General features: G+C 42.2%; 4 protein-coding genes and 1 non-coding gene across 8 annotated transcripts; 3 read left to right on the top strand and 2 right to left on the bottom strand.

Annotated features, from left to right (window-relative positions):
- The first annotated feature begins 54,253 nt into the window (after positions 1 to 54,253).
- On the top strand, positions 54,254 to 94,704 carry LOC139413822 (cytosolic 10-formyltetrahydrofolate dehydrogenase-like). 4 transcript variants are annotated; one of them, XM_071161608.1, is made up of 23 exons: positions 54,254 to 54,416; positions 55,791 to 55,936; positions 58,298 to 58,532; positions 58,700 to 58,865; positions 59,069 to 59,170; positions 59,483 to 59,572; positions 60,622 to 60,759; positions 79,927 to 80,052; positions 80,224 to 80,315; positions 83,250 to 83,397; positions 83,668 to 83,787; positions 83,975 to 84,102; positions 84,497 to 84,647; positions 85,792 to 85,862; positions 85,959 to 86,064; positions 86,872 to 86,959; positions 87,206 to 87,299; positions 88,960 to 89,059; positions 89,195 to 89,293; positions 90,975 to 91,140; positions 91,379 to 91,484; positions 91,634 to 91,833; positions 93,721 to 94,704. In XM_071161608.1, exons 2-23 carry the CDS (start codon positions 55,807 to 55,809, stop codon positions 93,774 to 93,776), a joined length of 2,712 nt encoding a protein of 903 aa, XP_071017709.1. In that variant the 5' UTR covers positions 54,254 to 54,416; positions 55,791 to 55,806; the 3' UTR covers positions 93,777 to 94,704. The 4 variants fall into 4 exon arrangements, with proteins under 4 accessions (XP_071017709.1, XP_071017708.1, XP_071017712.1 ...); XM_071161607.1 differs by having other exon boundaries at positions 54,262 to 54,416; positions 55,794 to 55,936; XM_071161611.1 differs by having other exon boundaries at positions 54,276 to 54,422; positions 55,794 to 55,936.
- On the bottom strand, positions 71,463 to 79,011 carry LOC139413824 (zinc finger protein 251-like). Its single transcript, XM_071161614.1, has 2 exons — positions 78,694 to 79,011; positions 71,463 to 72,548 (listed from the first exon to the last, which is right to left on the bottom strand). The coding sequence occupies exons 1-2, from the start codon at positions 78,884 to 78,886 to the stop codon at positions 71,689 to 71,691; spliced, it is 1,053 nt and encodes a 350-aa protein (XP_071017715.1). The 5' UTR covers positions 78,887 to 79,011; the 3' UTR covers positions 71,463 to 71,688.
- Positions 92,191 to 92,245, top strand: LOC139414514 (U7 small nuclear RNA). The gene has a single exon (XR_011634891.1). It is a non-coding gene; the product is annotated as a U7 small nuclear RNA (small nuclear RNA).
- Positions 94,705 to 99,928: 5,224 nt separating the features above from the next.
- On the top strand, positions 99,929 to 110,916 carry LOC139413823 (solute carrier family 41 member 3-like). Its single transcript, XM_071161613.1, has 10 exons — positions 99,929 to 101,050; positions 102,601 to 102,708; positions 102,907 to 102,978; positions 103,609 to 103,753; positions 104,049 to 104,195; positions 105,104 to 105,248; positions 105,586 to 105,665; positions 107,459 to 107,593; positions 108,149 to 108,297; positions 109,723 to 110,916. The coding sequence occupies exons 1-10, from the start codon at positions 100,856 to 100,858 to the stop codon at positions 109,894 to 109,896; spliced, it is 1,350 nt and encodes a 449-aa protein (XP_071017714.1). The 5' UTR covers positions 99,929 to 100,855; the 3' UTR covers positions 109,897 to 110,916.
- Positions 110,917 to 111,728: 812 nt separating this feature from the next.
- On the bottom strand, positions 111,729 to 142,330 carry LOC139413825 (carbohydrate sulfotransferase 11-like). Its single transcript, XM_071161615.1, has 3 exons — positions 141,864 to 142,330; positions 122,394 to 122,476; positions 111,729 to 113,408 (listed from the first exon to the last, which is right to left on the bottom strand). The coding sequence occupies exons 1-3, from the start codon at positions 141,955 to 141,957 to the stop codon at positions 112,563 to 112,565; spliced, it is 1,023 nt and encodes a 340-aa protein (XP_071017716.1). The 5' UTR covers positions 141,958 to 142,330; the 3' UTR covers positions 111,729 to 112,562.
- Positions 142,331 to 144,179: the final 1,849 nt, after the last annotated feature.

Raw genomic sequence — 144,179 nt, 5'->3', positions numbered from 1 at the left:
TCAGGTGATTGTGGAGGACAGGTCATCTGATGCAGCACTCCATCACTCTCCTTCTTGGTCAAATAGCCCTTACACAGCCTGGAGGTGTGTTGGATTCATTGTCCTGTTGAAAAACAAATCAAATCAAATCAAATCAAATCAAATTTTATTTGTCACATACACATGGTTAGCAGATGTTAGTGCGAGTGTAGCGAAATGCTTGTGCTTCTAGTTCCGACAATGCAGTAATAACAAGTAATCTAACTAACAATTCCAAAACTACTGTCTTGTACACAGTGTAAGGGGATAAAGAATATGTACATAAGGATATATGAATGAGTGATGGTACAGAGCAGCATAGGCAAGATACAGTAGATGGTATCGAGTACAGTATGTACAAATGAGATGAGTATGTAAACAAAGTGGCATAGTATAAAGTGGCTAGTGATACATGTATTACATAAGGATACCGTCGATGATATAGAGTACAGTATATACGTATGCATATGAGATGAATAATGTAGGGTAAGTAACATTTATATAAGGTAGCATTGTTTAAAGTGGCTAGTGATATATTTACATCATTTCCCATCAATCATCAAATAATAGTCCCACTAAGAGCAAACCAGATGGGATGGCGTATTGCTGCAGAATGCTGTGGTAGCCATGCTGGTTAAGTGTGCCTTGAATTCTAAATAAATCACCAACAGTGTCACCAGCTAAGCATCCCCACACCATCACATCTCCGCCTCCATGCTTCAAGGTGGGAACTACACATTCAGAGATCATTGTTCACTTGCTCTGCATCTCACAAAGACACAGAGGTTGGAACCAAAAATCAGACCAAAGGACATATTTCCACTGGTCTAATGTCCATTGCTTGTGTTTCTTGGCCCAGACAAGTCTCTTCTTCTTATTGATGTCCTTTAGTAGTGGTTTCTTTGCAACAATTTGACCATGAAGGCCTGATTCACGCAGTCTCCTCTGAACAGTTGATGTTGAGATGTGTCTGTTACTTGAACTCTGTGAAGCTGGGCTGCAATTTCTGAGCCCGGTAACTCTTATGAACTTATCCTCTGCAGCAGAGGTAACTCTGGGTCTTCCTCTCCTGTGGCAGTCCTCATGAGAGGCAGTTTCATCATTGCGCTTCATGGCTTTTTCAACCGCACTTGAAGAAACTTTCAAAGTTCTTGAAATGTTCCGTATTGACTGACCATGTCTAAAAAGTAATGATGTATTGTCGTTTCTCTTTGCTTATTTGAGCTGTTCTTGCGATAATGTGAACTTGGTCTTTTACCAAATCGTGCTATCTTCTTTATACCACCCCTAACTTGACACTTTGAAGAATCTCAAATATAAAATACATTTTGATTTGTTTAACACTTTTCTTGGTTACTACATGATTCCATATATGTTATTTCATAGTTTTGATGTCTTCACTATTATTCTACAATGTAGAAAATAGTACAAACAAAGAAAAACCCTTGAATGAGTTTTGACTGGTACTGTGTTTTTCGGAGGGCTTGGGTTAAAAGCGGAAGCCAAATTTAAGTTGGACCTTGTGTGTGATTGATCAATACAGTGATCTTAATCTTTACGTGGTGTATACAATACCAAAAATGAAATGTGTTTGTGCCCACATGCAGATGCATGTCTGTTTGAAGTTATGTATTGTGTACACATACGATAACGTACACGTAACACGTGTGTGCACACACAGATGCACGTGTGTTTGCATTAGTGTATTGTGTACACACAAGTGTTATTTGATGAAGATTTGTACACACACACACACACGCACACACACACGCACACACACACACACATACACACACACGCATACACACACACAAACACACACACACACACACACACACACACACACACACACACACACACACACACACACACACACACACACACAGGAGTTCATAGTGGTGACAGATCTAATGGTGATAGACCTAATGGTGACAAACATAATGGTGTCAGATGATGATGACAGATCTAATGGTGACAGTCCTAATGGTGACAGATGATGGTGACAGATGTAATAGTGACAGACCTAATGGTGGAAGATCTAATGGTGACAGACATAACGGTGACAGACAATGGTGACAGATTTAATGGTGACAGACCTAATGGTGGAAGATCTAATGGTGACAGACATAACGGTGACAGACAATGATGACATATTTAATGGTGATAGACATAATGGTGACAGACATAATGGTGTCAAACAATGGTTACGGATCTAATGGTGACGGATATAATGGTGACAGACTTAATGGTGACAGACCTAAATGTGACAGATATAATGGTGACAGACATAATGGTGACAGACACCACCGTTCAAAAGTTTGGGGTCACTTAGCAATTTCATTGTTTTTGAAAGAAAAGCTATTTTTTTGTCCATCACATTGATTAAAAAAATACAGTGTAGACATTGTAGCTGGAAACGGCAGATTTTTTATGGAATCTCTACATAGCTGTACAGAGGCCCATTATCAGTAACCCCTGTGTTCCAATGGCATGTTTTAATTTTACCTATGCAGGTCAGTTAAGAACAAATTCTTATTTTCAATGACAGCTAAGGAACAGTGTGTTCAGGTGCAGAACGACAGAGTTGTACCTTGTCAGCTCTGGGATTTGAACTTGCAACCTTTCGATTACTAGTCCATCACTCTAACCACTAGGCTACCCTGCCACCCTGCTGTGTTAGCTAATCCAAGTTTATCATTTTAAAAGGCTCATTAGATCATAAGAAAACCTTTTTGCAATTAGGTTAGCCCAGCTGAAAACTGTTGTTCTGATTAAAGAAGCAACAAAACTGGCCTTCTTTAGACTAGTTGAGTATCTGGAGCATCAGCATTTTTGGGTTTGATTACATGCTCAAAATGGCCAGAAACAATTAACTTTCTTCTGTAACTCATCAGTCTATTTTTGTTCTGAGAAATGAAGACTATTCCATGCGAGAAATTGCAGATGAAACTGAAGATCTTATACAACGCTGTGTACTACTCCCTTCACAGAATGGCGCAAACTGGCTCTAACCAGAATAGAAAGACGAGTGGGAGGCCCCGGTATACAACTGAGCAAGAGCACAAGTACATTAGAGTGTCTAGTTTGAGAAACAGATGCCTCAGAAGTCAACTCAACTCGCAGCTTCATTAAATAGTACCCGCAAAACACCAGTCTCAACATCAACAGTGAAGAGTCGACTCGGGGATGCTGGCCTTCTAGGTAGAGTTCCTCTGTCCAGTGTCTGTGTTCTTTTGCCCATCTTAATCTTTAATTTGTATTGGCCAGTCTGAGATATGGCTTTTTCTTTGCAACTCTGACTAACAATCAGAAACTCTGACAATAGTCATTTATAACATTAACAATGTCTACACTGTATTTCTGATCAATTTGATGTTATTTTAATGGACAAAAAATTAGCTTTTCTTTCAAAACCAAGGACATTTCTAAGTGACCCCAAACTTTGGAACGGTGGTGTATGTAAAGTACGAAGTATTTTGTCTGTAATGTATTTTTCGTTATGTGTCGGATCCCAGTAAGACTAGCTGTCACCATTGGCGTTGACTAATGGGGGTCCTAATAAATCTAACATTTATAAATACAAATTCTTGTTAAGATGAAGCAACACCAATTTTGTCCTGCCATCCAAGTAATATTCAAAACATTGTTTGTTGAATGAAAGAAAGTTTAAATGATAAATGGATGTGTTTTCTCGTGGGAAGAATATCATTCTGGAAACTCCTGGGCCCTATTCATGAAGCGCCTCAGAAAATGACTGCTGATCTAGGATCAGTTTAGCCTTTTAGATCATAAAGTACAAGATTATACAGACAAGGGGGACCTGATCCTAGATCAGCACTTAATACTACGAGGAGCGTTATGGAGGTGGGTCCTGATTACTGCTTTGGTTCAATGATACATTTCTTTGATTCACCTAAAATAAATCACAAAACTAAACTGTGAGTGATATCTGCAGCTCCATTCCTTCTTGCCCTACCTCTCCTCTGAATTAGACTTGAATGAGAGAGAATGGCTTACGCTATACAATGCCTTATAGTGAAGACCAGGGGTTGAAGTTACACCTGCCAGTATGGCTCTCAGTTGTATTATTGTCTCATTTAGTTCCATGATCTCGCCACAGGGAAAACGTGTTTGAGTCAACATGCAGGTTGCCATACACAAGGTCGTTGGTTTGAATCTCTGCGGGTTGTTTGTTTTCTAACCTTACCCTTTAAACTAAACTTCATGAAAAATAGAAGTTGATTCAGCTCAAAGGACCAAAAATAGAAGGGCAATATGTACCAGATAAATCAAATCACAACTTATTTAAAGTGCATTTGACCAGGTCTCTCAACACACATTGCAGAAAAAAATATACAAATTATAATAATTCATAAATAAAAACACAACAAAGAAATCAAGAACAGAGAAACAGAGAAGCAGATGGACGGACGGACGGATGGACAATACATTCACAAAAATAAAACATGAATCAAACATAAGGAGAGGGCGATGGGGCGTGTGGGCCAGAGTAAGACAGAGTACATGGACAATACATGGGGTTGCGACACATTAGACTGTAACACACTAGGGAGTTCAATAGGGAGTGACAGTCCAATGACGGTGGAGGGATCGCAGGGTGGTGCAACACGGGGCTGGCCTTTTTTACACTTAACCAATCACATTTCTTGCCTAAACTACTATACTTAACTAATCTAGCCTTGAGGCAGAGCTTCCCTCAGAACACTACTGAATATAGCAAACTCTAATAATACAACAGTATACAACAGGTAGACCGAATACAACAGGTAGACCTTACAGTGAAATGCTTACTTGCTACAAGCCCTTAACCAATAATGCAGTTAAGAAAATCCCCCAAAGAGTAAGAGATAAGAATAACAAATAATTAAAGCGCAGCAGTAAATAACAATAGCGGGGCTTTATACAGGGGATACCGGTACAGAGTCAATGTGTCAATGTGCAGGAGGCACCGGTGTCAAGGTAGTTGAGGTAATTATGTACATGTAGGTAAAGTTATTAAAGTGGCTGTGCATAGACAATAACAGAGAGTGTGTGTCTGCTGCTAAAACACACTGAAACATGGAGTAACACTGTGTGTGTCATACCCTTCACTAACAATGGGGGTTTCAGCTTTGATTGTTATTGGGAAATGTTGCTCAGGCGCTTTATGGCTGTTTGTTAGAGTCCGACACGGTCCAGTTCATCAACGGTCTCTGTGTTTGCAGTCATGGTCAATTTCCAACAGGGAATGAATGACCGCAAGTGTCCCAACAGGGGGCCTGGGGGGAAATAGTAGAGTACCTGAAAAACTGGGATGTTATGAAACATTGGTGTTGTGTATTTGTTTTATGAATTTCAGTTTGGAAATCCAGCAAACATTTCAATATCTTGTTAGATCTTGATTTAAAGCAGGACTCAAGTGAGTCTGAGAAAGAAAAACAGGACATTTCATACAACTTCCTATAACTTCCCTTCAGTGAATAAATTACGTTTTCCGCCAAAGGAGAACAGGGGTGAGTTTCCCAGAGCCTTAAGCTCTATTCAATCAGCATCACTGAAGCATTGCAGATTTTGCAATAGAAATGTAAAGGTAACATCCAATTAAGCCGACATACTCAGCGTTTACCATGAATGCAGTCTTCCATAACGCAGGAACACTGCCTTTAAATTTCAATCACGCTGTAAAGCTGAACTTCCGTAATACGGATTGAATAGAGCCTTTCATTTGGCACAGTGTGGTATTTATCTCCACAACACAGGTGCACAGATGGGAGAGAGTCACAATAATAAAATAGTTGTTTGACGTCAATCTTCTGTGTGTGAACAAACAAAATGTGTCTAATGAATTACTTTGCTGATCTACAAGTGGCGTGAGTTTGGGTTGTCGAGAGAAATAAATAAATATGTTCGCTACATGTTGAACTAATATAGTTACAAACTGTATAAGAAATATGTCACCACGCATGACATACTGTAGAACTAATACAGTATGTCTACATAAGTGACATATTGTTCAATGTCACTAGTTTAATCCAATGAGACCATGTTGAGCTTCAAGGTCAAATCAAATCAAAGTTTATTTGTCACGTGCTCCGAAGCGCCGAATTCAACAGGTACCTTACAGTGAAATGCTTACTTACAGGCTCCAACCAATAGTGCAAAAAAGGTATTAGGTGAACAATAAGTAAGTAGAGAAATAAAAACAACAGTAAAAAGACAGAGCGATGCTATAGAAGTAGCGAGGCTACATACAGACACCGGTTAGTCAGGCTGGTTGAGGTTGTATGTACATGTAGATATGGTTAAAGTGACTATGCATATACTGTATGATGAACAGAGAGTAGCAATAGCATAAAAGAGGGGTTGGTGGGTGGTGGGTGGGACACAATGCAGATAGATAGCCCGGTTTGCCAATGTGCGGGAGCACTGGTTGGTCGGGCCAATTGAGGTAGTATGTACATGAATGTATAGTTAAAGTGACTACGCATATATGATAAACAGAGAGCAGCAGCGTAAAAAAGAGGGGTTGGGGTCATTGGGAAACACAGCTCAAGACCCAAAGCTAAAGATGGTGAAAGCACTTCTAAAACAATGAGCCTTAGCATCAGAGAGCCATTATGGGAGCCTCACTGTCACCCGTTGTGTCATGTTCAATCAAATCAAATGCTTATTTGTCACATGCTTCATAAAAGAACAGGTGTAGACTAACAGTAAAATGTTTACTTACAGGCTCTTCCCAAAAATACAGACAGAAACATTACAAAATTCTAGAAACAAATAAATAGAAAGATAGAAAAAATGAAGAAATAATAGAAAGATAAGATCCATCTGTGTTGGAACTGAGGGTGACAGCTTGTTTACGGCTCAACACAGATGCCCCTGTAGGAGGGAGATAGAGGGCATAGGAGTATATGTGTGTGTGTGTGTGTGTGTGTGTGTGTGTGTGTGTGTGTGTGTGTGTGTGTGTGTGTGTGTGTGTGTGTGTGTGTGTGTGTGTGTGTGCGTTCATGCGTGTGTGTGTGTGTGTGTGTGTGTGCGGGCGGGCACGTGTGTGTTTGTTCCACCTCAAAGGCACCGTGCCCGACTGGCAAGTGTGACAGAGAGAGGTGTGTGTGAGTGTGAGGGGGGTGGGAGGGAGGGAGAGAGGTGACCGTATACGGCCAAGGTGAGATTCCTCTCTTGGTGGCGTGATGGCTAGCAGGCAGCAGATGGTCCACTGGTTTACTCAACAGGATGGCTTCTCTTCTGCCACTCACTCTCACACAACAAAAAGACAAGTATAGTAGAGTAGAATTAGTGGTATGAGTATTGATATGACCACTAACCTTCGTCATATTACTATATACTGTATATACACTGAGTATACCAAACATTAGGAACACCCCTTTCACCCGCCCCCTTTTGCCCTCAAAACAGCCTCAATTCGTCAGGGCATGGACTCTACAAGGTGTCGAAAGTGTTCCATAGGGATGCTGGCCCATGTTGACTCCAATACTTCCCACGGTTGTGTCAAGTTAGCTGATGTCCTTTGGGTGGTGGAGCATTCTTGATACACACAGGAAACTGTTGAGCGTGGAAAAACCCAGCAGCGTTGCAGTTCTTTACATTGTTCTTGGATTGTGTATGTGTGCCTGGCACCGGCTACCATACCCCGTTAAAAGGCATTTAAATATTTTGTCCTGATCACTGTTACATATCAGTATGGAACTATACAAGGTTGAAATGAGTATTCCCGGGGCCAAAGGTGGCCCGTGGAAGTGCTAATTTGGTAAGTTAGTACAATCTCGACTTTCAATTAAGTCACTCAATCAAAAAGTATCTTACTAAGTTCAATTAAACGCACTTAAATTGATGCAAATTCATTCTAATTGAATAAAATGTGGCTTTCTCACCCTCATACTGAAGGTCCCTGGTTACCCCATAGCAGTACCACACTCAGGGGAAAGAATGCTTTGAAGTTGTGTCCAGGGAGGTCTGCTGCTCTTTACCTCCTGCTCAAAATAGCTCCATGCTTTTCTGTCTGGTGAAGCAGCGTCACAAAGACGTGCATTTTCATCTAAAATAGTGACCTAGTCTGTTAAAATGCAGTAGCCACATAGGGCTCACATGGTCAACAGTATTGCATTACAGGACTAGGTTGTCATCATTTCTTGTCATCCTGTCATTCCAACCGTGTCCCCGTAGGGTAGGGGTGGCCAACTCCAGTCCTCGGGGAACTGATTGGTGTCACACTTTTTCTCCATCCCTAGAAAACACAGCTGATTAATCACATTGTATTCTAAACTGAAGATCATGATTAGGTGACTATTGGAGGCAGGTGTGTTCACTGGGGATGGGGCAAAACGGTGACACCAATCATGCCCCCGAGGACTGGAATTGCCCACCCCTGCCCTAGGGTATGTTGATGAGCAACACTAAAGGGACAGTTCACGTCAAAATCTATAGCCAATCATTTTCACTGGCTTCCACGTGGGATAGTTATAATCATTTGTTATAATATAGTAATTTGGCCATTATAACCAAATGACATAAACAATTATACCACGTTTCCAAAATGTCAATTTGAAAAATATATCGCATGCTAGCGATGCTAGTACTGTAAATTGTCTTACTCTGAACAATTTGTGCTTCTGAAGACAGATGGAAAGGGTCTACTCACAGCCAATCAGATAGCAGCCGCTAGCAATCAGTGCTCCACTCATACCCACTGTTCCAATATGAGGTTCCCCAAGCTTTTGACAACCACGTGAGCGAAGCCTGGGATTCACATTCAACAATCTGCAGACACTCTTTGAGGTTTTGGTTTTAACTGACAAACAGGACAAACAGTTTTTTCCATTCTGTAAATAACAAGTACAATCTTCGCACTGGCGCACCAACTCAATAAATCTGGCCTTAGGAAATCTGAACCTGGAAGAAAGTAAGCAGACTATAGGAATGTCATGAATCCATCATGTGAACTGTATGTGTCTATGTAGTTCTACATTTCACTGAGTACAGAAATGTCATGGTAAGCCATGAAATGTACACATTTCAAGTAACCCCATCAAGATAGACAGCTGATGAGCACACAATTGACCATCCATCTCAATGATAATGTAATGCATATAGTTCATGGCACCAGCAGGCTATCGTATTGTTATTCCAGTACTGTCTGGGATATTTCACTCTCCCTGTAGGGAGAATTCTGACATCTCCAGAGTTCCATTGTTCCATACCTGTCTCTCATGGCCAAGTTCTGTAATGTAAAGATAACCCTGTTCCCAACCTGAGGGCCTAGTTCTGTAATGTAAGGATAACCTCTGTCCCCTACCTGAGGAAACATACCCAGGCCTGTGAGATTCCCCCTGCCACAGGGAAATGTAGCTTCCCCTTCACACACATACACTAGGGTGACTTTGGGCAGGAGCACAGGCCATCAATGGTGCTGTTGTTGGCATTCCACAAGGCATTGACCCAACTAGCTTCTGTACATATGTCATGTGCTGCCTTACGTGTTCTCTTTTAGATTGGGTCCTTTCAAGTTCTTGGAGTTGGAATGTGTTTGCACCCTGTAAAAAAACCTGAAATGTCGCAAGGCAATTTGAAACTTGGAAGAATGTTGGTCACTGTCTGCCATGGCCAAAGTGTGTCTGTGTGTCACGTTCTGACCTTTATTTCCTTTGTTTTGTCTTTATCTAGTATGGTCAGGGTGTGAGTTGGGGTGGGCAGTCTATGTTTGTTTTTTTATGTTTGGTTTCTGTTTCGGCCTAGTATGGTTCTCAATCAGAGGCAGGTGTCGTTAGTTGTCTCTGATTGAGAATCATACTTAGATAGCCTGGGTTTCACTATTGTTTTGTGGGTGTTTGTTTCCTTGTCTGTGTTTGTCGCCACACGGTACTGTTTCAGTTTAGTTTCTTCACGTTTCTTTTGTTATTTTTGAATTCAGTGTTCTGAGCTTTCTTTGATTAAAGTTATGGACACTTACCCCGCTGCATCTTGGTCTGACCCTTCCTCCTCTTCTGACGAAGAGGAGATCTGCCGTTACACTGTGTGAGTGTGTGTATGTGTGAGAAAAAGCGTGTTGTTGTTGTTGTCACTTTCCTCCATCTCTCTCTCCATCTCCCTAAAACTCTCTCTCTCTTTCCTCTCTCTCTCTCACTCTCTCCTTTCTTTCCTGTTCCCTTCCCCCTCAACTCTAAGCCCCCCCCCCCCTCCCTCCCCCCTCCCTCCCCCCTCCCTCCCTCCCCCCTCCCTCCTCCTCCTCCATGGCGGTGACAAATAGCGGGTGGTGGCGGCAACGTCTGTGCTGCTGGGAAAGCTTCAAAGCCGCTGTGATAATGGGCTACGGTGTTATGTAACAGAGCAGCAGGGGGCTCTGGGGAACTGAAGGGAACAGGCGGAGGCTTCTTCTCCAAACCGCGTGAAGGAATGCCTGTAAATCCATACATTAGCTAAGTGCCTCCATAACCCGCCCTATTAAAACTCTGTAAATTGCTGCCATACATGGAACCACTGTTATTATCATTTTTATGATTTTTTTTACACGACAGATTTAATTCATCAAGGATTTTTTATGATTAATCTCCGGACAGGTTTATTTGATTTTTATTTGGTGGAATGAAAACGAGCATGTGCCGGGGCGGTACATAGAACCGTGCTGTACTTGTGTGTGGTACTTTTAATTGCATGGCGCGTTATATAATTATGTAGCATAGTGAATGGGTAGAGAGTCATTATCGGCGGACGCAACTAAAGTTATGCATACCATTACCATTTCGGTAATCTCGTCCACCAGCCGGCTCGTCCACGAGCTTACCATGGTAACACTGTATTTGAACTGTACGTCATAACGGCTTCAATTGGAGTTAGTGTATGATTAGGAGTTAGGGTATGATTAGGAGTTAGGGTATGATTAGGTGTTAGGGTATGATTAGGAGTTAGTGTATGATTAGGAGTTAGTGTATGATTAGGAGTTAGGGTATGATTAGGAGTTAGTGTATGATTAGGAGTTAGTGTATGATTAGGAGTTAGGGTATGATGTATTCTGGGCCTATGTTTATGTGGTCTGACGATATCCAATGACTTCAAATGTGTGTTTACCTTTGCGCTGCCAAAGGAGCAGTTGTGGTTAAAATCAAGAACACATGATCTGCATTGGGCAGCTGTCATTGGAATACAGTACTTTCATTTGATCAGTTGGATTTTCTCAGACAGCTAGAGAAAGCAAGGGGGAAAGAGAGGGGTAGAAAGGGGTAGAAAGCGAGAGAGAGATATTAGGGGTAGAAAGAGAGAGAGCGAGCGAGAGAGAGAGAGGAGTGTGTGTGTGTGTATATGTACAGTACGTGTAAGTGCATGCGTGTGTGTGTGTATGTGTGTGTGCGTGCATGTGTGTGTGTGTGTGTGTGTGTGTGTGTGTGCGTGCATGTGTGTGTGTGTGTGTGTGTGTGTGTGTGTGTGTGTGTGTGTGTGTGTGTGTGTGTGTGTGTAAGGGAGAAGACTTGGGATGTTTACCAAATGGCTACCAGCTGGACACACACATCCCCACACACAAACACACAGATACACACACACACAGAGAGAAAGAGATAGATATCTCAACAACCACTCCCTCAATGTGAGCAAGACAAAGGAGCTGATCGTGGACTATAGGAAAAGGAGGGCCGAACAGGTCCCCATTAATATCGACGGGGCTGAAGTGGAGCAGGTTGAGAGTTTCAAGATCCTTGGTGTCCACATCACCAACAAACTATCATGGTCAAAACACACCAAGACAGTTGTGAAGAGGGCACAACAACACCTTTTCCCCCTCAGGAGACTGAAAAGATTTGGCGTGGATCCCCAGATCCTCAAAAAGATCTACAGCTGCACCATCGAGAGCATCACCGCCTGGTATGGCAAATGCTCAGCATCTGACCCTAAGGCACTACAGAGGGTAGTGCGTCCGGCCCAGTATATCACTGGGGCCAAGCTTCCTGACATCCAGGACCTATACGCTAGGCAGTGTCAGAGCAAGGCCCAAAAAATTGTCAAAGACTCCAGTCCCCCAAGTCATAGACTGTTCTCTTTGTTACCGCAGGGCGAGCGGTACCAGAGTGCCAAGTCTAGGACCAAAGGGCTCCTTAACAGCTTATACCCTTAAGTCATAAGACTGCTGAATAATTAATCAGATGACCCCTCCCCGTATTTTACACTGCTGCTACTCGCTGTTTATTATCTATTCATAGTCACTTTACAAATTACCTCAACTAACCTGTACCCCCGCACATTGACTTGGTACCGTTATCCCTTGTTATTGTTATGTCATATTTTTTTTACTTTCGTTTATTTAGTAAATATTTTCTTAACTCTATTTCTTGAACTGAATTGTTGGTTAAGGGCTTGTAAGTAAGCATTTCACGGTAAGGTCTACACCTGCTGTATTCCGCGCATGTGACAAATAAAATTTGATTTGGATTTGATATCAACACTCACTGCCTGTTAAAGTAGTGTGTGTACTAGCCCTCACTGTCTATCTAGGACATCACCTGAGCAGTGTAGAGCCCAGTCCAGAAACAACCCCTGGCCTCTATAGATCTCAAAGGATTGGATAAACAATATGGTTGTGCTGAAGCTCCATGTTGCCCTCTGACCTCTGACTGGCTAGATGGAATGTTGCTTACAATGCCTGTCAAATCCTCTCAGATGATGCTATAGCGGTTTTTCTGGATGGACCATAAAGTAACAGTGCTGTCCTGTGGTGTGTACTGGGGGGTGTGCTAGTTTACAATGACATCCCCAGCTGTACTGTGAGCTTCCACCACCTCTACTATCTTATCCCCATTCCTTTCTCCCACCCGCATCACTTCCTTTTGTTTAGTCGAATCAAATCAAATGTTATTGGTTACATACACGTGCTCAGCAGATGTTATTGCGGGTGTAGCGAAAAGCTTGCGCATTTAGCTCCGACAGTGCAGTAATATCTAACAAGTAATATCTAACAAATTACACAACATATACCCAATACACACAAATCTAAGTAAGAATGAATTAAGACTATATACATATGGACCAGCGATGTCAGAGTGGAATGGACTAAGAATAGTATTCTGTAGTATAGAATACAGTATATACATATGAGATGAGTAATGCAAGATATGTAAACATTATTAAGTGAATGAGATACTGTAGAATAGTACAGAAAACAGTATATACACATGAGATGAGTAATGCCAGACAGTGTCACCAAACATGGTCCCCTCCCCAGCCTGTCCTTTTCCAGGGATGCCAGGGGAGTTTCTGAATCCCTAGTCGGTGCTGCTTTAGAAATATGATACCTCTTCCCAAAATGAGCTAGGCATGTGGTCATATAATCATCATAATATTACGTAATATTACAATGTTGTTCATATGGAAGTGGATTTGGCCACCCATTCTCATGACTTTTTGTCATGACTTGTACAGTATATAGGATAAGATTTCCAACTTGATAATCTAAAGAATATGCAAAATAGGCAAGTACTGTGAAATTGTCTGTCCAAAATGTGTATCTTTTCGCAAATGAAAATGGACAAGGATTTGGCGTTGCTGTGTTGCACCAATCACGTACAATACTTGCTTATTACAAATGTTATTACAATGTTATGTTATGGTACTTGTGTAAGGCTGGTATTTTCAAGTCAAGAGTCATATCACACAACTGGCAAGAACTGCAATGCTGTGACATGGAATCAATAAAGCAATCAAGAAAATCACTGTTTCTCATTTCATTTCTGTAGGAATGATAATATTTCAGCAGTCTTCTATGACATCCACTCTCATTCAAGTTTGCCCTATGAGACTTATATAATTGAGAGGCTTGGGTCTTAGCCAGTTAGGTGAGGGAAGAGATCCCATTGAGAAACTAAGTAGAACAATGCAAACCAGGATTGTGTTATACCTGGAAAAGTGACCTCTATTCTCTTTAGACACACACCCAAGATAGATTTTCCAGTTGAGAAGAGTGAGGGTATTTGCTGTCATTGGCAAACACGATTAGTCTTTCTCCTCATTCCTCCGATAAAACACCAGATGGAGTTTCAATATAAAAGGCAGAAATTGATGCGAGCACAGAGTATTATAGCAGGAGTTTATGGTGTAGGTCTAGTAAATATAAGGAAAGAAACAATAATTCCTGCATTGTAATAGATACATTGACCTGATCTTTTGTGTTTTTATTAAAAGACTCTGTTATTTCTCCAAATTAATAGAGAATTAATAGAGTAACTTCATGCATAATGTATTTTACCTTTAACACCATTTTTTTTTACCGAATGACTTCAATGGAAGAACTGGGACATTTTCAACTTCCAGGAATTATGTACAGATCCTTGCGACATGGGGCCCTGCGTTATGATGCTGAAACATGAGGTGATAGCAGTGGATGAATGACACGACAATGGGCCTCAGGATCTCTTATGCCTGCCCATACCATAACCACACCACCACCATGGGGCACTCCGTTCACAACGTTGACATCAGCAAACCGGTCGCCCACACAACGCTATACACGTGGTCTGCGGTTGATAGGCCGGTTGGACTGCCAAATTCTCGAAAACAATGTTGGAAGCGGCTTATGGTAGATAAATTAACATAAAATTATCTGGCAACAGCTCTGGTGGACATTCCTGTAGTCAGCATGCCAATTGCACCCTCCCTCAAAACTTGAAACATAGCATTGTGTTGTGTGACAAAACTGCACATTTTAGAGTGGCCTTTTATTGCCCCAGCACAAGGTGCACCTGTGTAAGGATCATGCTGTTTAATTAGCTTCTTGATATGCCACACAGGTGGATGGATTATCTTGGCAAAGGAGGAATACTCACCAACAGGGATGTAAACAAGTTTGTTCACAGAATTTGAGAGAAATAAGCTTTTTGTGCATATGGAACATTTCTGAGATCTTTTATTTCAGCTCATGAAACATGTGAAACACTTTACATGGTCAAAAAAGGCACTCTGCATTTTCCCTGGCTATTGGCCAAGTGGGATGCGACTGTCCCGCCTATCCCAGAGAGGTTTTAAGGGCTTGTAAGTAAGCATTTCACGGTAATGTCTACACTTGTTGTATTCGGCGCATGTGACAAATAAAGTTTGATTTGATTTGTCTGATTAATTCATTTTACTAGTTCTTCAAAGTAGATAAGACATACTTTCACAATTTGTCTCTGTCCCTCTCGTTGTTGTGTTGTATACTACAGGAGGCTGATGGCAGCTTAATTGTGAAGGACGGACTTGTGGTAATGGCTGGAGCGGAATGGGTGGAATGGTGTGTTTTTTATGCCATTCCATTTGCTCCGTTCCAGACATTATTATGGGTCATCCTAACCTCAGCAGCCTCCACTGTTGTATACATTCCTCTCACATGCGGTCTGTGTGTATTTAACCTAACGTAGCAGGTGTATCTGTTCAGAGATCTGTATATAAAGACGCGATGCTCATGTCTCCACCCTAACGGTGGGAGTTGTTTTCCCAAATGCGGGAACGCTTTGGCCTTATTTTGGAAAAGTTAAACTTTTCGCTTCGCCTTTTCCTCTCTGATCCATCTCAGCCCGAGCCGGAAGAAAATTGTGCAATGGATTATGGGATTTTAGTTAATTACCATGTTTCTGAGCTGAACTAGGTTGAATTGCTTAACAACAACCTTCAGCTCAGCGTCCCACATAGTTCATGACTTGATTTCAGTTGTCAATTATTTAATTTCTCTGTAGAGAAATGGTCCATTGGGCTCACACAAAAAAATAAAAAATTAAATGAAATTCAAGTAATTGAACCAACGTCAGTCAATTAGTTGTTTAATAATAAATCAAATAAGGAATTGCTGGTTAATCGCTCAGGACTATGAATTTAGTACTTTGTTTGATTCATTTTTTGAAAAAGTATGTATTTTTTTATTTCATGATATTTACTGACCTGTTTTGAGATAGTAATAACATGGACCATCTAGCTCTTTGTTTTTCTATTTTAGGACCGCTGTAGGTGTCCGAAACAAATTATGTAAAAAAAATATTGATGAAACATTGAATTGGCCTTACTGTTATTAGCCCATAGAAATGCAATAACACAGAAATACAATACGAGATAAATCAGAAGGAAAACATCAGGGATGAAAATAAAAAAAATTTAGTTGGGACGTGGGCGTCCTTTGGTCCTGAGAGGATTGTGAGCGTCGTAAAGTGAAACAGACAACACGTGCATGTTCCTGAGAGTCTTTTCAGAATGGGGTCAAACCTCGGAAGATCCTCCCTAGTCACACAATTACCGCTTTTGGCTCTGCCCCCGTCCACCTCACAAGCTAATGGCCGACATTGGAGGAATCAGGGGTTTGAGACAAATCCAATGCAAGACCCCGGAAGTCGTTATCTCAAACACACATTTTTTAACTATTTAACTATGGAATTTGATGAAAAAGTCTGTCTATTTTGAAGCTTGTGTTGTTCTCATTGTTTACACCACAAGGGGTGTGTGTGTTGTTTGTGTGTGTTTGCCTGCCTATCTCTGTGTGGTGTGACATGAGGGCGTCAACAAGCCCCTGTCCCGCTTCACAGCTCCCTTATCAGCTGACATGGGATGCCTTCTCACGAGAGTCTCACATGCTGGCACACTCTCTCATGTTTCCATGATGCCAATCTGTCTGGGGGATTACTGTAGGATGGGCACAGACGAGAAAGGTTTATGGCATCAAAGTGTGCAAAGACTTTGAAAAGTATCTGTAAGTAATTCTCCCTTGTGTTGTCATGAGAAAGTTACAATTGTAGAGAACTTACAGAGACAATAGCAGTAATGTCCCTGAAAAGATCAACACTGAAAAGGTGTTGACCCTGATCATTTCAGAACGTCACTTCTTAGAAGATCTTCAAAGATCTGTGATCAGATTTATTACTGAACTGCAACACATCAAGACTTGTCTTTTTGAGACACAAAATCCTGACAAATAGTCATAACAGAATGAGACAAAGGCAATGTCACCAAAGCCCCATACACTACCCACCACTGCGACCTGTACGCTCTCGTTGGTTGGCCCTCGCTTCATACTCGTCGCCAAACCCACTGGCTCCAGGTTATCTACAGGTCTCTGCTAGGTAAAGCCCTGCCTTATATCTCAGCTCACTGGTCACCATAGCAGCACCCACTCGTAGCACACGCTCCAGCAGGTATATCTCACTGGTCACCCCCAAAGCCAATTCCTCCTTTGGTCGCCTTTCCTTCCAGTTCTCTGCTGCCAATGACTGGAACGAACTGCAAAAATCACTGAAGCTGGAGACTCATATCTCCCTCACTAGCTTTAACACCAGCTGTCAGAGCAGCTCACAGATCACTGCACCTGTACATAGCCCATCTGTAAACAGCCCATCTATCTACCTCATCCCCATACTGTATTTATTTATTGCTCCTTTGCACCCCAGTATCTCTACTTGCACATTCATCTTCTGCACATCTACCATTCCAGTGTTTAATTGCTATATTGTAATTACTTCGCCACCATGGCCTATTTACTGCCTTAACTCCCTTTATCTTACCTCATTTGCACTCACTGTATATAGATTTTTTGTTTAATTTTTTTCTACTGTATTATTGACTGTATGTTTTGTTCATTCCATGTGTAACTCTGTGTTGTTGTATGTGTCAAATTGCTATGCTTTATCTTGGCCAGGTCGCAGTTGCAAATGAGAACTTGTTCTCAACTAGCCTACCTGGTTAAATTAAGGTTAAATAAATAAATAATATTTGTGGAGATCGTTGTGGTGGCTCTAGTGTAAATGACCTGTAAAAGTCAAGTTCAGGGCGACGTCTCCACAGTGTATTTTGTTTGAATCACGGTTCTATTCATATCCGAATCGGACCAAGGTCGGGATTCAATCCGAAGCACATTGTAAAGTGCTTGACCTAATTTATGTCAATGTGATTTCTGCGAATGGCAGAAGCATTGGCTTTAATAGGCGATCTACAAAATGCTTAGGATTTTGAATCCCAATCCCTAACGTCTGCAGAGCTTCAGGAAACTAGCTCTGGTTCCTCAGCTGTTTCCCTTAGAGGAGAACAATACACAGAGGCCTCTTGTATCAGCGTCCTGAGTAGTCCCATAATGTCCCATAAATCTCTCTTCTCTAAACACATTGGGTCCATACTTGCGAACATTTAAAAAAGTTTAAGTTTAAACTTATTCTCTCTCTCAAAACACACATCAGCCAATTAAAATCGTGGACACAGTTGCACGTGATAAAACGTTTCCATGACATGACCTGGCATGAAGTATCCTTGACAAGGCTACTAACGTTACACAAAATTCAAAAGGCATGTTTTCACATGTATGACAGAATTGCATGTTTTTGCTTTTCCATTTCACACACATCCATGTGCTTTTACAGGAAAAAGATAAAGGAGGTCCATACAACAGAAGTTTATTGTACATGTAAAAAGTCGAAGAGCCTTATGGTCTTGTCAAATAGCTGTCATGAAGCTCCATTACAATTGCAGTCAGGTGGCATAGGACTACAGTAGCAGTGAGTTTGAGGCCCCCTCGCGTCAAGCTTTTTTGCTAAGGAAAAAAATGGTTCACTGCTGGTCCTCGATGCTCGATTCAAATAATAATGTGATGAAGTGGTTGATTCTAATAATGCATATGAAATGGTGTATATTTAAGTGTAGGTCGACACATCAATATAATATATTTAGGCCTAATAAACTTGATTATTGGCAGTGTGCTTGTCTTCAAGGCTGAAGAAAGATGCAGCCCATTAAATATATTCTTAATCTTCATTTCAATGTGTTGGCTGCACTTTCCCTTGCAAAACACTTACACAATATATCAACATTTCTGTTCAGTCAATTCAGTGACTGAATAACCCTATTCCACTATTACACCAACTTGTATTAAACAGAAGGCGGTGGCTCCTGATCCGTGACCGGATGTTTTATTTCTGAGGCTCTGTATCAGTGAGTTTGCAAAGTTTTTCACTTGTACAATGATCATTTCTGATGTCTATGCTAGCAGAGGCAAATGTCCCTGGTTGCCCTCAAGTCATTGTTTAACCTTTCTAGCGCAGGCGTTCCAATAGCGGAACCCCTCGACAACATTCTGCTGAAAAGGCAGCAAGCAAAATTAAAAAATATTTTTTTGAAATATGTAACTTTCACAAGTCCAATACAGCAACTGAAAGATAAACATTTTGTTAATCTACCCATCGTGTCCGATTTCAAAAATGCTTTACAGCGAAAGCACAACATTTTAGGTCATAGCCAAGTCGAAAAAAAAACAGCCATTTTTCCGGCCAAAGATATTAGTCACAAAAAGCAGAAATATAGATCAAATTAATCTTCATCAGATGACACTCATAGGACATCATGTTACACAATACATGTATGTTTTGTTCGATCATGTGCATATTTATATCCAAAAATCTCTGTTTACATTGACGCCTTACGTGCAGTAATGTTTTGATTCCAAAACATCCAGTGATTTTGCAGAAATACTCATAATAAACATTGATAAAAGATACAAGTGTTATTCACAGAATTAAAGATAGACTTCTCCTTAATGCAACCGCTGTATCAGATTATTATTATTTTTTTTACAGAAAAAGCATAATCTGAGAACAGCGCTCAGAACCCAAAACACCAAGAATCTCAAATGTAAAAAATTGCTTAACACTTTTTTGGTTACTACATGATTCCATATGTGTTATTTCATAGTTTTTATGTCTTCACTACAATATAGAAAATAGTCAAAATAAAGAAAAACCCTGGAATGAGTAGGTGTGTCCAAACTTTTGACTGGTACTGTATATTTCAACTGAAATTTTTAATTCAAATTCACATTTTTTTATTTGAATATACAATAGTCCACTTCCTCTAGCGTCAGGGTTGGCTTATAGTACCAATAGTTATATCACAAAATATATCACAATATAGGCCATACAAGAACTGTATCAGAATATCGGCCATACTCTATAGATTCTATAGTATATTTTTGTATTGCCATGCATACATGGTTATATTTAAGGTTTTATTCATTTTTATTTCATTTCTACTGGGACTGCAGCGCATAACACACATGCATCTCAGCCTGAAGCAATAACCCCTCAAAGTTCTCTCTACATGTCTTAACTCTGTCATAACATATTTTAGCACTGCTGCCATGTGAGGTGGAACGCCGCTGGCTGCTGAGCCAGTTTCCCCTTTAGGTCTTTAGGGCTTCCTGGTAGGTTAATCAATCACCAGTTAGAATGAGCCTTTTTTTTCTCCTAGTTCAATGATGTTGGTGTTTCCCAGGAAGGCCCACAGACCCAGGGGCGTAACAGAATGTGATACAAAACGAGACAACAGTGTGCTTAAGGACAATGCGGACACCTCTGAGCGGTTGGGTAGGCTGCTTGGAGTGTTTATCCCCGCCCCCCAAAAAGTTATGTCCCCCCACTTCTAAAACCAAAGTTGCGCCCCTGCCCAGACCTACTCCCCAGAGCCCAACCATGAGTCAATGAGAGAGTGAAAGCCAGTTAGCCTGGCTAACACTTCTGAGTCACAACAAGTGTTGTCTATTGCTAACACGTACAGTTAATGAGAAGAAAATCGTGCGGACGGGCTAAGGGGAGGGGGAGCCTTATTTTTATTAAAGGGCCTTGTTAGTGGTGTTAGGGTTAAATGTAATCCATGTTTGTTCCTCTTTTATTAGAGGAACATACTACAGTTAGTACCTGGAAATAATCTCAATTAGGCCATTCATGTCACAAGTGGATTGGTTGTCTTAGTTTTTTTTCACTGTAGGACTCCAGCTGGACTTCATGTAGACACATGTGGTGGTTTCAGTAGCAAAAAAAAAGAAACCAAAAAGAAAACTATTCCTGGTGCTTTGTGCAACATTCACTCTATCATGGTTATGATGACCAGTTGTGTTCCTTTCCTGGAAAGGAAAGCCTTTTAATGGAATGGTATTTCTAGAATACCGAGTACTGAAAAGGACTGCATGTCTGTTTCCAGGGTCTAAATACAGTATGACACATAAACACACACACATGCTTCCAAGGGCACATGGGTGGAGAAAAAGAGGCCCTCGAGGTGTAAGTAAATGGCATAGCTACAGTAAATGAACAACTCTCAGCCTATAAGGTGTTATTTGTGTGTGGTTTGGTTTTAGTATCCATGTGGGTACTGAAAGTCCTCACAAGAATAGTAAAACAAGGACAATTCGGACAAGTGTGTGTTAAGCTCATGTAGGGTTGGCTGGGCAGTATACCGTATTTTACAATATACCAGCATTGATGCACGGACCGGTTTGGGTTTTTACATTACCTTCTCTAACGGTATTTGTATGTTTGTTTTGTTAAATGTGATATGCTGTGTGTAACGTCCATTTGTATAGTTTACTCCACTACTTGAGTCATCCCTCTCTGCTCTCGCTCCATCCCGCTTTCCACAGACCCAGTCCCACCCCGTCACTCAAGGAGCGCATATTGTTGTTGATTGACCACGAGACACTTTTGTTCAGTCTGCAAAGTAGAACCAAGCTTACATAACTTTGAGAAATTAAATGAGTCAACAAACCAATATTACAGAGACTGTCTGAATTGGAAGATCTCAAAAAGGCTTTGTTATTACACTGTACTGAGCTAAAGTTGCTGGGATGTTGGATTGAAGTTGACTTTCAGTTAGTTCGCTTTGCTATATTCCTTTGTGGATAGTTTCAGCATATGGCTACTAGAAAGGACATTAATGAAATAAGGGTAAGGAAGATGGGTAGGATGTAGAGGGGGGTTTGGTTAAAATAGACATAACCCAACAAACACAATGTTTCCTCAACGTTCCCTCAACATTTTATTTTAGTTATCAGAAAAATTACTTTCGCACAGCGTTCTGGGAACCACAATGACTGTTCTTGGGCCTGGCCACTGTAGTGAAGTTTGGTGGCGAGGAAAAGGAGAGGTTGGCGGAATGAGTCAGAGCCAAAAGACTTGGAAAACCTTGATTGTTACAGTACTACGGGTCAACCTGACCTCCAGGAATCATCTAGGAATGAAACCCATGAGCTTTAGAGTACAGTGGGTCAACCTCACCTCCAGGAATCATCTCGGAATGAAACCCATGAGCTTTAGAGTACAGTGGGTAAACCTCACCTCCAGGAATAATCTAGGAATGAAACCCATGAGCTTTAGAGTACAGTTGGTCAACCTCACCTCCAGGAATCATCTAGGAATGTGCTGTAATCATTAACACCAAGCGGAAACCTTGGAGGAGAGGCGCCAATTTCATGAATGAATGTATGGATTTGTACACAGGCTCACACACACACACCTACACCTCCACATGTGGCAAATACCTTGGAACACCAGAATTGCACAGATGCCTTTTCATGTAATTGACTGAGGTTTGTTATGTAATTCCACAATCTGCCCAGATGTTTGTTTGTGTTGGAGTGGTCACCTCATCGTAGCGCCACTGATAGCGAAGCTCTGGGGGCTCTCTCTCTCCCAGACAGTTCTCTCTGTCCTGCAGAGAAGCACTTTCCTGTTCACTCTTATCCGCAACCTGAACTGGAAGCCAGCTACTCTGCTCTGCTCTGACTATGAATTTGCGCTTTAAAAACTACAACTAAATTAAGGAGAGGGATGGAAACAGAGTACACACTGTACACCGTGTGTAGGGGTTACTGTCGCCGTGGATGTGCCTTGTCATGGAAACACAGGTATGAGGTCATGTCTTCTTGTCACTGCATGAGCAGTGAGGGACAGGACTGAGATGAGTGTATACTGTATTTGTAGAGGGTAAACAAAGACACAGTCTTATACTCACATATGTCATTCCAGAAGTAAATGAGCCTTGGATCACCAATTCAGAGTAAAGAAATACCACATGACACAAGACTTATAACAAGCATGCCTCTATCCATTTTCAACGATAGCCTACATTCCAACTAAACAAAATGTATCCTCTGACTCATAACAGGAGTTGGTTATCACCAGGGAGAGTCCTTAATTTGAACTTCATAGATCTGTCATGTTGGTCATTGAGCATGATGGTTATAACTACATTACCAATGACTGGCCCCTGCAGTTAGGTGCTGTCATAGCACCACTGTTTGTACATGAAAAACGACAGTGCTTGATGAGACTGAGAGAAGTACTGTACAGTACTGTATAGGTCTGAAACTGGAGCAGAGAAGATAGACTGGAATGACTGGTACAGGAGGAGCAAGGACAGCACCGGAGCTTTAAACACAAACACATGTGGAACAGCGCAGGTTGATATGCCCCAGACGTGTGTGTGCGCGAGGGATTAAAACATATCAAGTTATAGCTTTACAGTACAGTAACCATGGTGAAAAACACATAATCAAGTTATGCAATATGTTGCAACCTCCAAAATTATAGGTACAAATCAAACCATTGTGGATTGTTGTAACTGCTCCACAATTTAGTCAAAGGGGTCTCCTTGGAATGTTCACAAAAAAAACAGCCAGCTTTCCCCAATAATGATATACAGTACATGGGATTTTATGGGCTCTATTTTCGGCTGGCGTTAAGGCGGCGCTAGTGTCAAACGCACGTTACTTGCAATTTTATCATGCGCACTAGCATTTTCCAGCTCTAATGACAGGTTCGACAATTTACCTGTCTAACATCAGCACGCTTGCGCTCAGATGGGAGAGGTGGATATATTTGAGGCGTGTCCTTTAAAAACTTGATCCAAAGTGTTAATTTCAGACAGCGCTGCTAGGGATATTTTAACTGTACGGTTATGGAGTTGGTTATGGCATGACTTTTGACAGCGGAAACGCAGCCTGTCCAGCAGTCACGCACTGTGCCCATATGCGCATGGAAAGAAATGTTATTTTGGTGCCTGTATACTTTGTATATAGAAACATAAAACACTAATGTTTTTTCCCCAATTTCATTTTACATGATTAAAAACCAAGCCCCTATATCAGTGCGAATGCTATGTATATATTCCCACATTGAAGACCTACAATGACTTACAACAATGTGGACTGCAAACAGGTTCAAGTTAACGTACTGTATTTAGCAAAGATAGGATAGGTCTACATTTAGTTATTTAGTTACTGTAAGCTATTTAACAAACTATAAGACTAACGTTGGAATGGATTCAAGGCAATACATAAAATACCGTAAATAACCAAGCAACCATATATTTTCATCAATGGAATGAGTTCTGATTGGCCAGTTGTTGTTTTTTCATCAAAACACAGCCCTTTCGCACCACCGCCAACACTGGGACAATAATATTTGGTTGTAAAAATAGCTAGGTTAGTTAGGTTAGTTCACATAGAGTCCTAAGTGTTTGGCTTCAATGTGGAAATATATACATAGCATTCACACTGATATAGAGGCCTACTGTAAATTGCATTAAAGCTGAGCATGCCAAACTTTGTCAATAAGCAAGATTAAATTCATTATTGAGGGTGGAACTTTACTTTGCCATTATAGCATAGGCTATGTCTCATAATGCTCAGACATGTTTTTCTCAGAAACTGCACACTTTGTGCTATAACTTTGATTGCTGTCTGAGATCTCAAAACAAATCAGTCAACTCCTGTTGGTCTGAGGGAAAATAAACAGCCATTTCTGTCAATCTCTTAAATACTGTTTGTTTTTTTCCTCATACTCATGCACACTTGACCTAGCAGCACAAGCAATGAGGATTTGCCCTTGGGAATGAAAATTACTCATGGTTTGGCCACCATATGTGCCTTTTTTGTATTCCGGCATCCAACTTTCAGTGCTGGGTTAGAAACAAAATATGTACCGACTGAAGCAGTTTGAGTTAGACAGGATTGAGTTAGCCAGATTTAAGATTCTGGAAATATTTTCACAGGTGGAACTGCTGTGTAATGCAACTAAAATAGTGGTTAATGTCAAATCCAATCTCAAACATGTACCCAATTGAGATACCAATCATTCTCTAACGGTTATCTCCTTCTTATAAGAAAACAGTCCCTTTCCATAGCTTTTAAGACATATAAAATATGGCCCAATTCCTAATGTAGTTTCCCCTAACGCCACTAAATAATTGACTGCCGACCAGAAAAATGATACTTTCAAAACACATCTGGCCAGATACGGTAAAGTTGCTTTGAATAGAGCAAAAATAAATCCCTATCATAGAATAAAAGGTAAGAGGAGGCTTGTGAATGGCTGTGGGCTTCCAGAAGAGGAGGATTGTGAATGGCTGTGGGCTTCTTGAGGAGGCTTATGAATGGTTGTGGGCTTCTTGAGGAGGCTTATGAATGGTTGTGGGCTTCTTGAGGAGGCTTGTGAATGGCTGTGGGCTTCTTGAGGAGGCTTATGAATGGTTGTGGGCTTCTTGAGGAGGCTTATGAATGGTTGTGGGCTTCTTGAGGAGGCTTATGAATGGTTGTGGGCTTCTTGAGGAGGCTTGTGAATGGCTGTGGGCTTCTTGAGGAGGCTTATGAATGGTTGTGGGCTTCTTGAGGAAGCTTATGAATGGTTGTGGGCTTCTTGAGGAGGCTTGTGAATGGCTGTGGGCTTCTTGAGGAGGCTTATGAATGGTTGTGGGCTTCTTGAGGAGGCTTGTGAATGGCTGTGGACGTCCAGAAGAGGAGGCTTGTGAATGGCTGTGGGCTTCTTGAGGAGGCTTATGAATGGTTGTGGGCTTCTTGAGGAGGCTTGTGAATGGCTGATGACGTCCAGAAGAGGTTTGTGAATGGCTGTGGGCTTCCAGAGGAGGAGGCTTGGTAATGGCTGTGGGCTTCCAGAGGAGGAGGGTTGTGATTGACTGTGGGCTTCCAGAGGAGGCTTGTGAATGGCTGTGGACATCCAAAAGAGGAGGCTTGTGAATTGTTCATTAAAATCAATTAACTTGAAATGGTGTAGTTCATGACTTTTTAGATAGTAAACACGATAAGGTTGAGTATAGATGAGTTAAAAGGTGAAGTACCGGTATCCGATAAGAGTGAGTAGAGTGTGTGCGTGTGGGTGTGTGTTCAGGGATGTTACTGGAACTTAACTCAAAGTCTATATACTCTGTGAGTACCTCTGTGGTATGTATGTATTGTAAGTATGTATGTATGTATGTGTAACAGTATAACTTTAGACCGTCCCCTCGCCCATACCCGGGCGCGAACCAGGGACCCTCTGCACACATCAACAACAGTCACCCACGAAGCATCGTTACCCATCGCTCCACAAAAGCCACGGCCCTTGCAGAGCAAGGGGAACTACTACTTCAAGGTCTCAGAGCAAGTGATGTCACCGATTGAAACGCTATTTAGCGCGCACCACTAACCAAGCTAGCCGTTTCACATCTGTTACATATGTATGTATGTATGTATGTTAATGTGTATGTGTGTGTGTGTGTGTGTGTGCAGGGGGACGTTACTGGAACTAAACTCAAAGTCTATATACTCTAGTTCCAGTAACAACACCTGCACACACACACAAATACTCAGTCAGTCACTCACTCACTCACTCACAATTTTCCACCAAAACATGATGTTCTTCCCACCGCCTGCCAACCAATATGAAGAGTAAGTGAATAAAAACTATTCGAAACAAATGCAAAAACTTTGTAAATTAATGAGTTCCAGTATGCTATTATTAGAAAAAAAGTTGTGCCAGCTATAAGCAGAGAAATGAAGAACACTGTGGTGCTTGAACCTCCACAATGAAACAGAGGTGTGGATTAGATAATCTGCTGGACCTTCAGCTCCTCTCCACATAGTTGCAAGGCAAGGGTTGAAAAGGAAATGAAAGAGGAGGCTCGCTAGGCGTATGGCTCTGTGTTGGTATCCAATGTGTCCATGTATGGCTTTCCCACTTTCCTAAAGTTGGAAGCACAGAATCATCTAGAATGTCATTGCATGCTGTAGCATTAAAATTTGGAACTACGCATTGGGGCAGGTAGTGTTCTCCTGGCATCCGCCAAACCTGCTGTGTCTGCAGACATAGCCCCAAACAAACAAAAACCGACTCTCTGAGAAATAGTGCACAACTGGTAAATAGTCACTTACAGATTATGTCAATCAGTCAGGTGGCTAGCTGCTGGCAGAGACTTCTATTGAAGTAACATTGAAGGGCTCTGGCTAGTATTACTTAGGCAACTAGAAGAATGAAGTAAGAAGCTAATATTAAATGGAGCCTACCTCAGAAGGAGCAAAATATACGCTACTAAGTTCCATAATAACGTTGCTTTACAGAGAGTAGGCTACTGAGACAGACAAAGTGTTGGCGCTTAGTAGTGAAGCTGGGGCAGGCTGCAATGCATGCAGGGGAAGCAGAAGAGACAGAAAGAGAGGCTAGTAAAGTGGTTCCCAAACTTGAGGTCGGGGTCCAATGTTGGGTCCCCTGATTAAATCTGTACTAATCTTATCCAACAAGTTAGGGGGGGGGGGGGAAGAGATATGTTTCAAATTGAACATCTCCACATGGCCTATCTTTTCTATAGGCCTACATAAAAATGCAATCAAAACGCAAACAATACAGTAAAAAAAAAAGTCATACATATTAGTTTCGCCACTGATGCTACATGTCAGTGTGAATCATTTATCATATTTCCCCCTTTCAGCAATATAACATTACAGGTGTATAGCTAGTAGGCAGCCAAAGTGATAACGGTTGGGATAATTTTTGCTTGTTTTGGCTGGTTAACATTTAAAAGTGTTTTTATTGTATAGAAATGCAATAAATGAGGTTCAACCCCCACCCACTGGGCTCAAATACATGTGTTCAAATAGTCAGCCCAAAACAAGTACTTTATAGATATAAAATCCCATGTTTAGGGGGTCTGCATGGTTCCGGTACCGGTTCCGACCGTCATTCTTCAAGCTGGGATGTCCATCCTACAATTTCATTCCGACTGTCTATCAACTGCTGGGTGAACCGTACATCTCAGCCACCGACAAAGCACATGCCTGCAACCCTTACATGGTAGTGCAGCAGGAGAGAGTGTTTTCGTCGTAGCACATTCAGAGATTTGTTTATAGCCATTCATCTAAAATAATTCATAGATTTTAAACTTAGATTAGTATGAGACGAGTTCCTAACGAGTTCAGGAAGCCAAGCTAAAGCTCTGTGTGACATTCACAGCAGTGGGGGAAGACGTTTTGATCGAGAGACCTTTAGAAAAGATGCACATTTTCTCTAACACTAAATATACAAATATGTATTTTACAGTTATATGGAAGGTGAAATAGTATAATTAGTCATTTATAAATTGATTATACTATATTTAGAAAAGCATATAACTCATTTCAAGCCTTATTCATTCAGATTTGTTGAATAGGAAATATATTTCCTATTTTTATCATATTTTTACAGTGCACTTGAGCTTGTGTCCTGTGACTATATCTCAGCAATGTATAACTATTTTTACCAGAAAGGTGAGATTTCAGCCTTTCTTGGAGTATACAGCATTACTAGTTATTGTTTATGGTCCTCTCGTGATAAATAATAACTTTTGGGGATTACGTAGATTACATTTTAGATTACATGTAGTTAGATTTAAGAGGTTTTAAGTATTTGAATCGTTATTTGTAAAAACAAAAGTCTACCAGTATTTGAGACTATTTTCAAATACTTATTTTAAATACTATTTTCAAATACCTGGGTTAAATGCATGGTAGTGTATTTGAGTCAGTACAAAACTCCTCCCACCCAAACCACAGCTTGTTCTCCCCACTTCCATCTCTCAGACACAGACAGTATATGAGTATCATGGCAAGAACTGTCCGACTAGCTTCTACCCACAGACCATCAGAATGCTGTTGAGCCACTAGACAGCTACCTGCTCCCCCTGTCCCCCTCCTGCATCTCGAACATCCTACTCCCACCCTTACCTTGCCCCCAACCCCAATGGACATTTTTCATTGCTACAGTTGTGAATGTGTATATGTTATTATTATTATTAGAATTTGTATTATTATCTCATTCACTTCTCTTTTTTTGACCTGCACTGTTGGAGCTCGGAGCAAGGACATCTTCGACCCTGTGCATATGACTAATGAACTCATCTAATATAATCTACCCACCTCTTGGTGGCCACACACCTCCTTCAATGTAATTAACCAGATCACATCCACCTGAAAGAGGCAGGGCTATTCCTTTAAATTCCCCCACCTTCAATCCTTAGCCTCTTTTGAACCAAACCAACATGGAACCCTAGAGATGTGTTATTGACTGTGATTGTGTAGTATGAATGTGGTGTGTGTTGGCCAAGGCTATGGCTGTGTTTACACAGGCAGCCAAATTATTATATTTTTTTCACTCATTTGTCTTTTCACCAATAAGATTATCTCTGAAAAGATCTGCGATTGGTCAAAAGAACAAGTAGTGGAAAAAATATCAGAAATGGGTTTGCCTTGCTTGGCTGCCTGTGTAAATGCAGCCAATGCAATCCCTTTGTATTGTAAATGTAGCCTGGACTGTTTGATTTAAAGAGTACTTATTTAACCTATTGATGTTTGATAGATTGTTGTGCATACTATTGCAATTGTTTGCTACAGTAATAATAAAAAAATAGCATCTAAACATTTTATTCAAGTGTTTTCATTAATGCCCATATGTGCTTTATTTGAACATCCTCTTTCGGTGTGATCCTAGTGAACAGTTACTTGAACCATCAATGACGCAATAAAGACCAAAGAATAACAGGATTTTAATGAAATGGTCGAAGGCTACCCTCTCTCCTTCTTGCAGAGATACCCATTGATTTACCTCCCAGACTTTAAGCTATTGTTCACTTCCCAAGTGTGTTTCCAAATACAGCAAAATAGTCACCTTTTATTTTCACATAACATATCTGAATGTAATTGAGGTTTTAAACAGTATTTGAACCCAGGTCTGGTGTAAACCTCAAATTCAGTTTATTGGCTCCTATACCCAATTCACTAACAGGCCAATGCTCAAATGATTTTACACTATGTGGACATGAGTGGAGGTGTATTTCTATGGCATTCCCCTTGGGTCATAATTGACCAGCAACCTTAAATCCATAGCCTGCCTAAATTGGTAAATAGACCAATAAGAAAGGGTTCCAAACATTCTGCCAATAAGAGCAAGTTTTACGCTCCCCACTCAGACCACTCCCAGCTAAATTCTTGCTTGAGAACTTGCTCTTTGCTAAGGTTCCATTTCTGTTTGTTTAAAATTAAAATTGTAAAATAAAATCACAGTAAGGTACTTAATTGTTAAATAGAAATGATTTGATAATGAAAAACAGCTGCATTGTACCTTAAACACCCACAAAGCCAGAGGCGCTCCGAATGACCCTAATGTTTACTGGGTAGCATATTAGAATTTAAAATCGTCATTGCCTAGTCATATTGATGCAACCTCAGTGTCATATCAACTCTTAGACTTTTACTATGCTTAAAGCTCTATATTACTATGCTAGAGCTCCCGGGTGGCACAGCAGTCTAAGGCACTGCATCTCAGTGTTAGAGGCATCACTACAGGCCCTGGTTTGATCCTGGGCAGTATCACAACCGCCTGTGATCCAGACTCCCATAAGGCGGTGCACAATTGGCCCAGTGTTGTCCGTGTTAGGGGAGGGTTTGGATGGGGTAGGCCATCATTGTAAAATGACCGCCTACCCCAGAAACGCTGTATGAAAGTCCTGTAAGAGTCAGACTTTTGGAGACAATAACGACCCCCAGAGGTTATTACTGCAAGATACCGTATAATGTTGAATGGGAGAAACTCCACAAATACAGGTGTCCAAACATGTAGCTTCATACCCAAGAAGACTAGGCTGTAATCGCTGCCAAAGGTCCATCAACAAAGTTCTGAGTAAAGGGTCTGAACACTTATGTAAATGTAATATTTCAGGTTTTTATTTTTACTAAATTCAACATTTCTAATAAACTGTGTTTGATTTGTCATTATGGGGTGTTGTGTGTAGATTGATGGGGAAAAAACAATTTAATGAATATTAGAATAAGTCTGTAATGTAACAAAAAGTGTTCCAGTGGTGACCCGTCATGCCTGTTAAGGGGCTCTTTCCAAGTTTAAAATGATGCTCATATGCCCCCTTTATTTATCCTACAGTTCTGACTTGGTGTACAGGGAGAACACTTGAACAGCCCATGTTCTGAATTCTGTCATTTTACATTTCAAAAGTGCTAAACAAATAGTTATATTGACTACGTCCATCCTAGCTCGCTCATTAACATCTTAATCGAAATTACGGATGGCCTCTTATCTACTTGTCGTCCCCTTATGCCATAGTTTGTAATTGTCATTAAAAATACATTTGTCAGCTATATCAGCTATGTTTTCTTAAAAGGCAGTAAATGAGGCTGAATGAATTGTTTTTCTGCCAGACAAGGCTCCGCTGATAGCCACGTGTAGCAGTGGTAAGATGTTGGGACTGCTGTTGGGACAGCTTTATGTAGGCCCTAACAATTTGTTGTCACCGTTTGTCACCGTTATAGTGCAATTAATGTATTGCTTAGTGTTGTGTTGTAGCTTTGCTGGCATACATCCCACTTTTTTTCCCCCCACCAAGATTTACATGCTAAAATCACCACTGAAGTGTTCAAATACTCATACTACCTCGCTCTTTACAGTAACCCGATGAGTTTGCTGTAACCCCTCACTCTTTACTGTAACCCCGAAGAGTTGAATGTGCACACACACACACACACACATGCGTTAAGGTACTGATTTACTGGGGATATAAACAGAGCAGATCTGTGGACACTCTTCAATGCCTGGGTTTTGATGTCAGCGATTCCTCTATAACCCCAAACAAAACAATCCATAACCACAACCCATCTATAACCCTAACCCAAACAATCCACATTGGATTTAAACGAGAGATTTGAGGTTCAACTCCTGGGGCTACTTCACTCTACTGTTGAGTATTTAAACATGCTTACGGTATTAATGCCCTGTTATTTGAGATTATAACATAAACTAAATTGGAAGCAGACATTGGCTTTCTTTTCTGATACAGTGTTGCCCCTCTGTGGCTGAAATAGATATAACCTAATGGTCCAAAACTAAACCACACAAATAACAATACTGGACACTATGGAACGCAAAGCTTTTATCATCTCATCCTGGAATATACAAGGTCTAAGGTCATCTGCCGTTGACCTAAAGAGCAGGAACCCAGACTTCACCAAATAAACATGGTATACATTGTTGCCCTCTAGGTTACAGTGAGCTGGTAGTCAAATCCACCAAACTACCAGGAGTGCTAACTTGGTATAGATCAGACATAACCCACTGTTCAATTAATAAAAACAGGAGTATTTTACATCTGTGTGCTATCTATATCCCCCCAATGGAATCCCCATACTTTAACGATGACAGCTTCTCCATCCTAGAGGGGAGTTCAACCACTTCCAGGCCCAGGGACATGTACTAGTCTGTGGTGACCTAAATGCCAGAACTGGACAAGAACCTGACACTCTCAGCACACAGGGGGACTAATACCAACCTGGAGGTGACAGTATTCCCTCACCAATATGCCCCCCGAGCAGGGTTGGGTAAGTTACTTTCTAAATGTAATCAGTTACAGTTACTAGTTGCTTGTTCAAAATTGTAATCAGTAGCGTAACTTTTGTATTACCCAAACTCAGTAACGTCCAATCTGATTACATTCAGTTACTTTTAGATTACTTTCCACTTAAGTGGCATTAGAAGAAGAAAAACAATGTATGTTAGCAATTGTAATGACATCTATTGCAGGATAAAACAATATGATTAAAGTATATCTTTATATTTAAAAACCAAAGTCGATCAGAATTCCAGTCATTCCAATAAATGTTATACACCTTGATCTTCAAGAATAGGATTTGAAAATATGGAAGTATAGATTAGCCAAATTGTTTTACCTGAGCATAACCCCAAAACTAAGGACATTAACCAGCTCTACTCTGATGTTTATGATTTTGTGGTCATGGAGGACTGATTAGGCTCATTGATTCCAGTTGAAAAATAAATGCTACACTCATGGAATGGCATGCTTTGAGCACTTCTGAAAAGCGCTGTTTACATGTGAAAAATGAATGCCATATGCTGCATTTGCCATAGACCTATTGTTTACCTTTTTGTTGGTGACACTTTGATATCTTGATAATATGCAGCTGTTTAAAGGGCAAATCCACAGATGAAACAATAACAAAACAGATGCCCCGCCTCTGTTTTGGTAAAAAGCTGAGGGATGGGCCTGAAGAAATGTAACTACTCTCAGATTTATATATTTATATCCATGTTATTGTTAAAACCATGTTATGAGGCTTTACATTGGTTGTTTACAAGCTTATATTTTGGGTTCTCATGGAGTGTGACAGTTGAACTAAGCTCATAAGGCATTTACAAGTTATAATCAGGGGATATACAGTACCATTCAAAAGTTTGGACACACCAACTCATTCCAGTGTTTTCTTTATTTTTAAAATGTTCTATATTGTAGAATAATAGTGAACATATCAAAACTATTAAATAACACATATGGAATCATGTAATAATCAAAACAGTGTTAAACAAATCAAAATATATTTTATATTTGAGATTCTTCAAAGTAGCCACCCTTTGCCTTGATGACAGCTTTGCACACTCTTGGCATTCTCTCAACCAGCTTCATGAGGAATGCATTTCCAACATTCTAGAAGGAGTTCCCACATATGCTGAGCACTGTTTGGCTGCTTTTCCTTCAATCTGCGGTTCAAGTCATCCCAAACCATCTCAATTGGGTTGACGTCGGGTGATTGTGAAGGCCAGGTCATCTGATGCAGCACTCCATCACTCTCTGTCTTGGTCAAATAGCCCTTACACTGTCTGGAGGTGTGTTTTGGGTCATTGTCCTGTTGGGGAAAAAATTTGAGTCCCACTAAACGCAAACCAGATGGGATGGCGTATCGCTGCAGAATGTTGTGGTATTGTTATGGGATTTTTATGAATAATGACTAAATGATGTATACATTTAACTTAGAACTATCATAATACTGAATATAATGTGTGTAGTTTTAGTCAAGAATTAGAACAAGGACTTTCTGTTCCAAATGGAAACAAATGGAGCTATCATCAGACCGGCTGGAATACTGTGTTTCTTACAGGACATTCTGTCCCTACCCAGGGAGGGGAGAGACCTTGGGCTTGTAGTAGATTGTTTAACAGGTGGCAGACAATGTGGGAAGGCTTGTGAACTATATTGCCATTGTATCTGAGAGGGACATTTAAAACGCTATGACGTCATTTGTGATATATAAACTGATGTACATGGTATTTTAAGCAGCGCTCTCGAGAATAAATGCTATTGGCTAATTTTGGTAGACTGGTCTCTGTCTATTTTATGCAAATAAGGAACTTACAAATTCTTAGAAACAGACAGAGTGATTTAAATTGAATTGGTTAATAAACACATATAGGAATTGTTAAATTCCTTTAACAGGTATCCATGCTGGTTAAGTGTGCCTTGAATTCTAAATGAATCACTGACAGTGTCACCAGCAAAGCACCACACACCATCACACCTCCAATGCTTCCCACAGTATCAAGACCATTCTTGATACAAACCGGTGTGCCTGTGTAACAGTACTCTGCTTGCGTCATGGAGATTTATTCTGATAGGAACAGCACAAAATTGCACGTCATGCAATGCATGGCTCACCATCCAACTCTGCACTCACGCACTGTACAAAATATATGAACCCCCCCACCAGGCATAGTAAGTTGCTAGCTAGTACTGTCGGGAATTCTTTACAACAAAATGCACAACAAATATTCTCCAAAAACGCTGCATCTTATGTATGATGTTCGAATAACATTTACAAACAAATTGATATAAATTGTACATTTAAATCATCACTTGGGAGTATAAAAATCACTTTTGACGTACAGTGCTTTGACACCAACAACTTACCGCTGGTTTGGTGCTTGTTCACTGGGACGATTCTAACTGAAACATCCCCCCCTCGTAAGCAAGCTACGCAAACCAGCCAATAAGATGCCACGTTGAGTAGGTGAAGGCAAGACAAAACTAAAACCAAAAACCCATTGGCTTAACAACAAAGTGGCAAGGGGAATCACCAATATAACCCTGTTACACCTGGCACCTACCACCATACCCTGTTCATATCCACTTAAATATTTTGTCTTTCCCATTCACCCTCTGAATGACACACATACACAGTCCATGTCTCATGTCATCTTAATGTTTTGTGCATTTGGAAAGTATTCAGACCCCATGACTTTTTCCACATTTTGTTACGTTACAGCCATGTTCTGAAATTGATTAAATATTGACAAAGCCAAAAGGCAGCAATTACAGCCTTTAGTCATCTTGGGTATGACGCTACAAGCTTGGTACACCTATATTTGGTAAGTTTTTCCATTCTTCTCTGCAGATCCTCTCAAGCTTTGTCAGGTTGGATGGGAAGTGTCGCTGCACAGCTATTGTCAGGTCTCTCCAGAGATGTTCAGGCTCTGGTTGGGCCACTCAAGGAGATTCAGAGACTTGTCCCGAAGCCACTCCTGCGTTGTCTTGGCTGTGTGCTTAGGGTCGTTGTCCTGTTGGAAGGTGAACCTTCACTCCAGTCTGAGGTCCTGAGGGCTCTGGATCAGGTTTTCATCAAGGATCTCTCTGTACTTTGCTTCGTTCATCTTTCCCTTGATCCTGACTAGTCTCCCAGTCCCTGTCCCTGAAAAACATCCCCACAGCATGATGCTGTCACCACCACGTTTCACCGTAGGGATGGTGCCAGGTTTCCTCCAGACGTGACACTTGGCATTCTGCCCAAAATTTTTAATCTTGGTTTCATCAGACCAGAGAATCTTGTTTCTCATGGTCTGCGAGTCTTTAGGTGCCTTTTGACAAATTCCAAGCGGGCTGTCATCTGCCTTTAACTGAAGAGTGGCTTTCGTCTGGCCACTCTACCATAAAGGCCGGATTGGTGGAGTGCTGCAGAGCTGGTTGACTTTCTGGATGGTTCTCTCATCTCCACAGATAATCTCTGGAGCTCTGTCAGAGTGACCATCGGGTTCTTGGTCACCTCCCTGACTAAGGCCCTTCTCCCCTGATTGCTCAGTTTGGCCAGGCGGCCAGCTCTAATAAGAGTCTTGGTGGTTCCAAACTTCTTCCATTTCAGAATGATGGAGGCCACTGGCAAACATTTTTTGGTATCCTTCCCCAGATCTGTGCCTCAACACAATCCTGTCTCGGAGCTCTACAGGCAATTCCTTCAACCTCATGGCTTGGTTTTTGCTATGACATGCACTGTCAGTTGTGGGACCTTATATAGACAGGTGTGTGCCATTCCAAATCATGTCCAATCAATTGAATTTACCACGGGTGGACTCCAATCAAGTCGTAGAAACATCTCAAGGATGACCAATGGAAACAGGATGCACCAGACCTCAATTTCATGTCTCATAGCTAACAGCCTGAATACTTATGTAAAAAAGTTATTTCTGATTTTTATTTTTAATACATTTGCTAAAAATTCAAAAACAAATGTTTTTGCTTTGTCATTATGAGGTATTGTGTTTAGATTGCTGAGGATTTAAAAAAATATATAATCCATTTTAGAATAAGGCTGTAACGTAACAAAATGTGGAAAAAGTAATTGGGTCTGAATACTGTACTTTCCAAAGGCACTGTAACTAAGGCTGGGAATGTCAATACAATCAAACTAGCAAGGGCAATGATCACAAGTCAGTCATAACGTGGTTAATAGGCTAGCATATCTATTTATATAGCAAGCTTAAAACACTGAGCTGAACAGCTAGCGGCTAGGAGGATGTCATGCCATTGGAGGAGTGGGTGAGTGACTGGCTTTTTCCCCTCATATCGTTTTTCGATGGCTATGCACAGCTGTCATTTGGTTAGCTAGAAAAAACTTGAGTGACTGTTATCCAGTTAGCATATCTCTTGTGTTCGCAAACTCACTCTGGCTATCCACTCCGATTTCAGAGCACTCTCGTCTGAGTATGCCAGAGCACAGCACAACTGATGAATTTCTGAATGTGCATTACTAACTGAATATGACCGGTGTCAGTGAACGTAGGCATAAAAAGTCCTAGTTAGTCCAGAACGCTCTAGATAACATGTTAACAGCCTAACCAGCTCTGCTGCTGCGAGTAAAGTGGTCAGAGTGAGGTGTTCTCTCATTTGTGTCTGGAAGTAGCTTTAACTATTTAGCTTGGGTGTTTGGTTGGGACAAGCATGCATTGGCAGGCAATTGATTGGCTATAGAGCACTGCACTGGTCTGTGTATACTCCGGTCCTGTACAAGACAGATGTTTTTATTAGGTTTTATTTGCTGCAGTGTCTATTAATTGTCCAAACGCACTGCTGCTTTCCCACTCTATACTACTATAGAATTTTCACAAATGCATTGGTATACGTAATTCCCAAACATTCTAAGAATTTATGAAAACGTGAAAAATGACCATATCTAAGTGGTCACATGTAAGTTTTTTTTATTTAAGTATCATATTCTTCCTGGGGGTGAATATGACCAGATTTTAATAAGATTTTGTTTTGCTAAAATGCTTTCAGTTCCACTTTAAATGAAAGAACGTTTCACACACACACACAAGTTATTATCAGAGATGGCTAACAGCAGCAAGCGCAATGCAATAAAAAACACTGTTCCACTCACCAGATGGTGATCATTTGAAACTTAACTTCTTGTTGAAAGTTATTCTTGAAAAGAGCTAATCTAAAAAATGTAAACTAGCCGACAACAAAAGCTAGCTAGCTAGACCATGGGAAAACTACTGCTCGCTATTGCGCAGTGACATGTTGTCCTTCAAGAAGGCAGAAGTTTTCATACGTTTTTGGAAAAACGGTCGCCCATTAAGTCAAAATATGATTGATTGATTCCACTGTCACTCCAGAATGTTGCCCTAATACAGTTGAATGGCATATGCCTTTATCTAGCTTTCGATGGAATAGCCAATTAATGATTTAGCTAGCTAGATTTATCCCCCCAGAGTCCAGCAAAGAAAAATTGATAGTTTTTCTCTTCATCATTAACCCTTTCCTTTCCAACAAAAACTGAAGTGATGAGGGCCTCCCGAGTGGCGCAGTGGTCTAAGGCACTGCATCGCAGTGCTTGAGGCATCACTACAGACCTAGGTTATTTCCCAGGATGTGTCACAACCGGCCATGACGTGGAGTCCCATTGGGAGGCGCACAATTGTCCCAGTGTGGTCCAGGTTAGGGGAGTGTTTTGCCTGAGGGGCTTTACTTGGCTCATCGCACTCTAGCGCCTCCTTGTGGCAGGCCGGGCGCCTGCAGACTGACTTTGTTGTCAGTTGGACAGTTTTCATTTGAAACATTGGTGCGGCTGGCTTCCGGGTAAAGTGGGCGGGTGTTAAGAAGCGCGGTTTGGCAGGTCATGTTTTGGAGGATGCATGACTTGACCTTCGCCTCTCCCTAGCCTGTTGGGGAGCTGCAGCAATGAGACAAGATCGTAATTAGATTGCAATTGGATATCACGAAATTGTGGAGAAAAAGGTGGTGTAAAAAATAATAATAATAATACAAACTGAAGAGATTAAATCAGAACATAATTGAAAATAATAATATAATTATCATAATTATAATCATTATTTTATAAATCCTTAGCCCTTCTCTGAAGGTGTAGAAGGCCCATTGTTCCCCACTGTGTTTGGGTTAGTAATAATTTGTAGAGTGGCTCTATTTTCCCTCAGTATGTATTTGTTCACTATTCTGAATGTCTAAAGAATCCACATGTTGTTCTGAAATATGAACACAGAAATACTGGACATTTTGAACTCTTACTACGGTGGTGATTGGACACAATTACAATCATGGTCTTGAATTGGACTCACATTTTTCTGGTCTTGGTCATGACCCTGACTCTATTTGCTCTGGTCTTGGTCTTCAATCGGTCTCGCTTTATGTGGTCTCGAACACAACACTGCTATGTACAGACTCAGTAAGCATAGCATTGCTATTAAAATAAGTTTTCTCAAGAGAAGACAGGATGTGCGCCCACTGTCCACAAAATGAGGTGGAAACTGAGTGGCACCACCTATCCTTCTACCAAATGTATGACCACATTAGAGATGTATATTTCCCACAGATCACACAGACCCACAATGAATTTGAAAACAAATCAAACGTTGATAACCTCCCATATCAGTTAGGCAAAATATCGTACTGTGCAATCACAGCAGCAAGATTTGTGGCCCATTGCCATGAGAAAAGAGCAACCGGTGAAGCACAAAACATTGTAAATACAACCAATATTTGTCTGTATATTTATCTTCCCCCACTATTTGTACAACATCTATTTGCACATCGCTAAAATACATAGCTGATAATATAAAACTGGACATGTATTTATTTAATTGGAATTATTTTTGAGTGCAATGTTTACTGTTAACCTATAATAATATTTTGGTTGATGTTGTAAAATTAGTTTCTAATCACTTTTGTTTGTTTATTTCACTTGCTTTGGCAATGTAAACATATGTTTCCCATGTCAAAAAAGCCCCTTTGAATTGATATACAGTCCCTTCGGAAAGTATTCATACTCGTGGACTTATTCTACATTTTGTTGTGTTACAGCCTGAATTCTAAATGGATTAGATTTATTTTCTCACCCATCTCAAATCAAATGTTATTGTTCGCATACACATATTTAGCAGATGTTATTGTGGCAGTAGCGAAATGCTTGTGTTCCTAGCTCCAACAGCGCAGTAGTATCTAACAATACACACAAATCTAAAAGTAAAAGAATGGAATTAAGAAATATTGTGATATTAGGACAAGCAGTATCGAAGTGTGGAGTATACTTATGTACAGTTGAAGTCGGAAGTTTACATTCACTTAGGTTGGAGTCATTAAAACTTGTTTATCAACCACTCCACAAATGTCTTGTTAACAAACCTATAGTTTTGGCAATTCGGTTAGGACATCTACTTTGTGCATGACAGAAGTAATTTTTCCAACAATTGTTTACAGACAGATTATTTCAGTTATAATTCACTGTATCACAATTCCAGTGGGTCAGAAATGTACATACACTAAGTTGACTGTCCCTTTAAACAGCTTGGAAATTCCAGAAAATTATGTCATGGCTTTAGAAGCTTCTGAAAGGCTAATTGACATCATTTGAGTCAATTGGAGGTGTACCTGTGGATGTATTTCAAGGACTACCTTCAAACTCAGTGCCTCTTTGCTTGACATCATGGAAAAATATAAATAAATCAGCCAAGACCTCAGAAAGAAAATTGTAGACCTCCACAAGTCTGGTTCATCATTGGCAGCAATTTCCAAATGCCTGAAGGTACCACGTTCAGCTGTACAAACAATAGTACGCAAGCATAAACACCATGGGACCACGCAGCGTTTCATACCGCTCAGGAAGGAGACATGTTCTTTCTCCTAGAGATGAACGTACGTTGGTGCATATCAATGCCAGAACAACAGCAAAGGACCTTCTGAAAACGCTGGAGGAAACCCGGTACTATCTACAGTAAAACGAGTCCTATATCGACATAATCTGAAAGGCAGCTCAGCAAGGAAGAAGCCACTGCTCCAAAACTGCTATAAAAAAAGCCAAACTACGGTTTGCAACTGCACATGGGGACAAAGATCGTACTTTTTGGAGAACTGTCCTCTGGTCTGATGAAACAAAAATAGAACTGTTTGGCCATAATGACCATTGTTATGTTTGGAGGAAAAAGGGTGAGGCTTGCAAGTCGAAGAACACCATCCCAACCATGAAGCACAGGGGTGGCAGCATCATGTTGTGGGGGTGCTTTGCTGCAGGAGGGACTGGTGCACTTCACAAAATAGATGGCATCATGAGGTAGGAAAATTATGTGGATATTTTGAAGCAACATCTCAAGACATCAGTCAGAAAGTTAAAGCTTGGTCGCAAATGGGTCTTCCAAATGGACAATGACCCCAAGCATACTTCCAAGGTTGTGGCAAAATGGCTTAAGGACAACAAAGTCAAGGTTTTGGAGCGGTCATCACAAAGCCCTGACCTCAATTCTACAGAAAATTTGTGGGCACACCTGAAAAAGTGTGTGCGAGCAAGGAGGCCTACAAACCTGACTCAGTTACACCAGCTCTGTCAGGAGGAATGGGCCAAAATTCACCCAACTTATTGTGGGAAGCTTGTGGAAGGCTACCCGAAACATTTGACCCAAGTTAAACAATGTAAATGCAATGCTACCAAATACTAATTGAGTGTATGTAAACTTCTGACCCACTGGAAATGTGATGAAAGAAATAAAAGTTGAAATAAATCAATCATTCTCTCTACTATTATTCTGACATTTCACATTCTTAAAATAAAGTGGTGATCCTAACTGACCTAAGGCAGGGAATTTGTACTAGGATTAAATGTCAGGAATTGTACAAAACTGAGTTTAACTGTATTTGGCTAAGGTGTATGTAAACTTCTGACTTCAACTGTGGATATTCCATAAGTAAAATCAGCCATTTCCAGCTACAGTAGTAAATGACAACATTAACGATGTCTACCCTGTATCTTTGATCAATTTGATGCTATTTTAATGGACAAAAAAAAAAATCTTAAAAAAAAAGGAAATTTCTAAGTCAAAACTGTAACTCTGCCACTAAGGAACATTCAATGTCTTATCCTGAAAAACTCCCCAGTTCTTAACTATTACAAACTATTACAAACATACCTACGATAGAGAGTTGTACTCAGTATGTGTTGTGTTGGATTTGCCACCAACATAACACTTTGTTTTCAGAACAAAAAGTGAATTGCTTCGCCAAATTTATTGCAGTATTACTTTAGTACCTTGTTGCAAACAGGATGCATGTTTTTGAATATTTGTATTCTTGACAGGCTTATTTATTTTTACTCTGTCAATTAGGTTAGTCTGTAACTGTTTTAATGTCACCATTGGCCTCGTGGTGAAATCCCTGAGTGGTTTTCTTCCTCTCCGGTAACTGAGTTAGGAAGGACACCTCCATCTTTGTAGTGACTGTGTGTATTGATACACCATCCAAAGCGCAATTAATAACTTCACCATGCTCAAACAGATATTCAATGTCTGCTTTTTTAAATTGTTCACCCATCCACCAATAGGTGCCCTTCTTTGTGAGGCATTGGAAAACCTACCTTGTCTTTGTGGTTGAATCTGTGCTTGAAATTCACTGCTCGACTGAGGGACCTTACAGATAATTGTATGTGTGAGGTACAGAGATGAGGTTGTTATTCAAAAATCATGTTACACACTATTATCCATGCAACTTATGTGATTTATTAAGCACATTTTGCTCCTGAATTTATTTAGGCTTCCCATAACAAAGGGGTTGAACACTTATTGACTCAAGACATTTCATCTTTCCATTTTTTATTAATTTGTAAAAAATAATAATAATAATGTTTTAAAAATAATTCCACTTTGACATTCAAATCAAATCACATCTGTCAATGCAAATAGTCTGGGTAGCCATTTGAATAGCTGTTCAGGAGTCTTAGGGCTCGGGGGTAGAAGCTGTTAAGAAGCCTTTTGGACCTAGACTTGGCGCTCCGGTACCACTTGCAGTGCGGTAGCAGAGAGAACAGTCTATGACTAGGGTGGCTTCTTAACAGCTTCTAACCCAAGCCATAAGACTCCTGAATAGCTAATCAAAGGGATACCCAGACCCCTCTTTTACGCTGCTGCTACTCTCTGTTTATTATCTATGCATTGTCACTTTAACTCTACCTACATGTACGTATTACCTCAATTACCTCGACTAACCAGTGCCCCCAGCGCATTGACTCTGTACCGGTACACCTGTATATAGCCTCGCTATTGATATTTTACTGCTGCTCTTTAATTATTTGCTGCTTTTATTTTTTATTAACACTTATTTTTCTTAACTGCATTGTTTGTTAAGGGCTTGTAAGTAAGCATTTCACTGTAAGGTGTTGTATTCGGTGAATGTGACAAATAAAATTTGACTTGACTTGAAAATTAGATTTGATTTGGCTGGAGTCTTTGGCAAATTTTAGGGCCTTACTCTGACACCGCCTGATATAGAGGTCCTGGACAGCAGGAAGCTTGACCACAGTGATGTACTGGGCCATACGCGCTACCCTCTGTAGTGCCTTGCGGTCGGAGGCCGAGCAGTTGCCATACCAGGCAGTGATGCAACCAATCAGGATGCTCTCGATGGTGCAGCTGTATGACTTTTTGAGGATCTGAGGACCCATGCCAAATATGTTCAGTCTCCTGAGGGGGTGTATTGTGTGTAGGCTAGTGACAACAACAACAAAACATGCAATTTAATACATTTAAATTCAGGCTGTAACACAACAAAATGTGGAAAAAGTCAAGGGGTGTGAATAGCTTCTGAAGTCCCTTTAACATCCAACTTGTCAGACCAGTGTTGCCCCTCTGTAGCTGAAATAGATGTAACATCCAGGTTCTCAGATCAGAGTTGCCCCTCTGTGGCTGAAATCGATATAACATCCAGGTTTTCAGACCAGTGTTGTCCCTCTGTGGCTGAAATATATGTAACAAAAACCTGTCAGACCAGTGTTGCCCCTCTGAAATAGATATAACATCCAGCCTGTGAGACCAGTGATTCCCCTCTGTGGCTGAAATATATGTAACATCCAGGTTGTCAGACCAGTGTTGCCCCTCTGTGGCGGAGATCTTTGTGGGCTATACTCGGCCTTGTCTCAGGATGGTAAGTTGGTGGTTGAAGATATCCCTCTAGTAGTGTGGGGGCTGTGCTTTGGCAAAGTGGGTGGGGTTACAGTGCCTTGCGAAAGTATTCGGCCCCCTTGAACTTTGCGACCTTTTGCCACATTTCAGGCTTCAAACATAAAGATATAAAACTATATTTTTTTGTGAAGAATCAACAACAAGTGGGACACAATCATGAAGTGGAACGACATTTATTGGATATTTCAAACTTTTTTAACAAATCAAAAACTGAAAAATTGGGCGTGCAAAATTATTCAGCCCCCTTAAGTTAATACTTTGTAGCGCCACCTTTTGCTGTGATTACAGCTGTAAGTCGCTTGGGGTATGTCTCTATCAGTTTTGCACATCGAGAGACTGAAATTTTTTCCCATTCCTCCTTGCAAAACAGCTCGAGCTCAGTGAGGTTGGATGGAGAGCATTTGTGAACAGCAGTTTTCAGTTCTTTCCACAGATTCTCGATTGGATTCAGGTCTGGACTTTGACTTGGCCATTCTAACACCTGGATATGTTTATTTTTGAACCATTCCATTGTAGATTTTGCTTTATGTTTTGGATCATTGTCTTGTTGGAAGACAAATCTCCGTCCCAGTCTCAGCTGTAGATCTCTGCAGTTCATCCAGAGTGATCATGGGCCTCTTGGCTGCATCTCTGATCAGTCTTCTCCTTGTATGAGCTGAAAGTTTAGAGGGACGGCCAGGTCTTGGTAGATTTGCAGTGGTCTGATACTCCTTCCATTTCAATATTATCGCTTGCACAGTGCTCCTTGGGATGTTTAAAGCTTGGGAAATCTTTTTGTATCCAAATCCGGCTTTAAACTTCTTCACAACAGTATCTCGGACCTGCCTGGTGTGTTCCTTGTTCTTCATGATGCTCTCTGCGCTTTTAACGGACCTCTGAGACTATCACAGTGCAGGTGCATTTATACGGAGACTTGATTACACACAGGTGGATTGTATTTATCATCATTAGTCATTTAGGTCAACATTGGATCATTCAGAGATCCTCACTGAACTTCTGGAGAGAGTTTGCTGCACTGAAAGTAAAGGGGCTGAATAATTTTGCACGCCCAATTTTTCAGTTTTTGATTTGTTAAAAAAGTTTGAAATATCCAATAAATGTCGTTCCACTTCATGATTGTGTCCCACTTGTTGTTGATTCTTCACAAAAAATACAGTTTTATATCTTTGTGTTTGAAGCCTGAAATGTGGCAAAAGGTCGCAAAGTTCAAGGGGGCCGAATACTTTTGCAAGGCACTGTATATCCTGCCTGTTTGGCCCTGTCCAGGGGTATCATTGGATGGGACCTCAGTGTCTCCTGACCCCTCCTGTCTCAGCCTCCAGTATTTATGATGCAGTAGTTTATGTGGCGGGGGGCTAGGGTCAGTCTGTTATATCTGGAGTACTTCTCCTGTCTTATCCGGTGTCATGTGGGAATTTAAGTATGCTCTCTCTAATTCTCTCTTTCTTTCTTTCTTTCTTTCTCTCTCTCTGAGGACCTGAGCACTAGGACCATGCCTCAGGACTACCTGGCATGATGACTCCTTGCTGTCTCCAGTCCACCTGGCCATGCTACTGCTCCAGTTTCAACTGTTCTGCCTGCGGCTATGGAACCCTGACCTGTTCACCGGACGTGCTACCTGTCCCAGACCTGCTGTTTTCAATTCTCTAGAGACACCAGGAGTGGTAGAGATACTCTCAATGATCGGCTATGAAAAGCCAATTGACATTTACTCCTGAGGTACTTGTTGCACCCTCGACAACTACTGTGATTATTATTATTTGACCATGCTGATCATTTATGAACATTTGAACATCTTGGCCATGTTCTGTTATAATTTTTCCCTAGCCACTGTGCTTCTACACCTGCATTTCTTTCTGTTTGGGGTTTTAGGCCGGGTCTCTGTACAGCACTTTGAGATATCAGCTGATGTAAGAAGGGCTATATAAATCCATTTGATTTGATTTTGTTTTCCCTTTCCTTTGTGTCTGAAATAGATGTAACATCCAGGTTGTCAGACCGGTGTTGTCCCTTTGTGGCTGAAATAGATGTAACATCCAGGTTGTCAGACCAGTGTTGTCCCTCTGTGGCTGAAATAGATGTAACATCCAGGTTGTCAGACCAGTGTTGCCTCTCTGTGGCTGAAATAGATTTAACAAAAACCTGTCAGACCAGTGTTGTCCCTCTGTGGCTGAAATCCAATTGTTGCCAATTCAAGTGTATGGTGAAACACAAATATATATTTAAGGTCCCACAGTTGACAGTGCATGTCAGAGCAGAAACTTTACCATGAAGTCCAAGGAACTGTCCGAAGTTCTCCAAGATATAATTTGATGAGGCATATAGCCAAGTAATCCAAGATGGTGTAGCAGTTGGACGTGTGTTTGCCTTGTCCCGTGTAAATATTTGGATTCTTCTTTTTTCGTATATATTTTAATCTCACTTTCCATCTATGAACTGAATACAGTTTCCTGCAACCCGCCTCACCCAATGTGGTACGGGTCTGCTATTTTTATACTTTCTCACTGGAACCCACATCAGCAGCTAGCCAGCTAACTAGCTACTAGCTAGTAGTCAGTTAGCTATAGCTAGTGGTCTTCACCGTTATCTCGGACACCAGCCAGCTTTAGCTCGGTCAATACCTGCCAGTCTGCACAGTGCGAAATCAACCCAGAGCATAACGAACTGCTTTTCACCGGATTCCTGCCGCAAGCTCTGGACCATTACAACGGATAATCTCAGCTAGCTAGCTGCAACCGAGTGGCTATTGCTGGCTAACGCCTCTGTCCCAAAGCAAGCTCCAGTTAGCCTTGAGCTAGCCTCGAACTAGGCCCATCACCCGTCTAGCCGAAGAGGTATACCAGCTAATTATTGGGCTACCTTTATTGCCGACACGGAGCCTCGACCGATTCATCATGACTGGTCTGCCATCGTAATCGTCCGATGTGGTTTCAACAGGCTTTTCCGTTGCGATGTCGCCAAAGACCCATCAGCTAGCCCAGGCCCGCTAGCATTCTGAACGCCATGTCTCCCGCTAGCCTAGCGTAGAAGCGACTACCAAACGGTTCCCTGACTCCCCTATTGCTGCTCATTGGACCCTATGATCACTCGGCTACACATGCCTCTCCCTAATGTCAATATGCCTTGTTTACTGCTGTTTCAGTTAGTTATTATTGTTTTATTTCACTGTAGAGCCCCCAGTCCCGCTCAACATGCCTTAGATAGCTCTTTTGTCCAACCCCCCACACAACCCCCCACCTCACCTGGCTTAACTGGTACCTCCAGAGACACAACCTCTCTCATCGTCACTCAATGCCTAGGTTTACCTCCACTGTACTCACATCCTACCATACCCTTGTATGCCCTGAATCTATTCTACCACGCCCAGAAGTCTGCTCCTTCTATTCTCTGTTTCCAATGCATTAGACGAACAGTTCTTATAGCCTTTAACCTTACCCTTATCCTACTCTTCCCAGAATGCATTGAGGACTTTGCAATGTTATTGATTGTTGGTGATGTAGAGGTTAACCCAGGCCCTGTAGCCACCAGCAACACACCTATTCCCCAGGCACTCTCATTTGTTGACTTCTGTAACTTGAAAAGCCTTGGTTTCATGCATGTTAATCTTAGAGCTAGGGTCTATTTTCCTGAATTTCCACCTGCCCAAAGTAAACGGCATGTTACTCAGGCCCAGAAGCCAGGAAATATTATAGTTTATTTCTTAAGGATGCCTATCCCTAAGAAGCTTTTAACATCAGAAGCCTCCTCCCTAAGTTTGTTTTATTCACTGCTTTAGCACACTCTGCCAATCCTGATGTCCTAGCCATGTCTGAATACTGGTTTAGGAAGGCCACCAAAAATTCTGACATTTCCATCCCCAACTACAACATTTTCTGACAAGGTAGAACTGCCGAAGGGAACGGAGATGCAATCTACTGCAGAGATAGCCTGCAGAGTTCTGTCACACTATCCAGATTTGTGCATCTATCTTCAGAGTTCGTACTGTTAGGTGACCTAAACTAGGATATGCTTAACACCCCGGCTGTCTTACAATCTAAGCTAGATGCCCTCAATCTCACACAAATTATCAAGGAACCTACCAGGTACAACCCTAAATCTGTAAACATGGGCACCCTCATAGATATCATCCTGACCAACTTGCCCTCTAAATACAACTCTGCTGTCTTCAACTAGGATCTCAGCGATCACTGCCTCATTGCCTGCATCCGTAATGGATCCGTGGTCAAACTACCAGCCCTCATCCACTGTCAAACACTCCCTAAAACACTTCAGCGAGCAAGCCTTTTTAGATCGACCTGGCCCGGGTATCCTGGAAGGTTATTGACCTCATCCCATCAGTAGAGGATGCCTGGTTGTTCTTTAAAAGTGCTTTCCTCACCATCTTAAATAAGCATCCCACATTCAAAAAATGTAGAACTAAGAACAGATATAGCCCTTGGTTCACTTCAGACTTGACTGACTTTAACCAGCACAAAAACATCCTGTGGCGTACTGCATTAGCATCGAACAGCCCCCGAGATATGTAACTTTTCAGGGAAGTCAGGAACCAATATACACAGTCAGTTAAGAAAGCTAAGGCTAGCTTTTTCAAACATAAATGTGCATCCTGTAGCACTGTAAAGTCCATGGAGAATAAGAGCACCTCCTCCCAGCTTCCCACTGCACTGAGGCTAGGAAACACTGTCACCACCGGTAAATCTACGATAATCGAGAATTTCAATAAGCATTCCCCAACCATGGCCAACATCCCCGCACCCCCCACAGCTACTTGCCCAAGCCTCCCCCAGCTTCTCCTTTACCCAAATCCAGATAGCAGATGTTCTGAAAGAGCTGCAAAACCTGGACCTGTAGAAATCAGCTGGGCTAGACAATCTGGACCCTCTCTTTCTAAAATTATCTGCTGAAATCGCAACCCCTATTACTAGCCTGTTCAACGTATCTTTTGTATCGTCTGGATCCCCAAAGATTGGAAAGCTGCCACGGTCATCCCCCTCTTCAAAGGGGGAGACACTCTAGACCCAAACTGTTATAGACCTATATCCATCCTGCCCTGCCTTTCCAAAGTCTTCGAAAGCCAAGTTAACAAAACAGATCACCGGTCATTTCGAATCCCACCATACCTTCTCCACTATGCAATCTGGTTTCCGAGCAGGTCATGGGTGCAACTCAGCCGCATTCAAGGTCCTAAACGATATCATAAGCGCCATCGATAAAAGACAGTACTGTGCAGCCATCTTCATCGACCTGGCCAAGGCTTTCGACTCTGTCAATCACTGCATTCTTATTGGCAGACTCCACAGCCTTGGTTTCTCAAATGACTGCCTCGCCTGGTTCACCAACTACTTCTCAGATAGAGTTCAGTGTGTCAAAGTGTCCAATCGGAGGGCCTGTTGTCCGGACCTCTGGCAGTCTCTATGGTGGTGCCACATGGTTCAATTCTTGGGCTGAATCTTTTCTCTGTATATATCAATGATGTTGCTCTTACTGCTGTTGATTCTCTGATCCACCTCTACGCAGACGACACCATTCTGTATACATCTGGCCCTTCTTTGGACACTGTGTTAACAAACCTCCAAACAAGCTTCAATGCCATACAACACTCCTTCTGTGGCCTCCAACTGCTATTAAATGCTAGTAAAACTAAATGCATGCTCTTCAACCGATTGCTGCCCACACCAGCCCATCCAAATAGCATCACTACTCTGGACGGTTCTGACATAGGTATTTGTAGTTGTCCACATATTCTAGGTGTCTGGTTAGACTGTAAACTCTCCTTCCAGACTCACAAAGCCCCATATACTACCCACCACTGCGACCTGTATGCTCCCGTTGGCTGGCGCACGCTACATATTCATTGCCAAACCCACTGGCTCCAGGTCATCTATAAGTCTATGCTAGGTAAAGCTCCACCTTATCTCAGCTCACTGGTCACCATAGCAACACCCACCCATAGCACGCGCTCCAGCAGGTATATTTCACTGGTCATCCCCAAATCCAACACCTCCTTTGGCCGCCTTTCCTTCCAGTTCTCTGCTGCCAATGATTGGAACGAAATGCAAAAATCACTGAAGCTGGAGACTTATTTCTCCCTCTCTAATGTTAAGCATCACCTGTCATAGCAGCTTACTGATCACTGTACCTGTACACAGCCCATCTATAAATAAAATAAATAAATATAAATGTAAATAAATATAAATAGCACACCCATCTACCTCATCCCCATATTGTTATTTACTTCTTTTTTTTGCTCTTTTGCACCCCAGTACCTCTACTTGCACATCATCATCTGCACATCTATCAATCCAGTGTTAATGCTAAATTGTAATCATTTCGCCACTATGGCCTATTTATTGCCTTGCCTCCCTAATCTTACTACATTTGCACACACTGTACATAGATTTTTCAATTGTGTTATTGACTATACATTTGTTTATTGCATGTGTAACTCTGTGTTGTTGTTTTTGTCGCACTGCTTTGCTTTATCTTGGCCAGGTTGCAGTTGTAAATGAGAACTTGTTCTCAACTAGCCTACCTGGTTAATTAAATAAACGTGAAATAAATAAATAAATAAAATATCTGGGGAAAGCATAAAACAATTTCTAGAGTGTTGAACATTTCCAAGAACCCAGTGGTCTCCTTCATTAGGAAATTGAAAAAAATATGTAACTACCCAGACTCTGCCTACAGCTGGTCATCTGACCAAACGGGTAAGTGGTACCTTGGTCAGGGAGCTGACCAAGAACCTAATAACCACTCTGTTTCTTGGCTAAGATGGAAGAACTTGCCAGAAGGACACCAGTCTCTACAGCACTTCACCAATCTGGGCTTTATGTGAGAGTGGCCAGACAGAAGCCAATCCTGAGAAGAAGGCACATGACAGCACACTTGGTATTTGCAAAAAGGCACATGAAAGACTCTGAAAGCATAAGAAAAATGATTCTCTGGTCTGATGAGACAAAAAATGTTACTCTTTGGCCTGAATGCAAAGCGCTATGTCTGGAGAAAACCAGGCACAGCTCATCACCCATCTAAAACCATCCCTACCATGAAGTATGATGTTTGCAGCATCATGCTATGGGGATGCTTTTCAGAGGCAGGGACTGGGAGAGTGATAAGGATAGAGGGAACAATGAATGAAGTCAAATGCAGGTAAATCCTTGATTAGAACCTGCTTCAGAGTGCAAACGACCTTAGACTGGGGCAAAGATTTACATTCCAACAGGACAATGACCCCAAGCATGCATCCAAAGCAAAGCTGGAATGGCTTCAGATCAAGAATGTGAAAGACCTTGAGTGGCCCAGTCAAAGGCTAGACTTAAATGTCATTGATAATCTGTGAAAAGACTTGAAGATTGCTGTTACCACCACTCCCCATCTAATTTAACAGAGCTTGAGAAAATTTGCGAGGAAGAATGGTAGAAAATCCCCAAATCCAGATGTACAAAGCTGATAGACACACCCAAGACGACTCAAGTCTGTAACTTCTGCCAAAGGTGCTTCAACAAAGTATTGTCTCAGGGGTGTGACTTATTTAAATTACATATTTCTGTATTTCATTTTCAATACATTTGCAAAATTTTCTAGGAACATATTTTTACCTATTTTCTAAAAAAAATGTATTTCATCCATTTTGAATTTAGGCTGTAACACAACAAAATGTGGAATAAGTCGAAGGGTATGAATACTTTCTGAAGGCACAGTACAGTGGCAAGGAAAAGTATGTGAACCCTTTGGAAATACCTGGATTTCTGCATAATTGGTCATAAAATTTGATCTGATCTTCATCTAGGTCACAACAGTAGACAAACACAGTCTGCTTAAACTAATAACACAAACAATTATACCTTCTCATGTCTTTTTTGAACACACAGTGTAAACATTCACAGTGCAGGGTGGAAAAAGTATGTGAACCCTTGGATTTAATAACTGGTTGACCCTCCATTAACAGCAATAACCTCAACCAAATGTTTCTGTAGTTGTGGATCAGACCTGCACAACGGTCAGGAGGAATTCTGGACCATTCCTCTTCACAAAACTGTTTCAGTTCAGCAATATTCTTGCGATGTCTGGTGTGAACTGCTCTCTTGAGGTCATGCCACAGCATCTCAATCGGATTAGGTCAGGACTGGGCCACTAAAGAAGGTATATTTTCTTCTGTTGTTGATTTACTTCTATGTTTTGGGTCGGTGTCCTGTTGCATCACCCAACTTCTGATGAGCTTCAAATGGGGGACAGATAGCCTAATATTCTCCTGCAAAATGTCTTGATAAACTTGGGAATTAATTTTTCTGCCGATGATAGCAAGCTGTCCAGGCCCTGGGGCAGCAAAGCAGCCCCAAACCATGATGCTCCCTCCACCATACTTTACAGTTGGGAAGAGGTTTTGATGTTGGTGTGCTGTGCCTTTTTTTCTCCACACAAAGTGTTGGGTGTTCCTTCCAAACAACTCAAATGTAGTTTAATCTGTTCAGAGAATATTTTGCCAGTGGAACATCCAGGTGCACTTTTGCAAACTTCAGACCTGCAGCAATATTTTGTTTGGACAGCAGTGGCTTCTTCCGTGGTGTCCTCCCATGAACACCATTCTTGTTTACATATCTTAGACTCGTCAACAGAGATGTTAGCATATTCCAGAGATTTCTGTAAGTCTTTAGCTGACTCTAGGATTCTTCTTAACCTCATTGTGCATTCTGCGCTGTGCTCTTACAATCATCTTTGCAGGACGGTACTCCTAGGGAGAGTAGCAACAGTGCTGAACTTTCTCCATTTATAGACAATTTGTCTTACCGTGGACTGATGAACATCAAGGCTTTTAGAGATACTTTTGTAACCCTTTCCAGCTTTATGCAAGTCAACAATTCTTAGGTCTTCTGAGATCTCTTTTGCTTGAGGCATGGTTCACATCAGGCAATGCTTCTTATGAATAGCAAACTCAAATTTTGTGAGTGTTTTTTATAGGGCAAGGCAGCACTAACCAACATCTCCAATCTCGTCTCATTGATTTGACTCCAGGTTAGCTGACTCCTGACTCCAATTAGCTTTTGGAAAAGTCATTAGCCTAGGGGTTCCCATACTTTTCCCAACCTACACTGTGAATGTTTAAATTATGTATTCAATATAGACAAGAAAAACACAATAATTTGTGTGTTATTAGATTAAGAACACTATGTTTGTCTATTGTTGTGACTTCAGATCAGATCAAATTTGATGACCAAGTTATGCAGAAATCCAGGTAATTCCAAAGGATTCACATACTTTTCCCACTGTATATCACCACCACTGTGTGCGGTGCTGGCCTTATGCAGTCAGGTGACTCCATTCCTATCACTCATTAACCCTAATGATAACGGGTTACTAGTGTAAACTGGCTCTAACTAAACTGGGTTACATTCAGACACTGTGTGTGACGCAAGCACTATGACCTGAGGTTTTCAACATTTGCGAGAAAAAGGATACAGTTGAGTCACAGTGACTGTCCCTTGTATTTTAGTGACCCTGCTCTGATGGCTAGCACACAACAAACTGTGTGAAATGCCAATACTATTAGTAGAGTATAATGTCCTAACTTAACCTGTGTGGTTGCTACAATACTAACATTGGTACAACTATGCCCCAATCACCTGAGCTATTATCATAATTTGTCATTAATTAATGGCGGTAGCACAAACCTGCAATTTGTGTGCACCTTGAATAACTTTTCTGCAAAGGTCAATACAGTTCATTGACCAATATGATGACAATTATTAAAGATACACTATGCAAAAATCACTCCACTATTTCCTGGTTGCAAAAATTCTAATAGTTTGCCTAATTTCAGTTTGTTATAAAAAAAAACAAGCAGTCATTGTGGAGGGAATCATTGTACCATCTAAACTACTTTGAAATATATTTTCTATACCCAAAAACATTGTATGTTTTGTGGTCCAAGGAGCACAGGACGTGACTCCATCAGAGCAGGCTGTACCATAATCCTGCACCGATATGAATGTATCTGTATGCTCGTGCAAACGAGACATTCATATCGGTGCAGGATTATGGTACAGCCTGCTCTGACGGAGTCACGTCCTGTGCTCCTTGGACCAAGTCATTTAGTGTTGAGCTGTTTGAATCTGGTGTACAAAACTAAAAGTAAAAGACACAAAAACTTAAGAACGGAAGCATATTGTAGAAATAGAATAGATCTACCCTGTATTAGACTTGCTTTCAATGATAATGAAATATCTATAACTCACATTTCTATGTGAATTTGGTTGGGGTGCCCAAAAAGTTACATGTTGTAGCTTTACTTTTATGGACATTTGCTGGAGTTTATGGTAAATGGGAGTGGTAAACTAAGCTATAACCTACTGACCATTGCTGTCCTATCTTTCTGTCTCTATAACAACCTGTTTTATGGTATAGATATGAACCAATGAGGAAATTATCACATTTTAGAGACTGTCATAAACTTCTGTCATAAACTATACCACACACACTTCTCAACTGGTCTGGGAAAAGTATGATTCCATATAAAGTTATACTGAAAAAATATACCATACACTGATTAAGTTCACGACCTCCCCTTGCGGCTAGACCGCCCTATCATATCACACGATTTCAACTGTTGTGTAATTCCTAATGGCTGTTACGGTCGCTCACATGCAGCAACCAGCCTTCTGACATTCTCGGCCCGAAATAAAGAGCAACGGTGTCCACACGATCCCTCTCTGCACGCCAGTAGGGGAGACTTTGGCCAACATTAAAGTAAGGGTAATGATCATTTTTAATATTCAACTGCATATTTATATGTGTTGAGATTTGCTATCTCGAGATTGCACAGTGCACAATGTTCTACAATTTGACGTTTTTTTCTGGGTCGCGCGCCTAGCTTTACGTACGTGACATCGTTGTGTTTATACATTACTTTATAAAGGTTTGCAACGTTGCCAACCTGCAAGGTAGCTTGCTTACACTGTAATAAACTCATATGACGCTGTCAGAAAAGTTATCACTTTGTGGTGTAGCAACTTTCATTTGTTTTCTATCGGAGAGTTTATTGCAAAAGTGAAACTTCACTGTGCATTATTAAAAATGGATTAAAATATTTGTTTCTGCACACTTTTCATTGTAGGGAAGATATATTTAGGCTTTTTGCACGTAGAAGTCTAGTGTACTGTAGAGCTACGTCGATTATATTGGTCAATCGTCCATAGGCAGGGATCTGCTCTGCAACGTGATTGGTTGAAATAAGTGCGACCCAAGGTATAAAATATGGAGAAAAAATACACCTTTTGAGTGAAAGTCATTGAGCGTGTTCCAGTGGATCACTTTTGCCCAGCCGGTGACCATCGTTGGAAAAGTGTGTTGCATTATTGGGAATAAAAAAATAATCTGATTTGCATCTACATGTCGACTGTATGAACTTTACAAAAACCCTGTGTTCACAGGTCATGAAGTTTTGATTGCAGTCGACTGCAAGTTTCTGCAGTTGCTATTCACCAACTTCATCCTGCAACCATGGCCTGCATTGTGGGAGGCTCTAATAATTAGGCTGTTTTGTTTGACCCATGCAAACGTGATAAAAGACATGACTGAAACAAGAACCAACTGTCACAATTTGTCTATACAGATGCAGTAGATATACATATAAATGAATGTGATATGAGTCTTTCTCTCATTAACTGATTGTACAATGTACACATATATATGTTCAGTTTGTGAGTGTGATATGGGGGTTGGAGAACAGCTTGTATAACTAATGGCAACACTGACGTATTGATCTGAGCCTTGCTGTTGGAAAACCACATCAGTGTCTGACCTTCGGCTGTCGCAGTTGAACCTCTAACGAATTTAATCCTCGACACTCGTATACAGTCGGTTGCTTGAGCCTTACCATTCAAACGTGCCCACTGTCAACCACTTTTCATGACCTTACTAACAAATGGATCTGATATTTGCTGATCTTTTTGCCTGATTTTACACAAATGACAATGGAAAACTTCTGGATAACATAAATATCATTAGGTTATTTTGAAATGGATCATATTCAAATGCTTCTGTTATAAATCTCGAGAAGTGCTTGAAGAAAGTAAAATGCTCTTTTGCTGTTTTTTCTGTGGTGTTGCCTTTTTGTGCCAGTAGTTTGTGATCGCTCATGATGAGGATAGCTGTGATTGGTCAGAGTGTTTTTGGCCTGGAGGTGTACAAGGAGTTGAGGAAGGAGGGCCACACCATCGTTGGAGTGTTCACTATACCTGACAAGGATGGCAAAGCCGACCCTCTAGGTGAGCAGGCATGACAGCACCTTTTTTCCTCAGCAATAACAAGACCCTCTGTCTCTACACTGCTATAATGCAAAATGTATTTGCATATGAAACACAAAAGAGATATTCTCATAGTGGTGGGAGTCTTACTTTTTGCCGAAGGACATTTTACTTGGATATCAAGAACCCGCTCAAAGCCTTTGGATAAACAGTATGCATATTGAATTTTCTACCCTTTTCTATCAGGTTTTGTCCTCACACCAGAGTACATAAAGTAAACCAAAGACTACACTGAGAACACATATTGTGAAGGCAAACATAATATAATATTTTTAATGTCAAGGGAAGTTTGAACTCGCACATTATCAGTCAAAGAACAGTCCTGTCCCAAAATATAAGAGAAAATCAATGGATTCTTCTTAAAATGTTGAAAGGAAACAGGGGCCTTGATCATGTCAACTGAACACTGATAAAAGTTGTGCCTGTTGTTCACCCCAGACCAAAGTAGACATTAGATACATTCCACTAGGCGCACACTGGTTGAATCAACGTTGTTTCCACGTAATTTTAATGAAATTACATTGAACCAACGTGGAAGAGACGTTGTGCCCAGTGGGATCACATCAATCCTTTCCCCCATGTCCTCTGTCCTCAATGCATTTTCATAATCAACATAAACAAGTATAAACATACAGCCCATGGTAATTACCATTTACATTTGGCTCTATTGAAAATGTTGATGCCTACAGCCAACCTGTGAAATTCCCCCTACCTAAAAGGAGCCCAGGGCCCAGTTTGAATACATTAAATATGTGTCCCTTGATGTAGCCTGATCTGACATGACTGACTTTGTGAACTCTATTCAGTGGCACACTTACTTTTACCTAACCAACCTGAACCAGAACCTGGGCTTGAGGAGATGATGAATATGACGGGATCTCCTCTGACACCTAGGATCCATCAATTCAAAGTCCTATTAAGCAGCTCTGCAAACGTTATAATGTCAAAATATGGAGTTTCGCAGAGCAACTATAGTCATTACTGCCATTACTCATGGTATGTACTTCCAAAGAAAAGTCTAAATAAAATAAATGATATTTCGGGATACTGTAATGCTGCTGGATAAGCCGACCTGTGCATGGCAGTAATGAGTGATTTTATTGGAGGTGCGCATGCACACTTGGTTAAAAATAATAGATCATTGTTATTTAGATCTTTTTTGGAAGTACACACTGTGTGTAACGGCAGTAAGGATGACAGTTGCTTACAAAGAACTTACAAAGGGCCAAGGACAAAGGGTAATTCCATGGTAACGGAATTACGCTGCGACTCTGATTTTTCACTTTAAACAAAAAAAACAACATTGATTTCAAAGTTTAACAAACCATACAACTCTATGCAAAATGACTACTTTGAACAATTTGCACAGTAAAAAAAAGATAATTAATGTTACCAAACTTTTTATCTGCACAGTTCTTCCTGTAAATGTGTTTTTGTCAAATGTTCTGTGGAAATTGTTAAAACTAGTACTTGTGCATAGAGTTGTATTGTTTGGTAAATGTTGGAATCAATGTTTTTTTGTTTGTTTGGTATACATTTTAAAGTGAAAAATATATGTCTTGGCGTAATTCCGTTTCCATGAAATTGCCACAAACAGCCCAGTACATCACTGGAGGTACATCACTGGGGCTGAGCTCCCTGCCATCCATGACCTCTATATCAGGCGGTGTGAAATCAATAAAGACCCCCACCACCCAAGCCAAGGAGTGTTATCTCTGCTTCCGCACGGCAAGTGGTACCGGTGCATCAAGTCTGACACCAACAGGCTCCTGAACAGCTTCTATCCCCAAGCCATAAATAGCTAACAAAATGGCTACACAGACTTTCTGAGTTGGCCCTTGTATTTATATTCTCTATCCACACTCACAGGACTACACACTCACGCACACTGACACTTCAACACACACATAACATGTACACACATTTATACTGACTCTATACACAACTCACATACAATCTTCATTTACACTGCTACTACTCTGTTTATCACACATCCAGATGCCTAGTCACCTTACCCATATACATATCACTCCAGTATCCCTGCACATTGTAAATATGGTACTGGAACTGATCCTGTATATAGCTTCTTACTTTCCTGTGAATTTTTGTTCTACTTTGTTATTGTTTTGTACTACATTGACATTGATCACTGCACTGTTGGTTTTAGAGCTTGCAAGAAAGGCATTTCACATTTGATATTAACTTGAAATCATAGAATTACTATAATGGTTGGGCAAGCCCCTTAGACCATGGCAATTTGACTTGAATTACATACGGTATGGGAGAAACATCCCTCCTGTCTTCTCCCCTCTACACCTACAGGCGCGGAGGCTGAGAAGGATGGTGTGAACGTCTTCAAGTTCCCACGCTGGCGCCTGAAGGGGAAAGGCATCCCGGAGGTGGTGCAGGTCTACAAGGCCACGGGGGCCGAGCTCAACGTCATGCCCTTCTGCTCCCAATTCATCCCCATGGAGGTCATCGACCACCCGGCCCACGGTTCCATCATCTACCACCCCTCCCTGCTGCCCCGACACAGGGGGGCCTCCGCCATCAACTGGTGAGTCGAGTCGGTGGCTGCTTGGACAAACGGATGGATGTTGGTTGGGTGGATGGACAAACGGTTGATTGGTTGGTTGATGAGAGGCTTGCATGGGTAAACTAAAAAACGTCAAGTAGCTTGAGTGTGTTAGGCTTACTTTACCCTCTCCATGGGTTTGACAACAGGACCTTGATCCACGGGGACAAGAAAGGTGGGTTCACAGTGTTCTGGGCGGATGATGGACTCGACACTGGACCAATCCTGCTGCAGAGGGAGTGTGATGTGGAGCCTGATGACACTGTCAACACCATCTACAAGAGGTTCCTCTTCCCTGAGGGAGTGAAAGGCACAGTAAGTCAAAGAGATACAACGAGGCCACACTTCAGTACTCTGAGGAATGCAGAGTTTTCTCTGTTTGTCACATAGGGCCAGCCAAATCAACAAATATTGTTTGAAAAAGAAGTGCAGCATAGTACAACAACACATGGAGGGTGAGACCATTCCGTACTGTTGGGAATCTTTGAGCATGTTTGTCAAGTTTACCTGATTCACAGGTGGATGCAGTGAGGCTGATCGCAGCAGGGAATGCCCCAAAGATCGTCCAGCCAGAGGAGGGAGCCACCTATGAGGGGATTCAGAAGAAAGACAATGCCAAGGTAGGCCAAGACCCTAACTAAATTCTCTACACACACTGCTCCTGCCATCTTGCTTCTAACCACAAGATCAGTGGACCGCTCAAGCACTCCTGTAACACTATGTTTGAGATTACATATTACATAGGACCACATATTACATACTGAGATTACAAATTACATAGGACCACATATTACATACTGAGATTACAAATTACATAGGACCACATATTACATATTACATAGGACTACATATTTCCTATATATATTCCTATAGATATGCATGTCTATGTTGATTTCAGGTAATTAGTTATTATGTTTTGTGTTTTTCTGTAGATTGACTGGAACCAGTCTGCACAGGTCCTACACAACTGGATCAGAGGAAATGACAAAGTGCCTGGAGCCTGGGCAGAGGTTGATGGACAGGTAAGAATATAGCTGTTTACTGAGCGTATTGTTTGTTGGTTCAGTAATGCCACTGTCAGCCAGCCAAAAGAACATGCTGAGAAGGATTATCACCACAGCAAGCAAGGTACTTGAAGTCAAACTGACAGGCTTGATGAGATCTTCAAGGTCATGGCCCTCAGCAAGGCTCACAAAATAATTTTAGAGCCAAGCTTCCCCCTGTACCTGGACTTTGAACTATTCCCCTCTGGGTGCAGGTATAGGGCACCCCCTGCAATAAAAACAGCACTAAACAATAATTTTGACCAAATGTGATATCCCTTTGGGGGCGGCAGGTAGCCTGGCGGGTAGGAGCTTTGGGCAAGTAACCGAAAAGTTGCGTGATCAAATCTCCGAGCTGATATGGTAAAAATCTGTCGTTCTGCCCCTGAGCAAGGCAGTTACCCCACAGTTCCTTGGGCGCCGATGATGTGGATGTCGATTAAGGCAGCCCCCCGCACCTCTCTGATTCAAAGGGGTTGGGTTAAATGCGGTAGACACATTTCAGTGGAATGCATTCAGTTGTACAACTGACTAGGTATCCCCCTTTCCTTTCCTAAATAGCTCAAGCTAATGTCCCTATCCATTCACCGAGACCACTATCCATTCACTGAGACCACTATCCATTCACTGAGACCAGCAGGCTGGGCTTCTTACTGTATCTACTGTGTGTACATGTCATGAATGTGTATTGTCCTTTTCTTAAACAGAATTTTGAAACAAGTACGTGATACGGCAACACATTTCCCCCAAGGGTACAATAAAGACAGTAAAGTACATGCAGACCCTGTGGTCTAACTGTAATGCTCCTATCCCCCCCCCCCCCCCCCGGAGACCGGTGTTCAAATCCCTGTGTCCACCCTTCCTGTTTCTAACTGTCTAATAAAATGTGAATCATATAGCCGTGTTCTCACCTGTTCAGTCACATCAGTGCAGATGAGGTATAGGAGAAAAGGAAAGGAGGCCAGTCTAGACTATTGAGCTCCTCCCAAAGGCTGATTCCACTGCGGTCTCTCCTGTCTCTCCTCTAGAAGGTGACGTTCTACGGTTCCTCTCTGCTAGACAGTGGTGCCACTGCTATTGGTCAGCCCCTGGAGATCCCTGGTGCCAGTCAACCCGGTCTGGTCTCTAAGGCGGGCCTGATGCTGTTTGGCAACGACGGCAAAGCGGTAGGTCGTTTAATGTTACACAAACATAATTTAAAGATTATAATTATATTACTACCACTACCAGGGATTCTTGATTGTTTTTAAAGCCTAATGTCATATTATCACAATTTCATAGGACCACAGCTTTTCCTTTGGTTGTAAGCTTTGGAAGACGAAACATTTGTTTCTAACTTTTGAGCTATATGTATGTAGCATCCCTGCATGCAGACATGCTATACTACCTGGCCTTCAGGTCAAGGCTTTTAAAGCACAGTTTGTAGTATTTGTATGTGTATTTATTATGGATCCCCATTAGCTGCTGCTTTTCCTGGGGTCCAGCAAAATTATGTCAGTTTATACAATTTTAAAACATTACAATACATTCACAGATTTCACAACACACTGTGTGCTCTCAGGCCCCTACTCCTCCACTACCACATATCTACAGTACTAAATCCACGTGTATGTATAGTGCATATGTTATCGTGTGTCTGTGTATGCATGTGTCTGTGCCAATGTTTGTGTTGCTTCACAGTCACCACTGTTCCATAAGGTGTTTTTTTTATCTGTTTTTGAAATCTAATTTTACTGCTTGCTTCAGTTACTTGATGTGGAATAGAGAGCCATGTAGTCATGGCTCTATGTAGTACTGTTTCCCTCCCATAGTCTGTTCTGGACTTGGGAACTGTGAAGAGACCTCTTGTGTCATGTCTTGTGAGGTATGCATGGGTTTCTAAGCTTTGCACCAGTAGTTCAAACAGACAGCTCAGTGCATTCAACATGTCAATATCTCTCATAAATAAAAGTAGTGATGAAGTCAATCTCTCCTCTACTTTCAGCCAGGAGAGATTGACATGCATATGATTCATTTTAGCTCTCTGTATGCATCCAAGGGCCAGCCGTGGTGCCCTGTTCTGAGCCAATTGCAATTTTCCAAAGTCCTTTTTTGTGGCACCTGACCACACAACTGAACAGTAGTCAAGGTGTGACAAAACTAGGGCCTGTAGGACCTGCCTTGTTGATAGTGTTGTTAAGGCAGAGCATCGCTTTACTATAAACAGACTTCTCCCCATCTTAGCCACTACTGCATCAATATGTTTTGACCATGACAGTTTACAATCTAGTGTTACTCCAAGCAGTTTAGTCATCTCAACTTGCTCGATTTACATATTATTTATTACAAGATGTAGTTGAGGTTTAGGGTAAAGTGAGTGTTATTTTCCAAATACAATGCTTTTAGTTTGAGAAATATTTCGGGCTAACTTATTCCTTGCCACCCACTCTGAAACTAACTGCAGCCCTTTGTTATGTGTTGCAGTCATTTCAGTTATCATTGTAGTAGCTGACGTGTATATTGTTGAGTCATCCGCATACATAGAAACTCTGGCTTTACTCAAAGTCAGTGGCATGTCGTTAGTAAAATTTTTAAAAAGCAAGGTGCCTAAACAGCTACCCTGGGGAATTCCTGATTCCAACTGGATTATATTTGATGGGCTTCCATTAAAGAACACCTTCTGTGTTCTGTTAGACAAGTAACTCTTTATCCACATTATAGCAGGGGGTGTGAAGCCATAACACATACATTTAACCTGATCCAGGTTGCTGGCACTGGTTACAGTTTGATGTTTTTTTCCTGAGTGGGCAGCTTGATGATTGCCAGTCAATATTTAAATCACCCAGAAAATATACTTCTCTATTGATATCACATACATTATTAAGCATTTCACACATATTATCCAGATACTGACTGTTAGCACTTGGTGGTCTATAGCAGCTTCCCACAATAATTCACTTTAGGTGAGGCAGATTAACCTGTAGACATATTTCTTTCAACAGTATTTAACATTAGATTGTCTCTAAGCGTTACAGGAATGTGGTTCTGAATATAGACCACAACACCGCCTCCGTTGGCATTTCTGTCTTTTCTGTAGATGTTATAACCATGTATTGCTACCACTATCATCAAAGGTATTATCTAAGTGAGTTTCAGAGATATGGATATGAATGTTATCTGTTACAAGCAAGTTATTGACTTCATGGACCTTGTTTCTTAGGCTACATATGTTAATATGGGCTATTTTTAGCACTTTTCTTGGTTGCTTGATTGTTTTTAATGATTTACTGGGGAGCTTATCTTAGGTAGACTTACTCATGTTATTTACATTGGAGCTGATAGTGCAGGGTGAGCTGCATAAAGTGGTGATCATACCCTGCCATCTCATGGTGACTGGCTGTTCCCCCTCATTAGCAGGGGAAATAACTGGTCTGTTAGTACTGTACTTTTTTTGTCAGAGCTTGGCCAATGACCTTTGGCCTGCGCTGAAAAGCTCTTTGTGTGGTGTTATGTAATATGTAGGAGTAACAGAGAGGGTAGACAGAGACTCTTCACTTTTTGTTTATTTCACTTTTGTTTATCCATTTCACTTGCTTTGGCAATGTAAAAATATGTTCCCGTGCCAATAAAGCTCCTTGAATTTGAATTGAGAGAGGGGTTTTGAGTGAGAGAGTGTGTTAGAGACTGACTGAACGAAAGAGAGTTGAGAGGCAGCCCAGTGTTAATGAATCATAGGGAGACTAATGTGTTTAGTAGCTCCATTGTCTTACCTCTTTTCAGTCAGCTCTATGGGCAGAAGGCCATGGAATTTCCAGGAAGATGAATTAGTTCCGGGGACTTCTCCTCAATCAGCTTTAAATTTGTTTGTTCCCCACAATCTCACATTACTTTGGGGGAAATAGTATAAGGACACACTGTACGTGTTTTACACCTTTACACATTCTGAATATATTTTTAAGCCCATATTTGTCATCATGTTATGCTATTGGGTTGTAAATATGCATTCAGGGTATATATGCAGACGTAATGTATCGAAGCCCGGAATGAGTCCTGCAGAATGTGTCCTGCAAAAAAGTGTTTTATTTGACCAATCTGGGTTGTCCTTAGACCGTATAGGATATGACCGGAGTCTACTGCACACAGTCTCAATATGACCCAGGCTTTTCTGGCCTCTACTGGTCATAAATTATAATACAAGTGGAGCTAAATAAAACTTTTGGTGACCTCCTGCCAACATACAAACTCAATGTGTCTCATTGTGAAGACAGGGAGAGTCTACCTGCCTGGGTTGTGTTCATTAGGTACAACAAATTTAAGAAAATGTATTAAAAAATCTAAATTTCTGTTTTACATGGCAAAAGGTTTTCCATCCCGTGCACTTATGGACACGCCCCCGGAGTTTTAACAGTGCTCAAAATCAGCCTGCAATAGCTAGGAATTTGACTTTGAAATTAAGACTTTATAAAAGTGAATTTATACAGTTACCCTGCATGCGTGTTTGAAGTCTGTTTGAAAAACAAAGCACATTTTCAGTGAACAAATTATTTTGAATAATTAAAAGGTGTACACAAACTTAATTCCCTTCAATAGGTCAATATTTTCCTAACATAGTTCTCAATTTGAGAACTGACATTCTTTGAAAGGGGTTATACTACGAAGCAAGCTAGATCTACGCAGGGTTTTCTAAAGCTAGCCAGCTTCAGTTAGCGTCTCATTCCAGCTCAGGCTTCATCCGTACTACTACGGTGGATATTTCTCGTCCACCTGCCGCTAACTCTAGCAGGCATGTGGCTAGTCAAACTCTTCATTGAGACAATGCTGAAACATCAATCCATGTCCACGTCAGTGCTGAAATCAAAATGAAATAAACTTTTAACATCGCCATCTTTATTTTATTACTTTGGTGTTGTTAAGGCTGTGTAAGGGAAGCGAAGTCAGGTTCAGGAGAGCAGAGTAGAGTAAACAGGCACGCTTTTATTCCGTTCAACAATAGGCACAAAAAATGACATAAGTGCCCAAAAACATGGAACATAAACTATCGCGCGTGAACATACACACAAAGACATGATGGGGAACAGAGGACTAAATACATGTAGATTGAGGGTGAGGCTCAGGGCGATCAGGCTGGCAACGGTAAAACTCCCGCAGCAGTTCGGGTTCCAAAACATCCGCAACCGGAACCCAGCACCTCTCCTCCGGACCGTACCCCTCCCACTCCACGATGCCTCGAATCCAGGATGGAACGAACAATGTATGCCGGGGCCCCCTCGATGTCCAAAGGGGGTGGAGGAACCTCCCGCATCTCAGATTCCTGGAACGGACCAGCCACCACCGGCCTGAGGAGAGACACATTGAACGATGGGTTAATACGATAATCAGAGGGAAGCTGTAATCTGTAACATACCTTGTTCACCCTCCTTAGGACTTTGAAGGGCCCCACAAACCGCGGACCCAGCTTCGGGCAGGGCAGGCGGAGGGGCAGGTTTTCAGGTCGACAGCCAGACCCGGTCCCCCGGTGCGAACACCGGGGTCTCACTGTGGTGATGGTCCGCGCTGGTTTTCTGGCGAAGCGCGGCTCGCTGGAGGTGTACACGGGCGGCCTCCCATGTCTCCTCCGCGTGCCTGAACCAGTCGTCCACCGCAGGAGCCTCGGTCTGACCCTGATGCCACGAACGCGCCAGAACCAGCTGGTACCCTAATACACACTGAAAAGGGGGAGAGGTTAGTGGAGGAGTGGTGAAAACCTGCCCACATCCTGGTTGACTCTCTCTACCTGCCCTTTACTCTCAGGGTGAAAACCCGAGGTAAGGCTGATCGAAAACCCCAGACGTTCCATGAACGCCTTCCAGACTCTCTACGTGAACTGGGGACCCCGATCAGACACTATATCCTCAGGCACCCCATAGTGCCAGAAGACGTGTGTAAACGGATGCGTCCACCTCCACTATGAACGCCAGAGAGGGATCCGGAAGGGCCAACACAGGAGCCGAGGTAAACAGAGCTCTTAGCTGCCCAAAAGCCCTGTCCGCCTCAGCCGACCACTGCAACCGTACTGGACCCCCCTTCAGCAGTGAGGTAATGGGAGCAGCCACCTGGCCAAAACCCCGGATAAATCTCTGGTAGTAATTGGCAAACCCAAAAAATCGCTGAACTTACTTTACCGTGGTGGGAGTCGGACAATTACGCACGGCTGCAATGCAGTCACTCTCCATCTCCACCCCTGATGTGGAAATGCGATACCCTAGGAAGGAGATGGCAGGCTGAAAGAACAGGCATTTCTCAGCCTTGACATACAGGTCATGCTCCAACAGAGGACAAAGGACACATGGTAATTGAGTCAGCGACTTTTTTCAGAAGGCGAGAGCCAAAACGGCATATTCTGGGGGGATGCGCACGGTGGAGACCTGGTCTGAACTTTCCACCGTGGTAGCAAATCAGGGAAACAAACGGATACAAACAGGTGATCAACAGAGGACTCTGGATGAGTGTGGTGAGAACTCACCTGGGGTGACGCCAGAGTGCCCTGCCTGTTGCCTCGACTCCCAGAGGAACTAACACGGCACCGACCGGCAGTGTGCCCTCTGCGGCCACAGATGGTGCACGTGATGGCTCCTCCTCCAGTCTCCCTAATAGCAGCCCCTCCCAACTCCATGGGCACCGGTGCGGGGGTGCTGGAAGATGGCACCGACAGATGGCCCTCTGGACGTCCGCGGGTGACCAGCAGAATCCTGGGCGCTCCTCGTCCCCTGCCTTAAATGGAAGAGCCGTTCCTCAGCCGCTCTATCCTCGGGCGGATGGCCGAAGACGGCCCGGAAGCGACGGGTGAACTCCTCGAAGTGGTCCAACGCTGTGTCTCCTCCCCACACAGCGTTTGCCCACTCCAGAGCTCTTCCTGAGACGCATGAGACGAGGGCAGAAACGCTCTCCCTTCCCAAGGGAGCTGGATGCACAGTGGCCAGGTAGAGGTCCAGTTGTAACAGGAATCCCTGGCATACTCCCTGGGAGAGGCGTATCCCACTGGGACTGGTTCCGGATGGGACGAGTAGAGGGAACCCCGGTTGTGCTAGTCGAGGCACTGGGGAGACCTCCTGTCTCTCCCAGCGGTCCATGGTCTGGACAACGCGATCCATCATGGCACCAAGATGATTTAACATAGCTGAATGTTCCTGGACGCGCTCCTCGACTCCTCTAACCGGGGTACCTGCTCCTGCTGACTCCATCGTTTGGTGTGTAATTCTGTTAAATCTGTGTAATGGAGACGAAGTCAGGTGCAGGAGAGCAGAGTAGAGTAAACAGGCACACTTTTATTCCGTTCAACAATAGGCACAGAAAATGACATAAGTGCCCAAAAACACAGACCATTAACTATAAAAGTATCGCGCGTGAACATACACCCTTACCCTTAACAATGAACAATTACACACAAATACATGATGGTGAACAGAGGACTAAATACATGTAGATTGATTGGGGAATGAAAACCAGGTGTGTATGGAACAAGACAAAACAAATGGACACATGAAAAATGGAGCGGTGATGGCTAGAGAGCCGGTGACGTCGATCGCCGAACGCCGCCCGAACAAGGAGAGGAGCCGACTTCGGCAGAAGTCGTGACAGGTGTGGTTATCAATGCACGATCACCTTATTTCCCACTCATATGATAAAAATAATTGTTAAGTCATATGTTTTACTGTGTGTGAAGTTTCACATGCATTTGTAATTATTAAGTGTAATGTGCTAGGTATTCTAACATGACAATTTATTTTTTATAAATACAATATTTAATCAGTTGTCTTCCTCAAATTATTTAATTGGTCCTCGATTTGCAGCTCAGACACATGTATTTAGCCTGCCCCGGAGGAGGTTAGAGCTGAAAGACTCAATGCCAAAGAAATTTACCAGGCTAAAATGTGAGCCACATTTGTGGTACTGGTTATCCCAAGTTGAACTCAGCATTGACCAAAGTTACCTCGCTAACACCTCAAACTACATTTGTAGTATAGGGCTCAGGTCTAAAATCTATGCCTCTGGCTTTAATTTTTTTTATATAGAGTATAATCACACTTTTTCCCCCTACCCTATCATCCCTACTCTGATTGGAGTAAATTAACGGACAACAATACTTCTACTGCTATTTACAGCTAGTCGCTCACATCTACGGTACCTGTAGTTAAATCATTTTACATATATTCCTAATTTCCTCTTTCTTCAAGTGATGGATTTTCACCACAGTAGCCAATCCACCATTCATTAACTCCAACCCTGCGATATCCACAGATTTTTAAAATGTATTTAACCTTTATTTAACCAAGCAAGTCAGTTAAGAAAAAAAATCTTATTTACATTGACGGCCTAGGAACAGTGGGTTAACTGCCTTGTTCAGGGGCAGAACGGCATATTTTTTACCTTATCAGCTCAGGGATTCGATCTAGCAACCTTTCGGTTACTGGCCAAACGCTCTAACCACTAGGCTGCTGCCCCAGATTTTTCCCAGTATGCCATTATGCTATTTATTTTTGCATTAAATCCATCCATTTTACTGAATTACGAGGGTCCATACCTTCCCTATTTGTAACATTTCTACCAATAGTGTCCTAAATAATAATGATATTTCCCACTCACTGATCATGGTTTTTCAGATCCTCTAACAATACAGTTTGCAGGTCCATCTGAACCCTGATATTATGATTGTTCTATCATTCCTGGACCAGACTTCAAAAGCAAGCCACCAAGGAACAATATCAGAAAATCTTTATTCTGTTTCCTTGTAGCAGAGTCTGCACAAGGCTGACTATTCAATGCCCCATTTATTGAGCATTATTTTTGTAGCAAGTATTTTATATAATAGCTTGAATTGAAATGAATGAAATGTGTCAATTGTTGTGACACATGTTTTTGTTGTTTTGGCACTCTACTCCAGCATTTTGGATTTTAAATGATACAATGACTGTCAGCTTTAATTTGAGGGTATTTTCATCCATATTGGGTGAACCGTTTAGAAATTACTGCACTTTTTGAACATAGTCCCATTCTCAGTATTGGGACAAATTCACTTGTGTATTAAAGTGTCAAAAGTGTAGTATTTGGTCCCATATTGCTAGCATGCAATGATTACATCATGCATGTGACTCTACAAACTTGTTGGATGCATTTTCTGCTTGTTTTGGTTGTGTTTCAGATCATTTTGTGCCCAATAGAAATGAAATGGTAAATATATTATTGTGTCATTTTGGAGTCACTTTTATTGTAAATAAGAATAAAATGTTTCTAAACCCTTCTACATTAATTTGGATGCTACCATGATTACGCATAGTCCTGATTGAATTGTGAATAGTGAATAGTGAGTAGTGAGTGAGAAAGTTACACGCACAAATATCTTATCACCAAGACATTACAAGAATGGAAGGTTATAATTGTTTTTTGGGGGGGGGGGGGGGGGGGGGGGGGGGGGGTATGGTATTTGTGAAAGTGATGTTGTTTTCACGCATGATTTGAAAAAGGATTCTCCTGGAGTCAGTAGATCCAAGAATAAATATTTAAACTGCGATATCACTAGATAATTAATTAATCAGGGTAATCTTCTTGTAAATGGATAGGTTTTTCCCTCTCCACAGTTTCAAGATTCTGTTTTTCTAATCTAAATCAGTTGCTTAACTTTTCCAGGATATGCACACAGGCCCATTAGTATACTGCCTGTGGTGTCATAGGTTGTTGAAAAGTGTGTAGCAGAACAACTGATTGCCCACCTCAACAACAGCCCCTTCACATTACACTCCATGCAGTTTGGCTTCAGAGCGAAACACTCCACAGAAACGGCCAACTGCTTTCTTTTGGAAAATGTGAAGTCCAAGATGGACAAAGGGGGCATTGTTGGGGCTGTGTTTCTGGACCTAAGGAAGGCTTTTGATACTGTTAACCATGAGATTCTCATCACAAAATTGTCCAAGTTAAACTTTTCCCTCGATGCCTTGAGATGGATGGAATCATACCTTGAAGGCAGAACTCAGTGTGTCACAGTGAGCAATGAGCCGTCGCCCACTCTTAGGTATGATGTGGGCGTGCCCCAAGGATCAATACTGGGGCCCATCCTGTTCAGCCTGAACATGAATGATCTGCCTTCTGTCTGTACTGGGTCTGAAGTTCAATTGTATGCAGATGATACAGTGATATATGTGCATGCAAAGAGCAAACAACAAGCTGCACAAGAACTCACTACTGTAATGGTCCAGGTTACAAAGTGGCTCAGTGACTCGTGTTTGTATCTCAATGTGAAAAAAACTGTTTGCATGTTCTTCACAAAGAGGGCAACAGATGCTACTGACCCAGATGTCTGTGTCAGGGGAGAAGCTCCAGGTGGTATCTGATTTTAAGTACCTTGGCATCATACTTGACTCCAACCTCTCTTTTAAAAAGCATGTGAAAAAGGTAATTCAAATAACCAAATTCAACCTAGCTAATTTCCGATTTATACGAAATTGTTTGACTACAGAGGTAGCAAAAATGTACATCAAATCTGATACTCCCCCAATTAACATACTGCTTGACTAGTTGGGCCCAAGCTTGCTGTACAACATTAAAATGTATTCAGTCTGTCTACAAACAGGCTCTCAAAGTGCTTGATAGGAAGCCCAATAGCCATCATTGTTACATCCTCAGAAAGCATGAGCTCCTGAGTTGGGAAAATCTTGTGCAATACACTGACATGTCTTGTATTCAAGATCCTAAATGGCCTGGCTCCCCCTCCACTCAGTATTTTTGTTAAACAGAAAACCCAAACATATGGCAGCAGATCCACAAGGTCTGCCATGAGAGGTGACTTTTCCCTTCAGGAAAAGCACCTTTAGTAAATCCGCTTTCTCTGTGAGAGCTTCCCATATCTGGAATACACTGCACCACATATCACACTTTCACAAAATGCATGAAGACATGGCTAAAGGTCAATCAGATTTATGAAAATCCCTAGCTGTGTATTGCCGCTTTCCATGTTGTCTGTAACTTGTGAGGTGTGGAAACACTTTGTTGCTTTTATGAATTTTGTCTTGTTGCTTTTTGTTCTATGTTGCTCTGTCTGTATGCTACGTATTGCTTGTCCTATGCTGCTCTGTGTGTGCTCAATGATTGTCTATACTGTAATGGTTTTTAATAACCTGCCCAGGGACTGCGGTTGAAAATTAGCCGGCTGGCTAAAACCGGCACTTTTACTGAAACGTTGATTAATGTGCACTGTCCCTGTAAAAATAAAATAAACTCAAACACCAAGCACATCAACTTCACCAACTGCCCATTTAATTGGGAGACCACATGACAATTTAAAGTTTATTTTAGAGACCCAATCCATAATATAACACTTTTTAGTCCAGAGAAATTGGAGAAGTTATCCAGGTCCTCAACAAGGCCCTTCAAGGTTGAAGATTGAGGACTCAAGATAACTTTAATCATTGGCCTATTGATACTCGTCTCTATTTCCTTCATTTTTAGCCCCTTAATGTTATCTTTTAAAGCTAACAGTTCAATGGCCATATAAATAGTTATGGTGATAGAGGGAAACCTTGTTTTACACCTCTTGACAATTCAAAGTTCTCAGAAGTAACCATTTATTTATTAATTGTACATAAAGGATTGTTGTACATTACTTTTACCCATCTTATGAGAGATTCTCCAAAATTGAGAATGTCTTCCACTCTCACAAAAACACATAGAAAGCTAACAGGAGGGGAGAAATGATATCCAAGATATACAGGATATTATTGATATTAGACACAGCTCACAAAATGGGTCACATACCTCTCAATCAGGGACTCAAAGTGCTCCACAAATATTTTTTGGGGTATATTTATACAATATGAGGTACCAGAGAACTACTTACATTGACAACTATTTCTCATGGGACACAAACTTGCCAACTACCACATACAGACAACCACATAGGCTACATTTTTTCTGGAAACTCCCTCCCATTTATGAATTTTGACAAATATAGGAGATGCTCTCTCAAACCTTTATAACTGTGGACAGATCATTCTTCCTTTGTTTGTTCAATAACACATTTGAATGGTCCTTATCATGGCTGCAAGTCTAAAACGTCCTGGTCATCAAAGGTATCAAGGGAGTGAAAGTTACATCAAATTTGGGCCCAGGACAATTGGACCACAGCACACTGTCCTATGCACTTGCATCTCTCCCATCTGACTGAAGCTTTCACCACAATCATGGCATCTGTATGGTTTCTCCTTGTGAGTCCCCCTCAAATGTCCTTTCATATGGGCGTCCTGCCTGAACGCTTTCCCACAGACTGGGCAGACAAAGGGTTTCTCTCCTGTGTGAACCCTGATATGCTCTTTCAGATGACTCTTCACTTTGAAACCTTTCCCACAGAGGTGACAGCTGTGTGGTCTCTCCCCTGTATGAGTTGTCATGTGGTCTCCCAGACCATTCCTTGCTGGGAACCCTTTTCCACAGACATGGCAACGAAATCGCTCATACAAAGCGCGTCTCTTCTTAAGTTCAGACAGCGTTCCTATATGTCTGAATGGTCTTCCTGTCTTTGTTTTCCGTTGCAGAGGGCCTCCAATCTCTGTTCCATGCATGTTTTCACTCGGAGCTGCAGAACAGTGTGCGTTTACTGCAAACATGAGCTGTGGGTCACTTGTTAGTACTCCATAGTCCTCTCCATCAGGTTCTGTTTTAATGTGTTCCACTAGGGTGCTTGATAGATTATTTGTCTCATTGTCTTCCACAATTTGGGTTTGGAAAAGGTGTGAGGGCCAAGGGTCCTGGACAAAATCACCTTTCACACAAGGAGGAGTGAACCCGAACTCTATGTTATGACCATGAGTCTCAGGCCCTTGCATTTGCTGTTCTCCCAGATCGGTCCTGAGGTCCTGTTCCTCTGTACTTTGTGTGAGCTCTGAACTTTCCCTCCTCCACTCCTGCTCAAGGGGAACCTCTTCTTCAGAGTCATGGAGCTGCCTAGGGTCTGGAGGGAAGGACAGGCAAATAAATGTTATTCAATAGATAGACATTCATATTTTCAATGTTTAAAGGCGTAAAGTGCGTTCAAAAATGTGACTTTCCTTTATTTTATATATACTGAGTGTACAAAACATTTAGGAACACCTTCCTAATATTGAGTTGCACTCCCCCTTTTGCCAATAGAACAGCCTCAATTCGTTGGAGAATGGATTCTACAAGGTGTCGAAAGCATTCCACAGGGATGCTGGCCCATGTTGACTTCAATGGTTGCCACAATTGTGCCAAGTTGGCTGGATGTATTTTGGGTGGTGGACCATCCTTGATACACACGGGAAACTGTTGAGCGTAGGGCTGGGCGTTATGGCCAAAATATCATATCATTTTTCAAATTTGACAATATTTTATGTTTTTGATTAATAAAAAAAGTTATACATTTGCTTTATGAGTAGTGCGTGACCCTAGGGTGGCAACACATATATTCTAAATGATTTCAATGGGTCTTTCTCCATTCTAATTGTTTTATACTTTTCAATTCAACTTCAACCTAAAATAATTTCATGCATTTCCATCAATTTCTGCATTTCCTGCACTCATTTGAGATAATTTCCACACTGCCATGATATGGGCAAAAATACTAGGTGTTATTTTTAACCAAATGTTGCAATTGTAATTTAGATCAAAACACTTGGGTGAACTTTTGGAATCATGGAAATAGAATGTTTATTCTAATTCTATTGTTAGAATATAAATAATAGTGGGCACTTTCAATACAGTCTTGTTTGAAATAAATGTCCTGGATGAGTTATTGTGAAAGGGTAGGAACCAAAGTGATGTACGGTGTTTCCTTGGGGACCCTATAATCTTTGGCTACATTAAATCTTTATTCATATAGCCAACATATTATTATTATACCTTTATTTCAACAAGGAACACAGACTGAGACTAAGGTCTCTTTTACAGCTGGGCCCTGCGTATACATGTTTACACATACAGTTTAGGTACAATGATTAAGAAACTACACAAGACCAACAAAACGATCACAAATAACACACAAAAAACAGAAACAGATTACATTTACACATAGGGGAATAACCTAACAGCACAAGAACTTGCATTACCCGAAACAGTTACAATCAATACAAAAATAAAATCCTCCAATAAATATTTAAAATGGGCGACAGGGGGACAAGTTTAAATTTAGTCTGCAGGCTATTCCATAGGCAAGGAGCGTAACAGGAAAAGGCAGCCATACCCAACTCTGTTCATGCTTCGTCTATTCCTCTTTGATTTAGAAGATACTGTTGCACAAACAACATGCTGATTTTAAGCCTCCACCAGTACTGGTATCAGGCTGTACTAGCTAGCTATGTTTGCTCTGACTCAGTACTTTTATTAGCTAGTTAGCTAGCCAGCTAACTAGCTAATAAAAGTACTAGCCAGCTAGCTAGCTAGCGATTAGCATTAGTGGCTAACACGAATTAGCTTAACTTGCTAAGAAAATACAAACTAATATTGTAATCATAGAACGCTTGTGGGTTTATATTAAGATCAAAGTGGAAACAATATCATTGTCATCAAGGTAAGTGTATATTTCCACACTATGACGTTGGAATAATACTGTGAAATTATGAAAATGATAAATGCCTTTTTTTGTGTAAGAGCCATTTGAAAAGACTGCCGGAAATGTCACCGTGCCGTAAATGAGAAGACCAATAAGAAACCTCTCTGCCAATAACAGCTAGTTTTCAGTTTTACCCTCGCCACTAGTCAGTCCTAACTAAATTCTTGTTTGAGAAATTGCCCTTTCCTAATAAGCTTTTTTTGTTTCTTTAAGACCATTTATTTGAAAACAATTACAGAAATGTACTTAACTGTTACCCAGAAATGATTTGATATTGGGATAAAAATGGCTACATTGGACCTTATGTAACAATGCATGCTTAATTACGAAAACCAAATCTTCCAACGATATTGGGTTCTAGCAAGTTGATTGACCAGTAACAGGGGACAAGTAAAGTGACAGACATTATAGGTTTGCAGCAAGCCCCCCATTACAAATACAGCCATTGTTACTGTTCCAGGTTGCTGATCGGTGTTATGAAGTAGGTCATGTTAAGCATAGCACTGGATATTTTTGACCAATCTTTACTTGATGAGACTTCCCCAATTCCTTACTTGGAAGACAACATACAGTACCAGTCAAAAGTTTGGACACACCTACTCATTCCAGGGTTTTTCTTTATTTGTACTATTTTCTACATTGTAGAATAATAGTGAGGACATCAAAACTAAGAAATAACACATATGGAATCATGTAGTAACCAAAAAAAGTGTCAAACAAATCAAAATATATTTTATAATTTGAGATTCTAGAAAGAAGCCAGCCTTTGACAGATTTGCACTCTCTTGTCATTCTCTCAACCAGCTTCATGAAGTAGTCATCTGGAATGTAATTTAAATTAACAGGTGTACCTTGTTAAGTTAATTTGTGGAATTTATTTCCTTAATGCATTTGAGCCTATCAGTTGTGTTGTGACAATGTAGGAGGGTATTCACAGACGATAGCCCTATTTGGTAAAAACCAAGTCCATATTATGGCAAGAACAGCTCAAATTAGCAAAGAAAAATTACAGTCCATCATTACTTTAAGACAGTAAGATCAGTCAATCCGGAAAATTTCTAGAACTTTGAAAGTTTCTTCAAATGTAGTCTCAAAAACCATCAAGCGCTATGATGAAACTGGCTCTCATGAGGACCGACACAGGAAAGGAAGAGCCAGAGTTACCTCTGCTGCAGTTGATAGGTTCATTAGAGTTAACTGCACCTCAGATTGCAGCCCAATAAATGCTTCAACGTTCAAGTAACAGACACATCTCAACTGTTAAGAGACGACCAAGAATGAGAGTGATGGAGTGCTGAAACAGATCACCCGACCTTAAACCAATTGAGATGGTTTGGGATGAGTTGGACCGCAGAGTGAAGGAAAAGCAGCCAACAAGACCTCAGCATATGTGGGAACTCCCTTAAGACTGTTGGAAAAGCATTCCTCATGAAGCTGGTTGAGAGAATGCCAAGTGTGTGCAACGCAGTCAAGACAAAAAGGGTGCCTACTTTGAAGAATCTCAAATATTTTGATTTGTTTAACACTTTTTTGGTTACTATATGATTCCATGTGTGTTATTTCATAGTTTGTTTTCACTATTCAACAATGTAGAAAATAGTTTAAAAAAAACTTGAATGAGTAGGTGTGTCCAAACTTTTGACTGGTACTGTATGTGTTCTAAACATCCATGTCTAGTTGCAGGAGTTTCGTTTGAACTTAGAAAACGCTCCATTATTAAACCAAAATGTTCTCCATGAAGTAATCCAACAATGCGGACTCTGCCATCTTGTCTATTTCAAATCTTCTCTCACTGAGGGAGTTCTATTAACCTTGATTCATACGGGTGCACCGGCCTATGGCCAGTGACAAAAGTGGTGAGTGAGGAGCGCCCTTCTCAAATCAAACAGTAATCTAAGCTGCTCGGTCATGTTTTCACCAAGACACTATTGTTCATCGTCCACGAACATGCATCTCTAAATAGGGTAAAACAACGGAGGCGGCTTATGGTAGAGAACTGAAAAGTAAATTCTCTGCAAACACCTCTGGTGGTCATTCCTGCAGTCAGCATGCCAATTGCACACGCCTTCAAAACTTGAGACCTCTGTGGCATTGTGTTGTGTGACAAAACTAGACACTGCACATTTTAGAGTGGCCTTTTATTGTCCCCAGCACAAGGTGCAACTGTGTAATGATCATGCTGTTTAATCAGCTTCTTGATAATCTATCCACCTGGCAGGTGTTGCATATCTTGGCTAATGAGAAATGCTCATTACTAGGGATGTAAACAAATTTGTGCACTAAATTTGAGAGAATTACACTTTGTGCGTATGGAAAGTTTCTGGGATCTTTTATTTCAGCTCATGAAACATGGGACCAACACTTTACATGTTGCGTTTTATATTTTTGTTCAGTGTATTATAAAGTCACCATTGTCCTCATGGTGAAATCCCTGAGCGGATTCCTTCCTCTCCGGCAACTGAGTTAGGAAGAAAACCTGTATCTTTGTAGTGACTGGGTGTTTGTACACCATCCAAAGTGTAATGAATAACTTCACCATGATCAAAGGGATATTCAATGTCTGTTTTTTTAAAATTTTTACCCATCTACCAATAGATGCCCTTCTTTGCAAGGCATTGGAAAACCTCCCTGGTCTTTGTAGTTTAATCTTTGTTTGAAATCCACTACTCAACTGAGGGACCTTACAGATATGTGTAGGGTACAGAAATGAGGTAGTCAGTCAAACATCCTGTTAAGCACTAAGTCCATGCAACTTATGTGACTTGTAAAGCACATTTTTGCCCGTTAACTTAAGTATAGTTTCCCGATAACAAAAGGGTTGAATACTTGTTGATTCAAGACATTTCAGCTTTTAAATGTTTTATTTGTAAAAATGTCTGAAAACATAATTCTGCTTTGACATTATGGGGTATTGTGTGTAGGCCAGTAACACAACATGTAAATGTAATCCATTTTAAATTCAGGCTGTAAAACAACCAAATGTGGAAAAGGTCAAGGGGTGTTAATACATTCTGAAGGCACTGTTTTTGCCAGCTGGAACAATAATGTCTGACTAGGCCAGGGTTCCCCAACTGCCCTCCCGTGGGACGAATTTGGCCCGTAGGTGATTTTATTTCCCCCGCCCCCCAAGTTTTCCGCACAAAAACGTAAATTTTTTACAATTGTTGGACATGACTGTAAATATGTTCCAAAGTATTACCCCGCATAATACAAACACTAGTATGTGGACACTCCTTCAAATGAGTGGATTCGGCTACTTCAGCCAGTAGACAAACATTGGCAGTAGTATGGCCTTACTGAAGAGCTCAGTGACTTTCAACGTGGCACCGTCATAGGATGCCACCTTTCCAACAAGTCAGTTAGTCACATTTCTGCAACAATGGCTAAGCCACAATGTGGTAGGCCACACAAGCTCACAGAACAGGACCGCTGAAGTGCATAAAAGTAGTCTTTCCTCTGTTGCAACACTCACTACCTAGTTCCAAACTGCCACTGGAAGCAACGTCAGCAAAATAACTATTAGCGTCATGAAATCGGTTTCCATGGCCGAGCAGCCGCACACAAGCCTAAGATCACCATGCACAATGCCAAGCGTCGGCTGGTGTGGTGAAAAGCTTGCCGCCAATGGACTCTGGAGCAGTGGAAATGCGTTCTCTGGAGTGATGAATCGCACTCCACCATCTATCAGGCCAATGGACGAATCTGGGTTTGGCGGATGCCAGGAGGATGCTACCTCCCCGAATGCATAGTGCCAACTGTAAAGTTTGGTGGATGAGGAATATTGGTTTGGGTTAGGCCCCTTGGTTTCAGTGAAGGGAACTGTTAACGCTATAGCATACAATGACATTCTAGAGTCAAAACGATTCTGTGCTTCCAACTTTATGGCTACAGTTTAGGGAAGGCTCTTTGCTGTTTCAGCATGACAATGCCCCCGTACACAAAGCGATGTCCATACAGAAATGGTTTGTCGAGATTGGTATGGATGAACTTGACTGGCCTGCACAGAGCCCTGACCTCAACCCCATCTTACACCTTTGTGTTGAATTGGAATGCCGACTGCGAGCCAGGCCTAATCGCTCAACCTCACAAATGCTCTTGTGGCTGAATGGAAGCCCCTGCAGCAATGTTCCAACATCTAGTGGAAAGCCTTCCCAGAAGAGTGGGGGGACTAACTCCATATTAATGCTCATGATTTTGGAATGAGATGTTCGACGAGCAGGTGTCCACATACTTATAGTCATGTAGTGTATATATGATCGTACACAAATGTACAAAAGCAATGTTTGAAATGATTATGTTTTAGTCAAGTATTATCTGTTTGGGCTTCTTGCGGTTAAGTTGCAGTCTACAAATTATTTGTAATTAAGTTCCAGCCCCCTGACCAACAATCGGCCCGCGGCTGAATTCAGTTGATGATCCCTGACCCTGGGGACGATATTTTTAATCATAGCAAGCATCGCGAGGGCAATGACATAGAGCAGACTACAAGCCAGTCAAACATTACATTGAAATAGTCGCCGTTACAAACCTGCTCTATGTAACTTGACATGAGGTTTAATGACCATATCCAACATTTTCTGTAAACGTTCGTTCTCTTCCTTCGAACGGGTGATTTCTTCTTGATACTCCACTATCGTCTTTTCAACTACTCCAAATATCTCTACAGCAGCCGCTGTCAATCGCTCGCGCAGAAACATATTGAGCAATTGCATTTTTGACATATTGTAAATACACTGTTGCTTGTATTTTATTAGCAAGGTAAATAAATTGAAAGCTTTTTATTTTATTTTAATCCTTGTGAAATGTGCCAGTCCGAGAGCCCGGAAGTAAACACTGCTAACTCTTCTATTTTACAGTGCGTGCACGGCAACCCAATACCGCACTATATCGCCACCTGTTGTCCGGAGTGGAAACGAAGTCTTTTTAGTTTTTATTTAACCTTTATTTAACTAGGCAAGTCAGTTAACAATGACTGCCTACCAAAAGGCAAAAGGCTTCCTGCGGGGATAGGGGCTTGGATTACAAATAAAATACAAAATAAAATAGGACAAAACACACATCACGACAAGAGAGACACCACAACACTACATAAAGAGAGACCTAAGACAACAACATAGCATGGCAGCAACACATGGAAACACAGGATGGTAGCAACACAACAAGACAACTACATGGTAGCAACACAACATGGCAGCAGCACAACATGCTAGCAGCACAAAACATGGTACAAACATCGACAAGGTTTCTTCGACTTCCATTTCTCCTCCTGTCTTTGATCCTGCTCAATCTGCTTACACTTTTCTACCATTCTTCTTCAACTAAACCATCTCCCCTTTTTTCTTTTTTCTTACCAATTCAACCTCACCCTCTTCCTTCCTCTCTCTCTTCGACCTCCTCTGCCCCACTCTTTCTCTTCATCCCTTCTCCGTAATCCAAGTACATGTCTTCTTATCTTTTATTTTTGGTTCAAATGTTCAGCACATACACTCTCAAATCGCTATTTCTTCCAAACCCACTACCCAGACAGGAACTTGTGCTGCACTATGGCTATTGGTTAACATTATGGTAGCTCCAAAGACAGTAAGAACCTCTCTGGTCACTGTCCTAGTACTGCATGACCCCCTTTCCCTAATGTGAAGCCAGCTGAATAGATAGTTCAATCCTGATTCAGTGTATTATAATGGCATGACTTTGGAGTGTTTGAAACAAACTAAACCAGTGCATGCAAACATGTTGAACAGCATGATGTCTGTCTGTCCAGTTGCTAGTGAAGAACCTGCAGTTTGAGGATGGGAAGATGATCGCGGCGGCAAGGTACTTCAGCTCGGGGAGCTGCGCTTCTGTGGAGCTCACTGAGGAGGAGAAGGCCTTCGCTGAGCAAATGAGGGTAAGAAAATAAAATAAAGTACTAACACTTTACTATTGAATCTATCCGTCTTACACTGATTTTTCAGCTAATTTGAACAAGGTTGTAAATGTAAATGTTTATCTCTCAACTTAACCCTTGATAAACTGACTCCAGACCAGTGTTTACAGTGTTGTCTTGTCCCATTGACAGGGTGTGTGGAAGAGCATCTTGACTAATGTGGATGCCATCGAGGACTCCACTGACTTCTTCAAGTCTGGGGCTGCATCTATGGACGTGGTCAGGTAAACAACACACCAGCATGGACATCTAAAAGGTCAAAGGGTGCAAGTCAATGGGTTTTAGACAGTACACCAAGTGGGAAATGTTTTTTTCTATCAATGATTATGATGAAAAGGGAAACGCATTACAGCAGCTGGAGTTGAATGCCACCTCTTCCCCATTCCTCACTCCCTTCATCCCTACCTCACCTCTACCATCTCCTTCACCCCTACCACCTTCTTCATCCCTACCCACTCCTTCATCCCTACCTCACCCCTACCACCTCCTTCATCCCTACCTCACCTCTACAACCTCCTTTATCCCTACCTCACCTCTACAACCTCCTTCATCCCTACCTCACCTCTACCATCTCCTTCCCCCTACCACCTTCTTCATCCCTACCACCTTCTTCATCCCTACCACCTCCTTCATCCCTACCTCACCCCTACCACCTCCTTCATCCCTACCTCACCTCTACAACCTCCTTCATACCTGCCTAACCTCTACGAGCTCCTTCATCCCTACCTCACCCCTACCACCTTCTTCATCCCTACCTCACCCCTACCACCTCATTCATCCCTGCCTCACCTCTACAACCTCCTTCATCCCTACCTCACCTCTACAACCTCCTTCATCCCTACCTCACCTCTACGAGCTCATTCATCCCTACCTCACCTCTACAACCTCCATCATCCATACCTCACCTCTACAAGCTCCTTCATCCCTACCACCTCTTACACCCCTACCACCTCCTTCACCTCCTTCATCCCTACCTCACCCCTACCACTCCCTTCATCCCTACCACCTAATTCATCCCTGCCTCACCCCTACCACGCCTTCATCCCTGCCTCACCCCTACCACCTCCTTCATCCCTGCCTCACCCCTACCACCTCCTTCATTCCTGCCTCACTCCTACCACCTCCTTCATTCCTGCCTCACTCCTACCACCTCCTTCATCCCTGCCTCACCCCTACCACCTCCTTCATCCCTGCCTCACCACTACCACCTCCTTCATCCCTACCTCACCCTTACAACCTCCTTCATCTATACCTCACCCCTACCACCTTCATCACTACCTCACCACTACCACCTACATCATCCCTGCCTCACCCCTACCACCTCCTTCATCCCTATCTCACCCTTACAACCTCCTTCATCTATACCTCACCCCTACCACCTTCATCACTACCTCACCACTACCACCTACATCATCCCTACCTCACACCTACCACCTCCTACATCCCTACCTCACACCTACCACCTCCTTCACCCCTATCAACTCCCTCACCCATCCCACCTCATTCATCCCTACCTCACCCTTACCAACTCATTCACCCATACCTCACCCCTACCACCTTCTTCCCTCCTACCTTACCCCTATCCACTCCCTCACCCCTACCACCTCATTCATCCCTACCTCACCCCTACCAATTCATTCCTCCCTACCTCACCCCTACCACCTTCTTCCCTCCTACCTCACCCCTACCAACTCCTTCACCCCTACCTCAACCCTACATCCCTACCTCACACCTACCACCTCCTACATCCCTACCTAACACCTATCACTCCTTCATCCCTACCTCACACCTATCACCTCCTACATCCCTACCTCACACCTACCACCTTCTACATCCCTACCTCACATCTATCACCTCCTTCATCCCTAACTCACACCTACCACCTCCTACCTCACACCTATCACCTCCTTCATCCCTACCTCAGACCTACCACCTCCTACATCCCTACCTCACACCTATCACCACATTCATCCCTACCTCACCCCTACCAACTCATTCATCCCTACCTCACTCCTACCACCGTCTTCCCTCCTGCCTCACCCCTACCAACTTCTTCACCCCTACCTCACCCCTACCACCTCCTTCATCCCTGCCTCACCCCTACCACCTCCTATATCCCTAACACCTCCTTTGTCCCTGCCTCACCCCTACCACCTCCTTCATCCCTGCCTCGTCCCTACCAACTCTCATCACTATCTCACCCCTATCACCTCCTTCACCCCTACCACCTCCTACCAACTCCTTCACCCCTATCAACTTCTTCACCCCTACCTCACCCCTACCACCTCCTTCATCTCTGCCTCATCCCTACCAACTCTTTCAGCCCTACCTCAACCCTACCACCTCCTTCATCACTACCTCACACATCCCTACCTCAACCCTACATCACTACCTCACACCTACCACCTCCTTCATCACTACCTCACACATCCCTACCTCAACCCTACATCACTACCTCACACCTACCACCTCCTTCATCCCTACCTCACACCTACCACCTCCTTCACCCCTACCACCTCCTTCATCCCTACCTCACCCCTACCACTCCCTTCATCCCTACCTCACCCCTACAACCTCCTTCATCCCTACCACTGTCTTCCCTCCTACCTCACCCCTACCAACTTCTTCACCCCTAACTCACCCCTACCAACTCATTCATCCCTACCTCACCCCTACCACCTCCTACATCCATACCTCACCCCTACCACCTCCTTCACGACCTACCACCTACCTCATCCCTACCACCTCCTTCACCCCTACCTCACCCCTACCACCTCCTTCATCCCTATCTCACCCCTACTACCTATTTCATCCCTACCACCTCCTTTGCTTCCCTCCCTCACTCTCGCTCTCCACACCCTCTCACCCCTACCACCTCCTTCACCCCTACCTCACCCCTACCACCTCCTTCATCCCTATCTCACCCCTACTACCTATTTCATCCCTACCACCTCCTTTGCTTCCCTCCCTCACTCTCGCTCTCCACACCCTCTCACCCCCCCCACCTCGCCCTAGCCCCATCCCCCACTCCCCCTCCATCCCCCCCTCTCTCTGCAGTAAGTAAATAACTCCAAAGCATACATAAAATTAGACGTTGATGAAGAAGTATGATATTTTACTTCTGGTACAATAAAGTTAATCCTATGTTATGTTGTCAGGCTGGTGGAGGAGGTGAAGCTGAGGGCCAGTGGGTGTCAGCTGCAGAATGAGGACGTGTACATGAACACCACCTTCCAGGACTTCATCCAGATGTGTGTGAGGAAGCTCCGAGGGGAGGACGACGAGGAGGAGCTGGTCGTTGACTACGTAAGCGTCACCATCATCATCGTCATTATTACTATGATCCTCTATCTTCATCATTATCATAACCGTCATCATCATTATTACCACCAGAATCAGCATTATCCTCAATACTCTAATCTAATGTAGGCCGTTAGGTTCAGGAGTGAAACTTTGGAGGGCATTCCAGTTCTTATTTCAGTCTCCTGCATTAGTAACATGATCACTAAGGAAGAACACAACAAGCCTGAAAAGGCCTTTGGATTAGGTAGCATAATGTAAATGTCCTGTAACTAGGTGGAGAAGAACATCAACAACATGACCATCCGGATGCCCCACCAGCTCTTCGTCAACGGGGAGTTTGTGGACGCAGAGGGAGGCAAGACGTACAAGACCATCAACCCCACAGATGGAACAGTAGGGAGCTAGCTTTCACTTGTCCATTAATGTCTGATCCATGGTTTTCCTAAAGGTCTTAATAACTTGATCTGCTCGCACCAATTTGGTTTGTCTCAGACGATGACAAATTAAGTGACTATATCACTCTTACAGTATGTGTGTTTGTGTGCGTCTGTGTTTCCCATCTCTCTCGCTTTCTCTTTAGGCTATCTGTGATGTGTCTTTAGCTCAAGCCAGTGACGTGGACCGAGCTGTAGCGGCCGCCAAGGAGGCGTTCGAGGAGGGAGAGTGGGGAAAGATAAACCCCAGAGACAGAGGCAGACTACTATATAAGTCAGTCTATTAGAAACAAGCATGTAAAATAGCATCCTATTATAGCGCAGTACTTTTAACCTGGATCCATAGGGAATAGGGCCCATAGGTTCCATCTCAAATAGGGCTCCATTTCTGATGCAACACAAGACTAAGACCCAGCCACATATAATAATACAGGTGGTCTTTGAAACATTAAAATGCAGGCAACTATACAAGGCATTCAACCATGTATCGCTGGGTCTATAAGATACACAGGATAATATATAGATGTTTTTTGAAGACGTGGGTGAGGTCACACTTCACTTTTTGATTTGTGTAATATTTTCCGTTAAGGTGCATTTTCCAGTGTTAAATTACTAACGTGTTGCTGTAGCAGATGTTTAAATGAAACCATTTAACCCTTCACCTACAGGCTGGCTGACCTGATGGAGGAGCACCAAGAGGAGTTAGCCACCATAGAGTCCATGGACTCTGGGGCCGTATACACACTGGCCCTGAAGACCCATGTGGGCATGTCCATCCAGACCTTCCGCTACTTCGCTGGCTGGTGTGACAAGATCCAGGTGAGAGAGTGGGGGATATCACAACATTGTCCATATTGCCCACTGTTTTTCATTTTGTGCAACAAAGAAGCAGGTGCTTTAAAGAGCCAATGCAGCTGTTTTTATCTCAATATCACATCGTTTCTGGGTAACAATTAAGTACTTTAATTATTAAATGGTCAAAAAGAAACAAAAATAGGTTCTTAACAAAGGGGCAATTTCTCAAGCAATAATTTAGCTAGGACTGTCTGGGAGTGGTCTGAGAGGGGAGGGAAAACTGTGAATGAGCTGTTATTGGAAGACCGGTTTGAAACTCTTTCTTATTGGTCTATTAACTAATTTACCACATGGCAATGTCACCATCGAAGGCCAAACCTCCATCCCGCCAAAACAGGCTGAAATTTCAGGCAGTCTTTTGAAACAGCTTGTACACTAAAACGGCATTATCATAATTTTCACAAAATGATTCTAACCTAATAGTGTGTAAATATATATAAAACACTGGAAAATCATGTTTTTGACTGCATTGGGCCTTTAATTAAAGACTTGTTACCTACTATGAATACCACAGGTAAGGGGCCAGTCATTCCTAAGTGCTTTATTATAGTTTCATAATGCTTTGACTGCATCTATAAGGTGCTATATACATTGAGTGTACAAAATATTAAGGACACCTTCCTAATATTGAGTTGCACCCCTCCCATTTTGCCCTCAGAACAGCCTCAATTAGTTGGGGCATAGACTACAAAGAGTTGAAAGCGTTCCACAAGGATGATGGCCCATGTTGACACCAAAAATCCTTCTTTAACCTGTCTCCTTGCCTTCATCTACACTGATTTAACAAGTGACATCAATAAGGGATCATAGCTTTCACATGGATTCACCTGGTCCGTCTATGTCAAGGAAAGAGCAGGTGTTCCTAATGTTTTGTACACTCAGTGAATATGTTTATAAGGCAATATAACACTCACTTAATAAGTTTCTAATTATTCTTCTGTGTTATTTGGATTGTAATATGAATTTGTTCTGATATTTCTAGATTTTTTTATTATTCTTTTGACATTCTACTGCATTGTTAACATCCACTTAACTTTCTATGCGACCAAGAAACTTAGATTTTATGTTTAAGTTTATGTTCATGATCAGTGACTGTCTCCTTCTACAGGGCTGCACCATCCCCATCAACCAGGCCCGACCCAATCGCAACCTTACCTTCACCAAGAAAGAACCAATCGGGTGAGATACACCAGCCACATGCAAATACATAGCTAATCAATTTTTGGGTCATAACAAGATTTTGAGAATAAGCATATTTGTCATTTTAACTCTCAGAGTGTGTGCTATCGTAATTCCCTGGAACTACCCTCTCATGATGTTGGCCTGGAAAACAGCTGCCTGTCTGGCTGCTGGTAACACTGTGGTCCTCAAACCTGCCCAAGTAAGGAGCATCACAATCCTGTTCATATTTTTCCACTAAAGAGGGGAACAAAGGGATATTTTAAAATGTTATGTACTGTACTGTGCACTAGGGGGCAGTGCACTGGTGTCCAGACACTAAACTGTGTACTGTACAGAAAATGTTTCAACCAGAGGAGGTTGGTGGCACCTTAATTGGGGATAATGGACTCGTGGTAACGGCTGAAGCAGAATCATTGGAATGGTATCAAATACATCAAACGCATGTGTTTGATGCCATTCCATTTGCTCCGTTCCAGCTATTATTATGAGCCGTCCTCCCCTCAGCAGCCTCCACGGGTTTCAACCCCTTCTCCAATGGGGCATTTAGTCAGCGTGATCCGTTTGAACGATTTCAAAAGCGATATGGCCACATGTACTATTAAATCTGTACCCTGTACAGCCAGAAGACTGGTTCCTCTCTAGGATTCTTCATAGATTCCAGCCTCCTAGGGAGTTTTTCCTAGTCACCGTGCGTTTCCCTCTGCATTGCTTGCTCTTTGGGGTTTTAGGCTGGGTTGCTGTAAAGCACTTTTTGACAACTGCTAATGTAAAATTAGCTTTATATAATACATTTGATTGATTGGCCTATGGGGTTTAGCCAACTCCTGACTATTGTTAGCGTGTCCTTCAATAAAGTTACAGAAGCAGTCTTTTTACAGGGGTACAACTGATTTCAATACATTTGATACAGTATGCCTGAGATACCTGCATTTGTCAAGGTATATGAATTGCCTAAAGCTAGCATGTTCAATCATTTTAGTTGTGTGTATATTCCTATGGTCCCTAGGTGACTCCACTGACAGCGATGAAGTTTGCTGAATTGGCTGCGAGGGCAGGATTCCCCAAGGGAGTGATCAACATCCTCCCTGGATCAGGTAAACATGCTTTTCTGTTTTTGATCGTTGTTTTATACAAATGTTCATATCGAAAGAGTTGCTCCTATCTTTTCTTTACACACCTGTTTTTTGGCTGCATGTCAGTTGTCCTCTCACCCCCTGCAATAGAGAATCTGGGAAGGTGCACCATTTTTTTCTCAGATGACTGAAAAGTTGACTTATAGGAGATACAATGTTTTGTTGTGATGCTGACGGTGTGCTGGTTCTTCTTCTGCTGTCTCTCAGGTGCTCTGGTGGGCCAGCGTCTGTCCGACCACCCGGACGTCCGGAAGCTTGGCTTTACTGGCTCCACTGAGATAGGGAAACACATCATGAAGAGGTGAGTGGTCACTGTTGTGGCAACCTCAGTCCAGAGAGGTCATGACTTTAGGCTCTCGGTGGTTGGCCAAGACTTTGGCCAATAATAGCATACTGTTTATGTTTATGTAGTACAGCAGTGGTCACCAACCTTTTCTGAGTCAAAAACACTTTCTGAGTCAAAATTCTATCTACCGCTCAGATTATTATTATTTTTTACGTGACTTAAAACCCCCTAACATGCTGACTACCCCGCTAACATGCTGACCACACCGCTAACATGCTGACTACTCCGCTAACATGCTGACTGCACCGCTAACATGCTGACTACCCCGCTAACATGCTGACCACACCGCTAACATGCTGACCACCCCGCTAACATGCTGACCACACCGCTAACATGCTGACTACACCGCTAACATGCTGACTACCCAGCGAACATGCTGACTACACCGCTAACATGCTGACTACACCGCTAACATGCTGACTACACCGCTAACATGCTGACTACCCAGCGAACATGCTGACCACACCGCTAACATGCTGACCACACCGCTAACATGCTGACTACACCGCTAACATGCTGACCACACCGCTAACATGCTGACTACCCAGGGAACATGCTGACCACACCGCTAACATGCTGACTACACCGCTAACATGCTGACTACCCAGCGAACATGCTGACCACACCGCTAACATGCTGACTACACCGCTAACATGCTGACTACCCAGCGAACATGCTGACCACACCGCTAACATGCTGACCACACCGCTAACATGCTGGCTACACCGCTAACATGCTGACCACACCGCTAACATGGTCAGCGGTGTGGTCAGCATGTTAGCGGTGTGGTCAGCATGTTAGCGGGGTAGTCAGCATGTTAGCGGTGTGGTCAGCATGTTAGCGGTGTGGTCAGCATGTTAGCGGTGTAGTCAGCATGTTAGCGGTGTGGTCAGCATGTTAGCGGTGTGGTCAGCATGTTAGCGGTGTGGTCAGCATGTTAGCGGTGTGGTCAGCATGTTAGCGGTGTAGTCAGCATGTTAGCGGTGTAGCCACACCTAATGTTAGCGGTGTGGTTAAAGAAGACAAAGCCTGGAAGGAGGAGAGATGACTAGACATGATTCGGTTGACAGTTTTATGTGTGGATTAATTGTCGGAGTAGAAGACCTTGTGTAAATAAATTGCCATAAATGTTTAATCTTCGACCTAATTTTCGACCTGTCCCCAAATTAATATAATTGGTTCAGAGTTTGTTTTGATATTTTAACCTGCGTGTCGTGATCGCGTTTGGTGTGGGGGGGGGAAAATCAACTTGTGCACGATGACGCACTCGTTCGGCCGGTTTGGGTACGGTGTAAAAGGTCGATGTCCATGCCCCCGATGTCCATGCCCCCGCTGAACTCGAATTAGCATAATCAAAAACTCCCAAAATGGGAACACTTTGCCTCCCCGGCGTTAGGGCTGCTGAATAAAGTGGAGCTACCATAAACAGCGCAAAACAAATAAAAAAAATAGGAATGCCTAAGGCCTTAACAGAAATGTTTTGTGATCAACTAGGAATGGCTTGGAGATCGACCAGTTTATCGCGATCCACTGGTTGGTGACCACTGTAGTGCAGTATGTGTGTGTTTGTGTGTTTGTGTATTAACACCTGTTTTTGTGTGTTCCTCTATCTCAGCTGTGCAGTCAGTAATGTGAAGAAGGTGTCCCTAGAACTGGGGGGTAAATCTCCACTCATCATCTTCAGTGACTGTGACATGGACAAGGCCGTCCGCATGGTCAGTGGGCCTTCAATTCAATGCTGGTCGCTACAAAACATTAATACAAAAATATGTATATCAAAGAATATAAAATATGAATATTTCAGAATATTGTAAGGCATCAATTTCACTGTATTTATTTGTGTATTTTAGGGATTGAGTGCTGTATTCTTCAACAAGGGAGAGAACTGCATTGCAGCAGGCAGGCTCTTTGTGGAAGAGAACATCCATGACCAGTATGTCAAGAGAGTGGTACGTGTCTCAATGCTAACTTAGTCACCCACTCGCTACCTTATCTCACAGCGCTATGCTAACTTAGCCACCCGCTCGCTACCTTATCTCACAGCGCTATGCTAACTTAGCCACCCGCTCGCTACCTTATCTCACAGTGCTATGCTAACTTAGCCACCGCTCGCTACCTTATCACACAGGGCTATTCTAACTTAGCCATCCTCTTCCTTATCACTTCTGTCATCATGAAGTGATTTGAGAGGCTAGTTAAGGATCATATCACCTCTATCTTACCTGACACCCTAGACCCACTTCAATTTGCTTACCGCCCCAATAGGTCCACAGACAATGCAATCGCCATCGCACTGCACATTGCCCTATCCCATCTGTACAAGAGGAATACTTATGTAAGAATGCTGTTCATTGACTATAGCTCGGCCTTCAACGCCATAGTACCCTCCAAGCTCAACATTTAGCTCGGGGCCCTGGGTCTGAGCCCCGCCCTGTGCAACTGGGTCCTGGACTTCTTGACGGGCCGCCCCCAGGTGGTGAAAGTAGGAAACAACACCTCCATTATGCTGATTCTCAACACAGTGGCCCCACAAGGGTGCGTGCTCAGCCCCCTCCTGTACTCCCTGTTCACCCATGGAGGCGTGCATGGCCACGCAGTCAACTCAATCATCAAGTTTACAGACAACACAACAGTTGTAGGCCTGATTACCAATGACAAGACAGCCTACAGGGAGGAGGTGAGGGCCCTGGCGGAGTGGTGCCAGGAAAATAGCCTCTCCCTCAACGTCAACAAAATGAAGGAGCTGATCGTGGACTCTGGGAAGCATCAGAGAGAGCATGCCCCTATCCACATTGACGGGACTACAGGAGAGAAGGTGAAAAGGTTCAAGTTCCTCGGCGTACACTGACAATCTGAAATGGTCCACCCACACAGACAGTGTGGTGAAGAAGGTGCACCAGCGTCTCTTCAACCTCAGGAGGCTGAAGAAATTTGGCTTGGCCCCTAACACCCTCACAAACTTTTACAGATGCACACCGCCTGGTACGGCAACTGGACTGCCTGCAACTGCCTGGGCTCTCCAGAGAGTGGTGCGGTCTGCCCAACGCATCACCGGGGGTACAATGCCTGCCCTCCAGGACACTTACAGCACCTGATGTCACAGGAAGGCCAAAAAGATCATCAAGGACATCAACCATCCAAGCCACGGTCTGTTCACCTCGCTACCATCCAGAAGGCGAGGTCAGTACAGGTGCATCAACGCTGGGACCGAGAGACTGAAAAACACCTCAAGGCCATCAGACTGTTAAATAGCCATCATTAGCCGGCCTCCACCCAGTTACTCGACCCTTTACCTTAGAGGCTGGTCATTTTAAAATGGAACACTAGTCACTTTAATAATGTTTACTTACTACTGCGTTACTCATTTCATATGTACATACTGTATTCAATTCTACTTTATTTTAGTCAATGCCACTCCTACATTGCTCGTCCTAATATTTATATATTTCTTATTTATTTTACAGTAGATTTGTGTGAATTGTTAGATAATACTGCAGTAGAGCTAGGAAAACAAACATTTCGCTACACCCGCAATATCATCTGCTAAATATGTATATGTGACCAATACAATTTGATTTGAATCTCACAGTGCTATGCTAACTTAGCCATCTGCTAACTACCTCATCTCAGGTGGAGGAGGTTAAGAAGATGAAGATTGGAGATCCTCTGGACCGCTCCACAGACCACGGACCCCAGAACCACAAGGCCCACTTGGACAAGCTGGTGGAGTACTGCCAGACAGGCGTGAGGGAAGGGGCCACTCTGGTGTGTGGGGGCAAACAGGTCTCCCGCCCAGGTTAGACTTCTTTTTTCAGTTCATAGCGCTGTAGATTTGACTAATATTAGCTGTGAGGCAGAGTTAGGGGCAAATGTCACTCCAAATCCAGTCTGTTTAGAAATGGAATTTGGATGTCATACTGTGACCATTTGTGAAGTTACCATTTCTCAGTTCAAGGGATGACTATCAGCTACAAAATGACTAATATAGTAAATAAGTTGTTTACTATATCTTTCCCTGTGGTACCTTTCTCCAGGATTCTTCTTTGAGCCCACCATCTTCACCGATGTTCAGGACCACATGTTCATTGCTATAGAGGAGTCGTTTGGCCCCGTCATGATCCTCTCCAAGTTCAAGAGCGGGTCAGTGTTTGCCATTGTCAGATGGGTGCCCTGTGTGGTTCAGCTGACCCCAGAACACTTACATACCTGAGTCGGCATGGGTTTCAAATCTTGGTCCTCTGACTAGCTCTCCTCCGACCTTTCTCTTCATCCCTTTCTCTCTCTCTTAGGGATGTGGACGAGGTTCTGCGGAGGGCCAATGCCACTGAGTATGGCCTGGCATCAGGAGTGTTCACCCGTGACATCAGCAAGGCGCTGTATGTCAGCGAGAAGCTCAACGCCGGCACCGTCTTTGTCAACACCTACAACAAGACGGACGTGGCTGCTCCCTTCGGCGGATTCAAGCAGTCCGGCTTTGGCAAAGACCTGGGTAAGACTTGCTGATTCTGGGACATTGTTTCCACACAGGTTAGATAAATCATAGAAGCCCACATGGAAAAATACTACAGTTTACTATAGAATACAACAGTACTTACTATAGAATTCTCTAGTAAACTGTAGAATACTATAGTAAACACAGCAAAAACACTACACTTTTTTAACTATAGTAAATACTACAGTATTTCATTTGTATATAACCTGCTGATTCCCCTCCCCCAAATCCCAATTTGTGCCACCCATAAGTGAGAAACCTACATGCTAAGTATAGACCATATTGTGTTCCCTACAGGTTATAGAAATAGGGCAGAAGCTCTGAAGGTTCAGACCTACCTACCTACAGGTTATGGAAAATTAGCTCTTTTAGTATTTCTCCAGTAGGTATCCTCAAAGAGAAAGCCTCCACTTCTATGTCAAAGATAATAAAACTAAAACACTGTTGTAAATACTCCAGTAATATTGGCAAAAACACTACAGTAAATACTATATAATATGTATTAGAGGTCGACCGATTAATCGGAATGGCCGGTATTTTTGGGCGCCGATTTTTTTATTTTTTTATACCTTTATTTAACTAGGCAAGTCAGTTAAGAACACATTCTTATTTTCAATGATGGCCTAGTAACGGTGGGTTAACTGCCTCGTTCAGGGGCAGAACGACAGATTTTCACCTTGTCAGCTCGGGGGATTCAATCTTGCAACCTTACAGTTAACTAGTCCAACGCAATAACGACCTGCCTCTCTCTCGTTGCACTCCACAAGGAGACTGCCTGTTACGCGACTGCAGTAAGCCAAGGTAAGTTGCTAGCTAGCATTAAACTTATCTTATAAAAAACAATCAATCATAATCACTAGTTAACTACACATGGTTGATGATATAATGCATATAATCTGACTGAGCATACAAGTATCTAAGTATCTGACTGAGCGGTGGTAGGCAGAAGCAGGCGCGTAAACATTCATTCAAACAGCACTTTTGTGCGTTTTGCCAGCAGCTCTTCGTTGTGCGTCAAGCATTGCGCTGTTTATGACTTCAAGCCTATCAACTCCCGAGATGAGGCTGGTGTAACCGAAGTGAAATGGCTAGCTAGTTAGCGCGCGCTAATAGTGTTTCAAACGTCACTCGCTCTGAGCCTTCTAGTAGTTGTTCCCCTTGCTCTGCATGGGTAACGCTGCTTCGATGGTGGCTGTTGTCGTTGTGTTGCTGGTTCGAGCCCAGGGAGGAGCGAGGAGAGGGACGGAAGCTATTCTGTTACACTGGCAATACTAAAGTGCCTATAAGAACATCTAATAGTCAAAGGTTAATGAAATACAAATGGTATAGAGGGAAATAGTCCTATAATTCCTATAATAACTACAACCTAAAACTTCTTACCTGGGAATATTGAAGACTCATGTTAAAAGGAACCACCAGCTTTCATATGTTCTCATGTTCTGAGCAAGGAACTGAAACGTTAGCTTTCTTACATAGCACATATTGCACTTTTACTTTCTTCTCCAACACTTTGTTTTTGCATTATTTAAACCAAATTGAACATGTTTCATTATTTACTTGAGGCTAAATTGATTTTATTGATATATTATATTAAGTTAAAATAAGTGTTCATTCAGTGTAGTTGTAATTGTCATTATTACAAATACATTTTTTTTAATCGGCCGATTAATCGGTATCGGCTTTTTTGGTCCTCCAATAATCGGTATCGGCGTTGAAAAATCATAAATCGGTCGACCTCTAATATGTATACCATAGTATACTATAGTATTTTTTCATGTGGGAGTAGAATTACTAGAATGGGAGAAGTCCAAAGATGCATTTTCTAGGAATGCCAATTCAATTGCATTTATATCCTGTCTCAACATCACTGGCTTTCTCCAACAGGACAAGAGGCTCTTAACGAATACCTGAAGACCAAGGCTGTCACTGTAGAGTACTAAATATACAGCTCTGGAAAAAATGAAGAGACCACTACAAAATTATCCGTTTCTCTGGTTTTACTATTTATAGGTATGTTTTTGGTTAAAATGAACATTTTTGTTTTATTCTATAAACTACTGACAACATTTCTCCCAAATTCCAAATAAAAATATTGTAATTTAAGAGCATTTATTTGCAGAAAATGTAAATGATCAAAATAACAAAAAGATGCAGACCTTGAATAATGCAAAGAAAATAAGTTCATATTCATTTTTAAACAACATAATATTGTTTTAACTTAGGAGGAGTTCAGAAATCTATATTTGGTGGAATAACCCTGATTTTCAATCAGACTGATCCTCCACCAAATTTCACAGTGGTTGCGAGACAGAGCATGCCAAGACGCATGAAATCTGTAAAACCAGAGACATTGATAATTTTGCAGTGGTCTGTTAATTTTTTCCAGAGTTATAGAGAGATGTGTGGTAGCTACCCACTGGGCACAGACGTCGGTTCAACGTCTAGTTTTGATTTGCATTTGGTTGAGTTGTCAACTAACACAAATTCAATTTCGGTTAAAAGTTTGGTAAAAAATCCAATCAGTTTTCCTGTTGATTCAACGTTAACACATTATTATATATATTTTTTTAAATGGCTTGGAAACAATGTTGATTCCAAACGGTTTTTGCCCAGTGGGTATTCTCTCTTTATAATCAGACCATATGTCACTAAGCAAATTCCTGAACTAAATGTGAATGATAGACGAGGCAGAAAGGAAACCTAATACCTCCACATGCCCTGATGAACAATTCTACTTGTAATTCAGTCTTTCTGAAATGTGATTAACCCTCTAATATTTCTTAGTGCTGTTTAGCACAATTACTTATGAAATTGAAATTTTTTATGAATGAGAAATACAATGTGAAATGATTTCCCCCTCTTAGAAATCCACTCTCACACAGGTACGTGGTTGCAAAGGGCATCAGTGTCTTAACAGCGCAATATGCCAATGCAGGATAGTCTGAGCGCAACCCAATCCAGAAATCTGGCAGTGGCTTCTGATTAAATTAAATTCTCACCGAACCGCTTGTTGTAATTTTGATGAGGCTCTCTCATTCAGATATCTGTAAGTGGACTGGAGGCAGGGCATGAAAGGGATAACGAATCTAGTTATGTCAACCGTTTCGGAAAAGTATGTGCTTAATTGCATACCCAACTCACTCAGGTGCTTCGCTATATCACATTTGACATTGTACGTAAGCTTGAGTTTAAAAAAACATCACCCAGATAGGCCAGTCATGTGAGAAACTCGTTATCATGCAAGTGGTCAGACAAGTGAAAATTATGGTCAGTAAAGAAAAGTTTAAGCTCGTCTCTCATTTAAAAAAAAAACTTTCATTACTTTGCCCCTTGATAACCAGCGCACTTCTGTATGTTGTAAAAGCATTACATGGTCGTTGCCCATATGATTGCATAGTGCAGAAAACACACAAGAGTTCAGGGGCCTTGCTTTAAGAAAGTTAACAATTTTCACTAGTGTCCAAAACGTCTTTTAAGTTGTCAGGCATTCCCTTGGCAGTAAGAGCCTCTCGATGGATGCTGCACGGTACTCAATTGGCATCGGGAGAAACTGCTTGCATGCGTATTACCACTTCACTATATCTCCCTGTCATGGCTTTTGCACCATCAGTACAGATACCAACATGAGCAGCAGCTACGTTTGGCTACATACATTAGTGGAATTCCAGCAAGAGAGTAACGGTTAATGTGATTGGATGTTAATTATTTGACTAGGCTACCTGTATTTGACATTGCGTTGTTATTTCGCTGAACACTAGATGGTTTCATTTTATTTTTGGCAGTGAAACAAGGCAACTCAGACGATTAAAAAAAGCTCACCCAAATGTAATAGCCCTGTTGGAAAATATAAATGGACTGTTTGAAAATGTGGAGAGAAAAAAGTTAAATGTTTATTTTTTTATTTTATTAATGTTGATCACATTTTTATTTGGCGTACCCCTGACGGCATTGCACCCCAGTTTGGGAATACCTGGTCTACACAATAGATGTGTTGTGTTCATGGACAATACTGGATGACAATTGAATGGAACTTTATGAATGATGATCTCCATATCAGAGCTTGAACAAGCGCCTTTTTACTAGTTTTCCTGATTCATTAAAATCACAAAGGTTTATACAGTAATATGACTGGTGTCGTGTCTTTACTATCATTAAATTGAAGACTTCGTTTTTATCAAAGATTCTCTGTAATTAGTATTATGCAATTAAACTGATTAATCATGTAACTGTAATTAACTAGGAAGGCGGGGCACCAAGGAAAATATTCCTAATATTTCCTAATATACCTTTTCAGATATTTTATATCTGATCAATTAGTCTTCGAATTTAATGAATTATTTATTTTACCTCACGTTAGTCTCATTCCAAACGTCGTAAATTGTTGGTTATCTGCACGAACCCAGTCTTCACTAAGAGTCATCATACATCAATTGTCTTAAATCATTTATTTTCTAACTAAGTAATTCACAGAAATGCATAAACAAACAAACAAAGTAAATGTGGTTACAAGAAATGATAGGCGGATGTGCCCTAGTGGTCTAAACCGGCATGGCGGCTTGTTGTACAAATGTTATATAGGGGGTCGACTGAGAAGTCACTACAGAGTTGATAATTATAGCAATGGAAATGCTAATCCTTTGCACATGAACGCTCACTCATTCGGGAACAATTGCAATCAATATATCTATTTACGCTCAGTGTGTCGCCTTGATCGCTGTTGAAAAGTTAGTTTCTATTGGAAAGTTTCCGTCCTCGCTCTCTATCTCTCTGCCGTGGTTAGAGGAGATAGTTCAGAGTGACATTCATTCATGTTGTTGTAGAATGGATGTTTCGGTGGTTGTCGTTCTTCGCGTTCAATGATACCGAATTCCTAGCTGCAGACTAGTAATTAATATCAAAGACTTGTTCTTATTCTGTCGGTATCGATAGTCTAAGAGTTTAACCAGGTGGTATGGTTAAAAGATTCAGCAATGGTCTGCAACCTTTGTCCTCTCGTGATTGCTGTACCCAAAGAGGGCAACGTCATGACACTGGTATTTGCCACTTACATATTCCATTTGTTAAATTGCTAATTCAAATGTACTTTGGTGGACTCCATCCAAGAGACTGTATCCAAGGGGGAGGGCAGGCTGAAAAGACAACACCGGTCATGGAGGAATCCTGGTTGGCAGCAAATGCGTGAGTGTTTGTTTGTGCATACTTGCGTGTTAGACAGTTTCACACACCAAGAATGATCTTCAATGGAGGTCTCCTGCCCTGTCTTGGACTAATAATAAGATAGATGAGGAGAAAGACAAGTCCAACAGAGAGCTCCAGGAGGATCTGTCTACAGGTGGTGGCGCCGTAACTTGAGGTCGGGCTGGGGATGATGACTGCAGGCATAGTTCTGGATGCTGTACAGGTGGGTGAAGGGAATGTAAGGGCTGCATTCAATCCGTATCGCGGAAGATCCACGTTAAAATGTAAAGGTCGCAGCTCAGAGAGAAGCTGGGACATTGTGGGGGGTCACAGGGACCTCAATGGCACGCCACCACTAGGAACATGTCAGTCTTGGCATAACGGGATGACAGAGGCCTATTAGTGTGGACAGTTACACTTCTCTCCCTTTTTTCCCCCTCATAAAACTGGCCCACCGGCCTAAAGATGGACTGGCCCACTGGGCATTTGCCCGAACTGCCCTTTGGCCAGTCCTTTTCAGGTTGGAAATGACAAACAGGCTATCTGTGTTTTTACTCAGCATTGTTGTCCATCTTAATGAAGAGTTTACATATGTCAAAGCATTAAACTTTTGACGGACCAGTCCGACAGAGAAGGTATAACATACACAAATGCATCACATTCGTGTCGATCTGTACAGTTCCTAATAAAAAAATGCAACCACATCTACAAAAACCTCGGTCTAAAGACAAGCTCTGCATAGCAAGTGCTAGACAGTCTTTCCTTGGATTTCATTATGTAATCCTGGATCCAACTCAAGGTGTGTAATGGGTTGTCTAGCCTGTCATATTGAGTCCCATAGACTTGCCATATAACAACAAACCCGAAAGGCCATTGCTATCAATATGTCAGTGTGGACTACTACATGTATAGCTTGTAAGTTTCACTAAACTTTGTTTTCACTGCACACACACTGAGGATTATATGGCTCAAATAGGCCAGGTTCACACTCAAGTTGTACAACTGTTGTACCGCACATTTGACAGTGGTTTTGATTGTTTTTCTTCACAAAAATAATTACACAAGCATTGTGGGGACTGCACAATGGTTGTGTGTATACAACTGAATGTCTGCACATAGATGTATCACAAAAATAGAAGTTGTACCAAACCATTGTGTCAAATACGCTGTACATTAGTTGTACAACCTGTGTGGACAGGGCCATAGATCCTAAAGTGGTCGGAATTTTGACATTTCAGGTCAACAATTGGAAAATCAGAGCAGGCATTATCATATAAATATAATGATTAATTAAGTAATTATATTTGTATTGCCATTATCTTGTGGGTATAAGCAACACATAATCTCTCAATTATAAATGTGTCCCATAGTCCTGAGTTTACAGTTTAGCTCCGTTTATACCTGGAGCTAACATGTCCTGATCTTGTCTACATTCTGATTGTGCCCACATTTCCAGAAATGTGTCTACTCATCACTGAAGGTTGGTGGCACATTAATTGTGAAGTACAGGCTCGTGGTAATGGCTAGAGTGGAATAAATAGAATGGCACATGGGTTCCATGTGTTTGATGCCATTCCATTAGCTCCTTTCCAGCCATTATTATGAGCCGTCCTCCTCTCAACAGCCTCCACTGCTACTCATGGTATTAAACTGTGTCTGTTATCCATCCACTGTGTCTGCATTGTGACCAGACTTCCTGGTTCCTTCCTTTATGCCAATGTGTTCACAGCTATTCATTCAATGTCAGATTTATTTACTGTAAGACACTTGTTGATGCAATCAGTCAATAGTGCCATCTGTCAATGATTTTAGAGGGCAGAATAATGATGATGATTTAAATGGTTACTCTGTCCAGATCTGTCTACACTTGTAAGATATCCAGACACAATGCGTGTCTGACTACCTCCGGAGGGGGGCAGGATGATCTGATCGCAATGTGTCTTTTGATTGTGTCCACATTTTTAGACAGGTCTAGACAATCAAAATGTGTACAAGATCAGGACAAAGGACGCAAGTTAGAACCAGGTATAAACGGGGCTTCTAAATTCCAACAAGGTGTCAGTGGCGGAGCAGGAGGCAACAGATTGTCCACGCCACGTCTCAGGGACGCCTCAGCTGAGTCACTTTCAGTGCGTGCGTGCGTGTGTGTGGGGGTGGGGAGGCTATAGGACAAGGAGGGATAAAGAGCTGAATTCGGTTCCTTCTCTCCTCTCTGGATAACAGCATGCAGGTCTCAAATGTCGGTCATGGTCATGAATGATTAAGAAGCTATTGATATTTACGTCACTTCCAGTGTTTGGCAAATATTTACTAAATGTCTCTCTAGTCAATGTAGTGTTTCAATCTGAATTGAAGTGAGAAGGGGGATAAATAGAGAAAAAGACAGGGGGTGAGAGACTGGCTAATAATACTAACAGGTAGAAAGAGCCAAAACCCCATAAGCTCAGAAGATGTTACGCAAATGGAGGGGAGACAGTCAGAAAAGAGAACAGATGTCCTTTAGAGGGGACCAGGCTAATGCCACATGTTGGTGACAGGTACAACACATGCTGGCACTGAGGATGGAGCAACGAGGAAGAAAAGAGAGAAGAGAGAGGAACAAGATGGAGTTATCATGAGACAGAGGGAAAGGTAGAAAGAAAGAAAATAGAAAGAGCAAAGGAGAGAGAGGGATAGAAAGAGAGATAGAGACCCCGTTTCAGTCTGATAGCCCTGCTCACACAGACGACAGCGGGCACCCCCTCCTTCCCTCCCACCCGTTTCAGTCTGATAGCCCTGCTCGCACAGACGACAGCAGCACCCCCTCCTTCCCTCCCACCCGTTTCAGTCTGATAGCCCTGCTCGCACAGACGACAGCAGCACCCCCTCCTTCTCTCCCACTTGCACAGAAATACCATCACGACCCAATTTGTTTGCTTCCCAGAGGAGAGGAAACCCCTGCCAGTGACTGGACAGGTACTCTTAATGCTTCGCCTCGGGACTCACACCTCATCATCCCCACTCAATGTCACCCTGCAGTCCTTCGCCTTCCGAGCCTTAGAACCACGGACCGTCATCTATTATCACCTCGTTTTTCATCTGCGACTCACCAACCAGCGCCCCACGTCACTTCTCTCCAGCCCAACATGAGAAAGGGACTCCAGGCCAGCCAGGCTGCTCACACAGGGCAGTGGGACGAGCAGAGGCATCACGAGCAGCGGCTGGGGAGGGCAGAGAAAAAGTTAGCAGCCTTCTGGTTGTCCTTGTCGCAGAGGACGTGGACGTTTTTCAGGCCCCGCGGCGGCAAATGCACCGGCTGCTTCCAGCGGAGCTCCTCGGCAGCTCGCCTACTGAAGAGCGAAGCGTGAGGACTGTGTGTGTGAGTGTTTGTGTCTGTCTGTCAGCGGCGGGTGTCAGAAGAGTCCTGGCAGACACCCCTATCTGGAGGACCCATATCTGCGTGTGTATGTGACCTCCATCCCAGAGGTCAAAGGCAGTCTGTCGTTCTTCAGCCTTCTCCACCATTGGCATTCTTTCTTGGTTGTGTTATCTTAGCAACGTTGACTAAAGATGGAAGGACAAGCTGTCATTCTAATGTCATTCTCATTCAGAAGGACAAACAAACTGTCATTCTAAAGTCCCTGAAATACGTCGAGCCCAGTGGATCGGTTGAAGAGCGTTTGGCGATTTTCTGCTGTCGACTGGAAGGAATCTCCCCATTCACTAAACTAAACTATCAAAGAGGAGACCATACCACAGAGAAGACATTAGTGGTGGAGATTGGTGTGAAAAAGGGCAGCTGTCACTCCCTTAACCCCTACTGGGGACTTTCCAGATGGGGTAACTGCGACCTGCGGAGACCATGGTGGTCACCCATTTAGAGCTAGAGCTGTGCTACCAGGGGAAGAAGCTGAGGGGCTTCACCTGTAAGCTGACCCGCTCCCCCCATGGCTATCTGCCTGAGAGTGCCTGGCTCATCTTGGCTCAGATCCTACTGCCCTACCTGGTGGCCGGCCTGGGCATGGTGGCGGCAGGCATAGTCATGGACTTGGTTCAAGTATGGGCTAACTTTGAGTGTGTGTGTATGTGTTTGTTTGTGTGTGTGTTGTATTTATCTGGGCATGCTGTGATGTGTTGAGTAAATCCCCTTCAATCTAAGAAAAAAACAGGTGAGATAGATGAGCTGCCACAGAGGTTTAGGTGTCTACGTTGGCAGATTGCTTTGTATCAGCGATCCCCTTTATAGTGCACTACTTTTGACCAGGGACTCTGGTCGAAAGTAGTGCACTATATAGGGACATGGTTGCCATTTGGGACGCAGCCACTATTGAGTCATCTCCGGCAACGTGACACTTGTGTCACGAGAGGAGCCAAGCTGTTTGCTATGAAAAGTGTAGGAAGAAACTATCAAGAAAGCATTGAGAACTGTGGGAAATGTAGCATGAAATGATAAAGAGGCCAATTTAAAATGTAGGAGGTGCTTTGACATGCATGGTATGGAAAATATAGGAGAGACTGATAAACAGACAACAGGAGGATAGCAGCAAATCTATCTGGGGACTTCAAAGCTGTTTCAAAGAGCAGTCAGAAGACCCCTGACAGTGGCTATAAATGACAGCTAGAAAGCATCCACGACACGAGAGTGATGCAGCCATTTGAAAATGTGTGTCAATATCGAAAATATCATGCACTTGAAGCTTAGCCCGAGTCCCAGATCTGCTTGTGCTGTCTTGCAAACTCCTATGTCATTATCAATAGGAGTTGGCACGACAGCGCAAACAGAACTGGGACTCAGGCTAACTTGTGGCAATACTCCGTGGTACATTTTGAGGATGGATGACCCACTTGACTGATGAGGCTAGTACCTTGCCCTTCAAAGTGCATTCTATAAAACATGCAGATAGGCATTGTGTATAGATAGTAGAGTAGCACAAATGACATATAGGCAAATAAGTATAGAGCAGCAAAATAGCTCTTTCCCTGGTTCACCTTTTGGAAAGATCCCAGCAGACGCATGACGTGACTGACTCCCTGAATAATGGAATAGGTTGGTGGGTTGGGTTGTGACTTTGACTGAATTCAGCCTTGAAAGCTCAGGGATTTAGTTCCTTTTCAATTGGAAATGAAAACGTGAAGAAAGAAACAAATGTTCACCTGTAATCAACAAGAGTTATTGTATGCCACTAAGTTACAGCAAGACTGTAATTTTAGTGTCACTAATACTTAACATGTTCAGATTATTGCTATTAGATTATAATGGGATGACAACAGCAACAGATTATGGTTTTAATCTGAATAAAGAAATTATATAATAGCGGTAATAGTGTTTTCCTGTTACAGTGAATTATTCTGGTTTCCACATCTGTTTGTGTTTGATCCAAATCCTTTTTGTTTTGGCATGACAACGACCAAGCCGTTGGCTAAAGCATGAGTCCTGTATATTTGGCAACCAGGCTGGCAGTGTCGGGAGGGATTGTTATGTTTCAGCACTGGGAGGTGCTTGAGGAGATCATTGTGTATGTTTCAGCACTGGGAACTGTTTAGGGAGATCATTATTCATGTTTTAGAACTGGAACATGTTTAAAGAGGTCATTGTGTATGTTTCAGCATTGGGAAGTGTTTAAGGAGATCACGGAGGTGTTTATCTTGGTGCCAGCCCTGGTGGGACTGAAAGGCAACCTGGAGATGACACTGGCATCCAGACTGTCTACAGCAGTAAGTGTACACACACACACACACACACGCACACACACGGACAGACACTGCTGACACACACATACACACACTCAACGCTGCCACAACATGTTTGAATGTAAAACTAAATCTAGATTTTACATACAAACTCACACGCACACCATTTAAAATGTTAAATATTTCTCCCGTTCCTTTATAAACGGTCTATGTCCCTATCAGGCGAATACTGGGCAGCTGGATGATCCAAAGCAGCAGTGGAGGATAGTGTGTAGCAACCTGGCTCTCATTCAGGTGACATTGACCTCTCCTTCAGCTAACACAGCCAGTGGCATTTTATCAATCCAGTGCTGTCACTTTGGCTAGCCTGTAATGTCAACCACACGTTACTATAAAGTATGTTTATTTGTGAATCCAACAGAGGGCACAAGAGGGTTCACTGTATCAAGGCAATGACATGTCTCAGTGTTATGCCTCATTCTCCCTCCCTCCCTCTATCCCCCTACATCTCCCTCCTTTATTTCCTGCCCCCCTCTCCTCTTCCCTTGCTGCCTCTTCTGTTCATTCTTTCTCCCCTTTGCTCCCTGCCTCTCCTGCTCTCCGTTCTCTTCCCTTGCTCCTTTTCCACTCTCTCTCCCTTTCCCTCCCGGCTCTTTCTCGCTCTCTCTCTTCCCTTGCTGCATCTTCTGTTCTCCCTCCCTCCCTCTCTCTGCTCCCCTCTCCCTCTCTCTCTGCTCCCCTATCCCTCTCTCTCCCCTCCCTACCGCTCCTATTCTCTCTCTCTCTGCTCCCCTCTCCCTCTCTCTCTGCTCCTCTCTCCCTCTCTTTCTGCTCCCCTCTCCCTCTCTCTCTGCTCCCCTCTCCCTCTCTCTCTGCTCCCCCTCCCCTCCCTACCGCTCCTATTCTCTCTCTCTCCCTCCATAGGTCCAGGCCACAGTGGTGGGTTTCCTGGCTGCGGTAGCTGCAGTGGGTTTGGGCGCGATGACCAGGGGTCGTGTAGACCTGCTGCAGGCTGCTGTTTTATGTGCCAGCAGCATCACCACAGCCTTTGTAGCTGCCCTGTCATTGGGCAAGTCAACCTGACAAAACCACAATAGCTGTCATGCCACTAGCCAGTGATAGTGTTAGGTAGTGTCACTTCCATCGTTCAGATGTTAATTAAGTTAGTGTTTCATAGCTAAATCGGAGTACACAATTAAGATGGCAATCTCAGTGGGCATTTCAAATAATAATGTTTTATATTTGGGTATTTTGGCAATTATTATGTATTCCTGAGTTTTGATTTTGACAATAGGGTTTTTATCCAACAAATGTATTCCCAACTAGATGATTCTAGATCTAAAGTCCGCTCTCTGTGTCGGTAGGCCTGGTGATGGTGGGAGTGATCATTGGCTCAAGGAAGGTGGGCATCAACCCTGACAACGTGGCCACGCCCATCGCTGCCAGCCTGGGTGACCTCATCACCCTCTCTCTGCTGGCTGGGGTCAGCAGCTTCCTCTTCCGGTTTAAAGGTCAGATCACTCACAGCAGAATAAGTGGTATGTGCCGGTGTCTGGTCGAGCGGTAACACTCGACTCCCAGACCACACGTGCTCCCCCGGCGATGGCATTCGAGCCCCGGCGATGGCTTTCGAGCCTCGGCACACCCACTGTTTGCCCCCATCCTACCTACCTCCTTTTTCATTGTCTGTCCCCCTGACTTTCTGTCCAGTCAAAAAAAAAATATAAAAGTAAGAAAGGATGTTTGACATCTAATAGGCCCAATGTTATCTGAACCTTAACCCCTATCACTGACCAAGCCCATATTGATGATTCCTAGGGCTGGATGCAATATTGAGCAAAGCCTTGGTGGAGACATTTCCATTATGCCTGGGTTCTGATTCCCTGCACTTCCTCTGAAATGGACACTTGTTCACTCCCCCTCATGGATTTAAACATTTTGAATTGATGTATGCATGGGGTGGACTAGATGGAGTTTCCACAATATTTCTTAAACCAATCCGTTCCATTTAAATCTATGAAGCACTCTTTGACGAGAAGGGTAAAGAATCAGACAGTAGGCCAGTTCTTTCAAATGTTCAAAGTATTTAGTAGAATGTGTTGGTTTGAAACTGATCTCTCATTATTTCCAACTGGAAAAGACTATGAGCCCCAACAAGATATCTTACATAACTTCACCATTATTTCATTTCACATTCATTTTCCTTTCCAGGCATAAAAAAAAAATATTGATCTTTGTAGTCAATAAAACATCTCTTATTAGTTTCCAAATGAAATATCCTCAAATCTCTCGAAAGAAAATTAATATTCGGTACTTCAATTGTGTCTTCGGTAGAGGGCAGCACAGTTTCTTTCACGACTAGTTATTTCAGGTCTGCTTAACACACACGCACACACACACAACCTTTCTTGTCTTCCAGAGATGTGGTACCTGCCTGCTCTGGTGTGTGGCTTTTTCCTGGTTCTCATTCCGCTGTGGGTGGTCATTGCCCGGCACTCCCCTCCAGTCAGAGAGGTGCTGAGGTCTGGGTGGCAGCCCGTCATCATGGCCATGTCCATCAGCAGGTAAATGCCTGGGGCTATCAGCATTCTATCAATGTTCAATCCCTGAGCGTTCAACTAGATTTCGAAGAAACAAACATGCTGTATATTCACTTGCAGTTACGATCGCAACTTGAAGGCCTTTTGTCACCTTTATCCAAACTGATTTGACAGAACTGGACAGGTGACAGCTACTGCTCAGTAGGCATAAATGCACCAGATCACTTTCACCTATCCTCTCCTTTCAGATCAGTGCAGATGGAGGACACAGAGTGGAACTTATCACTTGCCCCTTAGACAATCTACAGCTATGAACATGTTATGTGACGTTTGTGTCCCATTGTATCCTTGTAAACCACAGTATTGGGGGCCTGATACTGGATAAGACAGTGAGCGACCCGAACTTTGAGGGCATGGCGGTGTTCACTCCCGTAATCAACGGTGAGTGGACCGAACCTAACTCCTCAGATCAAAGAGTGGGGCATATGTGTAATTCAATGCTCAGATTTAAATTTCGTCTCAATATTATTTAAATGTTGAAGAGCTCTTACTTCCTCCTAATAAATATCCTCAAGGAGCCATCTAAGAAACAGCTGCATGGGAAAAACTAGAAACAGGTTTACCCCATTTGCAATGCTGCTTACCATTGCTAAATATGTATCTTGTAAAATCGCCATGACATCTCATTTGGACATGGGTACGAGTCGAGAAGCCATAGCTTTATTGGTCTCAAGTGGTTCTGAAAAGAGCATTAAGTTCCACTCATCCCTAGCCTGTCCACTACTATAACATATGATGTAAGCTTAAATGTAAAATCTGGTACTCCTTTCCTTAGAAGACAACATCTGGTTGTCTTGGTGGAAAGATAGATGGCATGTTTGACAAAATAATAGACAGGCGTGGTTCTTGTCCTGTTACATTTAAACAGTCTTTGAAGTATGACAGTAAATTACTATAACTTGTGTGACCAATTACATGAAGCCACTGCGCTATTGTAAACAATGTCATTTTAAAGTTTAATGTTTTAAGGGCAGCAGGTAGCCTAGCGATTAAGGGCGTTGGGCCAGTAACTGAAAGGTTGCTGGTTTGAATCCCTGAGCTGCCAAAGTGAAAATAATCTGCCGTTCTGCCCTTGAGTAAGGTAATTAACCCGCAACAACTGCTCCCTAGGGGCTGATGACATCAATTAAGGTAGCCCCCACCACACGTCTGATCCAGAGGGATTGGGTTAAATGCGGAAGACACGTGAATGCATTCAGTTGTGCAACTGAATAAGTATCCCAATTCTGATATTTTTTCCACTCATTGGTCTTTTGACCAATTACAGCAGACCTTTTCACAGCATATTTTTTTCAGAGCTGATCTGATTGGTCAAAAGACCAATTGGTGAAAAAAAGATCAGAATTGGGCTGCCTGTGTAAACACAGCCTAAGACTAGCATGGCAATGTTTGTTGCCCACGGCTAGCCACCATTGCTGGAGAAGACTAACAATAAGGTTTACATAAACCTCTTTAGAATGACAACTATGTACTGTCTGCTTCAGAGGATTTCCTCTATATCTTTGCCAGCCTCAGCTAGCGCTAGCAAAGCTTTTCGCATTAATCGGCATTTCAAGACAGGAAGTACATTTGCATTGCCATTCAGTGTTTTTTTCTCTCTCTTACGCACTCTTTTTCTCTCCCTTCTTGTTTATTCTTCTCTTACCTTTCTCCCTCTGCATCCCAATCTTGTTCTATCTTCTTCCCTCTTTCTTTCTGCCTATCAATCTTTCTGTCTTTCTCCACCTCTCTCCCTCCATCCTCCTTACCTCCAATGGACACAAGATCATGCAATCTCTGCGCACAAACTCACTTTAAAGATATGCCATTACATTCACATCAGAATTATCCCTACATAATTAACTAGAAAGAGTTGCAGAAAAACAAAATCAACTAAAATTACCTTGAAGACCTTGAAAATACCTATAATTTACTAAAGCTCAAGCCTAAATATGTAAATAACTAATTATAATATTCCATATAGCAGACACTTTTATCTAAAGTGACTTACAAGTCATGTGTGTTTAGATTTTGCATATGGGTGGTCCCAGGAATCAAACCTAGTATCCTGGTGTTAGAAGCACCATGCTCTACCAACTGAGCTACAAAGGACCAACAGACAAATTCAACAAAATACGATTATAAAAATGCCTACTGGTATTTCAACGACTGTTCGGCTCCTTCCCTTCACCCAGGTGTGGGAGGTAACCTGGTAGCCATCCAGGCCAGCCGCATCTCCACCTACCTACACTACTGGAGTATGCCAGGGACCCTGCCCTTCCAGATGACACAACACTGGCCTCGGCCCTGCCTGACCTTCTGCTCCTCAGGTCAGCAGTCAAAACACACTTCAACTTCAAACACACAGGATGACACAACACTGCCCTTGCCTCAACTTCAGCTCACAACACAACACTGCCCTGACCCCTGCCTGACCTTCAGCTCACAACACTTCCCTGACCCCTGCCTGACCTTTAGCTCACAACACTCCCCCTGCCTGACCTTCAGCTTACAACACTCCCCCTGCCTGACCTTCAGCTCACAACCATGCCCTTGCCTGACTTTCAAACCACAACACTGTCCTTGCTTGACCTTCACAACACTGTCCTGACCCTTGCCTGTGCTTCACAACACTGGCCTAACCCCTACCTGACCTTCAGCTCCTCAGCTAACCAGTCAAACAAACTTAAAAGAAACACAAAAGAAGCAGAGGGGTCAAATGAACACTGCACACATCTACACACAATATTACAAACCCATAACAGTCGTCAGTACCCAGCCCGCTCTTGTACACTTCCTCCTAGACATTAAAAGGCTTTTTTAAGTTTAGCTTATTTTCTGCTTACTTTTAAGATGTCCTCTAAGTCTCCTGTTTACATCAACAGGGGTCAACTCCAAGTCAGCGAGGGTTCTAGTCTTCCTGGTAGTTCCGGGTCACCTGCTTTTCCTCTACACCATCCACTTACTGAATGGCGGCCATGGCGCCCTCACGCCTGCCTTTGTCTGCCTCTACCTGTGTGCGGCCCTGCTACAGGTCAGAGGTCAAACTGATATGTACCACAGACATGACCCACTGTACCACTCCTACTTTAAAAGGTGACATATGGTGAAAAATGAATTTAAAAAAAAGTTGTGACCTTGGTGAAGACTGAATATGGCCCCTGGGGAATTTTATAGCAGCACAGATTTGCTTAGAATTAAGGGCAATGGTGACATCATTGAGGACCTTTAAGGTTGCAGTGACACATCCATAACCTGAGCGGAAACTAGGCCTATAACAGTTAGGATCAGCTTGATCTCCCCCTTTAAATAAAGGACGAACTGTGGCTGCCTTCCAAGCAGTGGGAACCTCCATAGAAAGGAGAGACAGGTTAAAAGGTCAGAGATATGCTTGGCGATGACAGGGGCAGCAACCTTAAAGAAAAAAGGGTATAAACCATCTGACCCAGATAGTTTTTTGGGGTCAAGTTTCAGGAGCTCCTCTAGCACCTCGGACTTAGTGACTGCCTGCAGGGAGAAACTTTGTATCAGGGCAGGGGAAAAAGAGGGAGAAGCATCGGTGATAGTCGCATTAGAAGGGGTGGAAGATGAGGAAACGTTGGACGGGCAAGGAGGCATGGCTGAGTCAAATAGGAATCCTGACTTAATGAAGTGGTCATTAAACCACCACCACATCAATAACAACCACAACATCAACTTTAAGAGACGTGGGCAGCTGTGAGGAGGAAGGTTTATTCTCCAGGTCTTTAACCGTTTTCCAGAACTTCTTGGGGTTAGACCCACAGAGAGAAAACTGCTCCTTAAAGTAACTAACTTTGGCCTTCCGGATAGTCTATGTCCATTTCAAGGACAGATGTTCCTTTTAATACTACGCCTCTCTTTTGTTTGGATCTCACACATTGAGGGTTTGGGTCGAGTAAATCATAGTTTTACACTACGAGAGCCATTGCCGATATAAACAACGGTCTTAGTAGAAATGTTAATAAAAGATTTACTGTTTTCAGCCCTCTTGCCAAACTCTGGCGCTGCAATTCAAACCACACATAGATGAAAATGCTGATACATCTGTAGAACACCAGCCCAGTGTTTTAGTCCTGCTACTTACCAGATTAAACATATTTTTCAGAGTTGATATGACCTGTGGTGTCATTAGCAACTTTTTAGATACTTCAAAAATAAATGTATACAGACAGTGTGAACCATGTACGCGTTTTTGCCCTTAATGTTTATTGTTCACATGACCTCAACTTCTTTTTACTTGTTCACATACAGTGTGGGTTGCCAGTAATCTACATAATAATGGGATGTTACTAGACAGTATAACAGAGAAGCTATTGAACATGGCCTATACATCTTTCCCAGGGTGAAAGGGACATTGTATTACAGCTTCTGCACAGTCCAACTTCCCTCAGTTACCTGCACTAGTGGGTTACTCATCGTGCTGTCAACTGATTCACAGGTTGTGATACTGCTGTACCTGGCTGACCTGATGGTGCGCTGGATGTGGCGGAGGGGGCTGGACCCGGATAACTACTCTATCCCGTACCTCACGGCTCTGGGGGATCTGTTGGGGACCGGCTTCCTGGCCCTGAGCTTCAGGGCCATTCAATCTATACCAGCCCACCATGTCTAGTGCGACTGAAATTAAGATATAACAACGTGGCCTACACACTGTAGTTTCACAGGCCTCCGACAACCACCAAGCTTGACTTCACATACGGTCTCTTGGCTCCACAGCAGCCCTGTTTATGCCTGCCATTAACATGCGTCCTTCGTCCTGATCTTGTCCATTTACACTTATAAGATCTGATCACAATGCGTCTTTTAAAAGTCTACACAATCAGAATGTGGAAAAGATCAGGGAAAAGGCGTCATGTTAGAACCAGGTATCAACAGGGCTTAAGAAATGAATGCTGCTAAGGGAGTACCTGTATACTGTAGCTCGACAGTCTTTCAGCGCCCAGTTACCACATAGAAGCTACCTGTTGAGATGTGAACGCTTTAAACGCTTTAATGGTAAAATGGTAAATGCACTGTACTAAAGCAATAATATTGTCTGCGCTTGTTTGTTTGCTGACTGTCTATACATTTATCCTCATGCTCAAAAATGGTTCACTTGTGAGTTTAGTCACAATAAATGTACTAATGCACTCACGGGATAAACACACTATAAACCAATAGAGGACATGGGATTAATCCATGTGTCACAATTTCAATGATCGACCACTGCTATTTTCATTTGTGCCTCCAAACCATTACTGTACAAACTACGGGAGTCATGTGGGGCCTTTTAAGTCAATTAATATATACTTTTAAAAACAGCATCTTTGATGCTCTGCAATGACACAAACAATATAACTTTCACCAAAGATTTCAACAGTTAGAATCATGTTTTCAATTGTACAGGACACATGTTGACTTAGTATGTATGTTACTGTGTTAACAATAGTCAGATTGTACCTAGAGAGCACTTGCTCACTTGCTCTTATTTTAGTAACCCAATTTGTATCAATGTATTCCATTGTTGGAGTAAAACCATTCACATACAATGCCTGTCTTCCATTTTATGACCCCACATATCTTACAGTAGAATCAATGCATGTCATGTGATTTTACAAAACAGATCAATAAAATGTGACCTCACCACCAGCAACATTCAAACACGTCCTTGTGACAACCCTGCATTTCAACACCACGGTACCCAGGCCGATCTTCTGCTACGGGGGGGGGGGGGGGGGGGGGGGGGGCATAAATACCTGTGCTGATCACCCCAACAGTTATTTCTCTCACACACACGGTAAAACATTACCAAAACCACAGATTTCATAAAGCGATGCCCGTGCTGTAGGGATAGAACCGTGTCGGGGTCAAGGTTCGTGTCTCTTGGCTGTGGAGCACATACTGTAGAAGTGCCGTGTTGACATTGTGTCAGAGAACATGGCAGGTATCCAGATTAAGTGAAGCCTATGACAAATGGCTAGACTTTTACTTAAAGGGATAGTTTGGAAAAAAATGACATGTTACGATATTTATTTATTTACCTTGAAAGGGGTTTGTGGACAAGGAGGGACAGCATTACACACTTTTGGTTTTGTTAAACTAGCCACTGCCAACAAATGCAGTTTCACTGAACTATCAAAGTAAGCCCCATGTTGCAGCCTTGTCTTAGGTAGACTTTATCAGACAGGTGTCCAAGTCTCCAGAAGGGTCACTGTTGGTACTAGCATAATGTGAAGAGTATTGACATCAAGACTGATAAAACTATCGCCTATATAATTGGACACAACTCTGTTTTGAATGCAGTGAAAGGGCTCTCTTCTCATACCTTTGTTCACAGGACCTATAAAACTGCATGCTTTGACCTTAATATTTCAAACATACACAGTAAATTCAACATATTGCACAGATGGATTCTTACCCTTTGTGTTGACTGCTACGCCAGCATTCCAGACACAGACACACACAAACTGCTTAGATGTGTTTATTTGACTGTCTGATGTTATGGTAGTTATTCCTAATGTCTAAATGTGTGCTCTATCTGCAGTTTGTTGACACTGGGACACAAATATCACAATAAATAAACCGTCCAATGAGAGTCAACTCTCTACAGTATAAGGAAAACACTGATGTCACATTTCCAGAGGATGTCATACACCTTTAAGTCATAAGGCCCACTCAAAGGCACTGATAGAGATACTTTCAGCACCCCTATTACTTCAGATAGCTTGCGTTCCTTTTAGTCTTACTGTAGAATGGTGGTGACAAAATAAACTTTGAAAGAAAAAATAATAATTGTAACCAAAGTTTGTTGGTGGTGTCAAAGTTTGGTCATTTTGAGTTAATGTGCACTTGAGGTGCATTTTACACATACAGAGGCAATCATTTAATCTCCATTGGCTCATTGCTAACAGTACAACATCTTCATCTTAAGTGTCCATTCCCCGTTGTCTCATCTTAAAGCCACTCTCACTTTTGATATGAAAGATATCTTTAGTTCCTTAGATTTCATCAGGTTAGTCCTCTCCGTAAAACATACCTGTGCTTTGAAGAGTCCCAGGACCCATGTTAAAAGTGTCTGTACCACTTCTTTTGAACCCTCTGTCAGAGGTTATACATAATGTTGTTATAAGCAACAGCTGTTAAAAGCCGCCAGAATAGCTGACATCAGCTATACATCACAAGTAATAAGCTAGTGGGGCCGGGCACAATGTCACGCTTCCAACTACTACGTTCCAACTACTACGTAGTGCTTATGATAGATGGTTCAAACTAAGGCTCCTCCTAAGAAGCCTAACGTCATCAAAATGTCAGGTACTCTGGCGTGGAGTAGTTGAACAGCAGGAAGTCCATGTGGTAGAGGTTATACAGCTTCTTCTGATAGAAGGGTCTGATGTTGTTGAAGAACTGAGCGGCCATGTCTCCCGTAGTCCTGGTGTTCTTGGCCGAGGCAGGGAAAGTCACCTGGCCCTCCACCCCAGCCAGCTGCAGCACGTAGCGGGAGTCCTGCTCCAGCGTCTCGTACTTGCCCACCACGTCGTAGTGGATGAGGCAGGGGTGGCACAGCGAGTGCACACGCTCCCAGTGCTCGTTGAAGGGCTCCTCGCGCTGTGTGGCCGGGTCCACCAGGTAGTACACAAACTCCTCGAAGGAGACGTCGTCTCCCCGCTCCAGTGCTTCGGCCTGGGGGTTGGGCCGGTGCCGGCGGATGATCTTGGTGCCGTAGCGCTTGTGGAAGGCCGTGTTGTAGCTGCGTGTGAACTTGTTGCGGTAAGCTGAAACGAGCCGCTCAAAGGGCTCACGCACAAACACAAACTTCAGGTAGGAGCGCAGCCGCTGGTTGATCTGAGAGGTGGAATACTCAGAGAGGGTGCGCAGGTTGCCAGGCACGTGGGCCTCGTTGGCGGGGATGGCGAGGGGGTCGCGGTGGGGGCCAGCGGCGCCTGTCAGGACCATTAGGACACGCTTCCAGTTGGTGCAGGCCACCTTGGGCACGTAGCAGTAGAGCAGGCCGTGCTGGTCATCCACAATGACGTGCTTGAGGTCCTCGGGGATGAGCACGCGACGCTTGCGCGTGTATGAGCGGCAGGCGTCCTCCAGCAGCTCCCGCCGACCCTGGTGGGTCACCTGCACCGTCGACTGCTCCAGCTGTAAAAGAGGAGAGGATTCCAGACACTGACACAAATGGTAGATGGCTCAGTGTGGTTTAACAGTTAATTGAGCTTGAGGAGAGTAGGAAATGAGATGGCAAGTGGTTATTGCTCGGGGATACATTTTTATATCCATGTCACTGAACACATTGACATATTTTAACATGTTAACACATGAACAAGTTTCAACATTGTACCTCATTAGATAGGAGACAGGAAACTGATCTGGAGAACACCAAAAATATGTCATGTCAGGAGGCTGAGCACAAGCGCTGAACAATCTATAAAGGGTTTTGTCTCCAGAACTAAAATGTTTTGTCTCCAGAACTAAAGTGTTTTGGCTCCAGACCTAAATGAGTTTGGCTCAGGAACTAAATAGTGTTTGATCCAGAACTAAAGAAGTTTGGCTCGGGAACTAATGGAGTTTGTCTCAGTAACTAAATGGTGTTGTCTCCAGAACTAAAGAAGTTTGGCTCGGGAACTAATGGAGTTTGTCTCAGTAACTAAATGGTGTTGTCTCCAGAACTAAAGAAGTTTGGCTCGGGAACTAATGGAGTTTGTCTCAGTAACTAAATGGTGTTGTCTCCAGAACTAAAGAAGTTTGGCTCAGGAACTAATGGAGTTTGGCTCAGTAACTAAATGGTGTTGTCTCCAGAACTAAAGAAGTTTGGCTCAGGAACTAATGGAGTTTGGCTCAGTAACTAAATGGTGTTGGCTCCAGAACTAAAAGAGTGTTGGCTCCAGAACTAACCCCTATGGCACTTCATGTACAGTGCATTCGGAAAGTATTCAGACCTCTTGACTTTTCCACATTTTGTTACATTACTTATTCGAAAATGAATTAAATAGTTGTTTTCCTCGTCAATCTACACACAATACCCCATAATGACAAAGAAAAATAAGGTTTTTAGAAAATGTGGTTAATGCATAATTTTTTTAAACTGATATCACATTTGCATAAGTACTCAGACCGTTTACTCAGTACTTTGTTGAAGCACCTTTGCCAGCGATTACAGCCTTGAGTCTTCTTGGGTATGACGCTATAAGCTTGGCACACCTGTATTTGGAGAGTTTCTCCAATTCTTCTCTGCAGATCCTCTCAAGCTCTGTCAGGTTGGAAGGGGAGCGTTGCTGCTATTTTCAGGTCACTCCAGAGATGTTCGATCGGGTTCAATTCCGGGCTCTGGCTGGTGCACTCAAGGACATTCAGAGACTTGTTCCGAAGCCACTCCTGCGTTGTCTTGGCTGTGTGCTTAGGGTCACTGTCTTGTTGGAAGGTAAACCTTCACCCTAGTCTGAGGTCCTGAGCACTCTGGAGCAGGTTTTCATCAAGGATCTCTCTGTACTTTGCTCCGTTCATCTTTCCCTCAATCTTGACTCATCTACCAGTCCTTGCTGCTGGAAAACATCCCCGCAGCAAGATGCTGCCACCACCCTCTTTCACCGCAGGGATGGTGCCAGGTTTCCACCAGGCGTGAGGCTTGCCATTCAGGCAAAAGAGTTTAATCTTGGTTTCATCAGTCCAGATAATCTTGTTTCTCATGGTCTGAGTCTTTAGGTGCCTATTGGCAAAATCCAAGCGGACTGTCATCTGCCTTTTTACTGAGTGGTTTCCGTCTGGCCACTCTACCATAAAGGCCTGGTTGTTGGAATGATGCAGAGATGGTTGTCCTTCTGGAAGGTTCTCCCATCTCCACAGAGGAACTCTGTCAGAGTGACCATCGGGTTCCTGGTCACCTCCCTGCCCAAGGCCCTTCTCCCCGATTGCTCAGTTTGGCCGGGCAGCCAGATCTAGGAAGAGTCTTGGTAGTTCCAAACTTAATCCATTTAAGAATGATGGAAGCCACTGTGTTCTTGGGGACCTTCAATGCTGCAGAAATGTGTTGGTACTCTTCCCCATATCTGTGCCTCGACACAATCCTGTCTCGGAGCTCTACGGACAATTCCTTTGACCTCATGGTTTGGTTTTTACTCTGACATGCACTGTCAACTGTGGGACCTTACAGTTGAAGTCAGAAGTTTACATACACCTTAGCTAAATACATTAAAACTCAGTTTTTCACAATTCCTGACATTTATTCCTCATAAAAATCCCCTGTCTTAGGTCAGTTAGGATCACCACTTTATTTTAACAATGTGAAATGTCAGAATAATAGAAGAGAGAATGATTTATTTCAGGTTTTATTTCTTTCATCACATTCCCAGTGGGTCAGACGTTTACATACACTCAACTAGTATTTGGTAGCATTGCCTTTAAATGGTTTAACTTGGGTCAAATGTTACAGGTAGCCTTCCACAAGCAATGTTGGCCCATTCCTGACAGAGCTGGTTTTACTGAGTCAGGTTTGAAGTCCTCCTTGCTTACACACACATTTTCAGTTTTGCCCACAAATTTTCTAGAGGATTGAGTTCGGGGCTTTATGATGGCCGCTCCAATACCTTGACTTTGTTGTCCTTAAGCCATTTTGCCACAACCTTGGAAGTATGCTTGGGGTCATTGTCTATTTGGAAGACCCATTTGCGACTGATGTCTGATGTCTTGAGATATTGCTTCAATATATACACATAATTTTCCTACTTCATGATGCCATCTATTTTGTGAAGTGCACCAGTCCCTCCTGCAGCAAAGCACCCCCACAACATGATTCTGCCACCCCATGCTTCACGGTTGGGATGGTGTTCTTCGGCTTGCAAGCCTCCCACTTTTTTCCTCAAAACATGACGATGGTCATTATGGACAAACAGTTATATTTTTGTTTCATCAGACCAGAGGACATTTCAAAAAGCACGATATTTGTCCCCATGTGCAGTTGCAAACTGCACTCTGGCTTTTTTATGGCGGTTTTGGAGCAGTGGCTTCTTCCTTGCTGAGCGACCTTTCAGGTTATGTCTATATAGGACTCATTTTACTGTGGATATAGATATGTTTGTACCCGTTTCCTCCAGCATTTTCACAAGGTCCTTTGCTGTTGTTGTCATCTCTAGGAGACAGAACGCGTCCAGACTTGTGGAGGTCTACAATTTTCTTTCTGAGGTCTTGGCTGATTTCTTTTGATTTTCCCATGATGTCAAGCAAGGAGGCAATGAGTTTGAAGTTAGGCCTTGAAATACATCCACAGGTACACCTCCAATTGACTAAAATGATGTCAATTAGCCTATCAGAAGCTTCTAAAGCCATGACATAATGTTTAAAGGCACAGTCAATTTAGTGTATGTTAACTTCTGACCCACTGGAATTGTGATACAGTGAATAATAAGTGAAATAATCTGTCTGCAAACAATTGTTGGAATATTTACTTGTGTAATGTACAAAGTAGATGTCCTAACCGACTTGCCAAAACTATAGTTTGTTAACAAGAAATTTGTGGAGTGGTTGAAAAACAAGTTTTAATGACTCCAACCTAAGTGTATGTAAACTTTCGACTTCAACTGTATGTAGACAGGCGTGTGTCTTTCCAAATCATGGAAAGGGCACATCTCAAGGATGATCAATGGAAACAGGATGCACCTGAGGTCAATTTCTAGCCTCATAGCAAAGGGTCTGAATACTTACATAAATAGGGTATCTGTTTTTTATTTTGTATAAATTGGCAAACATTTCTAAAAACCTGTAATATGGTTGTAGGGTAAAACTTTATTTGGATAGTCCATCTATAGATGCTCTACATACTATCTACAGACTATTAGTAACATTTAAGCTAACTATATACAAACCCTAACCTTAACCCTTATCCTAACCCTAAACGTAACCCTTATTCTAAACCTAACCCTCAGATAGGCTAGCTGGGAGAAACAAAATGGTTGTAGCTCCACCTTTCCCTCAGACAGGCTAGCTAGGAGGAACATATTGGTTATACCCATCCAATCCTTTCTGATCTACCTGTGCCTTGTAGAGGCTGGGGGTTGTTTCTGGACGGGGGCCTTTGTCTATGACTATGAGAAGAAGAAAAAAAACACTCTTCAAAAGTCAGGCTTGGACCTCCTCTGTTTATTGACATTACGAAGTTACTTACAGGGGCTGAAACACTCCTCGCATTCCAATGTCACTTCATATAATTAAATCAACACCTTGACTTTACCCCCACGGAAAAAAATTATTCTGAAAAGGAATTAGCTACATGCTTATGCAGTAGTATAAATGTCTGGGAGATTAACCAAACCGGGCATAATCTGTCCAATGTAGTTTATCTCCAGAAAATTGAGAGTTCAGGTGGGCCTTCATGCTTCAGCATACAAAGGAAAGGAGGGGTGCTCAACAACAATGACAAAAATCATGAAAAGGGCTTATCAAGAAACCTTTCCAAAAGGACAAATTCAGAGATTCATAAAAAGCAGAGATGTATTTAATTTAGCTCACTTTAATCCATTGTACAGGATACGAACAGGTGACCGTCGTTTTGACGTCATGCTGACGTCTTCGAAGAAATTTAGAGAATATGAGGAGAGGTAGAAAATAAGATGAAAATGTGTGCATTACGGAGTCTGCAACCAAGAGAAGAGTATGTTTGTCCTGAATGACACTAAATAACAGCTTCTCTAAATGATCTTATTGTTTGTCAAACTTCATGGTTGAGTTTTATTGACCCATCTCTCTCCCTCTTGTAACACACACACAAACACTGCAGCTGGATGTCCTAATCACATTCAATCTCTCCCATCCACACACCACTGCACTAACACTTCAGTTCAGCCAGTTCAACGTGGCTTCCTTCCTGTACAAAACCTGTATTTACCCTCTCCTGTATTTACGCCTTCCATTTACTCAGCCAAATGCGGAGGCTCTCAGTTTGCCTCAGTGTCTAGTGGCATGTGTCGTCCTCTGTCCTGGTTTGAGAAGACACTGTTGACACTGAAATTTCAAGGACACACCGGAGCAGGCAGCACCGATGCTAACGGAGGCTTCACTCACTGTGTAGCTGGGTAGTTACATCTTTCTATCAAACAATTTTGTCACGGCAGAAGTTAAAATGTATTTTGATGGCACATATTCTTATCTGGAGTCGTCCCTGTCGGCTACGATTTACCTCAAGTAAATACTACGTGCTCCTTGTAAACCTAGGGGTAACTGGGTAACTGGCGCATGCAAAGTCAACTCCACATGCATGTTATACCCACAGCAACGATTAAAACATTCCCAAACCAGAAACCGTGGACTGATGGCAGCATTCGCGCAAAACTGAAAGTGCGAACCACTGCTTTTAACCAGGGCAAGGTGACCGGAAACATGACCGAATACAAACAGTGTAGCTATTCCCTCCGCAAGGCAATCAAACAAGCTAAGCGTCAGTATATAGACAAAGTAGAGTCTCAATTCAACGGCTCAGACACAAGAGGTATGTGGCAGGGTCTACAGTCAATCAAGGATTACAAAAAGAAAACCAGCCCCGTCGCGGATCAGGATGTGGTCTGTGCATGCTCTGAGGACGCGGCTGGGGATGCCGTCTGGGCCTGCAGCCCTGCGAGGGTTAACACGTTTAAATGTTTTACTCACGTCGGCTGCAGTGAAGGAGAGTCTGCAATCTCAACCACTCTGCACACTGCCCTAACCCATCTGGGCAAGAGGAATACCTATGTGAGAATGCTGTTCATCGACTACAGCTCAGCATTTAACACCATAGTACCCTCCAAACTCGTCATCAAGCTCGAAACACTGGGTCTCGACCCCGCCCTGTGCAACTGGGTACTGGACTTCCAACTCAATCATCAAGTTTGCGGACGACACTACAGTGGTAGGCTTGATTACCAACAACGACGAGATGGCCTACAGGGAGGAGGTGAGGGCCCTCGGAGTGTGGTGTCAGGAAAATAACCTCACACTCAACGTCAACAAAATAAAGGAGATGATTGTGGACTTCAGGAAACAGCAGAGGGAGCACCCCCCTATCCACATCAACGGGACATTAGTGGAGATGGTAGTAAGTTTTAAGTTCCTCGGCGTACACATCATGGACAAACTGAAATGGTCCACCCACACAGACAGCGTTGTGAAGAAGGTGCAGCAGCGCCTCTTCAACCTCAGGAGGCTGAAGAAATTCGGCTTGTCACCAAAAGCACTCCCAAACTTCTACAGATGCACAATCGAGAGCATCCTGTCGGGCTGTATCACCGCCTGATACGGCAACTGCTCCGCCCACAACCGTAAGGCAGAGGGTAGTGAGGTCTGCACAACGCATCACCGGGGGCAAACTACCTGCCCTCTAGGACACCTACACCACCCGATGTCACAGGAAGGCCATAAAGATCATCAAGGACAATAACCACCCGAGCCACTGCCTGTTCACCCCGCTATCATCCAGAAGGCAAGGTCAGTACAGGTGCATCAAAGCAGGGACCGAGAGACTGAAAATCAGCTTCTATCTCAAGGCCATCAGAATGTTAAACAGCCACCACTAACATTGAGTGGCTGCTGCCAACATACTGACTCAACTCCAGCCACTTTAATAATGGAAATTGATGTAAAAATGTATCACTAGCACTTTAAACAATGCCACTTAATATAATATAATGTTTACATACCCTACATTACTCATCTCATATGTATATACTGTACTCTATATCATCTACTGCATCTTTATGTAATACATGTATCACTAGCCACTTTAAACTATGCCACTTTGTTTGCATACCCTACATTACTCATCTCATATGTATATACTGTACTCGATACCATCCACTGCATCTTGCCTATGCCGTTCTGTACTATCACTCATTCATATATCTTTATGTACATATTCTTTATCCCCTTACACTTTTGTGTATAAGGTAGTAGTTGTGGAATTGTTAGGTTAGATTACTCGTTGGTTATTACTGCATTGTCGGAACTAGAAGCACAAGCATTTCGCTACACTCGCATTAACATCTGCTAACCATGTGTATGTGACAAATACAATTTGATTTGATTTGAATTACACCCTTTAGTGATCCAACATAATATTCTTGTAGGCTTATACAGAGAAGTAAAATTAATACAATTGGTTATAATGATCTTCCAGTTTTGCTTTATGTCTTCATAAATTCTAACACTTTTCCTCAGAGTATCGCAACACCACAGGGTTCCACTTTGGATAAGCAAAGTGCAAAATATCAAAAATAAAACCGCCAGCGATTTAAAGTAAATTATGTTTTTAGGAGTTCTCCAGTCCTTTGGCATGGGCCTCAGACTCCCCTCCCTGAGATATAATTGGCAACAGCTCACTCCTATAGAACTATTTTTTCTGTACCCTATTCAAGCTAATTTCTCTCACGCTCTCTCCAAGTCTTAGTTCTGGAAAAGTCCCTATGTAATGTCATACTGTATAATTGTAGAGAGTTTGTGGGCCAGGGCTTATCCTTTGGCCTCAGAAATGTCAATCCGTCGTAGTGACACACTGACTGTACACATTTGTTTTGAAGTTGAATGACATGGGACACTTAAGTAGTCTATTCAACTCTATCGGCTACATACACGTAGTGTACAAAACATTAAGAACATCAGCTCTTTCCATGACATAGACTGACCAGGCGAATCCAGGGGAAACTATGATCCCTTATTGACGTCACTTGTTAAATCCACTTCAATCAGTGTAGATGAAGGGGAGGAGACAGGATTTTTTAAGCCTTGAGATTATTGAGACATTGATGGTGTATGTGTGCTACTCAGAAGGTGAATGGGCAAGACAAAATATTGAAATGATTTTGAATGGAGTATGGTAGTAGGTGCCAGGTGCACCGGTTTGATTGTGTCAAGAACTGCAACGCTGCTGGGTTCACGCTCAACAGTTTACTGTGTGTATCAACAATGGTCCACCACCCAAAGGACACCCAGCCAACTAGATACAACGGTGGGAAGGCGAGGCGGGAGATAGAGACAAATCCTGGCAAAATTACAAAGTCAGGGTTCAAATTTTTTATAAGAGACAGTTTTATATTTTTCAATCAAGTGCCTGTCCAAAATAATTTGATTTTGCTAACCAATGTCTGACTGCAGTCTGGAATCGTCAAGTCAGGGCTTTTGTTTGATGAGGAACTTCAAAGTACTGTAGTTGATTCCAGGAATTATCCAACCAGGATTTCTGGAAAACCTGGGCATTTTGGAAAAGTTCCTGGAATTTTCCAACCCTAACTAGACGGTAAACAAAAACATAAGAAAGGGGAAGGGTTGCACCTGTATCAATCACTGACAGTCACTACTAACTACAGGAGACAGTTTGAAAGGCTTGAAATGAGTACAGATTGTGAGACACCCAAACCCTTGGAGCATGAGGAACATCTGTAGTAGCAATGGGGGATTAATAATGATGATCTAAATCTGCTTTTATAGACCAGTAACTTCAGAAACAGAATTATTCTAAACATGGATTGGAAATGTATTTTATTAGGGGCTTACACTGACAAAATTCCCATAGATGCCAAAGATGTTAATCATCATTCTGCAGTTGCTTGAAAAATGTAATATTGGTTGAGGAAAGCTGACAAGAGAACTGTTATTTCAGTTGTTAACACCATGTCACACCCTGACCTTAGTTCCTTTTTATGTCTCTATTTTGGTTTGGTCAGGGCGTGAGTTGGGGTGGGCATTATATGTTGTGTTTTCTATGTTTTCTATGTGTTTGGCCTGGTATTGTTCTCAATCAGAGGCAGCTGTCTTTCGTTGTCTCTGATTGAGAACCATACTTAGGAAGCCTGTTCCCACCTGGTGTGTGTGGGTAGTTGTTTCCTGTTGTGTCACCTTTCAGGACGGTTTCAATTGTCGTTGTTTCACTTGGTTATTTTGTATTTCGTGTTCAGTTATATTACATTAAAATGGACATCTACCACGCTGCGGCAGCTAAATTTATATAGGGGAAACACTGATAAGAGACTTTCAGCAAGTAAGCAGTAAGTACTGAATAGCTTACCAATGATTTTATTTTCACAAATCACCTATTCTAACTCATAAAACATGACCAAAAAGAAGTTCAGTGATCATCAACGTGAATCCTACCTGGTAGTGGGCAGGACTTACCTGGTCACTGTCATAGAGCATCTGGAGTGGACTCCTCCATGACTTCCCCTGGCCGCTGCTCCTCCCACTACCCTGTGCTGAGGCTGAGAAAACGCAGACGGGTACACACGTCAAGGTCAACACAGACAAATTACCTACAGTACACACTCAAGACCATCGGAGTCTGTAACTCTCCTGCATTCTGATTTGGTATATACAGCCATTGTGGCAACCCATGAGGTATGGCAGGTTAATACTGATTATCCCATCTAAATGCAAATGTCATGTCAATTTTATGTTGACCCAAATGCTTGATAAGTGAGCTAAATTACAACTTTCTAAGTGGGATAATCATTAACCATTTTAAATGTAAAGGTATGAATGCAAAAACAACCTGACACTTTCATACATCCTAATAACAAAGTCGTCACAAGACAAGTACCATTGAGAATCTCAGGGAAACCAGAGGAGAAACTCGCCAATGGGTCATTTATTACATATTATAAACTGGGTGGTTCGAGCCCTGAATGGTGATTGGCTGACAGCTGTGGTATATCAGACCGTATACCTAGGGTATGACAAAACATTTCATTTTACTGCTATAATTACGTTGGTAACCAGTTTATAATAGCAATAAGGCACCTCAGGGGTTTGTGGTATATGGCCAATATACCATGGCTAAGCTCTGTATCCAGGCACTCCGCATTGTGTCGTGCCTAAGAACAGCCCTTAGCCGTGGTATATTGGCCATATACCACACCTCCTCGGGCCCTATTGCTCAACTGTACACACCTGAGGGTCATTAAACACCAACACACAGGTGCACACCCAAAACACCATCTTATACAACACTACAGGTTGTCATAGAAACACACAAAAGAGAAAGAGAAGAAACCAGGCCTCAAAAAAAGACTGTGCATCCATTCAGACTACTAATGTACCTCTTACTGTAGCGCTCCGCTAAACATACAACGCAGCAACACTGCAGAAAACAGCTCTCCTTTATGGAAGTAACTGAGGAGAGGCAAAAAAGGGAAAATCCCGAAACCACATGGGTACTGAGGCATAGCAATGAGAGAAAACCAAGGGGGCAGATGGAGTATAAACAGAGGTAGAAAACCTCTGTGACTACTTTAGAGTTCCTTTAAAAAACATGACATGGCGTTTAGATTGTTGTTGTTGTCATTTCATATGCTGTTGCTCTTTTAGTTCCTTGGTAGTTGTGGGAGCGTAAGTTTTTGTTTTCCCATTGGTTCTGGGAACGGAGCCATGAGTTTCCTGACCAGTAAAACTGTATATTTTTTTTAACGTTCTGAGAATGGAAGTTAAAATCTGGGACTTTTGTTTTTCGGTTGCTGGGAGGTTCTGAGAACATTATAATCGGGTTCCTTTAAAGTTTTCCTGGGAGGTTTTAATAACATTCTGAGAATGAAAATTATATATTTTTTTGTGTTTTGAATATCTTAACTTTCACTGAATGTTTCAATAAGACTTTCAATAACACTGCTAGCTTACAGTGCATTCTGCTGAAGTAATGAAATACGTTATTTAACGTATTTCAAAATAATGTTATTTTGTCAAGTTTCTTAAATGTGCTGAGAATGTTACAAAGCTAAGCAATTATCTTGCACCATTCCCAGAACATTGTGGGAAGGTTATATGCAAAATAACTAAAGGACAACCATGCTCCCACCAAGCTCTAAGAAACATATGGTTCTCAGAACATTATCTGTTAGCTGGGAAGAGACAAAGAGTCACAGATATGGTCCCTCGGGGCAAGGGGAGGGGTAGGTGAGGGTGCAGACAGACAGGGCATGGCTGAGATCATGTTCTGCATTTTGGTACCATCAAGCATAACTTCAAAAACCCTACATAATAAATGGCATTGTGTTACGTATAAGGGAATGTACAAGAATGGAGAATTCAGCTACTGACATGCTTATGATTTCAAATTAAATTAGATAGCAAGACTTCAGTAACTATACTGAACAAAATTATAAAATGCAAAATGTTTTTACTGAGTTACAGTTCATAGAAGGAAATCAGTCAATTTATATAAATTCATTAGGTCCAAATCTATGGATTTCACATGATTGGGCAGGGGCGCAGCTATGGGTCGGCCTTGGAGGGAATAGGGCCAGCCACTGGTAAGCCAGGCCCAGCCAATCAGAATGAGTCTTTCCCCACAAAAGGGCTTTATTAAATATCAAATCAGTTTATTTGTCACGTGCGCCGAATTCAACAGGTGTAGACCTTACAGTGAAATGCTTACTTACAGGTTCTAACCAACAGTGCAATTTCTAAGTTAAAAAAGGTATTAGGTGAACAATAGATAAGTAAAGAAATAAAAAACAGTAAATAGACAGTGAAAATAACAGTAGTGAGGCTACATACAGTAGAGAGGCTACATACAGGCACCGGTTAGTCAGGCTGATTGAGGTAGTATGTACATGTAGGTATGGTTAAAGTGACTATGCATATATGATAAACAGAGAGTAGCAGTAGCGTAAAAGAGGGATTGGCGGGTGGTGGGTGGAGGGACACAATGCAGATAGTCAGGGTAGCCAATGTGCGGGGGCTCCGGTGTGGTAGTAGAGAGAACAGTATATGACTGGGGTGGCTGGGATCTTTGACAATTTTTAGGGCCTTCCTCTGACACCGTCTGATGTAGAGGCCCTGGAGGGCAGGCAGCTTAGCCCCAGTGATGTACTGGGCCGTACGCACTACCCTCTGTAGTGCCTTGCAGTTGCCGTACCAGGCAGTGATGCAAACAGCCAGGATGCTCTCAATGTTGCAGCTGTAGAACCTGACCTCTTCCCTATAGGCTGTCTCATCGTTGTCGGTGACTGTTGTGTCGTCTGCAAACCTGGCCACGCAGTCGTGGGTGAAGAGGGAGTACAGGAGGGGACTGGAGGAGGGGATCCTTAGCTTAGTGATGAGCTTTGAGAGTACGGTGTTGAATGCTGAGGGCAGGGCAGTGTGGAGAAAGGGAAAGGGCAGTGTGGAGTGCAATAAAGATGGCATCATCTGTGCATCTATTGGGGTGTTGTGCAAATTGGAGTGGGTCTAGGGTTTCTGGGATAATGATGTTGATGTTAGTCTTTACCAGCCTTTCAAAGCACTTCATGGCTACGGACGTGAGTGCTACGGGTCTGTAGTCATTTAGGCAGGTTGCTTTAGTGTTCTTGGGCACAGGGACTATGGTGGTCTGCTTGAAGCATGTTGGAATTACAGACTCGATCAGGGACATGTTGAAAATGCCAGTGAAGACACCTGCCAGATGGTCAGCACATGCCCGGAGCACACGTTCTGGTAATCTGTCTGGCCCAGCAGCCTTGTGAATGTTTACCTGTCTAAAGGTCTCACTCACGTCGGCTAAGGAGAGCGTGATCACACAGTCATCCGGAACAGCTGATGCTCTTATGCATGCCTCAGTGTTGCTCGCTTCGAAGCGAGCATAGAAGTGATTTAGCTCATCTGGTAAGTTCGTGTCACTGGGCAGCTCGCGGCTGTGTTTCCCTTTGTAGTCTGTAATAGTTAGCAAGCCCTGCCACATAAGACGAGTGTCGGAGCCGGTGTAGCATGATTCAATCTTAGCCCTGTATTGTCGCTTTGCCTGTTTGATAGTTTGTCTGAGGGCATAGCGGGATTTCTTATAAGCGTCCGGGTTAGAGTCCCGCAGCTTGAAAGTGGCAGCTCTACCCTTTAGCTCAGTGCAAATGTTGCCTGTAATCCATGGTTTCTGGTTGTGGTATGTACGTACGTACAGTCACTGTGGGGACGACATCCTCAATGCACTTATTGATAAAGCCAGTGACTGATTTGGTGTACTCCTCAATGCCATCGGAAGAATCCCGGAACATGTTCCAGTCTGTGCTAGCAAAAGAGTCCTGTAGTTTAGCATCTGCTTCATCTGACCACTTTTTTAATAGACTGAGTCACTGGTGCTTCCTGCTTTAATTTTTGCTTGTAAGCAGGAATCAGAAGGATAGAATTGTGGTCAGATTTACCAAATGGAGGGTGAGGGAGAGAGAGCTTTGAACGCGTCTCTGTGTGTGGAGTAAATGTGATCTAGAATTGTTTTCCTTCTGGTTGCACATTTGTTGACATTGATAGAAATTAGGTAGAACTGATTTAAGTTCCCTGCATTAAAGTCTCCGGCCACTAGGAGCGCCGCCTCTGGGTGAGCGGTTTCCTGTTTACTTATTTCATTATACAGCTGACTGAGTGCTGTTTTAGTTCCAAGCATCCGTCTGTGGTGGTAAATAAACAGCCACGAAAAGTATAGCTGAAAACTCTCTTGGAAAACAGTGTGGACTGCAGTTTATCATAAGATACTCTACTTCAGGCGAGCAAAATCTAGAAACTTCCTTAGATTTTGTGCACCAGCTGTTGTTTATAAATATGCACAGACCGCCCCCCCTCGTCTTACCGGAGTGTGCTGCTCTATCTTGCCGGTGCAACGTATATCCCGCTAGCTGAATATCCATGTCATCATTCAGCCACGATTCCGTGAAATATATGATATTACATTTTTTGATGCCCCGTTGGTAGGATATACCACGTACCTCTTCTAATTTATTGTCCAATTATTGCACGTTGACGAGTAATATTGACAATAACGGCAGCTTTCCCACTCGCCTTCTGCGGATCCTTACGAGGCATAGCACAATTGGTTGGCATTTCTTCCGGTGCCATTTTATCCTTAAAAGACGGAAAAACACCAATGTTGGAGGCGGCTTATGGTAGATAAATGAACATTCAATTACCTGCCAACAGCTCGGTTGGACATTATTGCAGTCAGCATGCCAATTGCACGCTCCCTCAAAACAAACTTGACATATGTGGCATTGTGTTGTGCGACAACTGCACATTTTAGAGTGGCCTTTTATTGTCCCAAGCACAAGGTGCACCTGTGTAATGATCATGCTGTTTAATCAGCTTCTGAATATACCACACTTGTCAGGTGGATGGATTATCTTGGCAAAGGAGACATGCTCGCTAACAGGGATGTAAACAATTAAGGTTATTGTGCGAATGAAACATTTCTGGGATTTTTTATTTCAGCTCATGAAAAATGGGACCAACACTTTACATGTTGCGTTTACTTATTTTTTCAGTATAATTAAATACTTTCAGAGGGAAGAAACTTCAATAACTAATCTTACTAGGTTATGTCAGATCCAGACATATCCTAATTTACAATATATTTTTTGTTTCTTTTGGGCCATCCATATTACAAGGTCTTGTTGAAATGGACAGATTCCACCATTCTTCTGCGACTGGGCAAAATATACTGATGTGTCACTAGCGCCACACACACCCACTGTACAAGATCAAACAGAGAACAACATCTCCAACTCGTGCACCCTACAGTACACACCAGTCTGGTGGAGAGATTTAGACTGAAGAGCCTGCTACTGATTGCACAAGGTCTTCCTACATACCCAACTGTCCTCTGACCCAACCATGGTAGATTGGTCTAAAATGAAACGTTATCATACTAGTCACTAGTGCTTGATTCAACCAGTATAGCATGTGTAGTCTACTCACATCACACCCGAGATCCATCAGCACAAGAGGACATCAACATTCAGAAAATATGTTTATATAGTCATCCCATATGTTCCTATATGTTCGGCTCATTTGGCAAAAGCAAGATGGTTAATGTTTATGTTAAGTTTGAGGGGTATTGCAAACAGCAGAAGCACATACTGTAACCAGACCATGAAATCTAGCAGTACGAAGGACATATGGTGTGGTCTATATCCTTTTATAAACTGGGTTGTTCGATCCCTGAGTGCTGATTGGTTGACAGCCATGGTATATCAGACAATATACCACAGGTATGACAAAACATTTATTTTTACTCTTCTAATAATGTTGGTAACCAGTTTATAATGGCAATAAGGCACCTCGGGGGTTTGTGATATATGACCAATATACCTTGGCTAAGGGCTGTGTCCAGGCAATCCGCGTTGCGTCATGCATAAGAACAGCCCTTAACCGTGGTATATTGGCCATATACCACACCTCCTCGGGCCTTATTGCTTAAGCATAGGCTTCACAATTGAAAATTCCTAAATTATTCTTAGAGCAGCAAAGTCAAATCATTCTCAGCTCGTTAGCCAGGTACACATGCTTTCAGTTGCTTTTAATATCTTCTCCCCTGCTTTAATGACCTGCACTGTTCCTGTCAATATGACTTGTACTTACTCGGTCCTGTTAAGACTTTAAAAGCAGTCAGTCTCAAGTTCAAAGGCAAAGAGTTTAAATAGGAACGCTATACAGAGGCGCTTCTCAAACCTGCCATGTTTCAACTCTAGAGTAAAGCTATACGGAGGCATTTAAGCCTTGTTCACTGTGCAGGCCAAATCAGTTTACTTTTTAAAATCAGTTTTGGAATACTCACTGTCCAAACAGCAAGTTTGAAGTGACTAAGGCTAGTTGCCATAGTAACCATGGGTGTGGCGCAATGGGGTAGGCTGATTGGTGGTGGTGCTACTGTTTATGATCCCTCAAAAGTAATGTCGCAAGCTATGGTGACAACAACACCTGTCATGGATGCAGTGGTGTAAAGTACTTAAGTAAAAATACTTTAAAGTACTACCTTAGTAGGCTTTTGGGGTATCTGTAAATAACTATTTATATTTGAAAACTTTTACTTCACTACATTCCTAAAGGAAATGAAGTACTTTTTACCCAATAACATTTTCCTGACACAAAAAATACTTGTCACATTTTGAATGATTAGCAGGACAGGAAATTGTCTAATTCACACGTATCAATAGAACATCCACGGTCATCCCTACTGCTTCTGGCGGACTTACTAAACACACGCGCTTCAATTGTAAATTATGTCTGAGGAAACCCCTTGCTATCGGCAGGTAGCCTGGCGGGGAGGAGCGTTGGGCCAGTAATCCCCAAGCTGACAAGGTAAAAGTCTGTCGTACTGCCCCTTAGCAAGGCAGTTAACCCACTGTTCCCCGGGCGCCGATGACGTGGATGTCAATTAAGGCAGCCCCCCACAAATCTCTGATTCAGAGGGGTTGGATTCAATGCGGAAAGAAACATTTCAGTTGAATGCATTCAGTTGTAAAACGAACTAGGTCCCCCTTTCCACATCCGTAAAAAAAAAAGTTTTTAAAATGGATGCTGTCTGGTTTGCTTTATATAAAGAATTTGAAATGATTTAATACTTAAGAATATATTAGCAATTAAATGTACTTTTGATACTTAAGTATATTTAAAACCAAATACCTTTACTCAAGTATTACAATTGGGTAATTTTTCCATCACTGCATGGATGCTTCCCAGGTGCTTTGAATGTTCAAAATCATAGTGTAAGAACACTTTTAAAGCCTCAAAGGATAAAAGCATCATACTTTCAGAATGAGTCCTTTTTGGCTAGCCACAGCAGTCAGCTAGCTAGGTAGCTGTTTAGCTATCTAGCACATTCACTCATTTGTTCGTTAACTAAACAATTAACGAGGTAGTTAAATACCATGTGTTCTTCTAAAACTGTCAACAGAGTAGCTAGCTAACCAATAAGATATGAGATATGCCAAATAAGTCTAAAAACCACTTGAGGGCAAATAAATCAGATTTGAGTCGCATGGCAAGGAATCAGATTTCTATTCATAGGTGGCTTGACATATCTGATTCCATGTGTTTTTTGGCTGTTCAGACTGCCAGGAAGAAAAGAAACGGATTAGAATTGGACATGCAAAAAAATATATATTTGAGTCACTGCTAATGTGAGCAGGGCTTTAGAGACCTGGCTCATATATGATATGATGCAAAACTCATCATAGTGGCTATATTTCTGCCTCCTTGAACAGTAATCGCTCAGAGATGCACAAAAAAGATTAAGAAAAGATTTCCCCATTTTTAATTTAGTGGCATCTGTATGTGGACCCAACGCTAGCCTTGATTCCACGCTTGTGAGTATGTTACTGCGACACTAACCCGACGCAAATTACTATGCAATTTACCTGCATTAAGAGCAAACTTTATGAGCTTTGCTTTAACTTTCACATAAAGGTTATCGGAAGGCAGTTATTGCATGAGTCAGGGTATGATTTCATGGTGACTGTTGTGTTTATTCTGGAAAAATGACTTCCGGACAACATAAACCCGCAAAGCCCCAAAGATTTCTCAAATAGACTTTTTACCTCAACAGTTCTGTAAACAACGTAACTCAATGTGCTGTAGACGGGTTAACCCAAAAAGCAAAATTTAGAGAGAGGGAGGAAAGTGACACCTAACTGCTGTGTGGATTAAGTTAAACACACACAGAAGAGGAAGGGCTGGGTGCATCAATAATTCATATAGATGTTTTTTTGTCACATACACCGGATAGGTGCAGTGAAATGTGTTGTTGTACAGGGTATGCCATAGTAGTACAGTGCCCCTGGAACAAATGAATATGTGAAATTAAATTTAGCTTAAAAAAAGAGCTAAGGACAATGTTAGTCTTGTTAGCATTCATGCTATCGCATCAAATGGCCCGGCTCTGATAGATACCATAATCTTTCCCGAGCCCAATTCAATCAACCATTCAAATGCAATCACAATATTTACAACACAGTTGAACTCCAAGCTCTTTAAATACCCATAAGGTTAAGTATCATTATATCCAATTGGATGATGCTGCTGTGACATGAAAACAGTCAATGCCTTAAAATAGTTATCTTTTCAATGGGAATTTAGTCATATTTTACAATGTAAAACTGTCACAATCAATTGAGCTATTTGCCTTCTGAAAACTGCAGACAACTCCTTTGGACTATCCCTGGTAAATGCTAAACATACTATAACAGTTAGTTCAAAACTGATTTGAGTTATTAGAGGGTAACATCGAGCAGACCAGGGTTTAAACCCACAACCCTTGCAGTTATGCACACACACACCACCTTTTGGCAGAGGCCAAATTAAAGGTTACAATAGCACTGCCAATGATAGACTTTAGTTTAGTAAAAAATTACAAATATGGCTTGGCATGTGGAAATGTTGTATAATGACCCTTCCGGTGTAAAAAAACATGGAAATAAAAAAATAGACATTTAAAGTGAGAAGTAGGCGTTGGTTTAATGCTAAAAACTAAAAGAAATTAACAAGCACCAAAATGCCTACTCCACCCATGCTCTAACAAGGTTTTCCAGCACACAGCTTTTACGTAGTACGGTAGTTATGTTGGTCTAGTGTATTTCAAATAATGTGTATGCAGGTTGCTTAGGATTCAGATCTTCTCAAACAGCCTAATTCAGAGAAAGAATGGACTTTACAGTGTCCTATTAAAATAATGTATATACACTGAACAAAAATGTAAACGCAACATGTAAAGTGTTGGTCCCATGTTTCATGAGCTGAAATAAAAGCTCACAGAAATGTTCCATAAACACAAAAAGCTTATTTTATTAATAAAATAACATTTATTTAAAATGTTGTGCACAAATTTGTTTCTATCCCTGTTAGTCAGCATTTCTCACTTGCCAAGATAATCTATCCACCTGACAGGTGTGGTATATCAAGAAGCTGATTAAACAGCATGATTATTACACAGGTGCACCTTGTGCTGGGGACAATAACATTCAAATCTAAAATGTGCAGTTTTGTCACACAATATAATGACACATATGTCTCAAGTTGAGGGAACATTTGAGGGAGCGTGCAATTGGCATGCTGACTGCAGGAATGTCCATCAGAGCTGTTGGCAGAGAATTGAATGTTAATTTCGCTACCATAAACTGGCCTCACAACCGCACACCACGTGTAACAATGCCAGCCCAGGACCTCCACATCAGACAGATGATGAAACTGTGGGTTTGGACAACCGAAGAATTTCTGCACAAACTGTCAGAAACTGTCTAATGGAAGCTCATCTGCGTGCTCGTCGTTCTCACCAGGGTCTTGAACTGACTGCAATTCGGTATCATAACTTACTTCAGTGGGCAAATGCTCACCTTCGATGGCCACTGGCATGCTGGAGAAGTGTGCTCTTCACGGATAAATCCCAGTTTCAACTGTACCGGGCAGTATGGCATCGTGTGGGCGAGCGGTTTGCTGATGTCAACGTTGTGAACAGAGTGCTCCATGGTGGCGGTGGGGTTATGGTATCGGCAGGCATAAGCTATGGACAACGAACACAATGGCAATTTGAATGCATTGTGTAGGGTTACGTGACAGACACTGTGGTCTACAAGGCTGTTTAAGCCTTTTGTGGTAGTTCCACCATGTATAAATGTAACGTAATACTATTTGTAAGATCAATAGAGAGTATGGAGGGAAAATGTAGTGTGTGTGGCTAGGAAAATGGCAGACAGGCGATGTGTGTGTCTCTCACTCTCCACACACGTGTGAGACTTGGCAAGTCTGAGTGCCAAGCCGCGTGTGAACAGTGAACCCACTGACACGCTCCATGCCACAGCAAGGCATGCATTAAATATATATACTGTAAACTGTAACCCACTGTACCTGGGGATAACCTGAGATATGCACCACCATGAGGGAGAGGGGAGAGTGTGAGAAGCAATAGATGGAACGATACATATTAAACCAAGTCTCTAGATTTGCCATCTGCTGTCCATCTGCATTCAACCCAACAGCTGCTAATTTGGCAAACTAGATCTGAATAACTGCATGACAATTTTAACTTTCTCATTGTACAGATGTCTTACTAATAGAAATGACATGTTATTTGTGTAGAGAAACAACTATTTCCACGTTTATAGGTTACGTTTATAGGTTACTTTCTCAACAGACATGGGTTTACTATTTGTTGGCTAATCACAAAAACATGTTGCCTCATTGTCCATGGAGGGGGATTTGTCACTTCAGCCTGGTCCTTGCTCAGGATTTGCGAAAGTGTGGGGCATTTTGTGGTGAAGTGTTACTGTACATATATTTTTTATTGTGTTTTCTAAACACATTAAAACCTCCTTATGGAAACTGCGGCTGTGAGTCAAGGCAGCAGACATTTTAAATATGACCACTCCCAAACCTTTTATTTATTTTTTCTAATTAAAATGCCAGAAGTACAGGCAACGTCAGTATTATTTTTGAATGTACTGTCAGTCTAAATAACCTGGCAGAAAGTGGCTTTAGCTACTGTACTCCAGGAACAAGCAGAGATGACACATTGAACCAATAAGTAATCTTACCTTCCTGTTATTATCATTCAACAAACATGGAAAATTACACACAAAAAAACCTTCAAATCACTGTTTGTAGCTATTCCTCTGATGCATAAGCTAATTACAGAGTAGGTACACATTAGAGCCTAGCACTTACAACTGTTCATATGTCGTTTCATTGGCAAGCATTGCAAGCAGAATTGCTGAAGATCTAAGTCACGGACTATCACTCAGAATAAGATCATCTACTAGCTAAGTGAGAAAAATGTAAACAGTGAAAGCAGAGTAGACACCCGTCTATCCTACAAAGGGGTTTATAGCACTCCCCCTAAACCTATTTAATGCCAGCTGTTAAGTGCTATTGGTTTCCTTTTGACTAGGCCCCATGCTGATTCCCTCTTTCCCTCTCTGGCACATTAGCAATGGCTTAGTAGATGCAGAATATAGAAAGGCCAATCTTGCGTTACTCCTGTCCCTGCCATGAACACTGCTCTGTGTGGAAGTCCCTCGGGAAGCAGGGGCCCCTCCCCCTCCACAGGCTCTCCAGGTCTGCCAAAGAGAGTGCGCTTTAGTGAGAGACACACTGTGCTGTGTGGAGGCCGATCCCTGCTGTTGCCGCAATGTGTGTGAAGGGTGTTCGTGCGTTTGCACGGGCGCGTGTGTGGTATCTGTTTAACAAGAGTGAGAGTCTTAAAACAAAGTGTTAGCAGATGTGGTACAGGTATCTTCTTGGTCTTGGTCCTAGAGACACACTGTGTGGATTACAGAACATGTGGGGGCTGTTTTCCTATAAGCAAATTCGCTGGGGTAAAAAGAGTAGCAAAGCTGCTAGGCAGCAAGAGGTCCAAAAAGCAAATCAGGTCATGGTGTTCCACAAGGAGGGTCTTCCAGGTGGTGATTGGGTCATCACCAAGGTTTAAGTTTAATTCATGGATTGATTGCCCACCAGGCTGTCCTGGGAACACCTTGTGTGCTATGCCTGTCATGTGCTGATCAGGAGTCAAGTGTTTCGCCAAGTGAGGAGAACAAGGCTCTTAACCTCTTAAAATGTATCTAAATGTAATCGAAAATATAACCTAATCGAAAATATCCCCAAAAGTAATTATTCATCATGAGAGGTCTATAAACAATAACTAGTAATGCTACATACTCCAAGAAAGGTTAAAATCTCAACTTTCTGGAATTTAAAAAAATTAATTGCTGAGATGTAGCCACTTTTGAGGACACAAGCTCAAGTACACAGTACAAATTTGATTAAAAAAATATGAAAATAACATTTTATGATGTATTGCCTATTTAACAAAGCTGTAAAAATCAGGCTTGAAATTACATAATTTTTCTAAATACAACATAATCAATTTATAAACGACTAACTATACAATTTCACCTTCCATACAACTGTAAAATACATATTTGTATATTTAGTGTTAGAGAAAATGTGCATCTTTTCTAAAGGTCTCTCGATCAAAACGTCTTCCCCCACTGCTGTGAATGTCCCACAGAGCTTTAGCTTGGCTTCCTGAACTCATTAGGAACATGCCTTTCATCTCATTCTAACCTTGTCCATCTGTGCCAAATTTATGAATTATTTTAGATGAATGGCTATAAATCGATCTCTGAATGTGCTGCCGCAACAAAACCACTTTCTCCTGTTGCGTTACGATGTAAGGATTCCAGGCATATGCGTTGTTGGTGGCTGTAACGTAAGGTCCAGCCAGGGGTTGAAGGATAGTTGGAAGAGTGAATGAAATGGTAGGAGGGACATCCCAGCTTCAAGTGGTGTCAGATTTCCCATCCTGCTTCACAAGGGCAGAAGAGACATACTCCTGTGTCCATGAGAATCTATGGTGTCCACATATCGATTTATACTGTAAGTGAAAATGTCAGTCAGAACCTGTACCAGAACCACGCAGGTCCCCAAAACAGGAAATTTACATCTAATTAACGCACTCAGCAATTTCCCAGATCAAGGTTAAGTCAGCATAGGCAGATAAGGTGACCACAGATCTTGGAACATTTTTAACGCCAAAACTAACATTTGGATGACAGTGCAAGACTGACCGTAGATCAAAATAAAAAGCTTACGAAGCACATACAAATTATGCAAGACAAAAATCTGGAGAGAATTCCTTTTGGCATTCCCAGCAGTCATCTGTGTGTGAGAAGATAATCCAATCCTACGTGGGGTTTGTGCCTTGGTGAGAGCAGCTGGAAGTAATGGAGGCCAATTATGAACCAAGCCTAGAGTGAGCGAAGAAATACGTCTTCCGGAATCACAAAATAATCTAATCCTGGAGTGCTTGGTCATCATGAATATGCAGCTGGCAGGGGGAAAAGAACAGCGGGGCCTAATCGAGCTGTCATCAATATCCCAAGATGGCTACAGATCTGACGGAAATCCCAGGCAGAACTGATTTCACCTGGGACACTGAGTGCCATCGAGATCTACTTAATGAGAGACAGTCAGTCGTTATCGCTTCTGGGACACTACATTCTAGACTGAAGTCAAACAATGCCAAACACTTCAAAAATGAGAAACTGGAATATATTTCAAGACTGTGCTCCTACTCTTCTGACTGGAAGCAGGATGTACAGATTTACCCCTAAGGGGATTTTTATTAGTGTGTGGTGCTGCAGTTGTTCTTGACACTTGCGTGTCGAGCAGGTACATCTTATATAACCGCAATGCCCTTGAGTCAAGCCCAGGCAAGGCATGTATGAGGTGGGGACCAGCTTCATTGTGTAAGCTGATAGAACCAAAACATTTTTTGGGGGGGACACAACACTAAAAAAACACATGAATTGCACTATAACAGTGACTTACGGTGCCCACAAACTGCTAGGGCCTACATAAAGCTGTCCCAACAGCAGAGCTTTCTTTTCAACACCATGGAATGAATCCTTACCACCGCTACACCTAGCTATCAGCGGAGCCTTGTCTGGCAGCGAAAAAGTTAATTCAGCCTCATTTACTGCTTTTGAAAAAAACATAGCTGACAGGGCTGACTTGCTTACACAAATGTGGTTTCTACAGATAATTGAGATGTACATAGTACATACTATGGCATAAGGGTGGATAAGAGGCCATCAGTAATTTTGATTAAGACATTAATGAGTGAGCTAAGATGGATGTAGTCAATATAACTATTTAATCAGCACTTTTCTACTGTATTGCAACAGAATTCAGAACATGGGCTGTTCTTACAGTATTATCCCTGTACACCAAGTCACGACCGTAGGATTATAAACTTTGTCAAAGGCTACACTGGGGTGGCAGCGTAGCCTAGTGGTTAGAGCGTTGGACTAGTAACCGGAAGGTTGCAAGTTCACACCCCCGAGCTGACAAGGTACAAACAAATCTGTTGTTCTGCCCCTGAACAGGCAGTTAACCCACTGTTCCTAGGCTGTCATTAAAAAAAAAATGTGTTCTTAACTGACTTGCCTAGTTAAATAAAGGTTAAAAAGAAGTCTGGCATTCTTTGGATTTCTTTGGAACTGAAAAAAACAGGTTGAATCATGACGTCAGAGCTCTAGAAAGATGCCAGAGTTCACGACTTGGAATTCCGAGTTGGATGGCAGTTCAAAACATTTTCCAAGCCGGAGCTAGTTTTTTTCCCCCGAGTTCCAGACTTGAAGTCTGAGAATTCCCAGTTGTTTTGAACGTGGAAGAAGTCATGCTGGTTTGACAGAATGGCCAACCTCTTCTGGCCCATGGTGTTGCATGTGAATGTTTATCCTTTTTAAGCTTGGAAAAGAACCCTTAAAACCAGACTAGGACCACACACCCTCTCCACTGAATAGCAGGCTAGTGATTGCTTTGCAACACTTGCAGTTAGCCACTGATTCCTTCCAAACCACTCAATTTCCAACTTGTTGTGTAATGTTTATGTCCAATGGCTGATGAGCACCGATACGTTTCATCTATAATTTCTCTTCATATGACAAGGGTTGAAAAGGATTTGCCAGGAGATTGTCGACTTGACTCATGCCAAATCTTTTCAGTCTCCTGAGGGGGAATAGGTTTTGTTATGCTCTCTTCACGACTGTCTTGGTATGCTTGGACCATGTTAGTTTATTGGTGATGTGGATACCAAGGAACTTGAAGCTCTCAACCTGCTCCACTGCAGTCCCGATGAGAATGGGGGTGTGCTCGGTCCTCTTCTTCCTGTAGTCCACAATCATCTCCTTTGTCTTGATCACATTGAGGGAGAGGTTGTTGTCCTGGTACATCACGGCCAGGTCTCTGACCTCCTCCCTATAAGCTGTCTCGTTGATGTCGGTGATCAGGCCTTCCACTGTTGTGTCATCTGCAAACTTAATGATGGTGTTGGAGTCGTGCCTGGCCGTGCAGTTATGAGTGAACAGGAAGTACAGGAGGAGACTGAGCACGCACCCCTGAGGGGCCCCTGTGTTGAGGATCAGCGAGGCGGATGGGTTGTTACCTACCCTTACCACCTGGGGGCGGCCAGTCAGGAAGTCCAGGATCCAGTTGCAGAGGGAGGTGTTTTGTCACAGGGTCCTTAGCTTATTGATGAGCTTTGAGGGCACTATGGTGTTGCACGCTGAGCTGTAGTCAATGAATTGCATTCTCACATAGGTGTTCCTTTTGTCCAGGTGGGAAAGGGCAGTGTGGAGTGCAATAGAGATTGTATTATCTGTGGATCTGTTGGGGTGGTGTGCAAATTGGAGTGGGTCTAGGATTTCTGGGATAATGGTGTTGATGTGAGCCATGACCAGCCTTTCAAAGAACTTAATGGCTACAGACGTGAGTGTTGCGGGTCGGTAGTCATTTAGGCAGGTTACCTTTTAGTTCTTGGGCACAGGCACTATGGTGGTCTGCTTAAAATATGTTGGAATTACAGACTCGGACAAGGAGATGCGAGCATGCGCTGCCAGTTGGTCAGCGCATGCTCGCAGTACACGTCCTGGTAATCTGTCTGGCCCTGCGGCCTTGTGAATGTTGACCTGTTTAAAAGTCTGCGTAGAGCGTGATCACACAGTCTTCCGGAACAGCTGGTGCTCTCATGCATGTTTCAGTGTTATTTGCATCGAAGTGATGATAGAAGTAGTTTAGCTCTTCTGGTAGGCTCATGTCACTGGGCAACTCTCGGCTGTGCTTCCCTTTGTAGTCTGTAATAGTTTGCAAGCCCTGCCAAATCCGACGAGCGTCAGAGCCGGTGTAGTACGTTTCGATCTTAATCCTGTATTGGCGCTTTGCCTGTTTGATGGTTCGTCGGAGGGCATAGCGGGATTTCTTATAAACTTCCGGGTTAGACAGATAGATAGAATTATGGTCAGATTTGCCAAATGGAGGGCAAGGGAGAGCTTTGTATGTGTCTGTGTGTGTGTGGAGTATAGGTTGTCCAGATTTTTTCCTCCCTCTGGTTGCACATTTAACATGCTGATAGAAATTTTTTAAAACCGATTTATGTTTCCCTGCATTAAAGTCCCCGGCTACTAGGAGCGCCGCCTCTGAGTGAGCGTTTTCTTCTTTGCTTATGGCGGATAACAGCTCATTCAATGTTGTCTAAGTGCCAGCCTCTTGACTGTAGTGGTATGTAAACAGCTATGAAAAATAGAGATGAAAACTCTCTAGGTAGATAGTGTGGTCTACAGCTTATCATGAGATACTCTACCTCAGGCGAGCAATAGCTCGAGACTTCCATAGATATTGTGCACCAGCTGTTATTTACAAAAATACATAGCCCCTTGTCTTACCAGACGCCGCTGTTCTATCCTGACGGTACAGCGTATAACCAGCCAGCTGTATGTTGATAATGTCGTCGTTCAGCCACGACTCCGTGAAGCACAAGATATTACAGTTTTGAATGTCCTGTTGGTAGTTTAATCTTGCCCGTCGGTAATCGATTTTATTCTCCAAAGATTGCACGTTTGCTAGTAGAATGGAAGGAAGTGGGGGTTTATTAGATCGCCTACAAATTCTCAGAAGGCAGCCCACCCTCTGGTCCCTTTTTCTGTGCCTCACGCAAATCACGGGGATCTGGGCCTGTTCCCGTGAAAGCAGTATATCGTTCGCGTCGGGCTCGTCAGACTTGTTAAAGGAAAAAAAGGATTCTGCCAGTCCGTGGTGAGTAATCGCAGTCCTGATATCCAGAAGTTATTTTCGGTCATAAGAGACGGTAGCGGCAACATTATGTACAAAATAAGTTTTAAAAATATGTTACAAACAACGCAAATAAACAAACAAAAAACACAATCGGTTGGGGACACGTAAAACATCTGCCTTCTTCTCCGGCACCATTTTTACTGATAAATGGGAAAAGTTCTTAAAAACAATGTTGTAACAAGTAGAGCAACAGGCAGAGGTGACCATTATTTTCGAAAGTTTGATAAAAAGCCCCAAAATGTACTCTTTTAGGCTTACTTGGTCTCAGTATGGCTGGGCATGTCTGAATATGGCAATTGTATTGGCAAAGAAGGACCAAAGTGGGATAGGCCTCGCAGTAAAATAAATGCAGCAACAGCTGGAAACTCTCACCACATTATTCCACATAGCAGAGGAAACACTGAACCAATCAGACTGGTAATCAAAGTTTTCCTCCATTCTGGTCCACATCCCAAAGGGAAATGGAGACCGGTTTTGCCAGGAGGTAAAACATTAATGAAAGCTGTTGAGAGTGGGGTGGAGACGCAATACAACAATAACACACACTGTAAACACACCATCTCTGTGGTTTACTCACTAACAGCAAGGCATTGGAAGATGTGTTTATATCTGTAGTGTGGTGTAGGCCAAGTCTGCAAAATGACCAACTTTCTCACTTTAGTCAAATGACTAAGTAAATGGGTATACAGTCGCTATTTGGCACACCAAGAAAAAAAATATCTGACAAATATTTTTTTCTGTAAAGTGTGAATTTAGCCTCAGTATAGGTCATAAATTAAGACTTTTTGTTTGCATGATGTAAACTTTGATAAATAATGCATCGCAAACATCTCAACCAGCCGGCTGAGTTGCCCAATTAGAGTAAACAAATGTTGTATCGGAATTTGCTTTAAATCATCTCAAATATGACACATTCATTTACATTATGTCTGCTTCATGTAGGCCTAGTAAATGAGGACAAACTTCAAATAATAAAATTATACTTTTCTGTCAAAATATAAATATTAGAAAGCATGTAAATGAATGTGTTTACATTTTATATGCTTAGAATACCAATAAAATGACATGTACTGAACAATATTGTGAAACATATTGAAGATAACAGGCAGACAATGCATAATGTTATGGATTTGAAAGGAATTTGGTATTTGCACAAACAAGATCTAATTACAACATTTCTCCATTATCACTAGATTTAACACAAAGCTGCAATATGTACGTTTTTGAGCGACCCAACCAAATTCACATATAAATATAATTTATAGATCTGCCCATCTCATTGAAAGCAAGTCTAAGACACTGTACATCTGTTCTATGTGCCTAATTGCTATGCTTCCTGTTCTTATGTTTCGTTTTTTAAGCTGAAAAAATATATATTTTTGGTCATGGAAAATGTATTTTACAGCGGTTTAGATGGTACAATGATTCCCTACTCTATATTCACTTGTTTTGTCACAAACTGAAATTAGGCGAACTTAGAATTTTGCAACCAAGAAATGGTGTAGCAATTTTTGCATAGTGGACCTTTAACTAGGAAAGTCAGTTAAGAACAAATTCTTATTTTCAATGACGGCCTAGGAACAGTGGGTTAACTGCCTTGTTCAGGGGCAGAACGACAGATTTGTACCTTGTCAGCTCGGGGATTCGATCCTGCAACCTTTCGGTTACTAATCCAACGCTAGTTCCACTTGGCTACCTAATATATTTATATATTAAAAAAATGTAATTTAATTAAAAAATGTAAAAAGAGCTGCCTGCTAAATACTTGGTGGTAGCACCTTTGGCAGCCATTACAGACAGCTGTGAATAATTTTGAATACGATTCTACCAACCTTTACTCTCTTAGGGCAACATTTGTTTGCTCATTGCTCAAGCTCAGTACATTTGGTTCGGAATCATTCATGAGCAGCAATATTCAAACATTCTCTTCAGTTTTTTAAGCAGATTGAAGTCGGGGCTGAGACTGGACCATTCAGCAACACTATGAGAACACAGATGGCAGGAATGAATTGCTGTTGGCAAATATTGAGTGCCTATTACTGTACAATTAGGATACTTATTAATACGAAGAAGAAGAAGAAGACATCCCAATGTAGGGCATGCCATTTGAGAGCTTTAAATGTAAATACTGTATGTTTAAAAGTTACTCTGTATGCACAACACATGGTGAAACTATGAACCCTTATTAACGTCGGAATATAAAACGCTCGTGCAGGGCATTCGACTCACCTGGTTTCAAGTTGCTCTGAAAATAGAATATAACCATTATAAAACACCCCAAGCACGTCGCAAGAACCATCCGATTAACTTTGGGTTTTCTCATCCTGAATCTTAAGGAACGACAAAGCCGACCCAAATCCGTTTGTAATTCATGCGAAAAAAATGACCGTTCCACGCTCAAGTAATGTTAGGGATTTGGACATTCGAGAACATTGCCCGGGTACATATAGAACAGCCTCTTCTTCAAATAAAATTGCTGGTTGTTACTTGTGCAATTCGTCATGTTGATGTACATCCACGCATGTTCTGCGCCGTTGAAAAGTTGCAACTGTTCAACCACAAAAGGAGCGACACTTTACGGTATGTGAAGCCAGCAAATAATGAGTTGCAGACCCAACTGGTCAGGGGAAAAACACAAATGTATTTTTATGATGAAGGGTTTTATATGCCCGTTGAAGCTTCTTTCCAAACGTTTGGTTTTTTGTTAACTCTTTACTTTCCAGAAACATGGCTGGCACGTGGCATGGGGTGAATCATATGCTATACTGAACAAAAATATAGCAATATGAGCAGAAATAACAAATCCAGACAGAGTATCTCTGTCTGTAATAAAGCCATTTTGTGGGGGGAAATGAATTCAGATTGGGTGCACCCCTGCCCAGTCATGTAAAATCCATAGATTAGGGCCTAATGAATTTATATAAATGGACGGATTTTCTTATATAACTCAGTAAAATCTTTTAAATTGTTGCATGTTGCGTTTATATTTTTGTTCAATATACATACACCCACAAGAGTTTAGTTCGTGAAATTGGGAAAGAAATATGATGTATATTCAGTGAACCAATGCAAATGAATTCCTGGTATAAAATGAATGACTACAGTGATATTTGAATAGGCCTGGGTTTATTTTTTCTGCAGCTAGATACTAATGATCTAGCACCTATTGCACACAAGCTACATAAGCAAGTAGGGTAATTACAGTGTAGACATTGTTACATATACCCAGGTAAAAATCAGTTCTGGGCCATACACCACCGCTCACTACTACAGTGATATTTCAAATCAAATTTTATGTCACATGTGCCGAATACAACACGTGTACACCTTACAGTGAAATGCTTACTTACAAGCCAAGAAAGTATTTACTAAATAAACTGAAGTAAAAAAATAACAAATGATTAAAGAGCAACAATAAAATAACAGTAACGAGGCTATATACAGTGGGGCAAAAAAAGTATTTAGTCAGCCACCAATTGTGCAAGTTCTCCCACTTAAAAAGATGAGAGAGGCCTGTAATTTTCATCATATGTACACTTCAACTATGACAGACGAAATTAGAAACAAAATCCAGAAAATCACATTGTAGGATTTTTTATGAATTTATTTGCAAATTATGGTGGACATTTGGGAAAACACTGCTGTGAGGAACTTAAGGGAAAGTGTAATTGTAATGGGAGAGATTATTAAATACAAGGTTACATTTCTTAACCAATAGACATGGTTGGTGGGAGGACAGAGTAATGAAGCCATGATAGATTCTCAAAAAACTGTAAACTGTTCTCGTTTCACAATCAATATCCGTTTGGATATTTAAAACTAAACAAGACTTATGAAATAAAAGCAAAACCACACCATACTGTACAGTATGTGCTTTAAAAAGTTATGCGCTTGTTCATTTGGACTACACTTCGTGTAGCTTTCCCTCACAGAATTTCAATGATTTGACTGTTATAGACACTAAACATCACATAGTTGGAGCATACAAACGTTTCTAACATATCTTTTACCTTTGCCCTGCCTCTAAAGTCGACCTGTTACATAACACAAGAGAGACAAAAAAAATGATAAGTGGCTTCGATTTTTGACATTTTTGTTCTTGAGAATGTAAATCTCTAACATTGTTTTGGTTATTGGCATGATAGACTAGCAAGCCAGGGCAGTGTCTGCATTCCACCGTAATACTTATTGTCAGTGCTTCATTCTGCTGTGTCAGACCACATCTGTCAGAGAACTGGAAGCGGTGGGAGAGCAGGGACGAGGAGAAAAGACAACTGCAAACCAGTTTCAAATACACAGAGAAAAAAAGACGTCAATCATTAATACTGTTTTTGCCATCTTTACTGCAGAGCAAGCAGTATTTTAGTGATCATCTCAAAGTCAGCTACAACATCCCTTTTAGAGAGGATTTGGGCATGAAATATGAGTTTGCTAATTGGGGGACATTGACTAGCACTGGCCTTTGGTTACAAAATTGTAATTTTAGCAGTTGGTAGCAGTGGCTAGTTTAACTAAACCAAAGCATGCATTGCACTCTCTCTTTGT

Source organism: Oncorhynchus clarkii, chromosome 7 (genome assembly GCF_045791955.1).
Source record: "Oncorhynchus clarkii lewisi isolate Uvic-CL-2024 chromosome 7, UVic_Ocla_1.0, whole genome shotgun sequence".
In the NCBI taxonomy this organism is placed as follows: Eukaryota; Metazoa; Chordata; class Actinopteri; order Salmoniformes; family Salmonidae; genus Oncorhynchus; species Oncorhynchus clarkii.
The sequence above is the reverse complement of the archived record's forward strand: the minus strand, read 5'-3'. Positions and strand labels throughout refer to the sequence as shown.

Excerpts from the sequence above, each read along its gene's own strand:
- LOC139413822 (XM_071161608.1), top strand. The coding sequence starts at position 55,807 with ATGATGAGGATAGCTGTGATTGGTCAGAGTGTTTTTGGCCTGGAGGTG. Across the intron at positions 86,065-86,871 it reads TGGTCCTCAAACCTGCCCAA|GTGACTCCACTGACAGCGAT; the intron begins GTAAGGAGCATC and ends TATGGTCCCTAG. Across the intron at positions 86,960-87,205 it reads CAACATCCTCCCTGGATCAG|GTGCTCTGGTGGGCCAGCGT; the intron begins GTAAACATGCTT and ends GCTGTCTCTCAG.
- LOC139413825 (XM_071161615.1), bottom strand. The coding sequence starts at position 141,957 with ATGAGAAAACCCAAAGTTAATCGGATGGTTCTTGCGACGTGCTTGGGG. Across the intron at positions 122,477-141,863 it reads TCAGAGCAACTTGAAACCAG|CCTCAGCACAGGGTAGTGGG; the intron begins GTGAGTCGAATG and ends GCGTTTTCTCAG. Across the intron at positions 113,409-122,393 it reads TGCTCTATGACAGTGACCAG|CTGGAGCAGTCGACGGTGCA; the intron begins GTAAGTCCTGCC and ends CCTCTTTTACAG.
- LOC139413823 (XM_071161613.1), top strand. The coding sequence starts at position 100,856 with ATGGTGGTCACCCATTTAGAGCTAGAGCTGTGCTACCAGGGGAAGAAG. Across the intron at positions 107,594-108,148 it reads CCTGACCTTCTGCTCCTCAG|GGGTCAACTCCAAGTCAGCG; the intron begins GTCAGCAGTCAA and ends TTACATCAACAG. Across the intron at positions 108,298-109,722 it reads TGTGTGCGGCCCTGCTACAG|GTTGTGATACTGCTGTACCT; the intron begins GTCAGAGGTCAA and ends ACTGATTCACAG.
- LOC139413824 (XM_071161614.1), bottom strand. The coding sequence starts at position 78,886 with ATGTCAAAAATGCAATTGCTCAATATGTTTCTGCGCGAGCGATTGACA. Across the intron at positions 72,549-78,693 it reads TGTCAAGTTACATAGAGCAG|ACCCTAGGCAGCTCCATGAC; the intron begins GTTTGTAACGGC and ends CCTTCCCTCCAG.